This window comes from Eumetopias jubatus, unplaced genomic scaffold, assembly GCF_037043125.1.
Source record: "Eumetopias jubatus isolate StellerSeaLion01/CBP00866 unplaced genomic scaffold, mEumJub1_p1.0 scaffold_11, whole genome shotgun sequence".
In the NCBI taxonomy this organism is placed as follows: Eukaryota; Metazoa; Chordata; class Mammalia; order Carnivora; family Otariidae; genus Eumetopias; species Eumetopias jubatus.
Window position 1 is genome coordinate 244,683 of NW_028274817.1, and position 138,509 is coordinate 383,191.

At 56.7% G+C, this 138,509-nt stretch overlaps 3 protein-coding genes and 2 pseudogenes across 6 annotated transcripts in view; 3 read left to right on the forward strand and 2 right to left on the reverse strand.

Annotated features, from left to right (window-relative positions):
* Positions 1 to 17,552: 17,552 nt before the first annotated feature.
* On the forward strand, positions 17,553 to 18,657 carry LOC114201599 (glyceraldehyde-3-phosphate dehydrogenase pseudogene; annotated as a pseudogene).
* Positions 18,658 to 38,858: 20,201 nt separating this feature from the next.
* On the forward strand, positions 38,859 to 49,791 carry CCNQ (cyclin Q). 3 transcript variants are annotated; one of them, XM_028094351.2, is made up of 5 exons: positions 38,859 to 39,078; positions 41,733 to 41,916; positions 43,430 to 43,562; positions 45,509 to 45,736; positions 49,246 to 49,791. In XM_028094351.2, exons 1-5 carry the CDS (start codon positions 38,961 to 38,963, stop codon positions 49,333 to 49,335), a joined length of 753 nt encoding a protein of 250 aa, XP_027950152.1. In that variant the 5' UTR covers positions 38,859 to 38,960; the 3' UTR covers positions 49,336 to 49,791. The 3 variants fall into 3 exon arrangements, with proteins under 3 accessions (XP_027950152.1, XP_027950153.1, XP_027950154.1); XM_028094352.2 differs by having other exon boundaries at positions 38,861 to 39,078; positions 49,306 to 49,791; XM_028094353.2 differs by lacking the exon at positions 38,859 to 39,078 and adding an exon at positions 39,127 to 39,430.
* Positions 49,792 to 54,138: 4,347 nt separating this feature from the next.
* Positions 54,139 to 117,905, reverse strand: ATP2B3 (ATPase plasma membrane Ca2+ transporting 3). 2 transcript variants are annotated; one of them, XM_028094347.2, is made up of 22 exons: positions 117,765 to 117,905; positions 99,218 to 99,570; positions 94,369 to 94,566; positions 94,005 to 94,262; positions 93,572 to 93,697; positions 92,836 to 92,961; positions 89,842 to 89,883; positions 88,115 to 88,279; positions 87,555 to 87,769; positions 86,673 to 86,915; positions 86,036 to 86,277; positions 83,531 to 83,765; positions 81,393 to 81,572; positions 81,181 to 81,268; positions 80,536 to 80,642; positions 79,337 to 79,528; positions 77,718 to 77,931; positions 76,537 to 76,748; positions 74,954 to 75,061; positions 73,398 to 73,580; positions 68,097 to 68,183; positions 54,139 to 57,154 (listed from the first exon to the last, which is right to left on the reverse strand). In XM_028094347.2, exons 2-22 carry the CDS (start codon positions 99,423 to 99,425, stop codon positions 56,834 to 56,836), a joined length of 3,750 nt encoding a protein of 1,249 aa, XP_027950148.2. In that variant the 5' UTR covers positions 99,426 to 99,570; positions 117,765 to 117,905; the 3' UTR covers positions 54,139 to 56,833. The 2 variants fall into 2 exon arrangements, with proteins under 2 accessions (XP_027950148.2, XP_027950150.2); XM_028094349.2 differs by having other exon boundaries at positions 57,037 to 57,154; positions 68,030 to 68,183.
* LOC114201592 (small nuclear ribonucleoprotein G pseudogene) lies at positions 75,177 to 75,508 on the forward strand (annotated as a pseudogene).
* Positions 117,906 to 125,738: 7,833 nt separating the features above from the next.
* The window catches only part of BGN (biglycan), a 14,396-nt gene continuing 1,625 nt past the window's right edge, over positions 125,739 to 138,509 (reverse strand). The window contains exons 2-8 of the mRNA XM_028094360.2: positions 130,580 to 130,831; positions 130,160 to 130,272; positions 129,394 to 129,607; positions 128,731 to 128,841; positions 128,419 to 128,512; positions 128,196 to 128,334; positions 125,739 to 126,970 (exon numbers count right to left, since the gene is read on the reverse strand). Of these exons, the coding sequence (XP_027950161.1) occupies positions 126,773 to 126,970; positions 128,196 to 128,334; positions 128,419 to 128,512; positions 128,731 to 128,841; positions 129,394 to 129,607; positions 130,160 to 130,272; positions 130,580 to 130,820 (1,110 nt within the window). The 5' untranslated portion in view covers positions 130,821 to 130,831 and the 3' untranslated portion in view covers positions 125,739 to 126,772. The remainder of the gene's footprint in view (positions 126,971 to 128,195; positions 128,335 to 128,418; positions 128,513 to 128,730; positions 128,842 to 129,393; positions 129,608 to 130,159; positions 130,273 to 130,579; positions 130,832 to 138,509) is intronic.

Consider the following 138,509-nt stretch of genomic DNA (forward strand, 5'->3'; position numbering starts at 1 on the left):
AAGGCAGGACACCAGGCTGGCTGGGGTATGTGCTGCTCTGGGGTCAAGGGGCACTGAGCACTGCTCTGCTCCTCTCCATAGGGAGGCAAGGTCTAGGCCCCCAGCCAGGCTGCAGCCTCCATAGAAGGGACTGCCTCTGCCCTGGGGGCTGGAGTCTGGTCCCAGTCATTGTTGGCTTGGGGTGGCGGTGGGGGTGGGCAGGAGCGTGGCCGGCTAGCCAGCCAGAGCAAGGAAGGAGGCAGCCCTTCGGTGCACAGGGGCCCCGGAGAGCTGTCCACGGCAAAGAACCGTCTGCGGAGAGGGCCTGGGAGGACGGTGGATCCAGGCCGCCCTCGCCAGGGTAGAGCCCCAGGCCGTGGCTCCAGGGTGAGGAAGCCCGGCCCCTGGAGCAGGCTCACCCCAGCTCCTGGCCCTGCCCCCATCCTCCACGTAGCCCCCAGCTCTTGCTTCCCCCTCCCCACTTTCCCGCTTGAGAGGTTTGCCACAAGGAAGGCTCAGGATATTTCTGCCAGCTCTATGGGGATTTTTCCGGTCTAAATTTAGAGAGCTGCTATTACCCCGCAGTACCTGCTTCCCACGTTGGTGGCTGATCTGCATCCTGAGAGCACCCAGTGCAGGGAGAGTGGCGCAGATGTGGTCCCGTGTGACCACCGACCCTCCGACCCTCCGGGGCAGCCCCTGGGCAGAGAGAGGGGGAAGAAGAGGGAGAGGGAAGGCCAGGGCCTGCCGGCGAGGAAGCTCGAGGGATTGTTCGCGTCCGCTCAGAGGTGAGGGTCAGTGAGGCCTGTCCGGGAGATGCTTCGGGTGGGCAGGGGACAGCCAAGGTCCCTCGCTCAGGGTCGGGCACACAGCCTGGCCTTCACATCGGTCCTCCCAGTGGGGGACTGTGATGAGTCGCTGAGTCCCCTGCAGGGCTCCTCCATCTGCCTGCAGATGATAGGGTACCAGTGCTCAGAGCCATCTCCCTCTGTCACTGTGTGCCTCAGTGGTGTGGTGAGTCGGCTCTCCGGGCTTGCGGTCTCCTGTGGGGAAGCGCAGAAGGACCTCAGCCACGATACCCAGCATGTGGTGAGTGCTCAGGACCTGCCAGCATCACACCATCATCACAGGGAGAAAGGACGGGGCCTGTGGGGACCCTGAGAGTCTGGGTTCGGCCTGGGCCGCTCCGGGGTCCCATTTGACTCTGCTGTCACCAAACCTGGAGCAATGGCCTGAGACTGGTCTAGCTGTGGAAGCCTCTCTTCACTGTACCTGCACTCTGGGGACAGCTGTTGGGGCTGTCATGGAGTGGGACCATGAGGGTAACACAGAGCCCAACTTGTCAACCTGCAAGAGTCAGCTCTCAGGACCTGCTGTTGGAGATCTGGCCAGAGCCACAGGGACTGTGACTGTGACCTTAGCCACCCTGTGGCACCCCTGGCTGGAGCTGCCTGTTCTCTGCAGCCCCAGAGGAGAAAGGGGGTGTGTCGAGGCTGGGGTCCCTTGAGGCTCTAAGCCTAAGATGACTTCCCAATTGTCAGAGCAAACTTCCTGTGCTCCGCTCTCAGTGATGGCTCCATCCACGGTGGCCGGCCTACACGGGCTCTGCAGATTACAAGGGATAGAATTATCCAGAAAATATCTTCAGGAAGGGGGACATAATGTGCCCAGAATGCTGTCTCCTTCTTAGCCAAGCCTACCCTTCCCCCATGGCTCCCGTCCCTGGCCCCCCTCCCCCACTCCCCAGCACCAGCCTTGCCTCTGCCCAAGCCCCTAACCAGCCCTCAAAATCCTCCTGTGATGCCCATGCCTTCAGAGTGACCCGGCTTTCTTCTGACCTCTGGCCTGGGGGTGCCACACGCTCTGCCACACCCGCCTCCCAGAGCCCAGGGCCAGTTGGCATCACTTTGCTTTGCAAAGTTGTGGCTTCCTGACAAGATTCGGCCACCCTCCCGTCAAACTCCAGGGCCTGTGAGATTTTCCTCCTCACCCCTCAGCCCCTGATGGCAGGTCCACTCCTGGGGCCTTGACTCTTTCCTGCTGTGCCAGCCCTCATCCTTAAAACGGCCCGCCGAGCCCCTGCTTGTCAGTGCCCCTCCACTGGGCCCGGCGCCAGCTACGCTCAGAACCCCACTCTCAGCCTCTACGACCTCTTCCTTGCTCCTGGCCACCTTCCTTCCCACAGTCCCCGGTGGCCGCACCATCAAGAGCCTTCAGACCAGTCAGGTGAGAGCTTCCCATACTTCGGCCCTTACCCGGTCAAAGCCGCCGGCAGCGGGGGTCCCAATCACCCGGCGTCCATGCTCGAGAGAGGCGGAGTCCTCTTCCTGGCCCTCAGTGGCCCGATCTCCTATTCCCCTCAACCTCTGCCCCATATGCTGCCTGCTGAGGTGCCCTCTTAGTCAGACCCTTGGTGCTTTCCTGCTGGAACATTCTCCTCCTCTGTCCCATGCTCCTGGCCATCTGTCCCAAGCCTGTCTCAGGCATCATGGCCCTCAGTCCCCTCTGTGTGTTCCTACCGGATGACCATCATCCTGGGTGATGACTACGACATCACAGTGTCTCTTGGGGGCCACACCCACAGCACCAACTGGCCACTGGCCTTTGCCTCCTGAGTGCCCCATGGCCCTTCAGGTGCAGCGTGTCCCACAGGGAACTCGCTGTCTCCACTCGAGTCAGCCAGATCCCCATGACAGAGGGACTTGAACTCTGTCTCCACCGCCCCCACAGTTTCTGATGAGTTTACCACTTAAAGAGCTTCAAGGGCATCACCTCTTGTCCCTGCCAGTTGCTGCCCCCCCCACTGTTGGAAGCCTCCAGGCTCAGCCCCCGCCCCCCCCATGTGGAGGACGCAGCAATTATTATCCTGCAGCAGAGGTCGTCACACGCTCCTCTCTCAGCACCCCTCACTGGCCCCGAGTGGCCTTGAAGACAAAGTCCACATTCTGCAGGCCACTGGCCTCCACTGGTGGTGACCAGAACGTACCAGAACGTCTTGTGTCCCTTTCCCTTATTCTGAATATGCTCACATTCTGAGGCTCCATGGAGGTGGACCTGTATTTTGTGAGTCCATCCTGCAGCTCACTATGGCATGCCCTCTGTCCCCAGTTCATGTCCGGCCCATGGGCAAAATCCATTGCCACCATCCTGCCATCTGGCCAAGGCTTCACCTGCCATGCCCACTGCTTGTCACTGTCACGGGCCCCCCTCCGCCTGGCAAGGGCGTACTCTCTTCCCTTTGCTCGGACCATCTGGCTCAGGCCATCCGTGGCCTCCCAGCTCCGGACCACTGTGGCCCTTGCCTGGGAAGTCACCTCTGTGAGTTGAGGGAATATTTGGAGGAGAGTGGCCACGTCATGTTGCACCCAGTGTGGCTCCGAGATGGGCTCAAGCATCGTGTGTAGACCCCGGGAGCTAGTGGATCCAAAAGCTTGGCTGGAATTGCTAGATGACTTCAATCCGACTCCCGAAGAAAAGCAAAAAGACCAGAGCCCTGTCGTCTGAGTCCGAGTCCCAGCAGCCGGGGTGAGGGCGGCCCATGGTGACTCCCACATCTCCGTGTCCCTTCCTGGTTTGTCAGCTTTGTGTTTCTGTTTCTTAATCAGGAGGCTCTGGGGCACCTGCAGAAGTCGTCTAGCGATCCTAGCCGAGCCCTTGGATTGCGTGCGTCGGGCCCGGCCATCACCCTCACCGGGCTGCTTCTTGGCGCTGTGCCCTGGTAACCCAGAGTATTCTCTGCCTGTGGAGACCTCGCCGCCTCCTCCTCAGGTGTCATCCTGCTTCCCTCTCACGCAGACAGGGCTTCCCTGTCTGTCCCCTGTGCCTGGCCACCTGGCTGGCCCAGAGATGCTGCCGATGCCTCTGGGCTCCAGCGCACCTGGCCTCCGGGCCTGGGCGCCGCGAGCACTCCACAAGTGTCTCCTGAATGAATGTGGTCAAGTTGGGGTGGCTGTGAAGCCCCACATAGACCTTCACAGCACCCCACTCTGTGTCTGGCTCTAGGCTGGCCCACTGGGGGGCACGGAGAGGATTGAGAACCGGATCTCCCTCTGGGAGACCCCCACCCACATGTGGGGCTCCCGTGCCACTGTCCCAGCACTGGGCCCTGCCCAGGGGCTGCCCCCCTCCTCCTCCCTCGCTCCTGGTGCTCTCCTGTGGCCTTGTCCTGCCTCCAGGTGAGGACTCTGAATTCCTGGGGCGAGGCCCAGCCTGCAAACCTCTCCTCTGTGCTCTGGTGCACCCTATGGTCTACAGGCACCATTGGTGCGCCCCAGCCTTTGCCCCCCGCTCCTCAGCTGCCCACCCATCCTGCTTCTGCTGCCGGCAGCGGGCCCAGACCCCGTGGCTGCCTCTGGCCTCGTCTTTGCTTCTGCTCAGAAGTCTGAGTGTGTGCCGGCTGGGCACAAGCTGGGGAGGAAAGTCGGGCAGGGAAGGGGAAAGATGAACTGCCATGTGGGCCCACTGGGGGTCCCCAGGACGCCTCTGCCGGAAGTTCTGTGACCAGGCGGTCGCAGGCCTTTCTTACCGCAGAAACCGAAGACTCATGGGCGTGCTTGTCGTCTGGGAGGGACAAGAGGAGGGGTGTCCACGTGACTGCCCCAAATCCCGCTGGATGGACCCAAAGATGTGTCCAGAGAGCTGGCTGACTCCCAGGGCTGCGGGGGCGGGGGGGGGGGTGGGGGCGGAAGGGGGCTATGCGCGCGCGGCAAGCTGAGGGAGAAGGCTGGGTGCCGCAGCTCGTTCCTCGTCTTGGTGCTAAAACGTATGTGATCAGTAACGCCGTGGTAGCGCAGACTCGAGACCAGGGCAGTCACGTGGTGTCCACGCGTGGGTGAGCACAAACCTTCACAGGACACAAATACACCTCCCGAGCCATCCAGGCAGACTGGCAGGGAGCCTGCTAAGGTTGAGATACACGCACACTCACACACGCACACGCTTATATATATATATATACATACGTATATATATACAAGACGGTGTTGAGTCGAGTGGTTGGTGACTGCCCATTAGATCCTGTTTGTTGTCGGTGTAGTCGAGTCCTTCTAGAGCCTTCCTGATATTCTCTTTGGTTGTTTTGTTAATTGTTGAAGTCTCTAACTATAATCGTGGATGTGTCTATTTCTCCTTCCAGCCCTACCAGTTTTTGCTGCCCAGTTAGGAGTGCCATGTCTTTTTGGTGGAATGACCCTTTACCATGAGAAGTTTTTGTTGTTCTTGAAATGAATGTTTTGATTTGATTTTTTATGCAAGTGAATTTTTTGGGATCACTTGTAGTTTTCATGTTGTAGGGGAGCAGCAGCAGCAGAAGGTCTTGGAGGGAAAGAAAACTCAATTCAGGGGAGGTCGCTTTGCTGCCTTTGGCTCTACTAGAACCAGAGTAAGGAACAGGAAGGGCAGCCTGCACTAACTTCCCTCTGCCCCTCTCCGTGGAAAAGAGGGGAAGACACTGGTGAACATTCCCATCTGCTTGGAATTTCAACATAAAAGCACGGGTGGGGTTGGGGGTTTTGATAAGGAAGCTTGAAGTTCCAGCAAGAGGTGTTTGCAAACACATCTTATAAGCAACTAGTGGGTCCGAGTTGACGTTAAAACAAGGTCCTTAGTCTATTCTTCATTTATGGCATTTCTTTAAACCTTGCTCTAAATGATAGCTTTTCCTAAATATGCATCCCAATGTAGTAATTGATAGTTATGCTAACTAAGACTTTATCTGTAGGGAGGAGGCGCCTAACGTGTGCCTGAACTGACCTGATTCCTTCCAGCAATATTCTAGGTCTGGGGAGAGTTTCTGAGATGGTCGCGGAGGACCCAGGAGGAAGTAGACGGCTTTCAACAAGTGATCCACAAAATCCGGATCGGGCAGGATGGGGTGGGGGGGAAGTGCTGCAGATGGCAGGCCCCACAGTGGGGTCTTGAAGCAGGAGTTCACCAGGGGGAGCAGAGGGACCGGCAAGGCCAAGGGCATGGAGGCATGGAGGCATGGAAATGCTTAACCTGTTGGGGGACCTGAACACTCTTGCCCTGGGGCATGAATGCACGTGTGTTATTGAGAGTAAAATGAGGTTGGAGGTGTAGCAGAGCCAGACAGACAAGGCCCTGGGGCTGCTGTGTCAGAGGAAGGGGCTGGGGGAAGGGAGCCGCCAGAAGCTGCCGCCTTTGTTCAAGACACATCAAGGAGGTGCCCCTTCGCATTGCCTGTCACTCCTGACGAGGGCCCCTCTTAGCTGGCTGAATTCGCCCCCTCTTCTGCCAGCCTCTGGCTCTCTGTACCTTCAAAGCGGCGGGTGAGGGGAAGGTGGGCAAGGTAGGGCAGGGCCCAACAGCCCTGGTCCCCGAGCGGTGGGGTGGGCTAGGCCCGCTGGGGGAGGGAGGCCCTAAGTGCCCAGTGTCGGCCAGCTTAGTCCTCCCCTGAGAAGCTCACTTCTGGGACCAGCCACCTTCCTGGGCCAGCAGGCTGGGGATCATTCGGCAGGTCCCATGGAGTGGTTCTCTTCCAAGATCTGATGGTGCAGAGAGTCTCAGGGCTGCAGGGCCCAGCCTCCTTGCCTGCCAGCCACGGGGATCAAATGATTTTCACCCAGATGTGCAAGGCAAAAGCAGGTGTGTGCATGTGTTTGTATATGTGTGTCTTCCCACCTTCACTCAGCCCTTCAGGGTATTGCTAGAGGGAAAGGGCCAGAGCTTTCCAGAAACCCCCAAGCAGATTACATTTGTGCTCAAGGGAGCAGGGCTCTGGGGTGCTGGGGCCATTGTCCAGCCTCCAGGCAGGAGGCCTGTGTGCGCGCCTGAGGGAGGGTGAGGAGGGAAGTGGAGGAAGCAATTGCAGCCGGAGCTGAATTAGACATGGAGCGGGCGGAGGAGTGCTGTAGGCATCATGGGATGGCTCAGACGCTTGGCGAGAGTGCCTGGGTGGTGGGTGTGTGCGAGGGACCCCTCCCTTGCAGGCTGGAGGACATCAGGGCTTCCCAGAGCATTCCTGTGAGATGGTAGGTGGGCCGTGGGGCCCGCGGGTCTGGGGCTTGCTGTGAGCCTGGGCTAGGCACAGGGAATTGCAGGCGGTGGGGGAGAAGTCCCCAGGGTCAGAACACCCAGCTTCCTTCCTGCCCGCCCCTTGAGGCTCCTGGCCCCTGCCCTTTCTGCTACAGCTCCAGTCATACCTGACCTTTGCACCAAGTTGACGCACATTCCCTCTCTTCTGGTTGCAACCTTGCTTCCCCTTGACTCTGCCTCCCTGCGTGGGCAAATGCCCAAGGCTGTTGCTGTCTGAGCCTGCCCCCACTCCAGGACCCTGCCTTCCACCTGTGGCCCTTGCAGACACCTCCCACCCACACTGGCTTCCGACCTGGTCCCGCAGGGGACCAGGGGCTGATCTGTGAACTCAGAGCTCCTGGGCATCCCCGTGCAGCAGCGCGAGGCCAGCTTAGGGCACTGCTGTGGGCCCCCTGCTTGAGTGGGCCAGCTGCCTGAGCTAGCTGGCAGAGACGTGGGCCGAGGTTCTCAATCAGGGCACCATCCCTGCCTGCAGTGGGTAAGGCCGCCTCTTTCAGAGAAGGTTCCAGGCCCCCTGGCTCCAATAAGCGGGGGACAGATGGGAGGAGAGATGGAGAAAGATAGCCCTGTGCCAATGGTTCTTGGTGCCGATTGATGTGTCCATGGACTTTCAGGAGAAAGCCTGCTCTCCTTCTGCCCACATGATACCCACTGTGGCTCTGGGGGAGGTGCCCACTGCCTGAAGGCACTGCCTGGGCCCCTGCTCCCGGCAAAGTCAGCACACTGCTGGCGTGGACCCCTCCTTCCCGAGGGGCTCACTCGCCATTGGCCGCTTGGCTTCCCCCTGAACTTCTTCTCTGGGCCCCTTCCCTGCTGCAGAGTGGGTGCGTTGCTGCTGACCTGCCCTCCCTCTGCGCCTCAGCCACCTTGCCCACCCATCTGGGGCCAAGCTCAGACAAGGAGAGAAGGGAGGTAGGGATGGCCAGGCCAGCCAGATGGGGAGAGGGACAGCTGGGGGTGCCAGGGGCTGGGGAGGAAAGCAAACCCTCACCCCTGTCAGCTCCCCACTCATCCTTCCCAGCTCCTCCTCACGTGTCCCCCAAACACCCTCGCTCCTCTGCCTCCCTTAGGGACAGGATGCCTTCCGGGCCGGGCCCCTTTGCCTGTGGCCTCCAGGCCTGGTAGGCAGTAGCTCAGAGGCCGGTGCCCTGAGAGGGGGTCCCAGAGACCTGACCATGGGGCAGAGAATCAGATCCACGGGCAGCAAGGAGCTGGAGCTGGACTTCAGTAATGTGTCTCCAGGGCCCTCCCAGGCTCTAGGCAGTGGGGCTTTGAGCAGGACACCCCTTGTCCCCGGGACACTGTCAGCCATGTCCCTGATCCCCAGGCCACCCCCCCCCCAAAGAGGGAGAGGGCACAGCAACCATGCTTGGATGGCAGTGGCCCTTTGCGGGGGGCTACCCAGACCATCCCCTGCCCCCTGCTCTTGCAGGGAGCATTGGGCCTCTTCATCCATTCAGCCATTCATGCGCCCAAATAGTGAAGCATCCACAGCGGGCTGATAGCAAAGTGATCCAAACCAAGTGACATTCGAGCAGGGGAGCCGGACGCTTGCTCAGATGTAGGGCAAGTTGCCCAAAGCCCAGGGTGCACCTGGGCCAAGGCACTGTCCCAGAGCCCCTTGGGGCCAGCATGGCTGTGGCAGGGCCCTGCCTCTCTGATCCCCTGCTCTTTGGAAGCCCTAGGTGGCAGTGCCCGTGGAGCCGTGAGGCCATTCTGGGGCCAGAAGCTCTGGGCACCTGGCTTTGTGGTGAGCCTGGCTTCTTCTTCTAGGCTTGCCTGCCCCTGAGGGGAGGGGGTGGGGCTCAGGTGAGCCAGCACCCCTCTGCAGCGCGAGGCTCCTGCATGGGAAGCCTTGTGGCCCTCTCCTCCTTGTGCGCCGGAATGAATGAACATTCTTTTTTTTTTTTTTAAAACTTTATTTATTTATTTGAGAGAGAGAGAGCAGGCTTCAGTGGGGGGCAGAGGAGGGCAGAGGTAGAGGGAGGAGCAGACTCCCCGCTGAGCAGGGAGCCCGATGCGGGACTCGATCCCAGGACCCTGAGATCTTGACCTGAGCCGAAGGCAGACGCTTAACCCACTGAGCCACCCAGGCGTCCCCATGAACGAACATTCTGTGGGCTCTTCCTGCCCACAGTGCCATCCCCCCGTGTCTACATGTGAACCCAAGGACTTCTCAGAGAATAAAGCTGTCATGCTGTCCTGGGTCCCCTCTGCTATCCCCACCCCCAGTGCAGGCCAGAGATCAGAGCTGAGGCCTCAGACAGATGGACCCATATGTGGGCTGTCAGGCCTGCAGGGAGGAGGGTCAGGGACAAGGTCAGGCACCTCGAGGACTGAAGCCATGAGGACCACTTGGTTTGGCAACATGGAGGGCACTGGCTGCCTTGGCCAGAGCTGTGTCAGAGGAGGGGTGGGTGGCAGTCAAGTGGGAGGAGGTGTGTGAGCAGGAAGGTGGTGGCTGGAGGGGAGCCCCCTGGGCCCCTGTGCCTCCTTCCCCACGGCCCGGCCCTCACGGTGAGTGAGGGGGGACTGGGGGGCTGCACCTGGGCCACTTACTGAGCGGAGGCTGACGGCCCTTGTCTCCCAGGGTCAGGAACAGATCTTTTTCTCACATCCCTCTTTCTGTCACTGTAGGAATGTCCTGGGGCTGCCCTAATAGATCACCACGACTGGGGCGGGGGGCTTAAAACAGCAGAAATGTCTTCTTTCACAGTTCTGGGGGCCAGAAGACTGAAATCAGAGTATTGGAGGGCCTCTGGAGGCTCGAAGGGAAGCTCCTTCCCACCTCTTCCAGTTTCTGGGGGTTCCGGGTGTCCTTGGGTTTGTAGACGCCACCCCAATCCCTGCCTCTGTCTTCACACGACTTTCTTTCTAGTTCTCTTCTGTCTCTTCTAAGGCCACTGGTCATTGGATTTAAGGCCCTCCCTGGTAATCCTGGAGGAGCTCATTTCCAGATCCTTAATTTCATCACATTTGCAAAGGCCGTTTGTCTTCATAAGGTCACATTCACAGGGTCTTGGCTGTGGACATAGCTCCTGGGGACCCCCACTCACCCCACCACCCCCAGGCACCCCACCGGCCACCAAAGCCACAGGCTCTGTAGCCGTTTCCCGCTCTGGCCCCAGGGAGCTGAGTGTCCTCCTCCGTGTCACTGACCCGTTGTCCAGCACGCGGCCAGATGGGAGTGCTCTCCTTGGGGTAGCCTCGGGGTGTCCGTGGCTTGGCAAGTGCACAGGCTGGTGTCTGCAAGAAGGGTGGGCATTGGGGTGGGCTCGTGGAAAGGGGCTGGTGCCCCCGAGGAGGGGCTGGCCACAGATGGGAGCAAGGACAGGCCATCGGGAGAGACAGGACGAAGCGAGGGGCAAGCAGCACAGATGGGGCAGGGAGTTCTGTTTCCTCAGCATGAGAGGAGGCACAGGGGATGTGGCAGGAGTCAGGGGAGCAGTGTGCAGAGCAAAGGGATGATCCTCGGGGCCCGGGAGCATTTTGGAACAGGGACCAGCCACATCCTGAGAACCATCTTGTGGGCTTCCTTCCATCCCGCTACCAGACCTCTGCGCCTGAGGTTGCCCAACCCGGACGCCCTTACGGTACAGTGGGCTCCAGTGCTTCCTCTGGGAGACCCGGGCTCTGCTCTCCCCGCCCCCTCTCGCTCCCCATCCTTGAAAATTATGCAGCTACATAAATGCCATTCACAGCGAAGCCATGCAAGCCATGGTTACTTTTCTTCTCTGCACAGCATTTTGTTTTCCCAGGAGTTAATAATTGTCCTTTGGCTAGCTGTTTGCTTAGCTTCCCGTGCACTTATCACTAATTCAACCCTAGACTCGTCCTGGTGTGTAAATGTTCTCTCAAGACATTCAAACACACCAGACATTCTAGTAATTTCTTCTTAGAGAAAATCTCTTGTGGCAGAGCCCTCGGACTGGCGGCAGGCCGTCCAGCTGCCTGTGCCCCCGTCCCTGGCATCTCCCTTTGCCATGTCCCGAAGAAAGCTCCCCCATGCGGGAGCCCTCAGGCCCTGCCCCCGCCATGTTGGAACTCTGTTTCCCCTCACCCCATGTTGGAGCCCTTACTTTATGGTCAATTTTCCTTCCCTTTCCTTTTTTTTTTTTTTTTTAACAATGAGCCTGTGTTTCTGTACTGCTTGTGTAAAGTTTAAAAAAATATATTTCAAAAAGAGCTAGACAGACTGGAGATCAGGAGCCCTGGCTTTGCGGCCTGGCGTGGCCTCTGCTGTTCGGTGCGGCCTTGAGCGAGCCTCTCCCTCCCTAAGTCTTGCTTCCATTATCTGTAGAACCCCAGGTTTAGACTGGGGTTATTCATTAATCCTTCATTTATTCATTCAACAGACATTTGTTTAGCAGGGACTCTTAAGAAAACTGTTTATCATGGAAACTGTCAACCTTAAACAAAGGTAGAGAGAATCGTTACTTTAGCCCTGGAGCCCCTGGAGACTGATGAGCCCGTGTCAACAGTTATCACCAATTTGCTGGTATTTCTCATCTATCGCCTCCTTTGTTTCCTGGAGTATTTTTTGGAATTTACTCTTTTGAAATAATCTGATTCACAGGCAGTTGCCCCGAGCATCAGCATCTTGCACATCCAGCAGACGACAGTGGGGTCATCTGCACGCGTGTGTGCACTCGTGTGCATTTCTGAAATGCGGTCAAAATGTAGCTGTTCCTTTGTCACACAGATCCTCCTGCTACGTCTTCATAGGCGTTCATTGTTTTCGAAAAGAAACGGCCAAACTGTCTCCCAGAGTGGCTGCCCCATGAGCATTTGCTACTGTTGCTATTTTTTATTGGAGCCCTGCTGGTAGAAGCCTAGTGGTATTGCCTTGTGCTTTTTTTTTTTTTTAAATATTTTATTTATTTATTTATTCATTTGAGAGAGCGAGAATGAGAGAGAGAGAGAGAGAGAGAGAGAGCACATGAGAGGGGGGAGGGTCAGAGGGAGAAGCAGACTCCCTGCTGAGCAGGGAGCCTGATGCGGAACTCGATCCCAGGACCCTGGGATCATGACCCGAGCCGAAGGCAGTCGCTTAACCAACTGAGCCACCCAGGCGCCCCGCCTCGTGCTTTTGATGTGCCTTTCCCTGAGGGCGGATGAAGTCAAGCAACTTTTCATGCCCCTATTTGCCACTTGTGTGGCCTCTTGGGTGAAATTTTTTTTGTCTATTTTTCTAAGTAGATTGTTTGCTTTTTTACTGTTGGATTTTGCCCATCTGGTTCATTTGTACTCCCTCCTTTTCTGTAGAATATTTCTTTGCAAAATGAGCTTTTGACTGTGGAATAATTTTACCTTCACAGAGATGTTACAGAGATGCTACCGAGAATTCCTGGGTACTCCTCACCCTCACCTGACTCAAAGCCAGACTTCATTCACATGTCACCACTTTTTCTACTAATGTCCCTTTTGTGTTCCGGGACCCTGTCCAGGACCCCGCGTTGCTTTTAGTTTGGAGCATTTTAAAATAAATGCTAAACATCATGTCATTTCACCCATAAACACTTACCTATGGATTGCCAGTAGATAAGGGCTTCTAAAACCGATCCCGCAATGTCATGGTCACACCTAGCAATTGAAATCACAAATAAGTCCTTAACGTCGCCTAGTACACACTTTTCTTGATTGTTTCAAAGATGCATTTTCATGATGGTTTGTTCAGACGTGAACGCCAGCAAAGACCATACTTATAGCATGGGGTTGATATGCCTCATATGTCTTTTCTGTGTCATCTATTTGTTGGAAAAACCAAGTCTTTCATCACAGGGTTACAAAAGGGCAATTTTCTGATTTGATCATTCTTTCTGCATTTCCGACTTGGAATTTGGTAATGGAAGAAATTTCCCTCATCAACTATTCTATTCGGTTATCATGAAACACAGGTAATCCGGGACAAGCTTCTTTCTATTTATTCCCCTTCAGAGTAATGACTTGGTCCCCAACAACTTCCAGAATGACCAGTCACTAAGAATGTCTGGACTTTTACATATTGAATATGTGTCTGCTATTGCCATCGTTCTGCCTTTTGAGGCTCAGATGGCTCCCTCTGTGGCCTGTGGGAGCTCCTGCAAGGGGGCTCCCAGGTCCCCCTGATGTGGCGTTCGTGGTCTGAGGCCTTCCTCACTTCCTGCCATAGCAGAACGTGCCAGGCTCGCTGTGCACACTTCCTGCTCCAGTCCTGGCTCCCGGTGGAGGGAGATGACATTCAGAAAGACCACACCTAGACACTGCTGAATACAGTTCAGATTTTCTTCTAGTTCTTTTTTTCCTTAAGATGTATCCCAAATAGGGGCGCCTGGGTGGCTCAGATGGTTAAGCGTCTTCCTTCGGCTCCGGTCATGATCCCAGGGTCCTGGGGTCGAGCCCCGCATCGGGTTCCCTGCTCGGTGGGAAGCCTGCTTCTCCCTCTCCCTCTCCCCCTCTCCCTGCTTGTGTTCCCTCTCTTGCTGTGTCTCTCTCTGTCAAATAAATAAAATCTTAAAAAAAAAAAGATGTATCCCAAATAGGTATGTATAATGAAAATTCCCTGTTTTCGAGACACTTGAAATAGTTTTTTGCACAGTTAAGCCAGAACTGTTATATGGTTATGTTCATTTGTTTCTGTTTGTTTTTGACTCTTAGGGATTGCTTTGGTCTCCTTTTTGATTTTTTTAAGTATAGAAAACTTTTTTTTTAAGATTTTATTTATTTATTTGAGATAGAGAGAGAGAGCACAAGCAGGGGGAACGGCAGGCAGAGGGAGAGGCAGGCTCCCCAAGGAGCAGGGAGCCCGACGCGGGGCTCGATCCCAGGACCCTGGATCATGACCTGAGCCAAAGACAGTCGCCCAACCAACTGAGCCACCCAGGCGCCCTAGAAAACGTTTTTCAAGAAACAATACTTGTATATTTATTTCCTCCTGTTTCTTATACAAATATTATTATATATTGTGGATGTATCCTTACATCCTGGCGACACTCCCTTTATCCACCTGCAGAGTGCTCCGAGAGGCGGGCCTAGCAGAGCTGACTCAACCAAGCCTGAGTGGTGGGTGGTGGCTGGTTTCCAGTCGTTTGTTATTACTGAGAAGTTCCTACTCTTGACAGGTCTGGGAGACTCCCTCCTTCCCTCTCTCCTTCATTACTTCAACACATGCAGAGTGCTAGCCGTGTACCAAACACTGGGCCAGGCTCCCTGGATGTCATGATTACGATGGAGACTGCTGGTTGCTTCCCCTCCATCTGGTCGCCCATTCTTCTCTGGTGACAGATTCTTAGCTAGGCCCATGCCTGCCTGAATTAAAGCTGTACTCCTGAGCCTCCTTCACAGCTAGTTGCAGCCAAATGACCAGTTCTGGCCAGTGAGATTTGACTGGAAGCACCTTGCATAGCACCGTCTGGGAAACTCCTTTCAGAGATGCTGGTATTCTCCTTGTTCCTCTTGTTCACTCTTTCCTCTATTCCCCGCCTCATCTTTGTTCTGATGTGATGGCTGGAGCTCTAGCTGCCATCTTGGATCAAGGCAGTAAAGGCCACACCCTAGAGATTAGTGAGTTGGAATGATCTGGAAGGACCTTTGAACCCTAATGATTTTGTGGAATATCCATACTAGCCCTGAACGTTTTACCTCTGGACTTCGTTAATGCACAAGACAAATAAATGTCTTCTTTGGTTAAGCCACCATTATTATTGGTTTTTTCTCATGTGTATCCCTAAACCTAATTCTAATGGACAGAGGAAAAAACAAAACAGATACGGTCTCTGATATTACCTAGTCGGGGGACAGCCATTTAATGACACATCTAATAGGTAAGTGTGTAATTATTGTTGCAAAAATATCTATGAAAGAAAACTACCAGACCACCCTTTAACAACAACAACAACAACAACAACAACCCCAGACTGAGAGAAAGATTCATCTTAGATGAACATATCCAGAATGTTGCAATCAGAAAACCAAGAAGGAAAGTGTTTTTATGTTAGTGTGCATGTAAGTTTTGTGACATTTCAAAAGATACAAGTTGATTTGTTTCCTTCGGTATTATAAACTAGATGCTCTGAGTGGCCATTCTGATAAAAATAACCAAAATTCCTGAAGAAAAGATGTTAAAATCATCTTTTTAAATGTACCAATGAGATGGTGAAAAAGTTAGGAATCCCAGAGTCCAAAAATTAAGTCAAGACAGGAACCCAGGGAGGTAAATAGAACACTGAGGCCAACTTTCACCCTGAGGGCATTTGTGGACCCTGGTGACCTTCAGCTTCAGTTTTCATGGCCTCATGGACTGTGGGGACAGGCCACAAAGCCCAAGTCTTGCAAAATAGGAAACCTTCATCCACCTCCCCCCACTGCATGAAGGTGGGACATAAAAGGTTAAGTCATCGTTGGAGAGGTGAACTAGAGACATTGACCACCACCTCTTTGTCCACTAGACTACAAGGAGAGTGGCTTATTTCCAAACCTGGCGTGAGAGGGAGGGGAGAACATCTGCTCTGCACATTTGTGCTCACAAGCGAGCACCACGTGGATTTGCAGCTAGAATTTGAATACCTGGGTAGTCTGTAAAGTCCTCAAACCGAGAATTTAGTTTAAAATGGTTCTGGGTTGGAGTGCCTCTAGAAAATCACCAGAAGTCCATGCAAATGCTCTCTGAAGGAATCCCCCTTCAATCTAGGTTTCAAGGCGTTCCCACTATGAAGTTCCAAGTCAGAAAATCTAAACACACAAGGGAAGAATGGGGGACACCTGGGTGGCTCAATCGGTGAAGCATCTGCCTTCAGCTCAGGTCACGATCCTGGAGTCCCGGGATTGAGTCCCACGTCGGGCTCCCTGCTCAGTGGTGTGTCTGCTTCTCCCTCTCCCTCACTCGTGCTCTCTCTATCTCTCTCTCTTGCCTGCTCACTCTCTCTCTAAAATAAATAAACTCTTAAAAAAAAAAAAGTGAAAAAGGGAACAGAGCCCCATGAGGGACTGACAACTGAATAATTCACCAGAGACTTCAAATGGTGGGCTTATCAGACACAGAGGATAAAATAAGCATGTTTAATATGTTCAGAGAAATAAAAGGAGATTGAAAATATAATAAAGGGCAGAATTCTATAAAAACAACCAAATATATATGAAAAAACAAATAATATTTATAAAAGTGAAAAATAAAATAGAGTTTAAAAATTCAGTGAAGGACTTCCATTTCTGGTAATGACAAATTAGTTAATTCATGCCTACTTCCTGATGAGTGCACTTAGAAAAGCTGGAAAAATAGAAAAGTCGCTTACCTGAAGGCATCCAGAGAAAAAAGAGGATGCAGAATTTCCAGGCCAGGATGCAGAGAAGAACAGGAACTGAGGAAGGTGAAACCGGTGTTTGGAGCTGATTGTCCTCTGAGTGTCTCTGCAGAGTCTAGAATGGGTGGGTTGGAGATGGCAGAGGGCTATTGACAGCTACATGGGGCTAGAAGGATAGGCATTGGAACCTAAGACCTGCCAGGGAACCACCCTGGTGAATCTTCCTCGTTTTAGTTGAGACCCTGAAGAGCTGCTCCCTAGGAGTAAGGTGATCCAGAAATAGAGTCTTCTAGCATTTTAGCTAGTTTTTAATTAATTAATTAATTAATTTAAAGATTTTATTTATTAATTTGACAGAGAGAGACACAGTGAGAGAGAGGGAACACAAGCAGGGGGACTGGGAGAGGAAGAAGCAGGCTTCCCGCCGTGCAGGGAGCCTGATGCAGGGCTCGATCCCAGGACCCCGGGACCACGACCTGAGCCGAAGGCAGACGCTTAACGACTGAGCCACCCAGGCGCCCCTTTAGCTAGTTTTTTTATCCTCTCAATCCCTGAAACTGGATTAGGATGACCCTGGATTGCTCAGAGAAGCCACATTTTGTTCAGAAGCTCACAAAGCCAAGTGGAATAGTCTCTGGAGGAAGATAACATCATCCTCACCCTCAAGTTATTGCTACAAACATTTTTTTTCAATTACAATGTTCAGCAAACAATAAAAACAGGTAGGCATGTGAGGAGAGAAGGCAATAGGAATGAAAACCAACGGAAATAATAGACAATAGAAAAAGACCCACAGTGGCTCCTGATATTGCAATTATCAAGTGTAAACTTTAAAATTACTAAGTACACATGTTCAAAGATATAAATGGCAATATTGATAATTATGGCAGAAGACTAAAACTATAAAAAAGAGCCATTTGAAAATTCTAGAACTAAAAATGACTGTAACCAAAATTAAGAAATGAATGGATGGGCATAATAGCAGCATATGTGCAGCTGAAGAGAGTGTTGGACTGGAAGGTAAATCAGAAGAAACTATTCAGAATGAAGTAGGGAGAGACAAAGGGATGGAAAATTTTTTTAAAAAGAGAAGGAGACAGAGAGGATACAGTAAAATGTAATGTATGTGTAAATCAAGTCCCAGAAGACAAGGAAAGAAAAAAATGGGGCCTAAGCAATATTAAAAGACATGATGGGCTCTCTGCTCCTCCCTGTTCGACAGACAGCCGCGAATTCTGGTGCAGTGCCAGCCGCGTCCCTGAGACACGATGGTGAAGGTCGGAGTGAACGGATTTGGCCGTATTGGGCGCCTGGTCACCAGGGCTGCTTTTAACTCTGGCAAAGTGGATATTGTGGCCATCAGTGATCCCTTCATTGACCTCAACTACATGGTCTACATGTTCCAGTATGATTCCACCCATGGCAAATTCCACGGTACAGTCAAGGCTGAGAACGGGAAGCTTGTCATCAATGGAAAGTCCATCTCCATCTTCCAGGAGCGAGAGCCCGCCAACATCAAATGGGGTGATGCTGGTGCTGAGTATGTTGTGGAGTCCACTGGGGTCTTCACCACCATGGAGAAGGCTGCGGCCCACTTGAAGGGCGGGGCCAAGAGGGTCATCATCTCTGCTCCCTCTGCCGACGCCCCCATGTTCGTGATGGGTGTGAACCATGAGAAGTATGACAACTCCCTCAAGATTGTCAGCAATGCCTCCTGCACCACCAACGGCTTGGCTCCTCTGGCCAAGGTCATCCATGACAACTTCGGCATCGTGGAGGGACTCATGACCACCGTCCATGCCATCACTGCCACCCAGAAGCCCGTGGACGGTCCCTCTGGGAAGCTGTGGCGCGACGGCCGAGGGGCTGCCCAGAACATCATCCCTGCTTCCACTGGTGCTGCCAAGGCTGTGGACAAGGTCATCCCTGAGCTGAGCGGGAAGCTCACTGGCATGGCCTTCCGTGTCCCCACCCCCAACGTGTCCGTCGTGGATCTGACCTGCCGTCTGGAGAAAGCTGCCAAATATGACGACATCAAGAAGGTGGTGAAGCAGGCGTCAGAGGGCCCCCTCAAGGGCATCCTGGGGTACACTGAGGACCAGGTCGTCTCCTGCAACTTCAACAGTGACACCCACTCCTCCACCTTCGATGCCGGGGCTGGCATTGCTCTCAACGACCACTTTGTCAAGCTCATTTCCTGGTATGACAATGAATTCGGCTATAGCAACCGGGTGGTGGACCTTATGGTCCACATGGCCTCCAAGGAGTAAGAGCCCCCTGGACCACCAGCCCCAGCGAGAGCAAGAGGGAGAGAGAGGCCCTCAGCTGCTGGGGAGTCCCTGCCCCAACTTATCCCGCAAAACACTGAGAATCTCCCGACCTCCACCATTTCCATCCCAGACCCCCTGAAGAAGGGGAGGGGTTTGGGGAGCCCTACCTTGTCATGTACCATCAATAAAGTATACTGTACCCAGCCAAAAAAAAAAAAAAAAAGACATGATGGTGGGGCGCCTGGGTGGCTCAGTCAGTTAAGCATCTGCCTTTGGCTCAGGTCATGATCTCAGGGTCCTGGAATTGAGCCCTGTGTCAGGTTCCCCACTTAGTGGGAAATCTGCTTCTCCCCCCCCCGCCGCTCCCCCTTCCCCCCATACTCTCTCTCTCTCTCAAATAAATAAATAAAATCTTAAAAAAAAAGATATGAAGGCTGATAATTTTCCAAAAATGAAGAGAACCTCAAATCACAGATTAAAAAGGGTTCACAAACTGCAGAATAAGTGAAGAGAAATGCATAACTAGGGACATCAGGGTAAAATAACTAAAAACCAAATTACTTAATTGTGAAATATTGGAAGCTTTATATTTGAGATCAGGTACAAGATAAGGTTACTGGTTAACACCAGTTCTATTTAGCATTGTACTTGAGTACCTTGCCAGTGCAGTAAGGCAAGGCAAATAAAAAGAAAATGTTGAGAAATAATTTGCAGACGATGTAATAGTTTATGTAAAAAAATCCCCCAAAATCTAAAGATAAATTATTCAAATTAATAAGAAAATCTAAAGATAAATTATTCAAATTAATAAGAAAATTTAGCACACTCTTTTGGATATAAAATCAATATATAAAATTACCTTAGACATAATTTATAAATGAAAAAGATAACATTTATAATAGCATAAAATATATGACTATTCAGGAATAAAGCTAATAAAGACATGCAAAAGCATTATGTAGAAATTTATAATAGTTTGAAAGACAGTGAAAGAAAAATATAAAAACAATAAAAATCTATGCTATGTTCATGGATTGGAACACATAATTTTTAAAAAAGATTTTATTTATTTATTTGTCAGAGAGAGAGAGCAAGAGAGCGAGCACAAGCAAGGAGAATGGCAGGCAAAGGGAGAAGCAGGCTCCCCGCTGAGTAAGAAGCCTGGTGCGGGACTCGATCCCCCACCCTGAGATCATGACCCAAGCCAAAGGCAGATGCTCAACTGACTGAGCCACCCAGGCGCCCCTGGAACACATTCTTTCTTTCCTTTAACCTTATTTTTAAAATTAAAAAAAAAATTTTAAGTAGGCTCCATGCTGGAGCCCAATGTGGGGCTTGAACTCATGATCAAGAGTAGGACGCTTCACTGACTGAACCATCCAGGCCTCCCTCCTTTTAACTTTCTTAAATATAATTTTAAATTTATAAAAAGGCTACAAGACTAGTAGAAATAAATAGAAGGGAACATCTCCAACCTGATAAAGGGCATGAATGAAAAACCCATCGATAACATTATATTTAATAGTGAAAGACTGAAAATTTGCCCCCTAAGAACAGGAACAAGAGAAAGATGTCTACTCTTGTCACTTCCAGTTAACAATGTACTGGACATTGTATGTAGCCAGGGAAATTATGCAAGAAAAAGAAATAAAAGCTATCCAGATTGGAAAGGAAGAAGCAAAACTATGTTAAACAGATGACATGATCTCATATAGAAAATCCTAAGGAATTCACTAAAAAATGATTAGAACTAATAAATGAGTTCAACAAGTTTGTGGAAATAAGGCCAATGTACAGAATGGCAAGGTATATTGTACAAGGTATATTGTACAATGGTATACTGTTGAAGGACATTAAGGAAGATCTAAATAAGTAGAAAGACATCCCATGTTCATGAATCAGATTATTAATATTAGGATGGCAACACTCTCCAAACTGATCTACAGACTCAGTGCAGTGCCAATCAAAATTCCAGCTGGTATTTTTGCAGGAACCCATAAGCCAATCCTAAAATTCACATGGAAATGCAAGGGATCCGGAATAGCCAAAACAATCTTGAGAAAGGAGAACAAAGTTGGAAGACTCACACTTCCCTATTTCAAAACTTAGTACAAAGCAACAGGAACCAAGACTGTGTGGTATTGGCATAAGGATAGCCTTATAAATTAGTGTAATAGCACTGAGAGTCCAGAAACAAACCTTGACATTTATGGTTAATTAATTTTTCAACGGGGGTGCCAAAACCATTCAGGGGGAGAAAGAACAGTCTTTTCAACAAAGGGTGCTGGGACAACTGGATATCTACATGCAAAGGAATGAAGTTGGACCCCTATCTTACACCACAGACAAAAAGTAACTCAAAATAGATCAGAGGCCTGAATGTAAGAACTAAGACTATGCAACTCTTAGAAGAAAAATAGATGTAAATCGTCATGACCTTGGATCAGGCAATGGTTTCTTAGATATGATGCCAGAAGCACAAGAGACAAAAGATAAACTAGATAAATCACTGCAAATGATACTACCAAAAAAGTGAAAAGACAATCCACAGAATGAGGGAAAGCATTTGGAAATCATATATCAGATATGGGACTTGTATCTAGAATATATAAAGAAGCCTTACAACTTCACAATAAAAAGATATATGACTCAATTCTAAAAACGGGCAAAGAGTTTGAATAGGTGTTTCTCCATAGAAGATCTAATGAGCTAATGAGCACATGAAAAGATGCTCAACATCATTAGTTATTAGGGAAATGCAAACCAAAATCATCATGAGATACTACTCCACACCCACTAGAATGGCTGGAATCAAAAAGATGTACAAAACATATTGGTGAAGATAGAGAGAAATTGAGGTCCTCATACGTTGCTGATGGACATGCAAAGTGGTACAGCTGCTTTGGAAAAGCTTGTCAGTTTCTCAAAATGTTAAACATAGAGTGTCCATATGACCCAGCAATTTCACTCCTAGGGATAGTCCCAATAGATAAATTGTATGACATGTGAATTATATCTCAATTTAGCTGCTAAAAAAAGCATAGTAGACGGATTTCTTCTATATCCTTCATACAGATTCCCCCAAATGTTGACATTTTACGATGTTTGTTCTATTCTCGTTTCTATATATGTACACCCTCACACAGCCCCACATGCCCCCCCACACCCACACACTTATTTTCTGAATCTTTCAAATCAGTTGAGACATTATGCTCCTTGATCTCTAAAAACTTCAGTGTGTATTTCCTAAAAACAAGGAACATTCTCTTATTGAACCACAGTACAGTCACCGAAATCAGGAAATTAACATTGATACAATACTATAGTCTACAGACCTTATCCAGAGTTTGCCAATTGTACCAATAATGTTCTTCCCAGAAAAGGAGCATCTCTGATCATGCATTACATTCAGTTGTCATATCTCTTTGGTTTCCTGTAATCTGGAGCAGCTCTTTGGTCTTTGTGTTTTATGACATCGACGTTTTTCAAGGGCACAGGGCAGTTATTTTGTGGAGTGTCCATCTGTTTGGTTTTGCCTGATGTTTTCTTACCATTAGATTCAGGTTTTGCACAGAGAAGTGATGTGTGTGTGGTTTTTCCATTACTGGTGATAGTACCTTTGGTCACTTGGTTAAAGTGGTGTCTGCCAGGTTTCTCCATTATCAGGTTGCTACTATTTTCCTTTTGTGGGGAGACATTTTGAGACTATTTAAATATCCTGTTCCTCATCGAACTTTCACCCACCACTTTTTTCATCCATTGATCATTTTTGCTTGAATCAATCATTACTATCATGGTTGCCAAATGGTGATTTTTCCAGTTCCATCATTCCTTCTACATTTATCATTTGGCTTTCTACTGTGAGGAAGAGCTTCTTTTCTCCCCATTAACTTACTTATTTATATCAGCGGAGACTCATAGATTCCTTACCTTCTGGAAGAACAAGATGTTCTAAGCTCCTCCAGACTTTCCCTGTCCCCCATTCTTAGAACCAGCCATTTATCCGAGGATCCCTAGTTCAATTTGAATGAGTAATTGCACTTAGAAACCTTTTGGAAAATCACCACACACACACCCCATACATATATGTACACATATACACATTTATTAATAAATGTAGCAGTAAAATACATATATGTATGCACATTTCCATACATTTCTGTTTACCTATCTATCTATTTATCTATCTATCTATATCATCCATCTCTGTGGGTTCATACTGACACCTCTAATTCCAGGTTCATTCTAGCCTTCTTCCCACTTGCTGATTTGTAACTTCTTTCTTTGTCGCTGAGAAAGCTGGCCCCCATCATCCACACTATATTATGTGTTTGTTCAACCCTAGAATACTCAGAAAGCAGTTTCAGAATTGTCATCCTGCATCTTTGCAAAAAAGGAAACTGTTCTCTCGAGTTCAATATTCGTTTCTTTTTCTTTTTTATCTTGAGGGCATATCATCCAAGGACACCATTCAAAAGTTACTTGGGTTAGTTCTTTTCTTCCCTTCAGGGTGGTTGTGGTATTGTTTGATGGATGGCTTCGTCCATTTGTTTCCATTTGTATTTCATTTTTGGATAATTGCCCGCAAACTTGTGATTTTATTTATTATAGGTAATTTGAAGCTCAGATGCTCTCTGTCTTCTAGTGATGCTGAGGCCATGGGTTTTGTGTGGTTTTATTTGTTCTTGCTTTTTTTTTTTTAAAGATTTTATTTATTTATTTGACAGAGGAAGATGCAGCGAGAGAGGGAACACAAGCAGGGGGAGTGGGAGAGGGAGAAGCAGGCTTCCCGCCGAACAGGGAGCCCGATGCGGGGCTCGATCCCAGGACCCTGGGATCACGACCTGAGCCGAAGGCAGATGCTTAACGACTGAGCCACCCAGGCGCCCCTGTTTTTTTTTTTTTTTAATTGATTTTTGTTTGGAAGCTATGTTGAGGATTTTGCCATTATCTTGGTTACCCAGAATTCTAAGAAAAAAAAAAATCAATGTTTTGAACATTCCAATTCTCTTCCATTTGATTTATAGATTGAATGCAATTGTAATTTAAATGCCATTTTTAAATGGAGCTTGACAAGGTGGTTCTCAAATTTATATGGAAGAGCAAACGGCCAAGAGGAGTTAAAACGCTCCTAGAGAGGGAGGTGGAGGGAGTTGCCTTAGCAGGTTCTAAGAATTATTCTAAAGGTACTGTGTTTAAGATGGCTCAGTATTGGCAAAACGATGGGCAGACAGACCAGTGGGACAGAATGGAGAATGTGGAAGCAGACAGACCATGTGTAGAAACTCCATTTATGACGAAGCTGGTGCTGCAGCTCAGTGGAGGAAGGAGATATTTTTTTAGTATATAATGCTGGGACAACTGGTCATCCATATGGCAATTAAAGTCTGACAACATCAGGTGTTGGCAAGCCTGGGGAACCGCAAGAAAACTTAGATCCTGCAGGTGGGCCCGGGCCCTGGTGCAATCACTTGTCATTCCTCAGCAAAGTGGGGCGGGGGTTTCCCCCTGGATGTGATGACTGGAGAAACTTGTGCTGGGCATCAGGACGCCTGATTGTAACATCACAAAAGGCGGACGCAACCCAGCTGTCCATCAGGCTCACAACTGCTAGCTCATCAAGCCCACAACGGGACTAAACTGAGGGAGGGTAGGAGGTTAGTCCTACAAGGGAACAGAATGCTCGGAGGACCAATGGATTCCAGCCTCATGGAGCAGCATGGACGAGTCTTGGGAATCTCGTGTTCAATGGAAAAGCAGGTTGCAGAACAATACAATTAACACGATTCCATTTGTGTCAAGTTCGAATCAGGCAAAATGAAACCATGTGTTGTTTGGGGATGCACACAGAGGTGGTGAAACTATAAGGAAAAACACGGCACTGGTAAAGGCACAATTCAGGGAAGAGGTCACCTCTGAAATGAGAGTGTGGGGGAAGTGAGTGGGGGGGGATGAGGAGGGACACTCAAGGTCCTTCACAGGCCATGTCACCTTTCTTTTTTTCCAAGCTGGGTGGTGAGTACACAGAGGCTCATGGTATTGTTCTTCACACTCACACATATTCTGTAAGTATTCTTCTGCGTTTTCTCAATATGCTAACAGAAACAATTTTCAACCCGGAGAGTTCCGCTGCATTACCTACGGAGAGGCACCGTGACCCTGTTGTGGCTGGGACCTCAGAAAAAGCCCTCGGGCTCCGGTGCCTCACTGGGGAGCGGGGCCTGGTGCTCTGACCCGCAGTCTGGGTCAAAGCAGCTGACAGCACGGGTAGGGTGTACCGGTGCTTAAAGTACTCAAGTACTTCCGGACCTCAAATGCTCCGCACCTGCTGATCGCCCCAGCCCCCCCTCCGGGGGTGGGGGGACCTCCTGCCCCCATCCTGATTCTGTAAACTAGCGCTTGCTCTCTGGATCCTGTTCCAGCCCCAGAGCGGCCTCTCTGCCTGGGCCTCCGGGGTCAAGTGCAAGGAATATTCAGGTTGCCCCCCTACCCCCGCTCGGCAGCAAGGCCCAGCACCCCCACTGTTGGAGGAGAGAAGACTCAAGGTTACCTCCGCACACTGGATCCGTTTACCATCCAGTCCACCCACAGCCAGTTTGCCTAATGACTAGTTGGTCTAATTACCAGGTCACCTCCAAGCCGGGATTTGGAATTCAAATGAAGGAGTTTATTTTCACCTTTTATTCTAACAGTGACTCCAGCTTAATCAGTTCTTTAATGATCAATTTGCCCAATTTAAAAAAATTAAACATTTGAAACCGATTCACCGAAGGCCCTTGTTTCTCCGTGGTGTGTTTCCAAGGTTTGCTTCCCAGCTGGGTTAGGGGTTCCTCGCTGTCCTGGGCGCTCTTTCTCTTCTTGCCGAAGTAGGCATGTCCAGCCGCAAACGTGTCTCCCCATCACAGGGTTTCCTAGAGCTGCCCATTAGTCCCTGGACTTAGCATTGCCTCCCTCTGGCTGTGCCCTGGAGCACCGACCACATACGGGGGTGGGGGGTGGGGGTGGGATTCACCTCAGCCCTGCCACCTACTCTGCCACACCACGCCACCAGACCACGCCACCACACCACCAGTTTTGTCCACTGAAGGGGCAAGTGGGACAGCTCGTTACTGCCCTTGGCTGCACGCTATGTTGCACTATGTCAAATTCACAAAGAAAATGGGATTGTGAAACACAAAATGTACAAAACATGTTAATAAAATCTACTTATGCCTAGAACAAAACAACCTTAGGAAAAGATCTTTATACCAAAAGGCAAAAAAGTCCTTGAGGTGGACAAATGTGCTGGGTGTCCTCCTGGCTTCTCATGGCCTCTGGACCCAATAACTCTGCTGTCACTGGCCCTTGACCCCGACAGGTCATACCAGCCTCCTCCTCCGTAAATGGGGCAAGAACAGTGTGTCCTTCAGAGGAGGAGGAGTAGGTAAGTTAATCCATTTACTGTTTGCTGTGGAGGCCTGGAGATCCACTTTTAACTACTATAGAAACACAGATTAAAGCTAGCTGACCTGAGAGGAATGCTTTGTTTTTTTTTTTTTTAAATCCTTAAAATGCCAAAAAGTTGGGAAAAAATGAGGCCCCGGATATGGATGCAGAGCCGCTTTGACGCACCCGAAGGTGGGGGAGGCTGGGAGGGGGCTTCTCTCCAGCCTCTGGATTTGTTCTTGCCCTTCCCTCAGCGTGGAGAACTCCACCCAAGTCTCTAGATCCTTCTCTTCCTTTACTACTCTCCCCTGGAAGCCTTTCTTGAGCCCTCACTCCCCATGAGCCTCCACCATTTTGGGGGGGGCAAGGCTTCCTTTGCTGTCCTTCACACAGAAGCTCTTAATGGCTTAATGGGGGGAGGGGTGACCCCCAGCCAAATGAGGAGGTGGCTCAAAGAGTGCCACTTGGGGAGAAGGACCCCTTGCTGTGTCTCGGAAGACCCACTTCTGGGCTGCCTTCCAAGCAGGAAGCGAGGTATGGGGAGCAAACATTCCGGGGAGAGCTGGGCTTGTGGCCCTGGGAATGGGGGTGCACACTGGACTCAGCAGCGGCTACCTGCATCTGCCCACTGGGGTTTCTGGAGGCAGGAGGCTTGCTGGAGCAGCTGCCCATCTGGGCCAGGAGGGCCTGAGGGTGTGTGCTGGGAAGGAAAGGATGGGGCACCCGTACCCCAGCTCCACTCCTCCCTGTGGGCGGGAAACCTGGGGCCAGAGGGCTGAGACTGGGAGGGCTGCCGGGGCAGCTGTCCTTGTAGGGGGCACTCACCCGGGGTGGGGGCTGTGGCCATGGCTGGGGCCCAAAGAGGACAGGGCTTGCTAGCCTTAAAGAATCCTCAGCAAAGAGGGGGCCGAGCCCACCCTGGGAAAAAGGCGACCCCCCCCCCTTGGCAGAAGCCACAGGCAAAGATGGAGCACCCTCCCCCCTTCGACCTTGGGCTGCAGACAAGGCCTGCCTGCCTCAGCCCAGGAGGGGGGCTGGGAGGGGAGGGGAAGTCAGAGCACCCTGTCTCTGTTCCAGTCCATTCCAGTCCTGGGGATGGGGAGGGGGAGTTTCGAATAGGATGTGAATCTGAGCTGAATTTTAATCACCCAAAAAAAACCCAGAAAAGTTACTGGTCAGGGGTGAGGGAGTAGGGGTCGGGGGTGGGGGCAGAGCACACCTGACTAGCATAAACAAGCCCTATCCTGAGCTCCACTGGCAGGAAAGGTCTGGAGTGGTTGGTGGAGCCCCAGGAAGTGCCAGAGGGGCTGCAGGCCCAGGTGCAACCCCTGTTCCGGTGTGCCCTGTCCCCCCAAGATGGGGCCAGCGGTGGGCCACTGCGGGGGCTGCCCGGGGGCAGAGCAGGAGGGAGCATTGCAGCATACAAGGGCAGGGGGCCTCTTCCAGAAGGCGGCCAGGGTGGGAGTCTGGGGGCAGTAGGGTAGCACCCCAAAGGACTCTCTACTTTCCAAAAGCCAAGCCAGGTGGACTTGCAGCCCCAGGAGACATTTCCCATAACTGAGGCTAAGGGGGCAGGGTGGGGAGACACTCAGTGTAGACAGAAAATCACGGGGCTGTGGTTTCAGGACAAACTGGGGCAGAGGTGAGAGGGTCCCTGAGTCAGCATAGGGGCGGCCTGTAGGTTTGGGGACCAGAGGGGCTCAGATCTTTGCCCACTTTCCTGGGAGCCCGGGCAGGCTGCCCGGGGTGGGCAGGCCTACAGAGGGCATCCCTGGGCCCTTGGAAAACAGACCTGGTGCTGCAGCCCGTGGGGGCCCTGGCTCAGACCTACTAGCAATTTCCTAAGGCTCCAAATGTCAGGGCATAACAGAGCTGGACCCCAGAATCTGTTGTGCTGAGCAGGCTGGGGACCCCCAAGATGCTCCTCTGTGGGTAGCATGGCCTAGGGACTCTCCCCTCTTGCTATGTTTCTTTTGCCAGAAGAGCAGATGGGCTCCCCTGTCCCAAAATCTGATGCCCTGCGTCGAAACCAGCTGAACGTTACGCCCAAGCATGTGTTAACTTTAACATTTTTTGACTTTTTTCTGCATAGTCTCTCTTCAAGGCCTCTTGATCTGTGTGCTCAAGGAGTATGTAATGCCCTGACATTTACTCTCTGACTGGGGCATCTCTGGGACCAGGTTTTTTTCACCGGGCTCTCTTTTGGCCACCATCAGCCTCACACCCAGGCGGCACCAGCATCCCATTGCAGGAAATGGCTTCCGCAGAGCCGGCTGCCTGGTAGCAGAGTGGAAACCATGGCAACGGGAAGCTGGGAGGATCTTCCCGTCACCCCGCAGAAAGGGCAGCCTATTTCTGGGACCTGAGCCCAGTTATTCACTAGTTCTGCATTTTGCTGTGAATTTCAATTCTGCAGAGCTGGCACTGAGTCGACTGGGCCTGAGTTTGAGGGGGCTGGATAAGTGACATGCTCCCCTTCTTTCTCTGAAGGAGACTCAACTCCTGGCCCCAACCTTCTAGGCCGTTGGTGCTGCCACAAGACTCAATTTCTACCCGCAATGAGGTCCCTTCTTCAGGCAGAACACGGGGTGGGACGGACCCCGCTGGGCTCCCCGTCACTGACCTCTCTCTATTCTAAGAGCCTGCTTTCCGGTTTTCAGCAGAGGGAACACTTTGAGCCACCTGGCTGCGGGGAGGAAGCTCTGACATGGTGGGGGAGTGAGCTGAGTCCCTTCAACCCAGCGAGGAGCGCGCCCCCAACGTGCCGTGCACAAGTGCGCGCGGGCACACACCCGCACACAGCCACACACACGAACACGCGCGCACACACGCCAGTTGTGTGGCTTTTGGTGTAGACTACTCTGCCCCCTAGTGGTAGGCTTCAGCCAGCGCCCTGGGCTCAGAGGGGCAGGCTGCCGCCTGGACTCAGCGGGATTCCTTCCAGCCTCGGCTTAGGGGAGAGGTCTTCGGAGATGAAGGAGACAGATGGGAGACTGGTTCTCCGAAGCTGCGTCCAAGGAGTAAATCTCAGGCTAAGCTTGGGGCTTGGAGAGGGTGAGGAAAGCATCCCAGGAGGGGATCACAGCTGGACCCTACCCAGCCATTCTCCTCTTGCCCCACCCTCTTCTCAGGTGACTTCCTGTCATGTCTGCCCAGGTCTTTCCCCTTGGGTTGCCCCAAACTGGGAACAACTCCTTGATGCCCCCCTTCCTCCTTCCCAACATCCAACTCCTCACCCATTCTGGGGGGCTTGCATCCCAAATTGCATTCATTCACTTATTTTTCAAATCTTTATTTATTTATTTTTCATTTCAATGCAGCTGGCACACAATGTGACGTTAGTTTCATGTGTACAATATAGTGATTCAACATCTCTGTGTGTTATACTACGTTCAACACGGATAGCTACCATCTGTCACCATACAACTAAATGGCTTTTAAATAATCCATTCGTGGCCCTTGTGACTTTTGCCCTCTGATGTGATGCCCGTGAATATGTTACATTGCATGGCCAAGGGGACTCTGTAGCTGTAATTAAGGCTACTAACATTAGCCTAGATAATAGGCTGGGTCCAATGTCGTCACAGGAGCCTTGACACGCTGAACTTTCCCAGCTGAGACTAGACGGGAGACAGAAAGATTCAAAGATACTGAGAAGAATGCCACCCACCATTGCTGGCTGGAAGACGAAGAAGCCATGTGTCTAGGAAACGGTAACCTCAGTCCTACAGCCTCAAGGAACTGGATTCTGCCAACAACCTGAATGTAGAATCTTCGGGAGCCTCCAGATGAGAGCCCAGCCCGTGTGACATCTTTGCTGTGTTTTGTTTTTGTTTCAAAATTATTATAAAGTCCAAATTTATAGTTCCAAAGACAGTGCAGGGGACTGTGTGTACCCTTCTCCCAACTTCCCCCGATGGTGACATCTTACACAACTATGGTGCAGCATCAAACCTGGCCCTGAAGTTGTCGCCTGACATCCTCATGCAGGGTCTCAGAGACACATAGCATGGCCTTCACTCAGGACAGCCTCCTTCCCCCCCCCCCCCCCCCCCCCCCCCCCCGCTAGCTAGAGTTGCCCCCGGGCAGTAACAATTTAAGTCTTTCCTTCTGGCTTTCGTTTTTAAAAATACAGCTTTATCGAGGTATAATTTACATACCAATTCACCCACTTAAAGTGTACGATTCGATGGTTTTTAGAATATTCATCACTATCACCATATTGTTGTACAACCATCACCACTGTCTTATTCCAAGACATTTTCATCACCCCCAAAAGAAAGCCCATACCCACTAATTAGTTACTCCCCTCCCTAGCACCTGGCAATCATGAATCTCCTTTCTGCCTCTATGGATTTGCGTAGTCTGACCTTTCATACGAATGGAATCATACAGTATGTGACCTTTTTGTGTTTGGCTTCTTTGACTTAGTATAGTGTTTTCAAAGTTCATCTGTGTTGTAGCATCCATTAATACTTCACTCCTTTTTATGACCAAATAATACTCCATTGTATGGAGAGGCCACACTTTGTGTAACCATTCATCTGTTGATGGACATTTGGGTTGTTTTTACTTTTTAGCTATCATGAATAAATCTGCTATAAGCATTCATGGATAAGATTTTGTGTGGCCATATGCTTCATTTCTCTTGGGTATATACTTAGGAGTGAAACTGCTGTACCATATGATAACTCTATATTTAACTTTTTGAGGAACTGCCAAACTTATCCATAGTGGCTGCACCATTTACATCCCCACCAGCAATGTATGAGGGTTCCAATTTCTCCACATCCTTGACAACATTTGTTATTATGTCTTTTTAGTTACAGCTACCTTAGTGGGTAGGCAGCAGAATCTCGTGGTTTTGATTTGCATTTCCCTAATGTCTAGTGATGCTGAGCATTTTTTCATAAACTCACAGTACATTGTATACAATTTTCAGAGAAATGCCTATTCAGATCTGTTGCCCCTTTTAGTCAGGTTATTTGTGTTTTTATTATTGAGTTGTAATAGTTCTTTATATATTCAGGTCACTTATCAGCTCTATGATTTGTGGATAAGTTCTTCCATTTTATGGATTGTCTCTTCACTTTATCGGTGGTGCCCTTTGCATCACAGAGCTGTCTAATTTTGATGAAGCCCAATTTATCTATTTTTTATTATGTTGCTTGTATTATTGGTATCATAGCTAAGAAACCACTGCCTCATTCAAGGTCATAAAGACTTGTGCCTAGGTTTTTTTTTTCTTTTAAGAGTTTTACAGTTTCAACTCTTACATTTAGGTTTATGATCCATTTTGAGTTAATTTTTGTATATGGTGTGAGGTGTGTGTGTGGGTCCAACTTCATTCTTTTGCATGTAGCTATCTAGTTGTCGCAGCACCATTTGTTGAAGAGACTATTCTTTCTCCATTGGATATCTTGTCACTCTTGTTGAAAATCAGTTGACCATAGCAGCATGGGTTTATTTCTGGGCTCTCAGTTCTATTCCATTGATCTAAATGTCTATCTTTGTGCCAGTATTACACAGTCTTGATTCCTGTAGTTTTATGGTAAGTTTTAAAATCAGGAAGTGTGAGTCCTCCCACTTTGTTCTTTTTGAAGGTTGTTTTAGCTATTCTGGGTCCCTTGCATTCCCATACGAATTTTAGGATTGGCTTGTCAATTTCTGCAAAAAAAAAAAAAAAAAAAAAGCCAGCTGGAATTTTGATAGGGATGGTGTTGAATTTGTAGATCAATTTGGTAAGTATTGTCATTGTAACAATAGGTCTTTTGATCCATAAACATGAGATGTGTTTTTATTTATACAGATCTTTAACGTCGTTCAGTAGTATATTGTTGTACAAGTCTTACCCTTCTTTTGTTACACTTATTGCTAGGTATTTTATTCTTTTTGACGCCATTATAAATAGAACTGTTAATTTCATTCTGGATTGTTCATTCATAGTGTACAGAAATACAGTTTTTGTATATTGGTCTAGAATTCTGCAATTTTGTTGGTTTATTAGTTCTGATAGGTTTATTTATTTATTTTTTTGTGGATTCCTTTGGATTTTCTCTCCATACAAGATTACATCATCTGTGAAGAGAGAATTTTATCTCTCCCTTTCCAGTCCGGATGAACTTTGTTATCATTTCATTTGGTTGCCTTCACCCTAACATTGTAACTCTTCTAATAGTTGCCTCCATATCAGTAGACAACTGATTTCCACAGCTATTTCTTCATGTAGCAATTTAGACCTTCTCTATCGACTGCCTGCCAAGAGAGTTGAGGGTTTGACTTCCTTGCCCAGTAAACAAGTAGCAGAGACAAGATCTCTGACTGACTCCACTTGTCCTTTGCTGAGTCCCTTTCTAGGTGTCAGGGAGTGGTGCACAAAGCAATGGACTCAGGTGCTCTTGGAGAGGCCCTGCCAAATGGATGTACCTGGGCTCCTGGACTGACTCCCTTCACATAGTCTCTTCCACAGGAAACGGTACATACATTGGACTGCCCCCGGTGGACCAAAGGTGGTTTCCTGTTTCGGAGCGAGTATTCATTAACTAGGTTCATCCAAACAGATTCTCCCTCTGGACTTTGAACCTGGAGACAGAGTTGGTCAAATGATGGAGGACACGTGGTTGAAAGTCTGGGTTGTGCTGGTCCCATGGCCAAAGATATGCGAGTGGGGAAAGGGGGAGAGTGAGGAAGGCAATGGTTCTGGCCCCAAGCCTCAGTGATCCCAGCCACAGGAAAGGCTTTGTGGGCAGAAACCCCGAGAGGGTCTGGCGGAAACACTGAGAGGAATGGGGTATGATGACACAGAGCACAGGAGAGGGGGCTGGTGAGGATGACAAAACTGGTGAGGACTTCCCTTTTCAACCTCAGTGGGGGACATTTGGGATAACAAGGAAAGCACTGTGCCAGGAGCTAAAAGCCCCACATTTGGACTGGCATCCTTGTGCTGGGTGACCTTGAGAAGCCACTTGACCTTCTTGCATCTGATTTCTTCATCTGCCTCTTTTCATCTGTTTTATTTCTCAGTGCCCTGGGATGAATTATGCTTCCTCAGGCCTTCTTCCCTCCAACAGGGTTATGAGTGGCCTATGCATGGGCAGCAACATCCATCCTCTCTATTCTCTACAGTCTTGAGTTTATCAGTGGGTATCAAAGGGAAGTCTCAACCACCCCCTTCCTTACCCCCTTGTATGAGGTTCCTGCAGCTACTGTAACAAATGACCACAAACTGCGTCGCTTAAACAACAGATAGTTCTTCTCTCATACTTCTGGACGCCAGACATCTGAAATAAAGGTGTCTGCAGGGCTGCGCTCCCTGTGGAGGCTCTAGGAGAGGATCCTTCCTTGTCTCCCAGCCTCTGGTGGCTGCAGGCATCCCTTGGCTTGTGGCCACATCACTCTAGTCCCTGCCTCTGTCTTCAAGTGGCCTATGGGTTAAGGAGGTCACCCATGAGATGGACTTGGGTCAAGATGTTCCCACCAACTTCCAGTGTGGTGGGTGCAGAATTACTGAGGGGAGTTTTCCACCAGCACCCCTAGACTGGGTGTTCCCCCATCTCCAACAATCCACTCAAGCTTTCCCTACCAAGGAGCCCCACATCTCAGAGTCTTGTGTTTCAGAACTGACACCGTTTGCCCCATTTCAGGACTTCGAGGGCATGCGCTACACCTCTGGGTCCTCCCTGCACTTCCTCGAACTCCCTGTCTTCTTGCTTCCCAGGGTCCCTGGGCCTTTCTCTAGCACAGCATCACCACCCTCACTGCAGCTGTTGTACTGCTGATGTCCCCCTGGCATCTCAGCTTCCTCTCCATGGGTCTGTGAGTTCACTTGTCCACGCAGAGCCTTTAGCTCTTTGAAGAACTCCCTGGCTACATAAATAGCTTGTGGTCCCTTCACCAGCATGGCTTTGCCCTCTGACTCTCTTTGCTGGCCAGTCTTCTGGCTCTTTTTTATGAAATCCCTTCTCCGCATGGGAGGGTTTTGTCCTCGATGGCACAATTGTCCATGATCATTTTTTAAATAACAGCTTTATTGAGATATAATTCACATACCATAAAATCCACCCATTGAAACTGTACAGTGCAATGATTTTTAATATATTCACAGAGTTGTTCAACCGTCACCACAATCCAATTCCAGAACATTTTTATCACTTCCCTGAAGAAGCCTTATCCCTCTTAGCAGCCACTTCCATCACTCCCCCAGCTCCCCAGCCCCTGGCACCCCCTAATCTACATTCTGTCTCTGGATTTGTAGCAGCTATCTGTGCATATCTAGTGCCGGCGCAGGTTTTTGAACCCTTGTGTCGACTTTCAACACTTCTGAGGTCAAACTTGGTCACACACAAGATCCCGTGGGTGTTCAGAGCTTGCTCAATGTTTCTCTTTACTGAGTTGTTTTTACTCAAAACTTTGAAAAAGGAAATAATCTCAGGTAGTAGATTAACCAAAAGCTATAATTCCCACAGTGTCTCCACTCGTAAGGAAACTTCCACCTTCTTTAATAAAACTGAACCCTGACCCGCCAGGTAAATAGAGCTGTGTCTAGGTAGCTAGTATGGCTCTTGCAGGCTCAGAGAAGGAAGGGCCCCAATCAGACTTTGGTTTTACAAAGGAGGCTTTGTCTGGAGCATGTGGGGTGGGGGAGGAGAGCAAGGCTACTGAAGGGAGACCCTGTCTGCTTCATCCCAGCACCAGGCCTGAGCCTGGCTCATGCAGGCACTCGGTCAATGAGGGGAGGAGGCAGGGAGCCAGGAGAGTGGGGGTGACAAATCCTCAAGAGGAAGGTGTTTGGGGCAGGAAGGAGTGTCTCATAGTCACTCTTCAGGAACAGGATTGATCTCCCACCCAAAATTTGGTTTGGACTTGGAGACTGATGGCACCACACCCACCAAGAGGTTATGAAAAGATGCCTTACTCATATACTGAGGCTTTCTGGGGGGGTTGCAGGGCCAAGTCCCCCAGTTGGTCAGAAAATGACTTGAGAGGGTATGGAGAGGAGACTGGCAGGGTTCTTTGTCATGGTTGGAGCTAGGGCAGGGGTGAGGGCTCCTGCGGGTGGTTTGAACTTCCCTCTGGTGCCAAGGAAGGGAGCACTCAGGCTTTCTCATCAGCTTGCCCAGATGTGGGGCACAAGCGGACAGGGAGGATGAGGCTTCAAAGCTGTCAGCAGTCAGACTTTAAAGCAAGGAGCAACTGGTGCTGCTGGGAGGAGGCAGCTCAGAAGTGGCACATGACCTTGGTAGGTGCTATGGTCTGAATGTGTCCTTCCTCCCGAACTCACATGGTGACATCTGAATGCCCAAGGTGATAGTATTAGGGGGTGGGGCCACCTGATTAGGTCTTGAGGGCAGAGCCTCAGGAATGGAATCAGTGCCCTTATAAAAGAGACCCCGGAGAGCTAGTGTGCTGCTTCCACCGCGAGGGCACAGTGAGAACTTGGCTATTTGCAAACCAGAAGAGGGCTCTTACGAGAGCCCAACCATGCTGGCACCCTGATCTTGGATTTCCAGCCTCCTGAAATTTGAGAAAGAGATGTCTGTTGTTTATCAGCCACCTAGTCTGTGGTATTTTGCTCCAGTAGCCTGAGTGGACTAAGATGAGGATGGTGTGGGAGGGGGACTGTCTCACCCAGCAGGGGCCAGATGCGGGGGGGCCAAGGGCAGAGCAGGCAGGAGGCTGTGGAGTCCAGGGACACACATGGCTTCAGAGTTGCGTAGTTGAGAAGGGTGGGAGAGCAGAGGGCAGTGGAGACGGGGAGGCGGACCCGGAGGAAGGTGGTTGGATTTGCCCGTGGTGAGAGATTGGAAGTCAGAAGGTGTTTGTGGAGAGGGGGAGATGTGGGGAAGAGGGGGTGACAGTGGAGTGAGGTTCTCAGGTTGCAAGAAGATTCCAAGGACAAGTGACAGGACTGGACTTGGATGAGGCTGCTCTTCAACTGACCACCCCTAGGGCCAAGGCCACTGGGAAGGAGGTGGGCAGGCTGAGCACTTTGGAAATCATCCCCTGTCTTTGAAGAGCAGCCAGGCTTTCCAGTGGCCCTGCCTGGGCACAGCCTTCCCTCTGTACCCCGAATGCCCCTCCCCCTTCTCTGCCTCATCCTTTGAGCTCCAGCCTGAGGCCCTGGCTCACTCACTCACTCATTAGGTGATAGCGCCATTGTGAGGAGGAGGCTGTGGTTTACTCAAGGTAGAGGCGCGCAGTGAAGGTTAGATAAGGGAGTGTTGGCAAATATCATAGAATCTTCTTCTGATACGATTGTCCGCCCCTCCTTTGTTGACCATCTTCTCTGTACAGGGTCTGAAGATAATCCCCGGGCAAGGTCAGGGGATGGTGGGGGTGGTGAGAGGGGGGACGCCACCTTTGGGAGGGGTGACAGATGACAGGGAAGGGAGGGCTCTGCAGTGGGTGTGGCTTGATGGTGGGAGAGGAAGCCCTGCCTAGAGGTTTGCTGGTTCCAACCGGTGGCTAGTGAATTATTCATTTGTCAACCACTGTGTCCAGGCTGCTTGCCAGGAGGGTGCCCTGTGACCCAGGGTTTTAAAAATTAATGTGTTCATTGAGTCATTCCCTTGACTCACATTCACGGGCACCTATTACTTGCTGAGCCCAGACTCTTCACGCCACAAAAGGCCCAGGGGGGAAGGAGGAATTCAAGCTGTGCTGTTTAACCGGCAAACACGGGATGGGGAGGCGACAGGCAGGCCACTGGGCCAGGGGCCAGAGGGAAAAGCGATACGATTTGGGTGTGTGCATGTGTGTGTGTGTGTGGGGGGGGGAGGGGATGCCTGATGTACGTGTACATTTGCATGTGAGTGTGGAGAGGGGGGGGTGTGTGGTGTGCCCCTTTAGGCTGGTGCTCTGGGTGGTCTGGGTTACAGCCTCGGGTGGGGGACAGACAGCAGAGTGCTCAAGGCATGACAGGTGTTAGCAGCACAGGGGCCTTGGGGCCCTGAGTCCCTCCACACACATGCACACGGGCACACGTGCACAAGCACACATGTGCATGCGTACACACACACACACACACACACACACACACACACACAGCTACTCAGCCCAGAGGGCCTGTGCCTTGCCTCAGACAGAGGTAGCTGGGGAGAGGGGTATGCGGCAGGAATCCCTTCACTGGGCAGAACTTGTATGAAGACCCTTAGGTGGGAGACTGTAACTTCCAGGGAGTTGCTCAAGGGTGTTGCTATGAGTGGCCAAGTGGTGAGACCCAAGGCTGGTCAGTTTGACAGGGTGACTCCATGCAAACTGGCATGTCAGGCTAAGGCCTCAGCTTTCTCCTGAGTTGAAGGGGACCTGGAAGATGGTAGGCAGGGCAGAGCCCGTTCAGGCTTACATTTTAGGAAGCTCACTCTGGCTGGTGGCTGGTGTTGTGGGCCAGATGGTAGCCCCCTATGTTGTAATCCCTGGAAGCTGGGATTGGCAAGAGGGTCTTTGCAGATGTGATGAAGTGAAGGATCTCAAGTTGAGATCATCCTGGATTTCCTCAGTGGGCCCTAAACGCTGAGACAAGTAACAGGAGAGACACAGAGACACACAGAGGAGAAGGCCACGTGACAACGGAGGCAGAGACTGCAGTGACGTGGCCATGAGCCGAGGAACACCTGGGGCCACCAGCAGCTGGAAGAGGCAAGGAAGGATTGTATCCTAGAGGCTGCAGGGGGATAATGGCCCTGTCGACACCCTGAGCTCACACTTCCGGTCTCCAGAGCTGTGGGAGGATGAGTTCCTGTTGTTTCAAGTCCCTCACTTTGTGGTCATTTGTTACAGCAGGCACAGGAAACGACCACGGCTGGTGTGGAGAAAAGACTTGGCTGGGAACTGGGTTGGGAGAGGGATGGGGGAGCTGAGGAAGGAGACAAGGCTGTCCCGGGTGGGTCAGGAGGTGGAGCCATCAGGATCGTCACCGGGGTCCAGTCACCCTGGAGGAAGAGCTTGGGAGCAGTGGCCTTTTCCTCTCAAAGTTCCCAAGTCTCTCAAATCATAGCAACTATCCGATGATACCAGAGTGACCCAGATGACAGGGTGCTTAGTTTGGGAGTCCCTCTGGTGCTCTATAGCCCTAAGCCTGACACACGATACCCTGCTTATGGAAGGCACACGCACAAAGCGTGAATTGGCATTGCGAGCTGGATATTCAACAACATTCCTTCGTTAAGCTCCTAATGTGTGTCAGCCTGGGAAGGTGAGCAGAAGCCAGATCACCAGGGGATGCAGAGGAAAATCCCAGAGCCAAAACCCCGTAATGCACTCATTCTTCGCACATTTCCTTCGGGGCTCATCTACCTGTCCGGAGACTTTGGCAAAGCTGGATTCAGCTTTTACGGACACTGACACTGAGTCACATGATTTCTCTTGGTGGGAGTCGCCGACGTCTCAGAGAGCGCACAGGTGAGCGCCCCTCGCCCGGGGGCTGGCAGTCACCACCAGCTCTCCCAGTCCTAAACCACGCCGGGCCACCAGCCTGGAGCAACACCTTAGTGGACGGCAGGGACTTGCAGCTAAGATGCCTGGGGGTGCCCGTGACCTCGCGGCGCCCTCGCGAAGTAGCCCAGCTAGTTCCAGCCGCGGGGTACTAGGCTGGCGGCTCTCGGGGGCGGGGCATAAGCCTCCCAGGGACCTGGCGTCAGTCCTCTTGCGCGAGGCAAACGGCGTTCAGGTGCAGGGCGGGCTCAGGCCCGCCGCCACCTGGCCGCGTCGGCCTCTGCGCCTGCGCCTGCGCCTGCACCGGCGCCTGCGTGCAGCCGCGCGGTCATCCTCCCTTCCCCGCCTCCCGGGGCGGGGAGCTGGGAGGCGGGGCGGCGCGGACAGGGGCAGGGAGGGGAGCCGGCGGGGCGGGGCGGGGCGCGTGGCCGCGCCCGCCGCCAGGACCCCCGGAGCTGGTCGCCGCGCGCTGGGGCCCCTTCTCCTTCCCGCGGGGGGTCTGGGGCCGCGGGGCGGGGGCCTCATGGAGGCTGTTGGCCCGGACAGTTGTGGAGGAGGGGACGCGGCGCGGGGTGCCGAGGGGTGGCCAGCACCCGAGGCGAGGGTGCACTTCCGAGTGACGAGGTTCATCATGGAGGCAGGTAACCGCGGCTGGGGAAGAGGGCCGGCCTTACGGGAACCCACTTCCCGGAGCAGGGGACGCGCAGGACGGGGAGCTGGCGCGGCTGGCCAGGGGGAAGAGGCCCGGCTCGGGGGTACAGGCCTCTGCTTTCCGCCGCGCCCTGCGCGCTAGGCTTTGAGCTGCAAGGACACGGTCACTGCCACCTCGCGGACGGGCGCGCAGGCCCAAAGAGAGGACGTGGGAAGGGACTGGCCCGAGCGAGAAGGTGGTCGAATCCGAGCGCCCGCGGCTTGGTGGCCCACCGCGCCTTCAGGCATACCTGTCTCCCAGCGCACTTGGTCTCGCGGAGCCTTTTCCGGAGCCCGCAGTTGGTGAGGCCCGTGACGAGCCCTGCTGGCGAGGTCCCATCACACCGGGGACCCAGGCAGGGTGCAGCTCGCGTTTTGAAAACCCTGCCAGGGTGTCCACAGAGGTGTTGGGTGCCCCTGCTCCCAAGGCGAGACAATGAAGCAAATCGGATTCCTGTAGAAACATTGTTTCTCTCTCTGGCAATAGTGTCTCACTCGGGCAGACGGTTACTTTCGATCTTTGTTACTTTGTACGCACTCGGTGGGAGCGGGGTCTGGGTGAGTCCGCTTTCAAGTCAAAGCCAGCGGTCTGGGGAAATGATGCAGGACCATTAAGCCCAGTGATTTGTACATTTAATTTCCAGGAAGAGTTGCACAAGGTATGAAGAAGGATGGCAGTGGCCTCCCATATGCTGCCATGCATTCGCTTGGAGGGTCCATGTAAACCAGGGCAGTGTGCTGCCCTTTGAGGATTTGCTGCATAAAACAGGGCTTGGAGGGTCATGTGCAGCTATACCACCGTATTTGACATCTCTGGGAATGAGGAGTCCCATGTGGGAACTGCCTATGTAACTTAGGTTTAGACCTTGAAATGCTAAAAGCTCTTCCAGGTACCACCCTCCAAGGACTTCTTTATAAAATGTATTGCATATGCCTTGCTCCCCCCTGTGAGGCTAAGCACTGGTCCTCCGAAGATGTCCCCACCCTAATCCCCTGAACCTGCGACCCTGTGACTGTTACCTCACGTAGCAAAGGAGATTTTGCAGATGGGACTAAGCATTTTTTTTTTTTTTAAAGATTTTATTTATTTATTTGACAGAGAGAGACACAGCGAGACCGGGAACACAAGCAGGGGGAGGGGGAGAGGGAGAAGCAGGCTTCCCGCCGAGCAGGGAGCCCGATGCGGGGCTCGATCCCCGGACCCTGGGACCATGGCCTGAGCCGAAGGCAGATGCTTAGTGACTGAGCCACCCAGGTGCCCCAGGATTAAGCATCTTGGTATCGGGGAACTACCCTAGATTATTCACTGGGCCCAGGATAATCAACACCTATCACATCCTTAAAGAGAGAGGCGGGAGTGACTGGCAGACTGGAAGGCCATGGAATGAGGGGAGCAGAGTTAGAAGAGGCTTCCCCTGACTTTGACGAGGGAGGAAGGGGCCACAAGCCGAAGACTGCAGGCACCTCTAGAAGCTGGAAAGGGCAAGGAAACATTCTCCCCTGGAGGCTCCAGAAGGAACCCACCCTGCCCACACCTTGAATTTAGCCCCCTAAGACTCATTTGGGACTTCTGACCACAAGGATTGTAAAGGATTGTAAGAGAAACAGTATGTGTTGTTTGAAGCCACTAAGTTTGTGGTAATTCGTTACGGTAGCCCCAGGGAACTAAAACGCCTTAGGGAGAGGACACTGAATGTAATCTTAATGATTGACGGTTGTTCCCCACCTTCTTTCAGTCTGTTGGATGTCATTTAACCTTCTCTTGTTGACCCTGGTCATTGTGAATTTATATTGGTTCTGTTACCCAATGCAGTGATGTCCTTAGGAGCGTCCAGAGGTGGGGTGGGGCGCGGGCTCTACCCCCTAAATCAAACCACCACGTGCTCTGCTTTTTGAGTTCTCTTCCCTTTTCTGTGTGTCAGGCTTCCTCCCTGGTGCCTGTCGGTGGCCATAGGTGTTGCTTTTTTTTTTTTTTTTTTTCTTTCTGCTTGCTTTTCTTGCCTTTTTCAACCTTCAGACAAGGAAACCAGGGCCGAGTATAATCTTTAGTTGTAACATTGGGACTCTGTGGTGTCTTTTTGATGCTCAGAGGCCTTTTTCCCCTGCTGTCATCTTGGCAGGATTTTTGTTAGGTGACCTGGGGGGGTGGGGGCAACCTTTAGTTAAATGCTTGTAAGGTAGAAACAGACACACAACAGTGTGTGGTCCTTTCTGGGATGTTGTGCAGAGGCTGACATGCCAGGTGGTCACTGAGGACTAGTCTGAAGCCTTGCTTCTCCTAGTGTGGTCTGCAGATCTGTAGCTTGGGTGTGACCAGGGGGGCTTGGTGGAAGTATATCTGCAGTGCTACTGAAGGGGATACTGCATTTGAGCACAACCCCCCGGGGCTTGTTAGCCCCATAGAATCTGAGAAGCCTGGCTCGAAACCTCTCAGGTAGGGGACCCAGTGAAAGACCCAGCAGCCACAGCCAGCTAGGCTCTAGGCTCTTGGTCTTGTCTGAGCAGGGGTGTATACCCTTAGGGCCCAACCCAGCAGCTCCACCCACGCCTTAGCAGAGGGTGAGCACTGGACTGAGCTACTCTTCTGCCTGCTTTCTCTTGGCAGGTGTCAAGCTAGGGATGCAGTCCATTCCCATTGCCACAGCTTGTACCATTTACCATAAGTTCTTCTATGAGATCAACCTGGACGCCTATGACCCCTACCTGGTCGCCATGTCTTCCCTTTATTTGGCCGGCAAAGTGGAGGAACAGCACCTGCGCACTCGTGACATCATCAACGTGTCCAACAGGTAATGGCATCCCGGCCCAGGCCTTTGGGAGGACTCACTGGTGTCCACCCAAATGGGAGGGCAGAGAAGGGTCCCACTGAGCCCTGACCGCCAGGTGACAGTGGTCAAGCTCAGAAGGAAGCACTGGGGTGGTCTTGAGCCAGGGCAAGAAGCACTAGCAGCAAAGGCAGGAATGAGCCTGGTGTCGGAAACCCATGGGGTGAGTGGAAGGGAAGCTGGGGCCAGATTAAGGGAAGCCTCAAAGGCCCGAAGGAGTGTAGAAGAGCTGGGGTCATGGGGTGCTCTAGAAGATTAGTCTGGAGTTTTGGGCAGGCTGGATCGAACCAGTTGTGTTCTGTGGGACCTGTAGGACCTTCCCATGCAAGGGAGGGTGTGGACCCAGTTGGGCAATTATTTTATCAAGATGGTGTGGGAAACTGAGTCAGAATTGCTAACAAGCACCTCTTGTCCTGGTGTGGGCATGGTGCTCTGTGGGCGGCCCCCTTGGGCCCAAGCAGCTGTGTTCCTACTGGGAAGGATATGGGGGTCCAGCCAGCCAGGCTGCACTGAGACACCGAGGGGGCCCAGGAGAAAGCAGTCTGTGGAAAGTTACTGGCTAGCAGTATGGCGTAACCTTTCTAGAAACTAATCATTAAGAAAACTGTTTTGTGCTGCTTCTCTTTTTTAATAAACAGGTAACAGGAAAAGCGCTCCCTACCCCCTAAGCATGACAGGGTCGCAGTGTACCGTGAAAGGCTAGGAGAAAAACTGGAGGGGGAACCAAGGGAGGGCCGCTAGAGTCCACCTGTAATTGCCAGGTCCCCAGCAGGGAGGCCTGGTAGAGGGGAAATTGTGCGGACCACTAATTAGACAGGAGCACCCGGGTGGGGTTCTGTGGGGAAGTTGCAAAAGGCGTGAGGAACTAGGAAGGCTGAGTCATTGGCAGAGAATTTTGATCACTTGAGTGTGAATCCTGTTCTCTTACATCTTGGTGATCATGCGTAGGTGGGAGTGTTGTGGATATATATGGCGTAAATAAGGACAGAAGGATCTGGAACAAAGGAAAGACAATCTGGGAACATAAAGCTGAAATACGTTTATTCTTCTGCATATAGCATCCCCATGACATGTTTCAATTCCTTCCTTGGACCCAGAGTAAGAGCCCTGGGCATTGCTGTCCCAGGTGGTAAAGCCTGTCCCTGATCCCAGGCTGACTGGTCAGTTCAGTGTGTGCTAGAGCTTCCAGTCCTTCTGGAGCAATTGCAAGGAGCTCATCTTTACCCTTGACATCTTGCTGAGTGATATGGGACAGCCCATCAGGGCTGAAACTAGAAGCCGGCTTCTTTCCTCTGTTAGTTACTGTTTTTATCCTATATCGTAGGCATGTAGATGAAGATGACTTAGAAACACATCAGTAGAACTGGCCCTATCTAGTGGAAGAACACTGGAGTTTGTGTCTGGACACCAGGGGACTCGAGGGGCTCCCCAGAGACGCTTCCCTGGCTGCCATAAGCATTGCTGTCTCTCCGCGCAGGTACTTTCACCCGGGCAGTGAACCGTTGGAGCTGGACTCCCGCTTCTGGGCGCTCCGGGACAGTATAGTGCAGTGTGAGCTCCTCATGCTGAGAGTCCTGCGTTTCCAAGTCTCCTTCCAGCACCCACACAAGGTACCTGCTGGGGAATTGGCAACTGTTTCTAGAGGCATGAACCTTTTCGTTTTTTATCCTGAAAGTGCACCCACCGAACCCTCACAAACACGGAGTGTGTGTGAGGAAGAGCAGAGCCACAGCTGGGCACTGGGGCTCCCGACTGCACACCCGGGCTGGCTTGTGTGGCCCCTCTTGTCCCAACTCCCTGGGTTTTCTCAGGCAGTTCTGATTTCAGCTTCTGCCTTTTGGCCTGCCTGGCCAAGGCTGCAAGCTGGGATCCGTGTGACTCTGTGAAACCCTTGCCGATCCCGTGACCCACCTAGATTGTGTGCTCAGTGAGCCACAGGGAAGTAGGGCTGGTTTCATGATGCCCCAGAGTTCCTGTCCCCGAGAGTCACGCTCTGCCTCAGAGCTCACATGCAGCTCAGCTGTGCTTTGAAACCCACAAGAAAATCTGAGTCACAAAGTTAAGTAGCACACTTTTAACTGCTAGGAACACGTAAGTCCCAATAGAACTGTTTCTGACGGCAGCAAAAGGGATGTGTGAAGCCCTTCGAGCACTTGGATGTGATACTTTGGTGGCCCCAGTCCCCGGTGTGGGCAGCTTGGAAGGGTGGCCTGCAGGGAAAGACGTGGGGCAGTGGGGGGTTGGGACATGGGTTGTGAACAGGATTTCGTTTTTTTTTTTTTTTTTCTAATTGAAATTCGTATGAGGTAATTGTAGATGTACAAGCAGTTGGAGGGAATAACGCAGAGATCCTGTTTGAGATGGAGACTTTGCCCAGTCTCCCCGAATGGAAACATTTTGCAGAACACCAATCAGTGTAACAGCTGGGGTGACGCCACTGGCACAGCCCCGCCCCTGCCAGGGATTCTGGGGGTCGCTGGGATGTTACTTGCACAATTTTAGCCCATATGCACCTGCATATATCCACCACCGCAGTTGAAATACAAAACAACTCCCATCCCCACAGGGGTCCTTATAATCTCACCCCACCTTTCCAAACTGCCTTTCTAATCCCGGAAACCTCTGGTAGCGATTTTAAAATAGTTGTGTTTCCGGATGGTCGGTTGGTCGGTTGTTCAGTTGGTCGCACGATGCAGGGGAAGGCAGGAGCCGCCCTGGCTGTGTGTCTGAGGAAGAACAGCACCTGCCAAGGGGGCCGTCGGGTGGGGGAGTGGGGGTCAGCGTTGCCTTGAGCCTAGCGGCCTTCCCCTTATGTCAGGTTGGGATGGGGTCTAGGGCGGCCAATGAGTCCCCTGTTCCGTGGCATGCTGGAGTCGCAAGCATGTGTGTTCAGGCCTGTGGAGTGGGCTTATCAGTGTGTTTGTAGATCAGGCGGTTCGAGCAAAGCCGCTGTCTTCCCAGCGTGGGAGCCGACAGACAGTTGAGCTGAAAAGCCATTAAGAGTTTATAGCCAAGGGCGGCACTCCTGGAAAACACGGTCACCATTCATGGTCCCTCTGAAAGCAGGCGTCCTGTCCCCGGGCAGCCCCTTGGCCTCAGGCTGGGCACACGGGCGCAGTGTTCTGTTTGGAATAGAAGGATGCTGTTTCTGGAGCTTACGTTGAGCTGGGCAAGGGGATACGCAGAATGATTTCTGATGATGGCTAGAGCAGGGCCAGGTGATGAAGAGGGACTGTGGTAGGGGCGGGGAGGAGGGGGAGACGATTTCAGGCAGGGCGAGCAGTGAAGGCCAAGGCCGGGAGGGAAGCGTGCTCTGCATGTTCCAACCTGGTGGGAGGGCGGGGCAGGGCTTGGAGGCCAGTGGAAGGGAGATGTTGGAGGGCTTGAACAGAGAGATGACTCGATCCAGTTTGTGCTTTATTCCTGTCGAGACAGCTTAGGGGAGGAGTGGCTGGTGGGCGGTGGGGCCGGGGCACGGGGCCTCACAGTGAGGAGTCAGGTGTCTTGGGGGCCTGCAGCCCCAAAGGCCAATCGGCTGACTGGTGTGTCTTTGCAGTACCTGCTCCACTACCTGATTTCCCTCAAGAACTGGCTGAACCGTTACTGCTGGCAGCGGACCCCCATTTCCGTCACTGCCTGGGCCCTGCTGCGGGACAGCTACCATGGGGGGCTATGCCTCCGGTTCCGGGCTCAGCACATAGCCGTGGCAGTGCTCCACCTGGCCCTGCAGGCCTATGGGGTTGAGGTGCCCGCCGAGGCCGAGGCCGAGAAGCCATGGTGGCAGGTGAGGTGACTGCTCCGTATGCTGGTGTGTCCCCCTTTCCTTTGCCTGAGGACTCATCCATGTTTCTTTGTAGTAATTATCCATGAAGGAAGATATGGGCTACTTAGGAATATTGAAGCTTGAGCATACCCTGTCATGATTATCTAAGGCAGGGGCTCTCCCCCCTTGGCACTGTGGACATTTGGGGCTCGACCATTCTCTGTGGCAACGCCATCCTGTGCTACCCTGTAGATGCCCCAGTCGTGACAACCAAGAAATGTCTCCAGATACTCCCAAGTGTCCCAGGGTGGGGGTCACCCCCAGTTGAGAGTCACTTTGTTCAGCCAAGCACTTTCATTGAATTGAGCGGGAGCTTGCTGTAGATTGGAAGTTAATAAACTTGGATTCACATCAGAAGAAGTATAGGGAGTCCTCTAAAAAGATGGATTGATAATGGACAGGCAGATAGATGATAGATAGATCAATAGATGACAGATGGGTAGAGGGGCGGACAGACAGATGGATGACACGAGATGGACGGGTGGGTGGAGGGCTAGGTGGCAGACAATGAGGCTGAGGGTTGAAAGATTCGCTGGCCTCCCCCCGACCTGCTGAATCCACAGCACGGTTTGTAGAGGGCGAGTCGGGGGGAAGGGCTGCCCTCGAGGATTTCCACAGTCCTATCGATTTTCCCTGAGTAGTCCCCACTGTTTCTCACAATGGAATTTTGAAATCATTTCTGGTTTTCCCTTTCCCATACTAGACCTGAGTCTAGTTTGCCGTTCCTTTCGTATATTGTCTGGCCTTGCCCCGGAGGAGGGTGCCTGAAGGTTTCTCCTTCTTGCGTACCCTCCCTCCCCAGCAAACTGCCAGTGGCCAGAAGTCTTCTAAAATGTGTCCTCTGTTACGTGAACAGAGGGTGCCCCCTGGGTGCCCCCCTGGGTGCCCTCCTGGGTCTGCTCCTGGCTCCGTGTCCCTCCCTGCAGCTCTTGGCTCCCACGGCGCCCCTCCGCCCCTGCTGTCCCTCTGTGGAGACCCGGCTCCTCCTGCTTGCCTTTTGTTCTCTTGCCCTTTATGGTCGCACCCCTCCAGCTAACCAGATAGCGAGTGCCGGGAGGTCGGGGGTCTCGTCTGCTCTATCCCCTGCCCGAGGTCCAGCGCCTAGATCTGGCCCACAGTAGGTGCTCATGCATCTTCGAGCAGACGTATCTGTGGCCCTGGTCTCCGGTGAGATGCACCTCCTCTGGCAGCAGGGGGCTGAAAGGGATCTGCACAGACAGAAAGTACTGCTCCGTGCTGGGTCTTCTCAGGGATTTCCAGGTCATGTGACCATAGCGTCCCTGCTCTGTTGGGACCGGGTGGTAGCAGAAGGGGCTGCCACTTACCGGCCCTGCTCTCTGAGGGCATGTGGGCATGGCAGCCCCTGTCTCTTGGCTGCTTGGGTCTGTGATGTCATCACTTGTTTCCCATTGTCTGGCTCTCCTCTCTGTGTGTCTTCCTTTCTGCTCTCCTTTCTTTTCACCTGCTCCTGAACTTCCCCGGGCACCACCTTACTGCCTCGGCCTCCCGGTGCCAGCCCTCAGCCAGCCCTGTGCTTACCCAGTGGGGTGGCAGACTCCTGTTCACTCAGCTCTGCACCTTTTCTGGGTGGCTCCGGGCCACAGGCACCAGGAGCATCCAGAATCTGGGGGCCTCTTGGCCTTGTGACGTGCAAGGACCAGTTGCCTTATGATAAATGGCTCTAGACAACGACCCCCCCCCCCCGCCCCCGCCTCGCCTGCCCGCCTGGCCCGGATGCTGATGTCTGAGTTGGGAAATACTTTTCCTCCTTGCCCTCCACTGCCACTCCTCGCGGCAACCGCCTCTCTCTTGTCCCTTGCCTGCTGGGGGCTGGGGCTTTGCCGTGCTGGTCAGGAGCCTTGGGGGAGCATGAGGTGCTTCTGCACTTGAGTGTGAGGGTGGTGAGGCAGGCCTTTGTGCCAAGCTGTGTTGGGCCTCCGGGTGGATGAGGCACTGACTCTAAAGCGGTAGTGTGTTGCAGCAGGTGTCAGGGTGTCTGTCCTTATGAAGGCTGAACACTGTTCCATGGGATGGATGGACTGCATTGTGTTTACGCATTCCTCCAGGGGTGGACTCTTGGATTGCTTCCACCTTTTGGCCCGGGACTACTTTTTAACAGTCTTTTCTTGGCTTGGGGTCCCCAGGAACACACAAGGAGTGGACCTTGGTGAGCAAGCCCAAGCCCATATTTCGGAAGCATTGATTTTCTACCTGGAGACTGGGGCGAGATGGCCAGTCTTCATGAACCAGGGCTTGGGGTTTTCAGGCCACTGATTCCTACCTGTGGCAGCAGCTTACGGAGGCCCCTAGCTTTCTTTGGGGGCCATGGAGGGGTTGGACTCAGGTCTAGTTTTTGCCCTGGCTTGGCCCAAGGTCTTGACCCTACTGGTATTGGTTTCCCAGGCAGCAACCCCCGGGCCCAGGGGGCCACAGCATCTAACCAAGATCTCCTTGTTTTGCTTTTTATTTCCCATGTCATCAGGGCTCCTCGAGAGCACCCTCAGGCTCGATGCTTCACTAGGAGGGCTCGCAGAACTCAGAAGAGCCGTACAACGGCTCCCGGTTACGGTTGTTATGGTCAATTACAGTGGAAGCGCCCAGGTCAGAATCAGCAAGGACGCGAGGAGCGTAGGGCCAGGTCCAGGGGAGACCAGGCGTGAGCTTTCAGGTCCCTGGCCGGCGGAGGCGTGCGGCAGTGCCATTTCTCCCGCAGCCTTGTGTGACAACCCGCACCGGGCACGGCCACCAGGGAAGCCTCCCTGAAGTCCGGGGACTTCAGAGCGGGGTCGGTCCCATTGGCCTGGAGCTCCCGCGGGGCTGAGCTCAGAAACTCAGTCTCTGCACCTGCACCGTCCCCGTCCGCCCCCCCCCCCCCCCCCCCCGGGACATGAAGCTGAGAGGTGTGGTCCAGCTCAGCCCCAGGGAGACTGAGACCCATTCATCAGGCAGGACATGCGGGGGGCCTGAGGTCCTTTCCCAGGGGCTGGGCAAGGGCCAGAACTTCCTTGGAAACATGCGGGGTTAGACCTGAGCTACACACCCCTCTTGGTTTGGGCCCCTGGGGATTCACTTGACAATTTTATAAGCTCTCCAGCACGGTCAGGAGGATGTCTGGCCCAGGTTATAGAACAGGTCCAGGTGTTCTCCAGGGGCCAGGCCAGGGTGGAGTGGGGTTCAGTGGTTTAGCCTGTTTACTTCCGGGAATGAACTCCTGGCCCAACTCTGTCACCAGCTCCCTGTCCTGTCTGGGTCAGATGATCACTGAGGCCTCTTCCATCTGGAATGTTCTCTGCTTTGTGGTTAGCCTCGGCAGGCTGGAATTGAATTGGCTTTGCAGAGAGCCACCATCATCTCTGATAGCCAAGTCCCTGTGCCATCCCCCTGTGCAATGTGATTCCGTGCTTAGTGGTGGGTGCCTTGTTTAACACAGAGGGAGTCTAATCAGAACCTGTTTTCCTTCTCCTTTCTAGGTGTTTAGTGACGACCTTACCAAGCCAATCATTGATAACATTGTGTCTGATCTCATTCAGATTTATACCATGGACACAGAGATCCCCTAAGGCCCTGGTCCAGGCCTGCCCAAAGAGAAGCCCGGGATGCTCGGCTGCCTGGGGACGGCATCACCACATCGCTGTGACGGCTGGTCCCCAGAAGACCAGCTGGGAGGACTGGTTTTGTGCTGCTGGAGACGGGCTGGTGAAGGCGATGACCTGCTGCCACTTTGATTCTCATGCTTTGACTGTCCCTGGCAGCTGTGGTCCAGACGGTGATGGGAGCTGTGCCTCCTGCGGGCAGGCCGGGGTGCACCAGGGGAAGGGCCCCCAAGGCATCCGTGTCTGCTTTTGTCCTTTGAGAGGGCACCGACTGCAGTTGAGGTGTGACATCAGTGGAAGCAAAATCAAAGAACAGATGAGACTGCACCCTTGGGGATGTTTTTAAAGCCAGATTTATAGAAAGTATGAATGTGTAACATAGATGGAATTTTATTTTGTATAATAAAAGATGATACAAATCAACAGAGATGCCCTGTCTTTGCTCTCTGGCCTGGGCTGCTCTGGGTGCCATTCAACCTCGGTTTCCCCTGGAACGCTCTCTTTAGGTGGAATTGCCCCTTGTGCCTCCATTGCCTTCTGAGGGCACGGTGGCCCAGCACGTGCACACATCATGGTGGCGTCCCCCGAAGGAGTCGCCATGTCCTTACTCCCCCACTGGGACATTCACAGAGCTTGGCGCCTGTCCCATTCAGTGAGTGAGCATCAGTTTTGGAGAGAGGGATTGGGGAGCATTACTTGGGTTCCCCAAACCCAGATCTGACCGCAATGTTACTAGAAAGTAAGTGATGGTTTTTTCTTAAGTGTCAAGACAGCGAGTCTAGATGGAGCGCCTAGAGAATGTCAGGGCCATGACACCCTCCTGACCCACTCGGAGGGCACTTCTTCCAGAAGACTTGCTTTTTGGGTGCATTAGAGAAAGAGAGCAGCCGAGGTTGTTCTCCCTGGGAATCCGCACTGGGCTCGACACACCCTGGTTGGACTGCCCTTCAGTACATGATGGTGTGGGGAGCGGGGGACCATCCCAGGTGCCCCCCTGCATTTGGGAAGTTGTTGCCAGGGGAGCATGGGCTCTGGATACTGGGTGCCATGCCCTCCGGCACCCACAGGTGTGGGAGCGGGCTGGAATGCCTGGGGTCCAGCAGGCTGCGTCCGAATGCTTGTCTCTGGTGGATCACACACTGGCTTGCTTGTGTTTACTTAGCAACTGTGTTCTGTGTCTTCGGGAGGAGAGATCTGAGTAAATGTCCGCTTTCCCACCGTGTGTCCTTTCCATATCTGTTCACCCAGCTCAGCTGGGAGCTCTTTGAGGCCAAGGTTGGTGCCCAGAGTCCCGGCTGTAAGCACGCAGTGGGTGGCGAGGGGCCAGCCCGCAGGCCTCTCTCTGTGAGTAGCTCTGGCTCTTCCGCCGGTCCTTTCTGTCTTCTGCTATTTGTCCCGCATCAACCCGGTGCTGGCCTTGGCCGGCGCTTATTGCTGGTTTGAATGGAACTGGGCAACAGATGTTTCACTTTTGGATTCTCTGTCTTCTCTCTCCTGACCAGATCACAAGCTCTTACAGAAGCTTCAGTGTCTTTGGATCTCTTAAGGTTTAGCCTCCAGTGAGGCAGCTGGCCCCCACGCACTTGATGGGAGGTCATTTGCTCAGCTCTCAGAAAACAGAACCCCCTGATCTGGATGGGAGGGCTAGGTGGAGGGTACAGGAGAACCCTCTGGAGAGCTCTCTCCATCTGCACCTGTTCCAGTCTGTTTGCTCCCCACCCCCTGCCCCAGGACTTACCAGAAAGAAGGGAAGATGGTTGGATAAAGCTCTCTAGGGATTTGGTGAACATCCCTACCCCCGGCTGAGAGCCCCTGTGCCGAACTGGGAAAGCGTGGCTCCGGAGACTCTGGTCTGCTGGGGCTAGCGGCAGCCTCCGTGGAGATTTTGTAGCTCTAGGTTTCCTTTTATGACGACTGCATAGCAGGCCGGTTCCTTTCTTTCTATGGGACTCGGTTTCCCACTTTGTAAATTGAGCAGGTCGGACCAAGTGACCTCAGACTGCGATCGCTGATGGCTAGTTTTCCTTTTCTTTTTCTTTCTGATTGCTATTTTAAAATCCCTTAGCCCGCCCCGTGCCTGTCGTGCTGCCCTGTGGGACTTGCAGCCCTCGCGCACTGGCCTCTGGGCCTGTCCTGTCAGCGCTTACCACTCAGGGCTCGTCTCTGCTTTCCTGATGCAGCTGGGGCCGGAAGCTCCCCCTTCAGTGTGCCGTCGTCGGAACAGAGATGAAGGAAAGGCGCTGGGCAGCAATGAGGGATGGAGACAAGATTTTCTACAGCCCGAAGCTTCCAGCACATCTTAATTACTGTAAAGTGATAAACGGCCGAGCCTTGCCTGGCCTGTCAAGTGGGTGGAAGGAGGGGGGCAATCCAAGTTCTATGAGGAACACGGCGGTCTCTTCTTTTCCAGCTGTGGATGAGTGAATGCTGTCCCCCGAAAAAATGTGTTTATGTCCTAACTCTTGGAACGTGGGGATGGGTCCTTATTTGAAAACAGGCTCTTTGTAGCTAGTGTCAGTGTGAGGTGAGATCCTACAGGAGTAGGCTGGGTCCGAATCCAAGATGACTGGTATCCTTCTAAGACGCAGTGATGGAAAGTGCAGGGGAGAAGGCCACGGGACGACAGAGACGGGGGTGGTGCAGCTACCAGCCAAGGAAGGCCAAGGACGCCGGCCGCACCAGCAGCTGGAAGGGACAAGGAAGGGCCCTCGAGCCTTCGGAGGGAGCGCCGCCCTGCCGACACCAGGATTCCTGCCTTCCGGCCTCCGGAGCAAGGCGGCGGCGGGGGGGGGGGGGGGCTAACTGTCTTGTTATTTTAGCACCCCCCCGCCAGTGTGGGTACTCTGTCAGCTCCTACCGGGCTTCCTCAGACTCCCGGGGTGCACCTCTGCTTTGTGAAGGGGGTGGGTGTTGTTACGCTTCCTGGCCTCAACTCATTTGGCTAAGTACCAATTTTTTTTCCAAGGGAACCTGTGTCATATCTGATAGCAGGAGTGGAAAAGAGTCTCGACAGGCAGAAATTAGCAATCTGGGGGGGAGGGCAACATCTCTCCATAAGGTGCCAGCTATCTGGACATGGCGTTTGGCTCCACGTAGACTTGCTCAGCCTTAGGGTTCAAGGTGGACTCACACATCAATGAAGCAAGGGCTCTTGGCTATTTGTCTGCTGTTTTCTGTTATTTGTCTTTTTGCCTTTTTTAGAAGTATGGACTCTGGTGGTTGGGAGGGAACTTAGAAGCCATTTTCCTCCTTTCCTGGCAGCTTCCCTGGAAAAGGCATCCGCTGGCATTGCCAAGTTTGAAAGGGTGATGTGTGGAGTGGAGAAATAGAAACACAGGGGACGGAGATGTGGGTAGTCTCAGCTCTGTCCCTGTGGTGGTCATTTGCAAGTTTTGGCCCAGGGCTGCCTCTGGGCCGCGGAGCACAGATGCCCCCCACGCAGGTGCTCAAAGACGCCCAGTGTGCGAAGGAACGGATAGGGGGATGACCTGGCGAGCAAGTGAATGACCGAAATAATGGGTTTTCTTTCCCTCGCTTTGGCGTAAAGAGGAAGTCTGTGATTACAACCCTTGTGCACTGCTGGGGGCAAATTTAAAATGGTGCAGCCGCTTTGGAAAACAGTTTGGCAGCTCCTCAAAAAATTAAACCTAGCATTACCAAATGACCCAGCAATCCCACTTCTGGACGTAGACCCAAGAGGACTGAAAGCAGGGACTCCAACAGAACACCCGTGTTCACAGCAGCATGATTCACAGTAGCCAAAAGGTAGAAGCAACCCACGTGTCCCCTGACGGATGAGTGGATAAAGAAAATATGGTCTAGCCGTACAACAGAATGTTACTCAGCTTTAAAAAAGGCAGGAACTGGGTGCGTGGGTGGCTCAGTTGGTTAAGCGACTGCCTTCGGCTCAGGTCATGATCCTGGAGTCCCGGGATCGAGTCCCGCATCGGGCTCCCTGCTCAGCAGGGAGTCTGCTTCTCCCTCTGACCCTCTTCCCTCTCGTACTCTCTCTCTCTCATTCTCTCTCTCTCTCAAATAAATAAATAAAATCTTTAAAAAAAAATAAAAAAGGCAGGAACTTCTGACACAGGCCACACCATGCATGAAGCTCAAGGACATGAAGCTGAGTGCCATCAGCCGGTTACAGACAGTTACTGTATGACTGCACTTCTGCGGGTTTCTTAGAGCAGTCAGACTCAGAGAGACAGAAAGGACGGCAGGCACCAGGGGCTGGGGGGCATGGGATGAAGAATTAGTGTTTAACGCAAACAGATTTCAGTTTGGGGAGATAAAAATGTTCTGGAGACAGATGGTGGGGATGACTGCACAGCACTGTGAAAGTACTTAATGTCATCGGACTGTTTGCTTAAAATTGGAGAGTGACTTTTATGTTGTATATATTTTGCCACAGTAAAAAAAAAAAAGAGGGAGTCTGCATGCGTGCATGTGGGTTGGTGGCCCCTGCCTTCGCCTTCCTTTGAGGATGCCAGCCTGGGCCTTCAGGCGAGGCCCCTCCAGGTCCAGACAGTTCGGGGACCAGCCTGCAAACCTCTGCTAGCAGAGCCCTTTCTTCCATAAGGATTGGACAGGTGGCTGCACACCAGGGGGGAGCTTGGCCATTCCTGGGGCTCTCAGCTTGGTTAAGTGGATGAAGACACCTCCTTTTCATTCCAGTTCATTCAGAATTCACCAACTAATAAATCACACATGTTACCCAGACTGGCACTGTAGGAGCCTTTCAATTTTTTTTTTTTTTTAATACACAGAAATTTTGGTCTATTCTTTAAATTAGGAAATTCAACTACAGACTTTAAATTATTATGCATCTGGTCTTTCTCATTAAGATAATTTTTGTTCATCTTTATAACAGGCAGATAAAGATGTAAAACATGTTTAATAACTGAACACAGTTGACCAAGCCATTCCGTATAATATGCTTTATAGAGGGGGCTTCCTCACAAGACAGGTCCCTCGGCCTGAAGACTGTACAGAAACCAGAGCGACAATCTGAGGTCACGGCACCCCTTTTCTGAACCCCACACCCCGAGGGTTTTTGTTTAATCTATATTGACCATTTGTTCTACCAGGGTGTCTCTAACAGAGAATGAAAAGAAGCCCATGAGCAGAGCATATGCAGCTTACCTTCTTCAATTTGAAAGATTTCCAATTTTATTTCTAGTTTAAGAACACACAGACCCTCAACAAATTGAGTTGCCCTTTTTGTTGTTTAAACGAGGACATTAGGGAACAATTTACAAGTGGGTAACATTCTCAATGTGCCCTTTGGAATAAAGGGATGGCTTTAAGTTATCTGTAGCTGGCATTTTAAGTGGGATTTTCTTGTCTAACTGGAATTGCTTTGCCCGAGATTTGACTACTGCTGCTCCGGGGGTGACATGGCCTTCCTGTTGGCGGTAGGAACTGAGCATGTTTTGGATGTCCACCCAGATGCTCACGGAGGCAGGTGGGGTTGGACGAGTCCCCTGCCAGTGGGGGCAGCACAGGGGACATGATGGGTGAGCCGGCCTTGCTGCTCATCCACACCTGCATTTGCATTCTGACCCACACCCCTCAGCTCCCAGCTGTCCCTCAGTGGCTCAGCCTCAGGCCCAAGTGATAAGCACCTGTACGCGCTGCGGTCGGACTTCAACTGCCTCTCTGCAAAGCACGACAGATGAATTCAGAAGGTAAAGGAAACTCTGCTTTTTCTGCATTTCCCTCCCTGGTCAGCGTGCATTCAGGGGAAACTGAGGCTTGGCACAACGGGTGCCCATACGGCAAGGAGAGGTCCCCGAGGGAACCGTCTGGGGAGCCCAGGCCCAGCTCTCCCTCCTGCAGACAGGGTGCTCAGCCGGCACGGCGAAGCTGACCTCCTCAGCCTTCCGGGCTCGTGAGACAGAGCCACAGCTGTGACCGGAGTGACGGCGGCGAGGTGCCATTGCTCCCAGGGGCTTTGCTCCTGCGTCTGCTTCCCCCATGTCACCGTAGGTGGCTGCAGACACAAATCCATGCCTTTGTGGGTCACAGTTGTCCTCGAACGAGAAGCCCCGGGTCGGAAGAGTGCTTTGGCGGGTGCTGACTGAGAACTGGCCCCAGTCACTCGACAGACCCCTTGGCCCAACTTCACGAGAAGCCCCGGGTCGGAAGAGTGCTTTGGGCGGGTGCTGACTGAGAACTGGCCCCAGTCACTCGACAGACCCCTTGGCCCAACTTCGCGGTTGCGGTCACGTCAGCTCTTCTTGGGTGTGGAGGGTACCTCTTCCTCTGCCGCTTTCTGCCTGGCTCTTGGTGCTCTCCCCACCCCCACCCCACCTCCGGACCTGGCTCTCCTGGGGCTGCTCCCAGATTCTGGGTTTTCCCACGGGGTCGGTGTGGCAGGGGGCGGCAGCGCTTCATGCCGTTGAAGTTGGGGCGTGGACAAAGAAAGCCCACCAGCCAGAATTCAGGACTTGGAGTTGAAACCGAAGGAAACTGAAAGCAAAACTCCCCTTTCCACCTACTGGAGGGGATCATTCTTATCAATACTTTGGTATTTTCTTTTTAAATAAAAAAATTCCATTGAAAGGTTTTTGTTTTTTTTTTCCCCCCTCTATAGGCAGGGGTCTCAAAGTGCAAGAGTTCTAATTCCAACCGCTCCGGCCTCGTGTCTCTCTCCCCGACCTTCTTAGGAATCTCCACAGCAACATTCCCAGGAACTGTGCGGGAGGGAGGACTGGGATGGAGAGCGGAGGCTGGGCAGAAGGTGGGGGGCAGCGGGGGGGGGGGCAAGCAACCAAACAGATATTCTTGCAGTCTCGTTCCCTGAAAAAAAAAAAAAAAACCTGCCACAATAAATAATGAAATTTCAAAATGAAAATACCTGATAAGAGGAATGGAAATATCATGCTGATAAATAGCTCCTTATTCTTTAAATACGCATCTGGCCATATATGTACGTATATGTCTATACGCACATGCATATCTATGCACACACGCACACACATGCAGACCGCACATGTGTCCTGGGGGAGGGGCGCTTGGTGGTGCAGGTACATTTGTAGGCGGCTCCCAGCGGTGGGCTGTCCGGGTGGGGCATCCTTCCTGGCCCTGCAGAGCAATGGTCATCTTTTTTCTTTCTGTATGAACCTATTGGTCCAATTGCTCTCCGGCAGGTGCAGTGAAACGCCCAATCACCTGAAACCAGGCCCCCGCCCCACTGCAGAACCCAAGCAGCGAACATCTGGTGGAATTGTAGTGTTCATTAAAAAAATGCTTCGATAGAAAAAAGGGAAACACAGCTCTTCTCACGCTCTAGTTTCTCCCTCCTCCTCCTCAGTTCCCAGAGAAGAAGCCTTGGATGGAGTGGCTTCCTCCTAGTGCCGTGCGAGCACCATCTTCAGCCGCCTTGGCCATGCTCTCCTTGCAGGCCTGTGCCGTCCGGCCGAGTGCGCGTGTGTGCGGGGTGCGCATGCTGAAAGCCGTTCCCTTAGAGGGACGTCTCCACGCTGTGGAGTGGGCTCCCAGGTCTGGAAGAAAACACTGACGAGGTAGCTGACTTGGTGCCGTGCGTGGTCAGGTAGACACCACTGTCTATGGCGTTGTTGTTCTGGTTGGGGGACGGGGGTGGGGGGGCCCGCAGGCGCTCCTCGTTCTCATCCACGTCCGTGTCATCGATGAGTGGGATGTTGTGGGTGTAGTCATTGATCAGAAACTCGGGCGTTGCCATGAAGTTATGAATGGAGGTCTTGGATTCCGGTTTCTCCAGGCCTTCATAGAGCGAGCTACGGAATGCTTTCACCACCCGGATCTGGAGTGAGAGATGGAAGGACAGGGGCCCAAGGTGGGAGGAGGGAGGGAGGGAGGGAGAAAGGAAGGAAGGGAGGAAGAAGGGAAGGAAGGAAGCCAGGAAGGAAGGAAAGAAGGAAGGAAGGAGATAGTCAATGGCTGGCTGGCGCTGGCAAGTTCCACCCACATCAACAGCACCAGGTTACTGCGTGACAAACGTTCATCCACTGGAATGGAGCAACTCGGGCAGCTCTGCCTGGTTGCGCTAAGGGTTTTCAGGATTGGGTCTGTGTCTCATCAACTGAGCCCTCTGCCAAATCTGAATTCCAATTTGATAGAACAGAAAGATGATTCCAAAAAGGGAGAATGCTAGAGAGGGGACTCTCCGCTTCCTCTTACCACAAAGTCTGCATAACTTTCTGATCAGAGGAAGTCCCCAGCCTTTGGGCACATTGCCGGCCTTTCTCAAGTGGGTCTCCCTCCCTGGCTTCTCTATAGACCTTGTCTCTGTCCTGCCAGCTCTCGTGCCTGGAACCAGCACCTGCCATGTCCAGACGCACATGGCCATCAGTCTTCCTGCTGCGAAGTCCAGTGGCGACTTTTGTGTCTCCGTCTTATTTGATTTCTCAGGGGCACCCAACACAGCTGAATGTCCCTCTTTCTGGAAACTCCTCCCGGCTTCCCTGACATCGCCACTGCCTGGCCCTCCTCCTACCTGGCCCTGTCTCCTGCACTTCTCCTTCCTCTGGCCCATGGTGTCCCAGAGCCCTGGCCTGGCACTGGTCTTCCTCCTCTCTGTTCGTATGCCCGGGCCCACCTCCTAGCCCTGACCGCCACCTTGGGGCTCATCTGGCTATAATCGGGGGCCTGAGAGCTGGCCACTCTCCCATCTGGAGGCATCCAACACTGAAAATGGCCCCACTTTTGATTTGCACCCAGTAAGCCTGTCCTGCTTGGATGCCCTGCTCCAACGCGATGGTTCCTCTCGCCTCCTGCAGGCCCCCTGGCCCACAGCTCGGTGCCTCTGATGGGTTGGCGTTTCCCTTCACAGACCTTTTTGCCCTCGTGTTTCCGGCCATCACAGGCATTTTGCAATCTGGTGCTCCTTGCCCCTCCAGCCTTTCTCACCCTGCACTCTCCTCCTCCTCTTCAGTTTCCAAGCCAGATGACTTCTTTTGGTCCGTGGAATCTGCCATATCCTTCCTCTACTCAGGCTTTTCTAGATCTTGTTCCCCGGCTGCTCCACTGGCATTGGCAGACCTCAGGGAAGAGCTTCCCACAGTGCCCTGATCCCCGGCTATGGTGGCCCTTGGCCCCAGCCGAGCTCAGGCACCCTCTGACCCCCATACCTCCTGCAGGATCTTGCTCCCAGAACTAGCCCCTTGGTCTCTTTGAACCCACCTTCACTTACACGAGTGCTCAAATGTCATCAGGTTTGTGAGCCACAGAGCTCCTGCCTCACTTTGTTCCCTCCCTGGTTCCCTACCACCTGGGCTCCCTCTTGGTTCTAGAAGCTCGAGTCCATGGGAAGGCCTCTGCTGGGCCCCACATGAGCCAGCTGGCCTTGTGCTGAGGTGGGGAAGTCAGCTCTTCCCTATGTGAGTGGGTGGACATAGCATCAGTTCTAAAGTCATTTCCAGGTCAAAGCTTCTAGGACTTGGTTTTCTTGGTTTAGACTGGGTGTTGGCAAACTGTGGCCCAAGGGCTAACACTGGCCCTCAGCTTGGTTTTATAAATAAAGTTTTATTGCCACACAGCCACGCCCATTCACTTGTGCTTCGTCTATGCCTGTCTTCAAGGTGCCAGCGCAGAGTTGGGTAGTTGTGACAGAGACCTGGCCTGCAAAGCTAAAAATAATTACTCTAAGGTCCTTTATAGGAGAAGTTTGCTGTCCCCTAGTTTAGACCATGAATCACACTGCTGACAATGAGTCCTTTCCGACCCTCCAGGGTCTGGAACCCCGGGACTGTCAGTGTGTGGCCAGGCACAGTGCTCCTAAATCAGTTTAAGCCAGGTGAACCTCACAGCCAGTCGAGTGCAAAAACAGTCAGCCAAAGAGCTCTGTAAAATTGGAATTTCCTAACTCCAAATCTTAAATCTGGCTAGGATTTTCTCTGAATTTGGTGAAGTCACGTCTTCTGGATTACAGATGGCCAACTATTTGCCCTCAGTTCCTTAACTCCCCCAGACTGGCTTCTGAGAAAGGGGTAACCCAGAAATTGAGGGGAGAATCATTTGATATTTTTCATGAAAAGAAATAGAAATCACTTTTTGTAGTCATTGAAGATGTGGCCTCATTCTTTGGGCCTTTTCTGGTGCCAGAATTGTGGGGGAGCTACTGGGAGAGTTGCTGCGGCTGTGTGGCGGTGGTGAGGTGTCTGCTCCAGCAGTCGGCTACACCCCTCAAGTCACAGAAAGGAAAGTAAGCTGGACCCTGCTGCCCTTGACCCTAGGCGCCTTTGTGGTAAGCTTGGCAGCAATGATCTGATGACCCTGGCTACACCCTTTCCTCTAGCTGAGCTGGTCCCCTCATTTGGACCTGGGTCACATGATCAGGTCAGACCCCCTGCTGAAACCCATCTTCAGGTCTCCCTGTGCCTGGCTGAACTCCAAAGTCTTTGCCCAAAAAGGGCAGCCAGCCCGTCTTCTCCAGCTTCTGCAGCTCCGGAACGTTCCTTCAGGGTGCTTGCTCCTCCCAAGTATAATCAGACTTACTTTAATGACTGTCTTGTCACTGGTCTTGTTTGCTGCCTATCGACAGAGTGTGGCACAGAGTAGTTGCTCAATCACCAGCGGGGGTCGGGGGGGCAGGGCTTCTCATGCAGACGTGCGATTTTGGGCTCTAAGCTTGGCTTGTGTCATCCCAAGTCTCTTCCAGGTCCCAATTCCCCACATTCAAACCTGGGGCTGTTAACAAATTGCTTGGTGTTGGTGTTATGATGGGGTGTTTTCAGGCCACCAGACACTGAAGAGAACAGCGACTTCCTGGGACACGAGTTTGGTGAGAACTGGCAAAGGTTTCGAGAAGAGAGGCCTGCCCCAGAGAGCCGAGCTCAAGCACGGGGCCTTCAGAACATCCCCACGGCAGAGTTCAGTGTGTCCCAGCAGAAGAGTGACCAAGGCTGAGCGGAAACAGTGCCCTTCTCCAACGCTCTGCCCTACTGCCTCCTCAAGCTCCTCCCCCAACCTGGGACCATCCCTCAGGTCACCTCTCCATCTCTGCCACTCCCCAAGGGACCTTGCCACCCTCAAGGCTGTCAGTGTCACCGAAAGCCCACAGACTCCAGGGACACCATTTAAAGGAGATATACACACACACACACACACACACACACACACACACACACCCCCACCTACGTCTGCAGCCAGCATGCACTCCTTCCCAGCATGCACTGCTGCTTCCTCACCTCCCCTTGGATGGCTGAAGGGTCTATCAAACTGAAGGAGGCTGAGGGTCAGCCCTGGTCTTCCGGTCCTCCTAGTGCAGGGCTCTGGCCAAACCACAGAGGCGCCTCGATCCCCGACCCCAGTGCCCTGCATCAGCATGTGCCCCAGCCCCTAATTCCCCAACCTCTTCTCAGCGGAGCCCTCTCTACCTCCACGGCTGCTGCCATATCTGCCAAGGGCCCTGGAGGCCCCTGGGACTCAGACCCTGACTGCCTGGTCTCTTGATCCTCCCCGGCTCCCACCTCTGTGGCTGACATCTCTGGGGTCCCTCGCAGCCTCCCTCCTCTCTGACTATTGAATCAGGCCTGGCCCTCGCCAACCTAGCTGGTGGGGATGCCAAACATTCTAGCAGGTGAAGGAGCTGCCCTCGGTCCACTCTGTGCAGTGTGGAAACTCACCAAACTGAACCCCTGCCCCCCAAAAGTCCATTTTACTGCGGGATAACTTAAAAGTAAAAGAAAGACATGAAAAGCACTTTCCTAAGGTTGTAGCCAAGGTGTCTGGGAAGGCCGAGGAGGATCAGGTCAGGCTGGGGCCGGAGGGCTCTCCCATAGCTTCCTGTCTCGCCCCAAGTGAGGCCAGCTGTGCCCCCCATTTCCTGATGTCTGAGAGGCAGCCCTGCTTGTTCCCGCACTGCCTGGGTGCCCCACCCTGGCCTCTGCACCCACTCAAGGATGTTGCCCCCCCTCCCTTGCCTAGCCTACTCATTTGTCTTGTCTTACAAAAGACTCTCTCTTGGGGCCACAGTCCCCTCTAGCTGCTGTCAATGGCTGGTTCTTTCCTGACCCCCTGCTCCCCAGGGACCTCCCCATTTGGGCACTCACTGCTCCCCACGCCACACCCCTGCTTCCTGGCTGTAGACAGGTCTCCAGGTTCTCTGTCCTCTCACCATCCGCTCATATCCGGGGGCCCCAGGGCTCGTTTTTCGACCTTTTCTCTTCTTCATCTACACCCACACATTTCCTAGCTGCTCTTATCTGCCGTGGTCCTAAATACCATCTGTCTGCTGACGAGTCTAACACCTCTATCTCTAGACTCGGGGCTCTGCCTGCCACTTTAACTTCACCCCCACCTTACACCTCCTCCCCGGTCTCACAGCTGCTGCCCTTTACCTCTGCTGTCCAGTCTCTGCAGGGCAGCCCAAGCAGTCCTTTCAAACAAAAGCCAGAGCATGTCATGGCCTCCACTGGTCTAAACCCTTCAACAGCTGCCTCTCCTGCGAAGTCAGGGCCTGCCTCAGACCATTTTCTTTCTCAAACTTCTTTACTGTCTCCAGCCTCAACTTTCTGGCTTTTCCTGAATACTGGCACACTCCTGCCTCAGGGCCTTTGCACAAGCTGTTCCCTCTGCTGGGAAGGCTCCTCCCCAGTGAGCCTCATGCCCCCCCCAACCTTTTCTGTTTACAGTCTCAGCCCCCTCCCCCCTGCCACTATCTCCCTCAGCAACCCTGTGCCTCTTCTTCATTTTCTTCCCAGCATGGCTCACCTTCAATTCACCCCACCCCCGCCATTATGCTCTCCTCTGTCTCCTTTCCATAGGCCCCTGAAGACGGCTCTGTCTGATTTGCTGACCTCCCTACCTCCCAGCACCCAGCACAGTGCCTGCACCCAGCAAGATCTCAGTGGGCGGCTGTCGAAAGTACCTCTAACCAGCTAGCTTGAGCCTCCCTCAGCAACATTACATGGGCCCTCTCCCCCGCCTAGACTGTTCTTCTGCCAGATTGTCCCATGCTAGCTTTTTCTCTTTGTTCAGAACTCGGCTCACATATCCATCCTTCGAGAGGCCATCCCAGACAACCTTTATCCAAGATAGCACCCCCAACATTTCTCTTGCTCTCCTTTCTTCTCCTCTGTGGCTTGTGACCATCTACACTTAACATGAGCTTCCTTCTCTGTTCTTTGCTGTCCGCCGTCTGCTCCCACAGGTAAGTGCTGGCCTGCCTTCACCGGAGCCCTGAGCTCCGTCAGGGCGGACAGGGTGGGTGAGGCTTCGAACCCACAGCGCCACTCCAGCCACACAGAGCCAAAGCCAAAGGGATGCTTATGTCACACTCTGCCAACAGGACTATGCTACTGATGGATGCTTGGGGCACGGGCAGAGGGGCTGAAGGTCACGGCTGAAGGTGGATGTGCTCCACTTTTGTTCTGACCTCCAGTCGCTCAAGTTTGCAATGCAGGTATGATGGGGGTGGGGAGGGGATGTAAACACCGGGAGGCAAGGGAAGGACAGAGGGAACACCCACCCAAGTAAAGAAACGCAAAAAGGGAATGAAAAGAGAAGAGAAGAGAAAAAGCAAAGCAAAGGCTCCCGAACACCGATGACAACAGTAACCACAGAAACTGGCCTTTTCTCCTCTGTACCGTGGGACGAGCAGGCTGTGGATGGGGAGGGGTCGTCACGCTTTCCGCCCTCTGCTTCTGTCTCACTGCTGCTCCCTCAAAGCCCCCTCATGCTTGATGGGCATGCCTGTCTCTGTGCCAGCCACTAATCCAGAATCTTCTGCAGGAGGGAGGGGACTTTCTGCTCTCCTGGCATTCGGGCTTTGGGTTTACAGCAAATTCTGAACATAGCAGCTGGGCAGAGCCAGGGGAACTGCTTTCCAGGAACTTTGGGGTTCCCAGGTCCCAAATCGTCCCTGTAGGCATGAGGGGGGATCAGGGCTTGAAGGCAACACAAAGAGCTGTGGGGTGACTTACCCACAATCAAAGAGGAAGGTTCCCTTTCCTCACCATGGAATTAGGAAATGTGAAAATGCAACTCCAGAGCTGGCCCTTTCACTGAGGGAGGGATCGAACCCCAAACCAACTAAAGACAGGGCTCCGTGCATGTTGGCAAGTCAAAAATGCTAACGGTTGGCAAGTTCTGTGAAGATTACCTCCCATCCTGTGTGCATGCATCTGTGCCCAGGACTGGGAGAGTCCAGACTCATGCTGCTGATGTCAACAAGCTGTTGGCACTGAGCTGACCCAGGCATGGGGTGAGTCCTGGGCCTTTCAGGTGGTCGGCCTTGCTTTTCATCCTGGTCATGTCCAGCTGCAGGGCCTCGAATAAGTCTTGAGCTTCCTGGGCTCTGGCTCCCAGCCCTGGGAGTCAGCCTGGAAGTGCCTACTGGGGAGGGCTCGGAGCAGGGGTTCTGGGGTCGGCCTTAGGCTGCGAGCTAGCATGTGCTTTAGGAATTGGCTGGACGGTTCCTCCCTGTGGTAGGGCTCATTGGTTGCAGGAAGGCTCGGGCCGGGCAGGGCTGACACTATTCCTAATGTGGAAACAAAGCTGTCACATAGCTGAGAAGAAATGCCAGCACACTGTTCGCGGAAACCCAAGTGGAGAGACTTGGCTTGAAATCAACGAACTTCCTGAGAAAGGCGCTTTCACTTTGCAAGGCTCCTTCCTCCGCGGGCTTGGCTTAATCATGGGAGCTGCTGCCCTGCAAGTGTGTGATGAGCTTGCTTCCCCAGGCTCCGGGAGGGTGTGTCCAAGGAAGTCGTTGGGGCTTACCTGGCCTCGGCTTTGCCAAGTTGGATGGAAGGCTTTCGTGTTGGCAATTAAAATAGAGCAACTGCTACGATCTGTTTCTGGCACGGTCAGTCAGAACTAAACAGCCCCTCTGGCCGCATCTGACCAGATTTGCTGCCCGTCCCTGCCCGTCGCCTGGCTGGGTTAGGAGCCCTCTCTGTTTGAGTACGGAGGCCCAGTGCTGCTGCCTGATGAGATGGGGGAGCCATCGGGGCACCCTGGTGGGGAGCAGGCTTTGGAAGTGTGGGTGGGAGGGGGCGCTGGGGCGTGTCTGTGTGTCTCCGCTCACCCCCGGGGGCAGCCATCTATCTGGCACCCAGCTTGCTGCTTGGGAGTAAACCTGCGTGCACACAATACCCCATCTCTGGCCACACCTTTGGATCCTCGCGCCCAGCCTGGGGAGTGGGGCCAACCAAGTGTGGGTGAGAGTGCGACTGGGGCAGGGGCAGGGCTGGCTGGCATAGCAGCGGGGGCGGGGCGATGGGATTGGGCTCCGTTAGTTTCCATAAGGCGGAGAGTGCTGATTAATCAAGCCACTCACAGGGGCTGGCCTCCGGGCGATGGCTGAGGTCCCATGCCAGGAGGTGGCAGCCGTGAAGGGCAGGTGTGACACCCCAGCTGAGGATGCAAAGGCTCAGTGAACCATGCTGGGGCTGCAAGGTCATTGTGTGTGGCCAGAGGAGTAGGTGCTGTGTGGGGCTCCCAAATCCAGAAGCAGCAGACATGTGGGCGTGGGAAGCCTGGGGGGGGCAGGTTGGCTGGAAAGGGTAGGTGGGTGTGCTGAGCCCCAAAGACCTCTCATCTCTGACCCTCCCTGGTCACCCCTCTAGGGAGCTCTCCTTTCCCTCTTGCCCCGAGGATATCCTCCAGCCACCTCTTGGCATTGGTACTACGTGCTGGAACCTACATTGGTGAGCGACGTCACCTATCCCTCTGGCCCCGAGGCTCCTCGTACGCAGCCTGCGCAGGGCCTTCCACCTGGAGAGCCTGACATTCTCAGCGGAAGGGATGTCAGATCAGAGGCCCTGGCGTGCTGGAGAGACTTGTGCCGGCATGGGGGTTAGGGCCAGGCCGGCTGGCCTGTGGGGAAAGAGGACGGGAACCTTCTCATAAGAGCTGGGGTTTTCCTTAGGAAAACTCGTGGCCTGTAACCACTGCACCCTCTACGACTCGGCCTCTCGGCTAGGCTTAGAGCTCTGTCGTGATCTGCACCTTGCCTTCCTTCTGGTAAGTTCCAAGAGAGGGTGAGGGCCAGTGGCTAGCCCTCCTGGCCCCTGTGCTAGGGCTTCTTCTGCTTTGTACAATGAGGGTGCTGGGCTTAATGATTTCTCTAGGTCCTCACAGCTTGGACTGGGGGGGCCAGTCCAGAGTCCCAAACCAATCTGTCCCGCAGTGGTTTTGGTTGGTGGCTTCCAGAAGCAGGCATGTCCCCTGGTGTTGCCCAGGCCTCCAGCCAGCACCTTCCGCCACAGTGTGGGAGCTTCCTTTCTGAGGTGGGCCCTTGCTACCACACCAGCACCCTCCTCAGACAGAAGGTGCTCAGCTCTCACTGGGGTCCTGCCACCTGTTCCTCACCCGGCACCATGGGGTGTGGATGGGACAGTGGATCCCCCCCCCACTTTTTTTGGTCAGGCACTAGTTCTATCCCCCTGGAGTAGCTCTTGACCAGCGGAAGGGGTGGCATCTCTCGAACTGTTCTTACCAGGCACTGCTGGGCTCCCCAAAGTGGGAAGTGGGGTGACAGACGGTTGCAGAAGGAACGAAGGTGCCAGAAAGAGAGGAGAGAAAGAGGCTACTGCCAGGGAGAAAGCCCAAGGAATCCGAAAGGAACCAAGAGACAGCAGGCCTCAGCAGGTTCTCAGAGGGGAGGCCCGGGCTGGCCCTGGAGGGGAGAAGGCCTGAGGGGCATGAGGAGTGGGGGCTCTGTCAGCTGCCTCTCCCCGTTCAAGTCAACAGACAGGTGGACAGACAGACAGGAAGTGCGGAGAGAGATGGCAAAGAAACACGTGGAAAAAGTCGAGGGAGAGGGCAGGTCGGTATGTGCCCCTTGGGCGGACCCGCGCCCTCTCTCGTCCCTTCACTTCCGGGAAGGAAGGCGCTGCTGCCTCAGCCAGGCCCTAGCTGAGGCGCTCCTGGGAGGCCGCGTACCATTTCTGTCCTCAATTGACTGTAGCCGAGCCTCCCGCAGACCTCTCCGGGTGGAGTGGTGGCAAGACCCTTCTGAGACGAGGCCGGAGCTTTCCAGCCGATCTGTGATGGCTGACGGGCAGTATTTGTGGCCCAGCTGGGGAGGCCCAGTGAGTGTGCAAGGGAGCTGGAGGTGTGTGTGGCCTGTGGTTTGGGGATGGGGGAATGTGTGTGTGTGTGTGTGTGTGTGTGTGTGTGTGCGCGCACATGTACGTGTTGTTTCCGAAGGGGACAAGGTGGTCCAGCGGGGACTGGTGCGGCCCACATCCCTTCCTTAAAGGGCAGAGTGGCCTGAAACAACAGTGTAAGCAAGAGGAGGGATGCCCCCCACTGGGGACCTCTCACCAGTTCCTAAAAAAAGAAAAAGAAAAAAAAAAGAGGAAGAAAAATTAAAAAAGGGGCGGGGGGGGGAAGAAGACAAGACAAAAGAAAAAAGGGAAAGAGAAGAAATCAAGAAAAAAGAAAATCCGAGTCTGGTGAGGGAAAAAGGCATAGTTAATGGCTCCCGTCTGTGGGGAAGTGATGTGTTCACGGAGGTGAGAGTTGCCGGGTTTCACTGGAAGGAAAGGAAAGAGGTAGCATCGAACCATCCCAGCAAGAGCTCTGGGCTCATGCTTGGAGGTTTACTGTTTGGTCTTTGAAACCTCGAGTTTGTCACAAGAAGCGGGAGGCGCTGGGAGGGAGCAGGGCCCACACCGTTCCCTGCATTCTCGCTCGTTAGGGAAACCAGGGGGTGGCGGGTTCAGGGCTCTTGTAGCTTTCCTTTTGTTTTTGTAAAAAGATGTGAGCAATCATGGAAGTTTCTACCTCTTTTAGGACAGCCCCTGGGTTCTCTTTAAAATGTGACCAACATGGTGGGAAGTTTTCATTGGAACATATAGAAGGGAATCTGCCTCTCCCAGCTTCTCAGAGGAAGGAAGAGAGAGAATGTGGACCGGATCAGGCTAAGACCTTCCAATCCTGAGGCCTGTTCAGAAAAGAGCAAAGGTGCTTTGGGAACAAGTGGAAACGTGGCAGAGTGCTGGCTCCGGGTGTGAGGAGGACTCCAGTTCAAGGCACACCTCGGATACCTCTAATGCCCTGGGCTCAGGGCAAAGGCCTATGGGGCAGGTAGCCCCCGAGCAGAAGCAACTGGCCACCACCGAGCCCACCTGGGGACGTGTGACCGTGGCTTCCCGAAGCCTACATCCGGTCTCCTGCCTCTGGAGACCACCTCCAGGGGAGTTCTGGAAGCTGCCACTTAGTCCCAAGTAGGCGGGCTGGATTATTCTGCCGTGAATGATGCTGGAAAGGCACTTGTCCCCCCTCCCCCCCGCCCCGCCCTGGAAGGCAGCCCTGAGTCTGCCCGCCTGCCCTTGGCTGCCCCACAGAACACCGACCAAAGCCCCTCCCTGACACCAGACACCACCAGAAGCGGGCCCAAGTTCATGAAGAACCATCGGCAGATGCAGACAAGTTCAAGAAAAGAAAACCAATGACAGAAGGAGTGCTAAATGAAAACCAAAAAACCCAACAAAGAAAAGAACAGAAGGTCCAGCAGTGCCATGGATTCAGTACATTTCGTAAGAGAATATGGCTCTGGAGAGACACACCGTCTGGGCGGGAAGGACTGGACAGGGCAGTGAAGGAAGAACGGAAAAGCCACGGTGAGCAGAGGGTGCAAGACTGGAAAAAAGAGAAGGAAGAGGCGGGGAGGCTTTTTCTCCCCCAGAGATGCCATTTATGAGAGAAAAGGGGACTCAAGACTCACTCCCAGCGGCACTGGTGGGATTGGCAGCAGAGAGAATTACGTGAGTAGGGGTAGAAAGATTGGTTACGTCATGGAGCTGGCTGAGGACCGAAGACCGCCGGCGCACAGCACCCTGAAATGAACCGCTTCTCTTGAAGGTACTCACTACCTCCATCTGTGGGAGAGAAAATGAGATAAAGTTTGGCTTGCACTGTTGTCCCGGCTACCACACAGGGTTGGGGTTGGGTGAGGACAGGGGCCACGCCGGGGACATATTGTGACAGCAAAGCCTCATCTAGGTCACCCCGCTCCCTGGGAGCTGACAGTGCTTCTGACGGGGGCCGTGGTCGTGGCTGAGGCCAGCCTCTGTGTCACCACCAAGAGAGGGAGGGTTTGCTGAGTGAATGATTAGCCCTCAGAAGACCGGGAGGGCGGGGAGCGAACCATCTGCTCCTGGCGGGCCACTTGTCATCTAATACCTGAGGCTGGTCAGTAGCTCTCCACCCTGTTTCCTGCCCCAGCAGACCGGAGGGATACGACACGCTCCCATGAGGACGAGTCTCCCTGCGGCTGTGCTCGCCGAGGGTGTGCGTACGGGGGCCCTTCCCCAGCCTGTCCTTGGTTTACATCGCTCTAAGCAACAGACGTCCACTGCTTCTCACTACGCCGGCCTGCCCTGCCTTGTGGGGAGGTGTAGACATCGCTCTCCTTCTGTGGCTCATCCGAGTGATGGAGGGGGCACCCCTGTGGGCAGCCTCAGTGAAAGAATGGACTTAAAAAGAGAGAGGGGAGATTTTGCAAAAGCACCTGCTTTGGCTTATCAGGCTCCTTTCTACAGAGCCACAGGCACGGCAGGGCGGAGAGCAGAGAGATCGGAGGGTCCTGGGGGCAAAGATGGCTTTTGCTTTGTCCCCCACCCTTGAAGCTTCCCAGGTGTCAAAAGGGAAGTGGGTCTATGGGAAGTGAGACCCATGTGGTGAACTCGCTAGGAGTCCCATTGTCTTCTGACTTCCTGACCCCATCTTTCAGTGGCCTGGATGGCTGGGGGGTGAATCAGACCTGTGGCTGAGTGGCCGCACTGAATGTTTTCCCCCTCGGAGACTGTGTGCCTAGGTTCTAGGAGGCCAGCCTAGCGTGGCACCCTTTCAGCTGCCTCTTTGGGAATGCCTTCCAGGGGTGGGGTGGGGCGGAATCTTTTGGCCTTAGAAGGTGGATCTGATTTCTGGAAAGTGCCATATGGTTCACTGGATGACATGAGCAGCAAAGCAGATATGCAATTCTGGAGCCTGATGCACACTGGCTACCTACTCTCGGCCCAGAGCGAGGGGCCCCGTGCCACCCCCAAGCCCTGCAGTGTCTGGCACGGGGCCAGGCTTCTTGGAAGCAGGCAGCTTGAGGACCCGGACCCCCTTCACCCCAACCAAAATGAAGTTGTGCATCATTTCAACTCCTAGACGCGCGGTGGAAAAGACTTTTGCCATGTACTCTGCCGTCGAGCTCCCTTCCACCAACACAAGCTGCTCTTCAGCAAGGGACTGAGACCCACGCGTAAGGCACACTGAGCGGCCACAGGGGACTGCCCCAACGCACTGAAGGAAGATGACCCATGCCGCATGCCACTCTCTCTCCGGGGGCCCTCTCCTCCCTAGATTGCCAAGAGGTTTCTAAGGTCTGTCTCGAGAGGGCACTCTTCAGGCAGCAAAGGCGACAAGGGAAGGAAAAGATGCTTTTTCTGCCTCTGATTTGACCTCTCCTCATGGTGTCCCAATGGGATGACGGTATCAGTCAAAATACCTCCAAATTGCCCCCCCCACCCCTCAAAAGCCCAGTTGCTGCTGAAGCTTCTCATTGGTTCATAATGGAATGGGAAGTAGGCCGCATCATGACTGCTTCGCAAAGCTCCGCGTTCACAGTTTTAAGGACTCTTTTTTTTTTTTTTTTATTCTGGAATGACCCCCCCACCCCCCCGCAAGTCTTTGGTGTATTGATATGTTAGTGTGGAATGGTGGTGAGAGCAGGCAGCAGGTTACAAAATGCCTTCACTTAGCAACGTGAAAAGCTGTGCTGGGGAGCAGTCTGGGGAGCAAGTTTGTTCGCAGAATCCAGAAATCCAGGGCCAGCTGCCTAGGGCAGGTTTCCCTTGGCTTGGGGTATTACATACAAGCTGGGGGACTCGAGTTCTGCTTTTCAAGCAGGTATTTTGAATCAAAAAGAACAGATGCTCTTAAATTAGCTAAAGTAGCCAATTGGCTCAGCATTCTTGAGGGGCGTGAATCTGATGTGACAATGTGACGGTCCTGTGGGGGGAAGCGTGGCTCTATGGAGAGAGGGCAAGGCATATGCTAGCGGATCAGGGGACGGAGACTCTCAGTGGGTGACCTGGGGCAAGGCCCCTTTTCTCTGGGCCCCATTTCATCATGTACAAAGTAGGGACCTGACTGGCCCGGGTCTATGTGGGCGTGATAATCAGAACGGCCTGGAACTCCAAGACTCTGACTGAGGAGACCCGTTCTACTAGCCAGGCCACGGGGCAGGCCCCAGAGCCCCCAGGCACACAGAAGACACGGACGCACAGCCCCCAGATGCCTCACACTGGGCAGGGCTGCCGTCTCAGCTGCTAGAAAAGCGACCACCAGCTAGGGTTGGCTCTGGGCTCTGCAGCTGAACTGGGGCATGACAGACAAGAGCCCGTGGGGCCAGGATGGGGTGCGCAGGGGCTCACAGTTGGGTGTGAGGCAGTGAGGGGAGACCGGGACATCTGGCTACAGAGTTGTTCCTGCTCCTCCCCTGGGCGCTCAGCATTCCATTCAGACCTAAGACACTCTTCCCTGGCCATGCCGGCCTAGGTGCTCGGGACGCGAAGAGGAATGAGCCAGAGACCTGGCCTCCTGCTTCTCCATCGGAGAAGCCCCTTGCATCCCTGGGGAGCTCCTTAAACGTGGACTTATTGGGGATCACCTCGCCCAGCCCTACAATATCGCAAGCGCTGGGAGCAGCCCAGGACTCTGCCGCTTTGGAAAGTTCCCTGGGGTACTCTGCTCTTCCCTGATTCCAGTGCCCTGGGCTGAGAGCCCGGACAGCTGCCTGGGGCCTACAGGGGCAGGAGGGAGTGGACCCTGAGAAGGCTTCACGAGGTGGTGCTCTGTGAGCAGGCCGCTGCAGGAGGAGGAGGTGCCCCCAGGGAACACAGTGGGACCTGGGGTGTCCCGGGGCCCGGGAAGTGGCCAGCATGGAGGCAGAGCGAATGCATGTCTGGAAAAGCGGCAGGGGTTATAAGGGCCACAGTGGGATGACGCTAAGAGGCACGGGCTTGAAGGCCATGGTCAGGACCCTGGACTTGACCCTAGGACAGGAAGAGAAGCTGGACGGGGTCGTTAGAGGGCCTAGCTCAACAAAGGCTGGAGGAGCAGGCGGGAGGCTGAGAGCTTGTGGTTGAAGCTGAGGCTGGGGCCTGGGGAGGAAAGAAGTGGGGGGCCCTGAGCCCGAGCCCCATGAGACTTCCGGGGACTGTATGGCAATAGGTGCGTGTGCGGGAGCGTCAGACCCCAGGCAGGGTAGGCACCGGCTGCTGAGGGTGCTTTGGGCGAGTTGTGTAAAAGATTCTTCGGGATGAGCCTGTAGTGCTGTGTGACAGGCTGGAAGCAGATACTGGGGAGAGCTGTGCTCCCCGGTCATGGCCCCGGGCCCAGGGGCCCTCAGCAGGAATCTGGAGAAGGGCGGGGCTAAGTGCATGGTAGTGTTCTTCCCACCGGTGCGACCCCCAGGAGGAAAAGCAACTGGAGCTAGGTCAGGGGCATGGGGGCTGGGGGTCCTGGACAGAACATGGAGGAAGACCAGAGGCGGGGCTTTGGGAAGCACAGGAGTGGCAGAGAGTGACAGGTGTCACTGGGGGCTAGGGAGGCAGCAGGGATACTTGATCCAGGCGGAGGCACTGGTGGCTACGCCAGGAGGATGGGGGCAGGGGTGGCTGGACTGGGGACTTGCATTCAAGGGGGCAGAGCTGAGCCGATGGGCCATGCTGGTGTACCAGCTGTGTGGGGAGACAGGGAGAGAGTCTGGGGCTCTGGCTTGCTCAGTGGAGGCGACAGAGCCATCGGTCAGGTGCTGCGGGGCTGGAAGGAGGTGGGCTCAGGGACTGTGGTCTGGCCCAAGCCCACTGTGGGCATCTCGGTTCAGGTGTGGCACTCTGGGGATTTCCGGTTGGGCACAGGAGGAGATGGGGAGTGAGGGCCACTGGGTCGCCATCTGAAGGCTGCAAGGGAAGGAGCAGGCAGTGGGGAATTGGCCAAGGAGTGTCCACGGGGCTGAAGGAGAGGCTACAGGAGATGCTGAAGGAAGGGGGGGGGGTTGTAGTTGAGAGGGGCCGAGGGCTGGGGCTCAGCTCTCACCTGCTCTTCCTTCCTTCCCTACACAGTCCAGTGCCCCCAGGTCTGTGGGATTTTCAGCATGTGGGGGCCACAGCAGGGTGGACCAAGGTGTCAGCGGGAAGTGGGGGAGCCAGGCAAGCAAGGCTGAGGAGCAGACAGTGGGATGGAGGGGAAAGCAGGCCACCAGAGAGAGCAGGGCCGACTGCCCTTACGGAAGGGCGCTGGGAAGAAGGGACAGCCCGAGTCCGGGAGCCAGGGGTCTTACAGGCCTTGGTGACAACTGCCTCTGGGACGTTGAAGGCAGAGGCCAGGCTGTGGTGGGATCACACGTGAGTGTGAGGAAAGGATGTGGAGAGGCAGTGAATACAGAACATTCTGGCAAGAAGGCTAACTGGGAGGCGTTGGGGGCAAAGAACAGGGTTTGCTCTGGCAGGCAAGTCTCGTGAAGCCTTGGAAAGTGCCCGTGGCCGAGTGGTCATTGTGACCATCTGACTTTATGGAGGTCTTGGTCCCCACCAGTTCTGATATGTGGCCATTGAGATGAACAGAAAGGCCCAACTCTGTGGCCCGAGTCGGCTTCCATAGAATACACACTATAACCCGTGAACGGTGAGCTCACCAAAGGCTATTTGTAACGGGCATCTGTCTCATCCCGAGAACGTCACCTCCCTGTGACTGGGCTGTTTCCAGCGAATAAGGCAAGGCCCAGCAGCAACGCAGACAGTGGGTGGTCTGTGCCCCCCAAGAGACAACTACTGGTCACAACACACACCTTTAGCTGACACCTGCACCCAGCACGGCGGGGGGGCCCTCTGGGCTCTGAGGGAGGTGGCAGAGATAGGCCACCGTGGCAGCACACCCGCCGACAGGCGCACCTGGGGATGGCCCGTGTCACTGTGGCAGCGAGACCCAAGGGTTTCCCTGTTGGTAGGGGGCTCACCTCGCCCACTCTCTGCCTCTTGCTTGCTTGCCACCCTCTCAAGGCGGGAAAGCCAGAGTAGCCAAGTGGCCCGGCGGCTTACCTGTGTCTGAATCCGATTGAGGCCCCGGAACCAGAGGATCTGGCCTCTGCGGAGCTCCCGCTCGGCGTGGTCAATCTCTTCCTCCCCCTCGGCCAGCTCCTCGTCAGTCATCTCATCCTTCCCGGGCCCGTGCCCTGCTTCCTTCAGGCACTTGAGCTGGCTGGTGGGGATGGTGGCGATGACCTGGGGGGCCAGAGGTGAGGGACAGCAGAGACAGGTGGCTGTCAGAGCAGGGCTGGTCCTCTCAGGGCGGGAGCTCTGCTGGGGCCGGCAAGGGACCCAGACCTCCCCCCTCCCTCTGACACGGGCAGACCCGGGGATGGGACGTCCTTTTCTGCTCCCCGAGGCTGCATGCCTGGGCCACCTTTGCCTGGTGCCAAGTCCTGCTCTCCAGAGAGAGAGATGCCAGCCTCTTTCCTCTGACTGGGAGCAGGGTGTGGAGGCCGTTGTGAGCAAGGAGTGTTTTCTAGCCAGGGGAGGCCTGGCCTTGGCCCCCGGCTCCTGAGAGGGGACCTCTAGGCCCCTGGCCCATCCTGCCTGATGAGAGGGTCTCAGTCTCCCTGGGACCGAGCTGGGCCACACCTCTCAGCTTCACGTCCCGGGGTGGGGGGTGGGGGCGGCGGTGCAGGTGCGGAGACTGAGCTTCCGAGCTCAGCCCCGCGGGAGCTCCGGGCCGACGGGACCGACCCCGCACTGAAGTCCCCGGACAGCGCCGCTCAGGGAGGCTTCCCTGGTGGCCGTGCCCGGTGCGGGTTGTCACACAAGGCTGCGGGAGAAACGCCACTGCCGCACGCCTCCGCCGGCCAGGGACCTGGAAGCTCACGCCTGGTCTCCCCAGGACCTGGTCCTGCGTTGGCTCAGTCTTGGACTTCCAGCTTCCAGAGGTGTGAGAGAATAACACCTGCTGTTTAAGCCCCCCAGTCTGTGGTACTTTGTTGCGTCTGAGGTGACTGAGATACAGGGCAAAGTGGATGGTGGACTTGGCCTCCTACAGCAATGCTCCAGAACTGCCGAGCAATGCTTTCAGAAGCCTCTTGTGTGCCTATGGCTTGGGCTGTTTTTTCCCTAACATAATCTTCGGGTGCCACAAGCCTCCCTCTGCACATGGATTTAACTGCCAAGGCCCTGAAGTGTCCGACTTTCGCTTTCTATCATCTCAAAGTATGTCTTCATTTTCCTTGACACTTTCTCTTTGCCCCTTGGAGGATTTAGCAGGGTGTTGTTCAGTTTAGCTCGGTGGGGATTTTCTAAGCCACCCCGTTTTAGGGGATGATTTTTGGCTCCTATCACGAAAAGGGGAGTGGTGGGTGATTTTGCTGGGGCTTTGTGACATCCCCTCCGTGGCCCTTGGTCTTTTCTCTGCTGACGCTGTCACCTGTGGCCTTGCACCTGAGTGGTGACATGGCCCAGGCCTGAGCCCTTGAACACACTGAATACTTTCCTAAGTGTGGGCCCTGAGGCGCCCCGATTCCCCCACATCACGCCCATCTGTGGTGCTGTTGTAGAGGAGACAGCTAAGGGGTGGGGCCGGGGAAGGTGACGAGGCAGACACTCACCTGTCCCCAGACCAGCTCCCCAACGCCAACGAACAGGCACCAGAGCCACTGCTCCGTGGACAGGGGGGAGCAGCTGAAGGGCTTTCCGCCGAACTGGACGATGACGATCTGCAGGGGTGGGGTGGGAAGGAGGCAGGCACAGCTCCTGAGGCCCCTCCTCCAGCCCTCAGGGACCACATTTCCAGCTTCTGTCAACGTAATGCTTTAACATCTGCCTGGCGTAGCGTGTGGGACGCCACGAATTCCGTTTGGAGGCATCTTTGAGCTCGCGCAGTAGACACCATGAGCAAAGCTCACCCTCCCGAGTTGAAAAAATTTATGGACAAGAAATTGTCATTGAAATTAAATGGTAGCAGACATGTCCAAGGAATATTGCGGGGGTTCGATCCGTTTATGAATCTTGTGATAGATGAATGTGTGGAGATGGCAGCTAGTGGGCAACAGAACAATGTTGGAATGGTGGTAATACGAGGACAGAGTATCATCATGTTAGAAGCCTTGGAGCGAGTATAAACAATGGGTGTGTTCATCAGAAGAAATCAACTGCTTCCACATGTCCCCTCCATAGTACCTGTTTTACTACAATGTAAAAATCAGGTCGTGTGCATTTTCATATGGAACTTTTTTGTTAAATAAACTTTTATAGTAGTCAACAAAACAAAACAAAACAAGACGAAACCATCTGCCTGGCGTGCCTGCGCTGGACACACCTTGCCCTGGATACCCCAGTGACACGCCCGACTCGCCTTGCCTGGGCCTCCTGCTGGCTTATTGCCCCTTCCTAGGGAAGAACCTCCCTCCCTGGGGTGAGCTTTGTCCATGCAGACCAACCACCCCTGTTACTGTGCTCTCCTTTCCAGGCCACTGCCCCTGCCTTAATCACCCAGGGCCAGGACCCAGACAACCAGAGACAGTCCTATGTCCCCCAGAACCCTGAAATTACTCATACTAGTGAATCCTCAGCCAGCTCACCCCCCTCAGTTTCTCCCCCAGAAACCACAGTAAAGGCTCCCTGCTCCCCCTCTGTCTCCTGACTGACCCAGACGCTTCCCTGGTTGGCCCCCCCAAGGCGTGGCAGGTCCCTCCTTTGAGAACTGTAAGGAGAGACTATCCTGGCCTGTTGCCATCACCAAACCTCACATTTTCTATTGCCACACCCTACTTTTGAATGCTCAGCCTCTCCTGAAGAGTTGACTGACCAGCCTGTCCACAGCACGGTGGCGGGCAGAGGCCGGTTTGTCAGCGCTGGGGATAGAAAGCTTGTCCAAAGGAACCTTCTGGAGTTCTGGTGGCTTCCCACCAGGGAATCAAGTGCTGGAAATGGGACTCAGAGGGAACTATGAGGAGGTTCGTTCTCAGTAAGGCACACTAGGGCTCTCTGGAACCCAGCAGGCGAAGCCAAGGCAATGCCATGATGTTTTGAAGGTGGGGACAGAGGACGCGGGGTCACAGGGGATGCCAGCCGGGGCTGGGGAAGCAGGAGGGGCAGAGCCACCTCTGAGCGGGACAGGCAGGCCACCGGGGGGGCGGGGCATGGTCCCCCGCTTCCCCAGCTGTTGTAAGAGTGGGGTCAGCGCTCCTACCTGAATTGCAAAGGTGCCCAGGACAATGGTGCAGAAGATGGGGTTGCTGAAGATGCCATGGAAGACGTTTCGCTCACCGTGGATCTTTCGGGCATTGATCTCGTTGAAGAGCTGCATCATGACGAACGTGTTGAAGATGATGGTGTAGTGCTCTGAGGGTGGAGAATGCAGGGGCGCGTTCCTCCCGCTGTCGATGTCGAAGAAGAGCTCCCCTGCAGGCCAAGGGGCACACGAGGGAGTGGAACCCTGAGCGGACATGGCTCCCGGCCAATGTCGCCTGAGGGGTGCTGGTGGGGGGGTGTCTGTGGTGAGACGGCCGAGGGAACGGAGCTCATGGCCAAGGCCTGGCCCACAGCTCTGGTGCCGAAACCCCAGGGCAGGCAGGAAGGAAGCCAAGACAAACTCTGGGTGCCAGGGTGAGCTGGGGGTGGGCTGGGGAGGGATCGGAGGCTGCAGGCCGCCCTCCTCGGCCCTGTCCCTAAGCCAGGGCAGCCAGGCAGAGGCCCTCAGGCCGGGCACGAGAAGCTTCTGCTCCCAAGATATCAGAGAAGGGGCCCGCTGAGGAACCCTCTCCCCACCCGCGATCCTGACATTTGTGGGGTCCCCCCCACACCGTGACTCCTGTCTGTCAGCAAACGCTGTCCTGGAGGACGGCACCGGCGGCCTGCCGAGAGTGCCCTGACCTAAGGGAGAGGGGCCACAAACACCAACAAGGCCAGCCAACTGCCTTCTCTTCCTGCCCTCGCCTCCTTCTTGCTTCCTGACCCTCAGTACCTCCCTTCCCTCCTCCCCCTTCTCCCTTCTTTCCTCCGGCCTCTCCTTCCTGTCCTCTGCTTTACCTTCTACTGCCTTGCTTTCTCCTCCCCCTCGTCCTCCCCCCTCCCCCCACCTCTCTCCTGATCATGGTTGTTGTCCCCTGGAGAAATGGTCATGGGGTGCACGGACAGATGGCTGTGATCTGGGTCTGGGAGCAGTGGACAGTTTCTCAGCTGCTTGGCGGGGGGGGGGGGGGGCCTGTGACCCCTCGCCGGGGCACACCCAGAGAGGGACAGCAGGGAGGGGAGGGCGGGGTGGTCCTCACGGGGAACTGGGTTCCTAGTGCTCATCCGTCCCTTCCACGGCCAGACAGGGTCTGAGCCTGCGAGCCGGCCGCCGTGCAGCGTGCCCCAGGGCGGACCTACCGACGAACAGCAGTGTGAAGATGATGGTGAGCTGGTACACCGCGTGGCCCAGGATGTTCTTCATCATGGTGCGCGAGATCAGGGGCTTGTCCCGGCCGTACGGTTTCCGCAGCAGCAGCGCCTCGGTGGGTGGCTCCGTCGCCAGGGCCAGAGAGGCAAATGTGTCCATGATCAAGTTCACCCACAACATCTGCACGGCTTTGAGAGGAGAGTCCTGTGGAGAGGAGGCAGTCATCCTCACGTGGGGCCAGGAAGCGCCCTGGCGCACCGCTCCCCGGCAGAAACTCAGCTGGGGGGCGGCGTCACTGGCACAGACTCGCAGCGAATCCGCCCTTCCCAGAAAACCGTGACATCCCCCATCCCTGTTGTTAAGGTTCGCAGCGAGTTTTCGCCGCACTTTCAGATTCCTGCTCTTAAAATGTTGCCAGTCTCCCTTCTCGCACCTGGTGGCAGTGATCTAGAAGGTGTGGCCCCAATTGTCAGCAGGAGGTTCACGAGCCCGTGTGTTGCCCCAGACTGCGATGGGTGCTCGCCTGACCTCCCACACCCAGGGGGTCTGCCCTGCACCTTCCTTCTCCTCATCGCCTCTGAGTCGGTTAGAAATCAGCCTCACAAAAGGCAGACACAAAGGGCCACATGCTGTATGATTCCATTCCTATGAAACTTCCAGAACTGACAGAGAGCAGGTGGAGTGGGTGTCAGGAGCTGGGGCAAGGCAAGGGGCGGGGGGGGTGCCAGCTTTAGTGGGCACAACATTGTGAATGTACTGAGTGTCACTGAGCTATGCGCTTTCAAATGGCTATCGTGATGTGAATTTTATCTCCATTAAAAAAACCTTTCAAAGGGAGACAAATCCTGGACCCTCACTAACGGGGAGCATTGGACTATTGAAAACGGGGATGAGGCTCCTCGAAAGGAGCAGCACTTCCCCCCACAAAGACTTGTACACGCATGCTCACAGCAGTGTTATTCACAGTCACCAAAAGGTGGAAATGACCCAAATGCCCACCGATGGAGGAAGGGACAAATGTCTCTCCATACGATGGATCCATGCTGTAACACGGATGGACCTTGAAAACACGATGCTGAGTGAAATGTGCCAGACACAAAAGACCACATGTTATTTGATTCCATCTGCATGGAATGTTCCAGAATGGGTAAGTCTGTAAAGACAGAAAGCAGATCCGCGGGTGCCAGGGACTGGGGGGAGGGGGATGGGGAGCGGCTGCTACTGGGGATGGAGTCTTCTTAGGGGCGATGAAAACGTTCAGAAACGAGACAGAGCCAGTGGTCTGCACACACTGTGAATGTATGAAATGCCACTGAAGTGTGTCTACTCTCAAATGGCGAAGGTTTTGGTATGTGATTTTTATTTCAATTAAAAACAAAAAAAAACATGCAACAAAGTAAAGACCTGGCTCTCACGGCCGAGCCCCTGGGCGGGCGCTCGTGGCCCACACACTCATGGGAGTGGGGTCTCCTGGGCTGGCTCTCCACACCAGGCTCCGGGCGCGTGAGGCAGGAGGGGCCCCGGAAACCGGCTGCCTCCCGCAGGCCCCAAGGCTTGCGGAAAGGAGAGCCCGGGGTCTTCCTCGGGCACGGCGGTCCCCAGTGCCCACCTGAGTAATGCAGGCACCCGTGAAGGCCACGATCACGGCCACCACGTTGACGGTCAGCTGGAACTGCAGGAACTTGGAGATGCTGTCGTAGACGTTACGGCCCCACATGACTGCCTTGACGATGCTGGTGAAGTTGTCATCGGTCAGGATGATGTCAGAGGCCTCCTTGGCCACGTCAGTCCCTGCGATGCCCTGGGGGGGGGCACACACGCAGTGTCCACGGGCCCTTTCCCCAGCCCCCTTGAAGACTAAACCCACCGGGGCTTACCGCCCAGCTGGCCTTCCAAACGAGGCTCCCCAGCAGCTAGAAACAGACCTTGTTTCATCCGACGTGACCTCCCACTCCAGGTGGCAGGTTGTCTCAGGGCAAGCTAAGGGTCTTTGCTCATAGACAAAGAGGAGGCCACACCACCGTGGCCACCAATGTGGCCTCAGGTACAAGGCCCGGCTGCCACCACGTGGCCACCACCAGGCTTCCGTCCACTGCCAGCATGCTAGAGCGGCTTGCTAGATGGGAGCTCCATGAGTCCGGGGGCGGGGGGTGCCTTCGGCAGAGCAAGCACAGGTCTTCCCGGGCCACACACGGGTGCCTGGAGGAGGCCCTCCTCCATCCTCGGTGCTCAAAGCCCCTGCCGCAGGGACAGCCACAGCCGCGCAAAGCTGCACACCCCGTCTGCCGCCCTGAGGCTGGGTCCCGTGCAGCTCAGCCCGGTGCTCCTGGGCAGGACTGGCCTGGGCCCCTGGCGCCTGCCCGTGGTGGGCTACCGTCACTGTGGCAGAGCGCAGGTGCTCCTTAGTGGTAGGTGGGGAAAGGGGCTCACTGGGTTTCTGCAGAGCTCACTCTAGAAGGCTGTGGTGCCAGGGCCGGGCTCCTGGGCAGCAGGGCGAGGGTTTACAGAAATAACTTAGCTCCATATAAGCAACAGGAGAGAAACACAGAGGACAAGCTCATTGGGGCGGGGGGGGGGGAGGGGCTCCAGTCATCACACTTGGGGCTGCGGTTCGCTGAGACTGGACCGGGACTGGCTGAGGCAGGTGCACAACAGGCCCCACTGTCACCAAATGCCTGTGGAGGCCCGAGAGGCCAGGAGGTGAGAGAGGCCTTAGCACTAGCTCCCACCTTTCTGCATGGAGCTGATGTCCTTGAGACACAAGACCCTACGTGGTGTGCTGAGCCAGGTCGGCACTGGGTGGCTTACCATGGCAAAGCCCACATCTGCCTTCTTGAGGGCTGGCCCGTCGTTGGTGCCGTCCCCGGTCACGGCCACCACCTGCCGCTGCTCGCCAGTGCTGCTGTCGATGATCCCTGGAATGCAGAGTGGGGCGCCTGTGCCCTGGGCTCCTGCCTGGGGGCTGTGGGCGACTGCTTGACTCAGGAAACCCTTCGGGATTGCGCCTGCGCCCACTGCCCCCAATCCCCTTGTGCTTTGGTCGCCTTTGCGGTGAAGTCCCCGCTCCCCTCCTCCTGCCCTGGCCCATCACCCGGCGAGATGACACGTGGTGGTGATTGGGTGGAAGGCAGGGGCTCAGCACTGTGTGACTCGAAGGCCTCAGTTTCCCTATCTGTTACAACGAGAGGCGTCTCCCACTCGTGTCATTAGCCCAGAGATGCGGAGGGGTGGGCCCTGGCATGTCGGCCATCACCACCGCCATTTTCCTGAAGTTCATGTTCAGGGCCATGTCCACCCGCAGCACATCTCCAGCCCGGGACCCCACTTCCTAGGCAGGCCCTGGAGCTTGGCATCGGGAGTCTGGGGGCAGACCACACCCAGCCAGTGGCATGGCACCCCGGGCAGGGGCGGGGGCAGGGGCGGGGGCGAGCAGCAGTGGGCAAGCTCCATTACCTTTGACCAGAGTATGTTTGTCGGTGGGAGACGATCGGGCGAGGACCCTCAGCTTGGGCCACACCTTGTCCAGACGCTCCTGTTCTATCTGGGAGGGGGAAGCACACAGATGCTGCAGAGCCTGGATGGGGGCTGCTGAGCAGAGGTGGGGCGGGGGGAGAAACCGCCAGAACCCTGGACTGAGGTGGGAGGGCAGCGGAGCCCAGGCCTACCTCGCCTTTCTCATTGCGGATGCGCCGGTTGAACTCCTTCCCCTCCAGGCACAGGAAGTCCTCCCCAGGCTGGATGATGCCACACTTGGCCGCAATGGCCCGGGCTGTGTTGATGTTGTCCCCGGTCACCATGCGCACCGTGATGCCAGCACGCTGGCATTTGCGGATAGCTTCAGGGACCTGGAAGAGATGAGAGAGATGGGTGCAGCCACTGAGGCAAGGCGCATTTCCTCCATCCAGGTCTGCAGCACCCTCCCCCCCCACTGTGGTCCCTGTGAACGGTATCTGTGGGGGAAAGTGGCTTGTCCTTCATCCCCTCAGCACCCTCCCCACCCCTGGGGGCCTCCTGCATTGTGCTGGGCCCCAGGGCCAGCGACGACTCGGACCCGGGCCCCGACGCCACGAGTAAGGCTGGGAGAAGGCACTGGCCACTTGTACGCTGTCGAGGGGCGCCACTGGAGTCGTGTCTGGAAAGGTGACCATAGAAATCACCCAGCTCCATCAACCTCATTTTCCGCTGCGAGACGGAGCTCCAGAGCTGCTGAGCCAGGGGTGGCCCTGCTTACCAGGCTGGCTGGCAAGGTGGCTGTGTCAGTGAGCTCTGGAAAAACGAGAAAGGAACCTCTGTCCCCAGCTACCCTGCCAGATGGCAAAGCTGACGGCAGGCCTGTCCCTTTGGGGCAGGCTCCTGGCCGTCAACGGGCTTGTGGCCAAGCTCCGGGCACCTCTCGCTTGCCCCCCCCACCCCACCCCCGCACCCTGCTCCTGTCTACAACAATCTAAAACCCGGGACACCTAGAGCCGTAGGTTTCACGCGAGAAGGCACTCTCCCTACTCATTAGGGGAAATGGAGCAAGTGGACAAGTAGCTGAGGTGGAAGCGGGGGCAGGCTCAGGGTCCTGGGAGTACAGGCACGCTGCCCTCCTGGGTCTGTGAGACATTCTGACACCCACCACCCTCGGAGCAGCATCAAACGCCAGCCAGCTTTATGGCTCGGCTTCACTGGGTGGACACAGGCCTCCTCCTCTGTGCCTCAGTTTCTTCCTGGTCTGATGAAGGGAAAGGTCCACTGGCGTGGCCCCGTCACCCACAGCAGCATCCTCTCTCCTGGGCTGCTTCTCCCACTGTCCACTTTAGCTAGACCTGTCCCCCTGGCTGGGAGTCTCTCCCTTCCCCTCTGCTGCCATCTGCGTCCTCCCAGGCAGGCTTCCAGTCTCCTCAGAACACAGGGGTGCGCTGTCACGGACGGTCTGGATGTAGCAAGCACTGACTTTTGAACCGACGGTCTTTGGTACCCGATCCAGTGTGTGAATGAAGACCCGTCCCCCGAAGGAGGGCCCAGGAGTGTCTCCTTCCTCATGTCAGCAACCCTAAGGGCAGCTCATACACATACATGCGTCCAGGCTAATCAGCAGGATCAGGGTGGCCCTGCTTCTGACATGAGGTGGGTGCCACTGGACCCTTCCTTCAAGTCTCTTTGAAGGCTCCTCCCACATCTGTCCTAGCTGGACACTCACCCTGTGACATCACTCACATAAGGATGCTTCTGGAATCTCTCCTGCCAGGACCTTCCGCTTTGAGCGCTCCACTCCTACAGCTACCTACCCACTTGACATCTCTATGGGGAGGTCCCAAACCTCACCCAGCCCCAACCAAACCCTTGACCGAGGACTGCACCCTGCCCCCCAAACCTGGGTCCCCTGGGACTCCCAGGCCAGTGATGGCACTGCCATCCACCCGCGTCTCTGAACCAGAGCCCTGGGGGCGGCGCCTGACTCTTCCCTCTCCCTTGCCCCTCTCTCCAGTCCATCAGTCCTGCGGGGGTCACAGCCGTCGAGGTTCTACTGACGCCGTCTCTCACCTGGTGGAGGCAGAGCATGAGCCAGGCCTGGAGGCCCTGGGCGGGTGCAAGGGCGGGAGGGCAAGGGGGATCGAGTGTGCTCGGGAGGTCTGATCTGAAGGACCCCGAGGCCCTGCCCTTGCCCACGTTTCCTGACCTTTCTGGACTCCGGCAGGAAGTAGTGTGGTAGCAGGGAAGGCAGGAGAAAGGGGCCATGCTGTGGAGGCCAGGTGGGAAGCAGGGCTGCCCCTTCACCCATCCAACAACCTGGGCTGCTCACGGACAAGTGGGTGGCTACCTCGGGCCGCACAGGGTCCTCGATGCCCACGACGGCTATGCAGGTGAGGTCGCCCACGACCTCGTTCTCATTGTCCCAGTCGGGCTCCTGAGCGGCAGAGAAATCCCGGTAGGCAATACATATGGTGCGGAGGCCGTCGCACGCCATGGGCTCGATGATCTTCTTCACCATGTCGTCCCGGTCCCGAGGGCGAAAGCCACGCAGCTCACCATTGTTGTTTATGATGTTGGTGCACCTGGGGTGGGGACAGAGCAACTCGAGTTGGTGCCAATGAGGCAAGGGGAGCTGGACGTGCTGAGAGAATCAGCAGGCATCGGTGTGAGCCCTCCATCCTGTGTGGCGGGGAGGCTTCTTGGGGAAGGAGGCGTTCTGCTTCTGCGGGGCCCAAACAGTGTCTGCGCCGCCCCCCACTCCCCCCCACCCCCCTGCCGCTTCGCGATCTTCCCAGAACCTCAGATTGTGACTTGATTTGGAAATAGGGTTGTTGCAAAGTTAAGATGGGGCCATACTGGTGTACGGTGGGCCCTTAATCCAATGACTGGTGTCCTTATAAAAAGAGAAGAGCACACATCGAGACACAGACACACATGAGGACAGGGCAATGTGAGGATGCCGGCAGAGATGGGGGTGACACATCTACAAGCCAAGGGACCCAAATGACTGCTGGCAATCACCAGAAGCTGCAAGAGACAAGGAAGGAGCCTCCTCCAGCAGCTCCGAAGGCAGCACGGGCCTGCCCACACCTTCAGCTGTGGACTTCTGGACTCCAGAACTGTGAGAAAACAGGTTTCTCAGTTTTTAAGCCATCAGGTTTATGGCCCTTTGTCCTGGCAGCCCCAGGAGCCGGAAACTCAGAGACTTGTGTAGGCGAGGAGAGCGCCTTTTTGTGGATTCACTCATGTAAGTCTCACAACTTTCCTAGGAGGTAAGTGTTTGTGTTGTCTCCGTGTAGGAGGAAACTGAGGCTCCGGCAGGGGAGTAACTTGACGTTCACATGCCAGCAAAGAGCAGAACCACAGCCCTACTACAGAAATCGGGCTTTTAGCCAGAGGAGAAGGGAAGCACGGAAAGAGGGCTGAGGCCTCCCAATCCAGCCAGGATACGGCAGGACAGCTTCAGGGGGGAGGTGGCCTTTGCACCCGGGGAGTCTGTGTCTGGGCAGAGTTTTGGGGGAGAACATCCGTGTCTTAGAAGGTGGCTCTGCGGGAAGTGAGGAGCCAGGTGGGCAAGGCAGGAGGATGGGGACTTGGGGGGATGGGGTGCTCCCCCCATTCAGTTTTTTTTTTATAACAGCTTTATTGGGATATAATTCACACACCACACAATTTGTCCAATTAAAATGTACAGAGATGTGCAACTGTCACCACAGTCAATTTTAAAACATTTTCATCACCTCTAACAGAAACCCTACACAAGCGACACAAGAAATAAAGGGATAAACTTCCAATGATGACTTGTGCATCCAGGGATGAATCAAGGGGGTGAAAAGAAAAAAAACAAAAAAAAAGAAAGCAATCAAGAGAGTGAAAAGACAGCCCACAGGGAGGGAGAAGATATTTACAAATCGGATGCGTTAAGCTTCTAGTATCTGGCATACAGTGAGAGCTCTTAGAGCTCGGCAACAAAAAACCCCCCAAAACAACAAAACAACAACTCAAATCAAAGATGAGCAAAGGATTTGAATAGGCTTTTCTCCAAAGAAGACACACAAATGGCCAGTGAGGGCGTGGAAAGGTGCCGACATCACTAGTCGTCAGGGAAGTGCAAACACAGCCACCGTGAGAGCCCAGTTCACGTCCCCTAGGGTTGGCTATAACCATCATCATCATCGTCATCGTAATAATAAACAGATTAACACACGCTGGTGAGAATGAGGAGAAGCAGGAGCCCTCGTGCCTTGAAAAAGTGAAACTATGCTCTCATAGGACCCAGCACTTTCCACGCCTAGGATATATGCCCAAGAGCACTGAAAACATGTATTCAAACAAAAACGTGCACACCCCTGTTCATGGCAGCATGATTCACAGGAGCCAAAAGGTGGGAATAAGCCAAGGGACTGTCAGAGGATGAAGAGATACAGAAAGCGTGGTCTGTCCACACAATGGAATATTATTCTGCCACAAGAAGGAACAAAGCACCAATCTGCACTACGACGTGGATGAGCCTGGACAACGCTATGCTCAATAAAAGCCATACGTTGTATGATTCCATGACAGGCACGTCCGGAGAATGTCAGGGGCTGGGGAGGGGAGGGGGGAGTGGCTGTTTAATGGGGACGGGGTTTCCTTTGGGGGGTGATGAGAACGTTCTGCAAGCGCAGCGACAGTGCACAACTCTGGGGACATACTCAGTGCCGCCACGCAGTACGTTTTCAAGGGATTAACGTGGCCAATTTGACGTTACGTCTACTTTACCGCGATAGTGACCCTGGAAGCCCACATTGTGTGGCTGGCCGCCAGCCTCCGGGGCACCTGGCCCTTAGGCTGGCCCTCGGGGCCCGCTCACTTTTTCAGCAGGATCTCCGAGGCGCCCTTGCTGAAGAGGCGGAAGCCGCCGTCAGGCATGCGGATGACCGTGCTCATGGACTTGCGGACCGAGTTGAAGGTGTAGACTTTGTAAAGCTTATCTTCTGGAATCTGCTCCCGCACAGGCTGGAAGTCCCGCTTCAGGTCCAGGACAAAGCCCAGCAGAGCACACTCGGTCTTGTTGCCCACTTGGCGTGGGAGACCGCCTTCCTTCTCTGGAGGCTGTGAGGCAAGGAGAAGCAGCATGGCACAGGGGGCCCGAGTCTACCCTCCTTGCTGGGCCCGGGGCCCCCTGCCTGGCTGCGGCCACCTTGTCTCTAGGGTGTGGTGGCTGGGAGCCGAGGACGGCCTCCACGGGGACAAGATGGGCAGGCTTGCCACCATGCACTGGGCTTGGAAGGGTTTCCAGAAGCTGCAGGTCTTGCCCAGCAGCCAGGACAGGAGTCCAGAGATGAGGTGGAGGCCGACCAGCATCCCAGAGACCCCCGTATCTCTGGCCAAAGGTCCTCAAGGGAGCCGAGAGAGGCCCTGGTGACAGCTCCGCGGCAATCTCTGGCCTGGCCCCCTTCCTCCATGCGCCCCAGCTTGGCCCAGCCTGCAGCCCGCTCTCTGCTCACTAGTATTTTGGTGGTGTAGGCACTGTTGATGGAGATGGCGTGGACCAGGAGGTCGAGGATCTTGGGGGTCACGATGCTGGGGGCTGGAACCTCTTTGTAGTGGGTGTCCCCGAGGTAGGACTGGACCACGGTCATACGGTTGGTGGTGAGTGTGCCCGTCTTGTCTGAGCAGATGGCGGTGGCGTTGCCCATGGTCTCACAGGCATCCAGGTGACGGACCAGGTTGTTGTCCCTCATCATTTTCTGTAAAGGGCAGGGATGGGGGCTTGGGTCACCAGCTGTCCTCAGAAAGCTTGGCCCACGGGGTAGGGGAGCAAGAGGTCGTCAGCATGTCGTGTGTGCCTCTGCTCGGCCCTGCCAGGGGGCCTCAGTCAGCTGGCACACGTCCTCACCCCTGGGCTGACGGGCTGACAGCAGTGCCCAGAGGCACCGCTTGGAGGGGCTGCGGGATGGGAGGACTCTCATCAGACAGGCCAAGCGGTCAACTCTGGGCAGCCGCTCTCCCCGGAGCTCACCTGGGGCCTCCCGTGGCCCCCTCTCAGATCAGCCCCAGTGTCAGCCACCTGCCACCCACTGTCTCCCGGTGTCCTCAGCCCTGTCCTGATCACCCATTTGCCCCCTGCAACACACTTCTGCAAGTGACGCCAGCACCCTCAACTTCCCGCCCTCATCCTGCAGATGCCAGGTCTAACCCACCGCCTGCCTGCTTTCCAGCTCATCTCACTGCTCCCTTGCTCAGCCCCCCTGCCACTTCCCCTGACTGATCCCAAATTTTCGCCAGTCCTTGTCACGCCAAGTTGCTTAATGGCTTCGAAGTCCAGTTTCCGGGTCTGGATCCTGGTATCAAGGGATTCTCCTTCCTATCGCGTGTATTATCATTACCTTGACAGAGTAAGCTAAGGAGATGGTGACAGCCAGAGGCAGGCCCTCCGGGACGGCCACAACCAGCACAGTGACGCCGATGATGAAAAACTTCACAAAGTACTGCACATAGACGGGCGTGCACTCCGCCAGCCACACCCGGCCGTCGACGACGAAGGTCTCAATCACAAAGTAGAGGACCAGGATGATGACAGTGATGGCAGACATGACCAGTCCTGCCGGGGCCACAGGAGCCACAGACGGCGGGGGGGGGGGGGGGGGCGGGGGGGCAGGATGGGGAGTGAGCGGGGTGCGGGAGGGAGAGAGCAAGAGCGAGGCAGACGTAAGGGAGGCTGAGGCGGGGGCGCCACTCCCCTGGCCCAGCCTTGCGGGACGTTGGGAACCTGCGCTCCCTGACTGGGGACTGCACCAGACTCTGATGGCCACCGCCGGCCCCGGGTGGGTCCCCTGGCTGCCTGGCCCACACGGCCTGTACCGTCCCTTTCCCGCTCCCACTTGCTTTCCAGAGCCCGGCCCGGTGCCCGGGAGCCCAGCGTCTCCGCGCCCAGTGGTGGCCCCACCTGCTTTCCCAATCTGCACGGCCAGCTTGGTGAGCTTGCCCTGCAGGACCGACTTCTCCTTCTTGGGCACGCTGGCTTTCTTCCTGTCCCGTTCCTCCATCTCCCCGCCCTCAGCGCTCTTCAGGGGCTGCATTTCCATGGCCACTGCCCCGTCCTGCTTCTTAGCTGCACACAGAGGAACCCCACAGCCAAGGTTAGGGCCCAGGTGGCAGCTACAAGGGGCTTTCACGCTCTGTGAGAGGAAACAGGGCTCCGGGGAGTTCTCTGACTTCTGAGGGGCTCTCCCCCCCCCCTCCTCTCCCCTCAGCAGAGGCCCAGGCCCTCCTGATATGGGTGGGAGGCTGCAGGGCTGTCCCGGCCAGGGCAGACGCGGTTCTCTTGGGGCCTCTCAGGGCAAAGTAACTTGGGCACACAGACATAAGGCCCCAAATCTTGATACCTGACAGAGGCCTGGGGCCCAGGGAACGTTCCAGAATCTTGAGCTGACCCACTGGCGCACTGGTGTCCTAGACACCTCCCTGCTCTCCTCAGGAGGCCTAAGAAGCCCCTGCACTCTTCTCCCCTGCTCCCTGCTTAGGCTGTCTGCTCTCCCAGCAGCCTCTCGAGTGGGTGCCCTGACTTCCAGCAAGGCCCCAGCTCACCATGCGTGCACCCCCGGGCAAGCCTTGCACCTCTCTCTCCTCATGGGGCCTTCGCTACTCTCCTCTGGCTGCCTCTTTGCTCTCGGTCTGGAGCCGGTGGCCCCCTCACGGCTCCCCCAGGGGGTCCTGCACCCTTCATGCTGCCCCGACGTGGTGGTGGCATACCCCCCACCCCTCTTCTGTCACTTGGCACCTCACACACTCCGAAGACTGGGGAGTCTCCAGCTGCACCCTGTGTAATCCTGTCCATCCCCCACGCGGAGGGGGCACCCGACCCCACCACTCATCCTTCTCCGTCACCACCCTTGGCCCCACACAGTGGGGCTCTTGGCGCTCCTGACAGCACCCCTGTATGCCTCCCGCCACGCCACTGTGTCAGCTGCTCCTTATCGCTTCCGGTCTTCCCACCCGAGCCTCCTCCCCTCGGCTGCCTGAGACCACTCACCGATGGCTTCTTTGCCCCAGGGGCCTCAAGCCAGAACCCACGGCCTCAGTGGTACTCCATCCCCCACCCAGCTGGGCCACTGCAGCCGTGTGCCCCAGCGATTGCCCGGGACCACGGCCATCGGGCCGGCCCCCTGACCCCACCTTCGCTATCCTCTGAACTCCAGTTGCCTTGTCTGAGCCTGTCTTAGTCTCTGGGCCCCCGGGCCCCACAATGCACTTGAGTCTTGCCCCTGGGTCTGTGTGTCTGCACCGTGACCTTCCTGACAGCCGGGACCACACTTTATCTACCTTTGCATCCCCAGCACCTGCACCTGACCACTGATGAACCCTCATCCCCTCACGGAGTAGCAGCACCTACCAGGCATGCGGGCTGAGAGGAGAGCAGGTGTCAGATGGCCACCCAGTCACCCTGCCTCAAAGGTCCAGCTGAACTGGGACACCCACAGGCCTGAGCCTCAGTCTCCTCACCAGGAAGCCCGCTCACAGGTGATCTCTGCGGACTTCTGGCAGGGTCTGCAGATGGGCACCCCCGGCCCCACTCACCTGCTCTCTGGGTGCTGCTCCTGCAACTGAGGCGGGCGGCCCCCCCACCCTTGCCACACCCTCCCCCCCCCACCCTGAGCACAGGGCGCGCATTACCTTTGGTCTGGCTACTCTCCATCGCCCCATCCTGCTGCTTGCCTACAACGGAAGAGGAATGACAGACGCGAAGACTTGAGAACATCCACACGGTCCTGGCACATGCACACAGGACAAGGGGGACACAGACAGCGAGCCCAGAGAGCACGGTGGAAAGCGGGGAGCGGGGGAGGGCTCCAGACCCCCCAGGCATCCTCTGATGCCCTGTGACCACCTCTTGGCAAATGGGCGCCACACTCTGGGCTTCCAGACCGAGTCCCCAGCCCTCCAGCGAACCCTCAAAGCCAGCCCCGGACAAACCGTGGGTCATGCACGGCCAGCAGTGGGAGGTTTCCAAAAAGGCTGCCACCATGGGGAGTTAGAGCGGCCGGGTGTCTGGTCCCAGCTCTGCTACCTTGAGCCGGGCCCCCAAGCTGCGATGTGCATTGTCCCCAGAAGCAGCACGAGCCGTTTACCTCGGTGGTCCCTAGCCCCCACTGGCCTAGAGGTCAGCTCTCTGCCGCACAGCCAGCAGTTAGCTCTATGAGGGCTTTGGAGGGACAAAGGAGCGAGACTCTAGAAGCCTGCCAGCTTCCGGTGCCCGCCTGGGTGCTGGGCACCTAGCACTGGAGGGAGGACAGGGGCGTGGAATGCGCTGGGCCCCAGGTGGACCTGTGGGGGGTGGCCATTCATGAACGTGCTCTGCCACCACAAAGCCCGCAGCCGGGTGTTGGGGACTGTGGCAGTGAGTGGCTTCCAAGGCGGTGAGTCTAGCACTGTGCTCAGGGTCAGGCTCTGCACCCAGCTCCTCTGGCCTCATCTTTCCCAGGGCATCATGGGTGGGGCATCAGGTCAAGGAGCTCTTTTCGGAGCCACACCACTGCTGGCCCAGGATCCAGAAATGACTGACCTGGGGGGCAGAAGGGGCTTGTGTGCTGACCTGTCAGCCAGCACCCAAGAGCTCATGTCACTGGGCGTCCAGGAACGCAGACAGGGTGCCAGGTGGCTCCTAGGCAGTAGGGTCTAGTCTGGGGGGTCCCAGGGAGCGGGGAGGGGTCCCCTCCTAGCTGGAGTGGGGTGTAGGTTGGTCCCTCTGTGAGGGCGGGGAGGTTCAGAGGGCAAGGAGATTTCTGGGGGCAGAGGAGACACCCGTAGACTCTAACACGGTGACAATACAGCACAGTGAGGAGTCATTGCTGAAAACTCCAGAGAGGACAGAGGCTGCAGACAGGGCCCAGGGAGGCCTCTGGAGGGAGGGAGGGGGCTGTGGGATGAGCACTACAGGAAGGGGAAGACAGGAGCCGAGGGAGGGGAAAGGGGGGAGGAAGGACACCCCAAGTAGAAAGGTGACTAGGAGTCAAGGCCAAAAGGCAAGAAACAGGTCGGAGGGCAGCAGGTGGACTGGGGGCACCGGGCTGACGGACGGGGTTGAGAGGCAGCGAGGGTGAGGACAAGGGCCGGGGGGGGGGGCGGGGGGGAGGCGCTGGGCGTGGCCATTGCAGTAGCTGGGCCTTGGGCTGAGACCTTGGTGGGGAATAATGTGGGTGCTGCTGCCCCTCCCCAGAGCCTGGCCGGCTCCGCTCCCCTCTGGGGCCCCCCCCTCAGGGTTCCCCTCCTCCAGGAAGCCCGCTGGTGAAGGTGCCCCCTCTGACTCCTAAGTCACAGTGTCGATGGAGGAACACCAGGCACTCAGCTAGGCTTCCCCGGAGAGAGGGATGGGGACTCCGGCCCAGCCCCGACGGAGGCCCAGGGCTGACCTACCCACCCGCACGCCTGCCTAGGGACCCTACTGTGCTCACTGTGGAGAGCAATTAGGCTGAGCCCTGCAGGGAGAGGAGGCTTGCTGTGGCAAAGGTGGACAGGGCCAATGGAAGCTTCTAGGCAATAGCTGGTCATCTGAGTCCTCTCTCTCACCGCCTCCAGGAGCAGGGTAGCCTAGGGCTGGGGACACTAGCACATTCTTCCTTATGCTGACCCGCCCCCTTGTTGCCTGTTTTCTGGGTCTAGGGGCCCTGACTGACTGGGGTGGGGCTGGTGGCCGCAGGCTTTCGGCACACGCTTTCCCCACACACGTGCAGGTTCTCTGTACTTCTAGTGGACCCGAGTGAATTCTCTCAGAGGCACACATCTAGAAAATTCTGCTCCCACCTGACTGGACTGCAGGAGCAGCCTGAGGGGAGACCCAGGTTAGTGCAAGGTGAGTCGTGAGCTGGTGCAGGCCTGAATCAAAGAAGGTAATGGGGTCCTGACTCTGGGAGTGGGACTCTGGTGTGGGGGTGGCACCGAGGACTGCTCCGTAGTTTTGTAAGACCTGCCCTGAGGACTGGAAGGAGACACTGGCCGTGCCTGGGGCTCAGAGCCGCGGCAAGAGGAGGCAGCAGGATGGCCATGTGCCAGGGAGGCCAGAGTGGCTACAGAGCTGGGCTCTCAGAACACATCTGTCCCTTGACACTGTTTTCCCCCTGGGGTGAGGGCCCCCATCCCATCCCAGCTTCCTCTGGCCCTGGACATCCTCTGGGGCGTCCAGTCCATTCTGCCTGGGAACCCTCTGTCTCTGGCTGTATGCCCCACATTTCCCTGGCTGCCACGTTGGCGGGGCCCTCAGTACCTTACCAAGGGGAATGAGCACACCCAAGGGTGGGCACAAGGTCCCCGAAGCACTCTCCCAAGCCAAGGCGGCTGGCCCCTGTCCCTCCAACCCCATTCCTACCCAGGCAGGGCACTTCCCCTACCCTGGCACACACTTCCCAAAGCCTTCGGGGAATAGCTGCCCGAGGGAGGCTGGCCTTACACAGAAATGAGGGGCCCCCGACCTGCTGGCCCCAGAAGAGGGGGCCCCCGGCAGGAATCAGAAGAGAGGGTATAGCCTCCCACCCCCGAGGGCTGACTCTCCCTGGAGCTGGAGCTGGAGTAGGGGATTAGGCCAGCAGGGGATGAAAGAAGGAAGAGCGGGCTGCACAGGGCGAGGGTCAGCCCCTCGTCGGCACTGGGAACTGGAGGTCACTGTTTCCTTACCTTTCTTATCCTTCTTCTCCTCTTCCTCTCCACCGGCTCCGAGCAAGGTAAAGATGATGCCTGTCTGGGAGTTCACACCAACGGCAGTCACCACCATTCTTCCCGAACCTTCCATGACATGAGTACCTGGCAACACAGAGGAACCAAGACGGACATTTGCACCTCTGGTGGGAGGCATGCTGAACACCTACAGGTTCTCTTGCAGGAATCCCAGAAGCAGGGACTCGGTGTCTGGAGGCCCCCGGAAGCTATGTTGACCCTAAGCCTAGGCTGAGGCCTCGCAGGGCCCACCTGGGGCCTCCAGCCTCTCTGTCCTGTTTCATGCTGCATTTGCCACTGGGATAAACACCGCGCTAAGCCAAAGCCTTCTGGAAAGGGAACACGACCCCCACTGGCTCTTCTTGGGTGTCTGGGCCGGGGAGGAGCACAGGCACTATGTTGACCCCTCTGGGGGGGCTTTTGGCAGGATATCAGGGGCCCTTCGGGGCTCGGAGTACCCATTTCCTTTCCCAGTGGCTGAGCTACCACTGTCATGCCTCCCACGGGCTGCTCTGGCCTCTTGGGGGGCAAAATCTTCAGACTCTCTGACCAGAAGGGCTACTCAGGAGGCCCCTGGTTGAGGGGATGGCCAGTCCAAGCGGCCTCCAAGGCTCTTCAGGGCTGAGCTGGTCCAGGGGGCGGTGTCAGCCTGCGTCCTGGCCCCCCCCACAGCCTGGCTAGCGCCCTGAGGCCTCACCTGAGAGCAGCATGGGGTCTTTGTCGGCTGATTTGCGCACGTGGTCTGACTCGCCTGTCAGGGAGCTCTCATCGATCTTAAGGTCATTGCCTTGGATGAGCACGCCGTCAGCAGGTAGCAGGTCTCCTAAGGCCAGCCAGGCGGCCGGAACCACAGGCTGTGGGTCCAGGCAGCCTTCCTCCCTGCTGCCTCCCCCCTGCCCCAGGAGAGGTCTCGAACCTAGGGTGTGGGGCCCTCTTCTTTCAGTCTCCTCCTTTCTGGGGAGGATTCACCCACCCCAGCCTTGTCATCCTGCCCTCCTGGGGCTCTGTCTCCAGCCTGAGCCCCAACCTTCAGCCCCTGCGCAGCAACCCCCCCCCCCCCCGCCCCGTAGGTGAAGGCCCACATGCTCCTGGGGCGAGGCGGTGGGGAGGCCTGCACTGGGTGCACTCACCGTACTTGACCTGGGCAATGTCTCCCACCACCAGTGCGGCCACGGGGACCTGCAGCAGCTGGCCATCCCGGATGACGGAGAACCTCTGTTCCTGCTCGATGCGGCTCTGCAGGCCCCGGAACTGCCTCTCCTTGCTCCAGTCATTGAAGGCCGTGACCAGCACCACGCAGGTGACCGACAACAGGATGGCGGCTCCCTCGATCCAGCCTGCCTCGGCCTCCCCTTCGTCTTCTGCCCCAGCTGACACATTCCCGCATGCTGGGCCCGAGGACAGCAGGGGAGGATGGGGTGGCAGCAGAGTCACGCCGTTGCCCCTTGGCTCAGGTCCCGTTCCGTCCCTCCTGTCGGGCCCGCCCCTGCTCACCTTCGCTCTCCTCCCCTGGCGGCGCATAGAAGGAAAGGCCCAGGGAGACAATGGCGGCCACCTCCAGGATGATCAGGGTCACGTCCTGCAGGGCCTCCCACACCAGCTGCAGGAAGGTCTTGGGCTGCTTGGGAGGGATAAAGTTCTGCCCATAGATCTGCCTGCGCTTCTCCAAGTCATTGGCATTGTTGGCCAGGCCTGTGTGGTGCAGGGGCGGAGAGCAGGGACACGAAGGGGATGGGAGAGCAGCCGCGCGAGGCCCTGCCCCTCCCTGCCCTGCTCGGCCACAGCGCCCGCCCCGCCCTCCGGCCTGAAAGCCCCCGGAAGGCCAACCTGCCCTGGCCTGGACGACTCTCTGCCACCACACAGCGCACGGCCCTGGGGGGCCCCTGGTGGGCCGAAGGGCCGGGTCCTCCCCCGGATAGGCCCAGGGACGTCCATGGGCTACGCTGAGTCCCTTCAAAGGGCAGGTGGGGAGGAATGCAGTAACACCCAACATGGGGGGGTGGGCAGAGGGGACCCAGCCGGGCCAGGGATGGCCAAGTGTCATCTGGAGACAGGAGAAGAGACTGCCAAGGTTCTCCCACGGGTGCAGGGCTTGGTACGAGACTGGGCTGGAGGGCACAGGGGCTGTGAGTGGGCCGACGTGCTCGTACCATCCCTCCAGGGTCCAGAGGAGGAAACTGAGGCCAGGGAGGGAAAGGGCCTCCTCGTACCCATGAGTTGGAGCTCTTGTGAGCAGCCCAGGACTCCTCTGCTACCCTGTGCACCTGACCCCAGGTCAGGACGAGAGCAGCCTCACAGATGCTAAGCCACCAAGAGGGTGGCGTGGTCAAACTGTGTGTGTGGGACACAGAGCCTTTATCATCTGACAGGACCTGGGGGAGGGTCGGCTCTAGCAGCCCAAAGACCTTGTCCATTTCGCCCACGCTGCTGAGCACGGGCCTGGCACCCACGGCACTTAGGAGCTGCATAGGAACTATCCCCAGCCCTGTGTTCTCAGGGCCCGTGCTCCAGAGACAGCTGGCTCCTTCCTAACGCTTTCCCTACACCCCACAGCGGTGCCAACCTTGAGCTCTGAGCTGGGGGTCACAGTGAAGGGCAGGGATGGGACGTGGGTCCCCATAGGAGCTGCATACATGGCAGTTGGTGAACCATCTATAAGGTCAATGGGATTGTCAGTGATTCATGCTGAGGCCGCGCTGTCCCCTGGCCACCAGGCAGAGGACAAGGACGCTGAAGGATGAGGAAGCCAGTCCCACCGGGGACCCCTTGTGGCCGGAGCAGATGAAGCACGGTGAAGGAGGGCTGAGGGGTTGACAGGGGCCTGACCAAATAGTTTCAGAGCCCTGGGAGGCCCCCTCCACATCCCAGACAAGCTACTGGGTCGAGGCTGGGACAAAGGACTCAGAATCAACACCCACAAAGGGGTGAGCTCTGGCATTTGGAAGCTGGGCCCTTACCTTACTTCTCATTCTTGGGACAACCCCACTTCCTACCCAGGCCTGCACCAAAGCCTGCTGGGCCTCTGCCTCTAGAGCACGAGTCCCCTCAGCCCCATGCCTGAAGCTACCAGAAGCTTCTCTGTGGGACTGACATGCAGGCCACCTCCTTCCAAGGCCAGATACCCACTTGGCCACCTACCCCTGAGGCCGGCAGACGGGACACAGTCCCCTGGGCCCGCCCTCAGCCCTCAGCCCTCAGGATGCGCCTTCCTTCTAGACCTGTCCCTCAAGTGTCCAGCCCCACACTGACACCTAGTGGACAGATGGTGGCCTGCGGTTCCCAGTCACCGCCAACTCCTTTGGCCTCCTGAGGGGGCAGGGAGCAAGCCGGGAGGGCAGATGGGGGGTCGGGGTTCCCAGCCTATGGGGTGCTCCCAGCTGGCTTGGGGAAGGCCCACAGGACCTGGCCCCCAGGCGACTTGAGAGCAAGGAAGTGCTAAGTGGAGCGCGGAAGGACTTGGGAGGAAGGACGGTGGGTGTCCACTAGGCAGGGAAATATGGCTTTGGGGGAGGGGCAGGGCGGGGCCCACCTGAGGTGGAAGGCCTGACAAGAGCCAAAGCCCACCGCCGGCACAGGCCTGGCCCATCTCCCCAGCTGGGCGATGATCACACACCCTGTGCCCCCCACCTAGCCGAGCTGCAGCTGTCCCTGCCCTTCTCCCCCGGGGCCTCATGGTGCCTGGGCCCTGCCGGGGCTCAAGTTTCTGGAGACTGCAACTTTCCAGTTGGGTGTCTGGGAGAAGCTCAGGACCTCAGGTCCTAGGGGCTGGGGTCCTAACTGAGGGCTTGTGCCCCACTCCTGACTGAGGCCTGTTGTCTTTAAGCTATAAGACAGATGACATGTGGGGTCAGTACTAGGGAGGCACTTGAACCCTGGCCCTCCCAGACACTCAGCATTTCCACAATCCCTGCCTGAGAAAGGGCAAGGGTCCCCGTGGCACCGTAAGTCTGCATCCTGCCTGCCTCACCCCCACATGCAAGCTTATCCCCAAGGGAAGCCAGGCCCTTGGGGCCCCTTCCCCAGGAGTGCGCTGGCTCCATTCCTTCCTCCCTCTCTCCCTCCCTCCCACCGTCAGCCTGTTCCTTGGCCTTGAGTTGCCCTTGATGCTCTAGCAGTGCTTCTCTCTCCCTTGGCCTACACCAGCCCGAGGCTGTGGCCTTCCTGTCGGGCTCTGGGGTCTCGACAGCTGCTCAGGTACTCATGTGGGGGCCGGAAGGTAGCTGCAGTCCCTCTCGTTTCAAGCATGTGCCTGAGCAGCAGGCCCCCAACAGTGGCCCAGGTCCAAAGTGCTGGGGCAGGGGCCGGCTGGTTGGCATGGACACAGATGAGCGCCCTACCCAGAGCAGAGGCCAGATGCCATCAGAATTGGATTAGGACCACATCGTGCGGTTCCCGGATAATCCGTGCTCTCCTTTCCATGACTCCTGGTAAAGGTCAGACAGGGGAAGGGCGGGGACCTGGGCCCCGCCAGTGGGCTTACCGCTGCACTGAGCTTGGCCCAAGACCCAGGTTCCCTGGCCTCTGGAATCCCCCAGTACACCATGCACCTCCCCGGACTCCCCACCCTCCCCAGAGCACCAATCTGCCAGCACACCTTGGCAGGGGATTGATGTGGGGCCTGGGGTGCAGCTTTGGGAGGGGCCCAAAGCTGAGGCCACTGTGTCGGGGCAGGAGCGGGGCCATCTGGGTGAGCACTCCAGGGCCAAGTTAGCAGGTGTGCTGGGGGCCAGGGCTCCTGGGCTTAGAAAGGGGAGGGGTAGTCCTCACAGTGCTCATTCTTCAGGAGGCAGATCAGGCCTGGCTGGCTCTCTCTGTTGCGGCCTGGCCACCCACCTGGGCACTTGCCCTTCTCCATGCCCGCCCCTCCACAGGCACCGGGCAAGCTCCAGAGCCGCTGTGGCCGAATCAGGCAAGGTTCCCAGGGGCCTTGACATTTTAAATATTTAACAAGGCCTGACAGGCAGAGGAAAGAACTGCCAGCTGAAGCCCATCTGCTTCCTTTTATCTGGGAGAGGCCAGAGCCCTTGTGGCTAAATGGCCCTCCACCCCAGCCTCCCCCCTAGCCCCAAATCCTGGTGGGGGGGGGGTAAGGAGGAGCGAAGGAGAGAGATCCCTCTGGCCCTGAGCCAAGCCATCTGCCCCGATAACACAACACAGCAGGCTGGGTCCCTTTAGAGCACAGAGCAAGAGAGACCCAGGTCACCCTGGGAAGGCCACTTAGGCTTGGAGTTCCTGACCTGGCTGGGTGGGCACCCTCTCACTCAGCCCTTGGGCCCACCACATCCTGGGTGGGCCATCTCCACCCCCTGCTGCAGCCCATGTGCCCCCCACAGATGGATGGGGCCAGGGAGCTGAGGACAAGGGTGATGGCCAGAGCCCTGGGTAGACAAGGGTGTGACAGCTGAGATGCGAGCTGATGAGATCAATCAGCGCGGGCTCAGAACAGGCCTGTTCCTGCCAGGGAGGTGCCAGCTGGGCCAGAAAACCCTCGAACTCCTGGAATCTGGGGCCAAGCCTGGCTCCTGGTGGTCCCAGCCTCCCAGCAGACCCAGCAGGCAGGACTGGGGAAGGCTGGCACAGGGCAGGGCAGAGTTTTGCCTCCAGAGCCGGGGGAAAGGGCTACAGGTCAGAGGCAGGGACCCAAGATGGCAGTCGGACCTCTACCTCTGGAACCTTCTAGAGGACGCTCCTCAGCCTCCCTAAGGCTCCCTGCAGCAGCTCTCCTCAGATCTATACTGCCTCAGGCTTGCACTTCTCTGGGACGGCCTGTGGCCAGTGGCACCTCCACTCAGCACTCTGCTCCCCTCGCTTTCCGGAGAGCGGCTCCCTGCAACCCAAGCCCTCAGAGGGCCTGTGTCCTGAACATCTGCCTCCTCTTCCTGGACATAGGGCTGAGCACACACGGAACCTGGGACATACAGACAGGGGCCCTGCCTTCCTCCTCCTCTGTGCTGGGAGGCTGTCCCACCCCGTTGCTCAGAAGAGCTTCTGGGGTTTCAGCTGGCGGCCCAGCCCGCAGGTGCATGCCGACACCGTGCGGTCCTCTCCCTTCCCCTTCTCTGTTGCTCCATTTCTGTTTAATCCAAAGAGGCGAGAGCAGGGAGCTGCTGATTATGGAGGGGATCGGGCCACAGCTCCTCGAGGACCCCACGTTACCCAGAGGATGACCTCCTCACCGCACACAGAGTCAAGAGTGCCTCTAGGAAGCGGCTGCAGTAGCACCGCCCAGCCCTTGACCAGGCCTTCCCTGGGGGGTACGGAACATCTTCAGGATGCCCCTTGAAGCCTGGGGGGGTGTCAGATGGCCCATGACCCTACATCCCTGGCGCACATGCGGCCTTACCCTCTGTGGGCGAGGTCTTCAGCCTCCTGCAGAGCCCGCTGACATCCCCGTAGGCTTCCTGGACCTTTTGCAGCGCCTCAGCTCCTCGGAGCTCCATGAGGGAACGCAGCTCAGCCAGTGTGCACCCAAAGCCGCCTGCGTGGGGGGCCTCCCGCGGCTGCTGGGGTTTGGGGTGGAACTCGATGGAACTGTTGGCCATGTCGCCCATCCTGCCTGCCGTGCTGGGAGGACAGGGTGCCCAACCTCTTCACAGGTGCAGCCTCGGCTCGGGGCAGGTGGCCACCGGAGGCCCCTGTGCCTGGGTGAGGTGTAGTGGAGGGAGCTGCAGCGGGGAAGTGGCTGAGTATGGACACCTGGGGAGAGGTGAGAAGAAGCCAGGGGCAAAGTTGAGACAAAACCAAGGCCCACTCTTCCAGAACATTCTCTGCAGATCTGCACTCAGTCTGAGCCATGAGTTGCCGATTGCAAAATTCACCTCCGAGCCTGGGCCAGTGGCCCTCATTCCCTGCCAGGCCCACCTGCCAGGCCATCCCCTAGTCCTGCCCAGCATGAGCACCCAAGGCAGGAGGACTTGCTGAGGTGGGGAAGGGGGAAGCGTTACTGTCTCCTGGAAGGGATCGGCTGCTGCCAGCACCAGCCCAGCCCAGCTGGGATGTGGAGGCTCTAACTGCCTCGCAATCTGTCTAGGAACCCACAGTGAAGCAGAGGCGATGTGTCGGGGCTGAATGGTGGCATGGGTGGGTGGGTCCTCTGTGCCACAATTCTCCCCACGTCCGTGCCCCACCTTGAGTGAAAGCTCGTCCACTCCATCGCACTCCCTGCTCTTGCCTGATTAGGACCGGCCCACCGTGGTGGGCATGCTATAAATCCCCCCCCCCCCGCGCGGTGGTGGCGGCGGCGGTGGTGGCGGCAGCGGTCTTCTGGCTCAGCCTCTGTGGCTCACGGTTTCAGGCTCGGGCTGCACGGGGGTCCGGGGAGCAGGCCAAGCCATGGACAGGGCCAGCTGGGAGCCAGGTCAAGGCTTAGTGTGCAGGGTGTCTCTGCTGCCCTGAGGGCACCTGGGGGGCTGGGGCAAGGAAGGGAGGTGGCCTGGAGGGAGGGAGTAAGGAGGGAGAAGGAGGGCAGAAGCGGGAAGGGAGAGAGGGAATGGGGGGAAGGAGGGGAAAAAGGGAGGAGAAGGGGAGAGGTGGCGGGGTGGGGGGGCACATAGGAGAAAGCAGAAAGCAGCCACAGGTCACTGGCGACTCCCCATCACCCTGCCCCACGGCACGGTGCCATCTGCTCTCCCTCGTACCCTTCTGCCCTCCAGATGATGGATTCAGGAGCTGCCCAGCACATACACAGATACTGAGAGCATGAGTGGAAGCACCCCCAAAGGTCAAACTCCCATGATTGAACTAGTCTCGGTGCACATGGCCTTGGCCTTCATGGCAGCAAGAGGCCTCCTGACGGCATGGCTCAGTTGGGACCAGTCCTTTGCCTTTGGGGGGGCTTTGGGCTCAGAAGGATCTTCTTGGAAGCAGAACTTGGCCGCTGATCCAGGTTTCTGATTAGAACTATCCATGGGAACACAATAGCCCCGAGCCCTGTGGCCTTTGCTCTCGGGAGAGCGCCCGCCTCTTCCTCGGAGCCCAGCAGACTCAGCAGCAGGGCTGCGCCACAGCCCGCAGGGGACAAGACCAGGGCCTCTGGGAGAAAAGGGCCATTCCCCTATGCCTACAGCCCCGAGGGGCCTCAGAACACATAGGGGCCTTAGTTCCTCTGGATGCTGGCCCTGTGTTGTCAAGAAAAAGCACACGTACCTAGGGCAGCTCCCGCCCCTGAAGTCTGGGACGCAGAGAGGCACCCCAGAAAATGCCCATCTAAAGCGGTCCACATTTTATAAGTTTGGGCACCTAAGTGTTACTCCTCTAGACTCTTTCCACATGGAGCAGGCTTCACTGCCAGAAGATGTGGGAACAAAATGGTAGACAAGAGAATGCACTGTCCTCTCCACTCCCACGCAACTTCCCACTGCCCGTCCTTTTAGTTTGCCATCTGACAAATCCTTACTGAGCATCTACTATGTGCCCGCACTGGCCGTCCGTGCTGGCGACAGAGAGGTGACAGGATTGAATGGATTCTTGTGCTCTCTGGCTGGGAGATGCGTACCCAGCAGGTGAGAGAGTTGATGGAGAATATGGTTTCACTGGGGGCGGGGGTCAGGGAAGGCCTCTTGGAAGGGGCACATTTGAGAAAAGTGAGCCATTCTTCCGGAAGGAAGAGTGCTCTGAGACTAGGGAGAAGGCAGGTAACGGGACAGGGTGGTGGGAGCGAGGGGCCCCAAGTGACATGGGCCATCACCAAGCAGAAGGCTGCTGGGTGAGGACAGACTGGAGGGGCAGAAGCCAGCACGTGAGGGAGGGGCTGCAATCAGTCGGTGGGCCATCCTGTCCGCGGCGGTGAGGGCAGAGGCGACGCAGGTCAGCCCTGAGCTCAGGGATGTGTGGAGCCTCAGCGCGCCCGGAACTTGAAGGAAGTGAAGCTTTCATTTTCATGGCGTGTAAGGCAGAGTAGGCTCTCTCCGGGGTGCTCTGTGAAAGCACCCCACTCACCTGGGTGGGTGCAGTAGGAGTCACAGTCCAGTTCGCTGGCCCAGGAAACAGAGGCCATTTCCGGAGGCACACTGGAGGCCGCAATGGCAACTTCTGACCTCCCTAGATGGCCTTGCCTGTTGCCCCCGCCAGGTTCCTTCCCCCACTCCAGACTCTTGCTCGGGACGGTGCCCCGGCTGGGTGTCCCTTCTCCCCGCCTTTCTCTCACCCAGCTGTCATGCCTCTCCCTTCCCAGTACGAGGCAACCTGGGGGAAACTCGCAGTGTTGGGCTCCGTGTCCCCCTTGGCCGCTGGACAGGAGGGACAGGGTCTGGTTTCAGCCCCCCAGCAGGCACAGATCCCTCTGTGAGTAGGCCCCAGGCAGACAGGGCTGCTGAGAGAAGACCAACCAATGGGCTGTGTGAGGTGTGAGTGCAGGTGGGGGTGGGGGGGTGGGGGGCATTTAGCAAAGCTGTGAGGCAATTGTCCCCGAGCAGAGTCCCCATGCCATGTCAGCCCCAGCCGGTGGGCTCCTCCTCCCAGGCTGAGGGGAATGGCCCGGCACCCACACTGGCCTGCATTCCGGACCTTCCACTTCGGCCCCAGGGGCCAGCTATGTGCCTGCATGGCTCCCACAGAGCTGCCTAGGGCCTCCCCGGGGTTCCTTCTAAAAGGGAAGCCAGATGAATGATTTTGTTCCTTTGGAACCTTTTATCTTTTTGGCCTCTACACCCACTTGGAGAAGGCTCGGTTGGAAGGTGCCCAACTCCACCCAGGTGGCATTCGAGGGCTCCAGGGGGTGACAGAGTGAATGGTCCAGAGTTGGGTGGGCTCAGGGGCAGATGCTGGGAGACAGCAGTGCATCCTGGTGGAGGTGACACCTTCATACACCTGCTGACACCCGCGGCACAGCCCTCTCCCCCCCCACCCCCACAAAACAGGGCCCACTGAAGGTGAGCTCTGTCCTCCCCTCCTGTTCCCTACTCCTGCCCCCAGTGTGGCCCTGCCCTCGATTAAGCAACAGCAGTGGCCCAGACAGCCGCACAAGGTCCTTGAGCTGCTCCTAATTGGTGTGCTGTCATCACTGCGGCCTACTGGGCCTGTGGTGACTCATGGTAAGGGAACTGGGCAGGGAGGCAAGGCCTGACCTTCCGTGGGACACACGGCACTCCTGCCCCCACCACTGCCTCTCAGCTGGCCCTGCCGCTCCTCTGCACTTCCGTATCCCCTGGCGCCCCGCCTGCAGCTGGGGCCTGTTCCCTCTACCTCAGCCACCACCAAACAGGCCCCATGTCTCCATCTACCACCTCACCGGTTTCCGTCACCACCCTGCTCTGGGTCACCACTTCCCCTGGTTCAGGTGCTGCCACTCTCCCTGCCTCCAAACTGCACTGGCTTCTGGAAAGCCACACGTCCTGTTCCCACCGGTACCGCACACTGGTGTGCCCGTGGCACCACGCGCATTGCCCCAGCGCACGGCCTTGCCGGCCCCAAGCGCTCCAGACGTACCCTGCCCCACACACCCTTCTGTCCTCTCTCCACCCGATGACCTCTGACAAATTTGAGTGGCAATTCAAGTGGAACTTTCTCCACCAAGTCTCTGCCAAAATTGATCGCTGCTGAGTCTGTAATCTGGCGACCGTCCCTATTCCAATCTGCTCAGCGTTGCAGTGACCTGTGAGCATGTCTTGCCACTCTCGGGGTCGCAAGCCTTTTGAGATAAATGGTTATTGAACTGGCAAGAAGTCCACCGCACGGTCAGCCCTGGGTGGGGATGGGGGTCTGGAGGAGTGAGTGACCAGGGGCCTGGCTGGCCAAGGAAGAGCTGGGAGCCTTTTTTTTTTTTTTTTTTTAAATGGGGGATCGCCATCCTCGAGAGCACGAGGGAGGGCACGGGTATGAAGGGCAGGTCACTCTCAGTGTGCCCCGGGGCTTCACCCAGGTCTGGAGGGCCCCCCTCTAGTCAAAGACTGCTCATGCTAACCTTCTTCATCTTCATTCACTCTATAGGCAACCGGGCAGACAGGAGCCGTCAGTTAAATCAAAGTCTATCTTGCGTGACTGTCGGCTGCTGTAGAGACCAGATGGCATATACTATTGTTTTTCTGGGTTCTCTGTAAGCCTCGGCAATTGCCTCCCTCATTCTGAATAAGGACCGTAGCCATCACTGGAATGGCCAAGAACAGAAATGACCGGGCCTATCAGTTCTGCAGGCCTGACAGAGACTTTATGGCCTGGGCTGGCTGCCTAGAACGGTCTGTAGGCACTAAAAGTGCAGGGAACGTACCATCTTGGTACTCTTTCATCTTTCAGACCTTAATTGGCTTAATTGAATTACAAACCTCCACAGAGAGGGACTCACGCCTTCTGATATTTGCTCCATCCTGGCACAAGGTGGCCAGCACCACAGAGATCTGTGTCAGGTCCCCTGGCCTGCCTCACCCCTGCCCTGTGAATTTCAGCAGGGTGCTGCCAGAGTGCTGCAGGTCACCCAAGTTCAGGCCCGTCACACAACTGCCACCCTGACACCTCCTGTCCCCAGGCCCAGTGACTTGTCCCCTCTGTTCCTGCCCCGCCGCCCGGCCACTTCTAATCAGGCTCTGGGGGATCTCCCCGCACCTCTAACCTAATCTGCCTGGATCTCCCCCTTTGCCTCCTTGACCTCCTCTACCAAGGCCCTGGGCAGCCCACTGCCCACTAGGAAACCAGGAGCTTCCTGAATGAGGTGGGGGCACCTGTGCTCCCAGGCTCCCTTCTCTGGGGACCTCACTCCAGATGCTTCCCTCACTGTGCCTCATAGTCAAGGGGCAAGAACACAGCTGTCCATTTCACAGATGAAGAAACTGAGGCTCAGGGAGGCTCAGTGATCCCAGACCTCCTGGCCCTGCTTTTCGTGCTCCTGAGGAGGGTCATGACACCTGGAGCAGCTTAGCCCCTTGGCTGCCAGGAGAGAGAAGCCTTGTGCTCCCTCAGGGGGCCTGGTCCCATGCTCTACCCAGCTGCCTACTCCGTGTGGGCTGCCCACCCTCACTTTGACAAAGGGGACAAGGAATGGAGAATAAAATCCCGCAAGTCAGAGGTGGCAATGCATCAGAATTCAGCCCGTTCTCAACGGTGGCAACACCGTTCCCCTGCAGCCACCGACCACTACCACCAGTGTGCAATTGTTGGGTCGGAGTGGGCATGTGTCCCCAGGTTGGATGGAGCCTGGCTGGCAGCACCGAAGCCAGGAAGTCCCAGCTCTCTGCGTCACTTCCAAGTCACAGTGCCCTCAGCCCTGGGGTCAGTAAACTGGTGACAAGAACATTCTCCCTGTGCTTGCCCAAGGCAAGAAAGGCGCAGGATCCAGCATAGCCAAGTCACGTCTGAGGCAGGGTCGGAGGCAAGGGATGTGGGCCTGAGGGCCCACCTGGGCATATGCCCTCCATCACTGCCCTCCTTGAGGCACACTGCCCATCGGCAACTCCCGACAGACCCACCGAGAAGGGATGCCTTCCAGAAGGATCCATGGCTCAGCAATGTGACTCACTGTGGGGATTCCTTGAAAAAACTGTCCCCTCCTCTGTCCACCTCCCGGCACCTGGAGCCCAGGCCAGGCCCTACAGAACTGAGAGAGGAAGAGCAAGACCTCCCCCCACCGCCCCCAAGGCTGGCCCAGGCCTCCCTCACACCTGCAGATGCGGGGTGTGGCCAGCTGGGAGCAGGGGGGCAGGGGGTGCAGGGGCCCTCCGGAAACGCCCCTGGCAGAGCCCTGCCCTCTCCGGGGCCTGGTTTTAATCTCAGGCAGGTGCGGATGTGGCCGGGCACCCCTTTAATCCCTGACTTCTCACGCCACCCCCTCCCTTGCCAGGCCCTCTCCCTACCGCCCAGCCCCTGCCCCTCCCCTCTGCTTGACACACCTTGGCTCTCCCAGGATGAGCCCTGCATTCAGCTGAGGAGGGAGGGAGCAAGCGTGGGGGGCGGGGGGAGCCGAGGCAGAGAACAGCCTCATTAATATTTCAGAGGCACCGTCACTGCAGCTCCTGGGCCCTCACAGCTCCACCACTTGTGCTAGCTGAGGGAGGAGGATGGGAAGAAAGAAGGAAATAAAACAGAGAAAACAGATTTAAAGGGACAGTCCCCCCTCCGTTCCTTCCTCCCCCTTGTTCCTGGTACAATCTGTGCACACACCAAGCAGGTCTCACGGGGAACAGCTTTGGGCAAAAACAATAAGAGCAGAAAAGGGCCGCCCCCCCCGCCCCCCCGCCGCCGCCAGCCCTGCGGCACCCTCTCCCCAAACTCACGCACACACGCCCGGTCCACCGCCGGTCCATCGGTCCACGGCCCTCTGCCCTTGCAGGGCTGCCCCTAGGGAGGGCCTGTCATGGGGCAACCAGGCCACTAGGGCCACCTCGGGGACTCCCTGGGGGCTGCCAGCAAGGGCAAAGGATGCTTCCCATCCCGTGCCTGGTCCAGACTCGAAGGACCATCTGAGGCCAGCAGAAAGATAGATGCACAGACTCCAGGCATTGGAAGTCCTTGCTAATTAGAGCCCAGCCAAGGAGGATTCTGGAACCCGGAGAAACACAAGTCTAGATTCCCGGAGGTGGCAGGGACGTGGGGTTTACCTGATTCAGGCCCTGCCTACAGGTGGGTGGACTTCTATAGTACCCCTGGCTACCTCATAGCCCAGTACTTGAATCTAGATCAGTGGATGCCAGACGTGTAGGGGCCCCCTTTCCACCAGGGGACTTTAAAAAAAAATGCCTAGTCCCAGTCGGAGCTTCATAGTCAGAAGAGGGTGGCTGTGTGAGTCTGCAAAGCCATCTGCCCGGGGATCCCAGGGCCCAGCCAGCTTTGATGCCCCACATTTGCCTGCCTTCAGTGGCTCCAGGGAGGGCCCGGAATTCTCCAGTTAAAGCAAGCCCCAAGGGACAATGTAAAATGGTGCAGCTGTGATGGAAAACAGTATGGCAACTCCCCAAAGAATGAAACACAGAACTTCATATCTGGGTCTGGACCTAAAAGAAGTGAAAGCAGGGGGTTGAAGAGAGATTTGCACACCCATGTTCGTAGCAGCATGGTTCCCAATAGCTAAAAGGGAGAAGCAGCCCCAAGGGCCCATCGAGGGATGAATGGAAAAGCTAAATGTGGTCTATCCACGCAGCGGAATGTTCTTCAGTCTTCAAAAGGAGGGACATTTAGGCACCTGCTACAACACGGGTGAAGCTGGAAGACATTCCGCTGAGTGAGGGAAGCCAGACACGAAAGGACAGACGCTGTAGGAGTCCCACCTCTACGAGGTGCCCAGAGCAGTCAGATGCAGGAAGTGGGAGCCGGGGCGGGGGTGCTGGGGGGGAGACGGAGGGGGCGTCCGTGTCTAATGGGGGCAGAGTTTCAGTTTGGGACGATGGGCAGGTTCTGGGGAAGGATGGAGGGGTTGGCTGCACAAAATAGGAATGTTCTTAATGCCACAGAGCTGTACGCTTACAAATTGTTAAGATGGTAAATTTGATGTTCTCTGTATTCAACCACAATCGAGAAACCAAACAGGTCTCACCGCCCCTTTTGCTCTGTGTCCAGTGATTGCAGGTACCCCGCTGCTTTGACTGACGGTGAGCCCGTGGTTCTGCCCATGGAAATTGTAACTTTCAGGAGCATCCCCTATCTGAAATGGAAACCTAAGTAGACCACTCTCCACTTGCCCTACCCCCCGCCCCCCCCGCCCCCCCCGCCCCCCCCCGCCCCCGCCCATGCGCTCGGTGACCTCTGGCACCACCCACATCCTGCCTCAGCTATTAGGCGGCAGAGATGCAGAGACGCTGGGAAGCTGGGCTCGCTGGTGACTCCTGCCAACGGCTCTTGCCCTTCTACCCGGAAGAAGCGTGGTCGCACTTCCCACGTGCATTTCCTCAGAGGCGCCGGCCCCACCCTGTCCTCAGAAGAGACCAGAAGGGAGCCAGAACACTTGGGGAAGGCCTGGCCTCCACATCTGCATTCTGCTTATATAAGGTGGCTTTAGGAAGTGCTAACGAACCCCCAGGAGGCTGTGGCAGAGACTTGCTAGATATTCCCTGATTTCTGTGCCTCTTTCCCAACGTTGTATTTTAATTTTTAATCAGGCATCTTGTCATCCAGCAAAATGACTACATTCTCCTAACTCTGGTGCAGCTACATGTGACACTATGTCCTGGCCAATGGGATTCAAGCAAAGGGACAGGGACACAGCTTACTCTTGGACTACACTTGGGACAGCACATGGGGCAGAGGGGGATAGGGCCAACTTCAGGGTTGTGTCCTTAAAGGGAAGGAATGCCACCAGTTGCTTGCCTCGCCCGCCATGCCCCCCCGAAATCTCCACGACCTAACAAAGGCCGACACTTCCATGGGCTCCCTGGGACGCGTGATGAGCCGGAGCTGGGCTCCCTCTCCTCTGTGTATTGGACACTGTGCTGGAAGTTCTAGCCAAAGCAGCGGACAGAACTGTGAAAGGACTGAGAGAGACAGAGTAACAATCTGGTCACAGGCGATGCCAAGGCCCTGGGGTACGCGAAACATGGCTCTCCATGCTGGACCGAGTTACGCTGCAACTGATTTGCTCTGTGCTACCGGCCCCACTTTAGGGCTGAGGCTGCTGAGGCACAGAGAGGTTGAAGAGCTCACTCAAGGTCACACAGCCGGCAAGGGGCAGAGGCAAACATGAACTCCAGAGAATTCTACATTGCTCCTCTGCCAAGTGACTGCCCAGGAAACCCCAGAAAAGCAATAAACACATGATTAAAACCAATTAAAAGAGTTCAACAAAGTGGCTAGACAGGAACTCTGTCCCCATAAACCTCAGGTCTTGGGAGTGCAGCCACTGGAGTCAGGCCTGGCCGTCCCAGTCGGCTCAAGGCACTCAACCTCTCTGGGTCTCCACTCTTGCATCTGGGAGAAGGATTATTGTTCCTGCTGGCTGGGTTGGTGTGAGCTCTGAGGACAGGGTGCCACCATGCCTGCATAACTAGCAAGGTCCCCAGGGTGCCTGCTTCCCCAGAGGGAAGATGAGGAAGGGAATGCCCCTTGTTGAGTCCTCCATCTGCCACGCCCACCTGCCCTCCACCTGCCCCGAAGCCCTGAGCTCTCTCTCTGAGCCCATCTGGACCCCAGAATTCGTAGGTCAGAGCCAGACTCCACTAGTGAGGCCAGGACATTCTGCTTGGTCAGCGGCTGACCCTATGCAATGTTCGGAGGCTTCCCCTTTTCTGGGGCCATCCTCAAGCTGGCCAGGGCCACGAATCCCTCCTGGAGAATGCTAGACACTGTGGGGACAGCTGGCTCCCCAGGATGCTTCTGGAGAGAAGTCCACACTCCCACAAGGGTGCCTCTCAGAGCACCAGGTGCCCCTGGGTCCCAGAGGGAAACCGGAAGCCCCTTTTTGGCTGGGGCCTTGAAGTGTCATTATGGGGGTCACAACACTACCCTGGGGAAGGCGGCCATTTGTTTCCTGCCAGAGAAGGCGAGAGCTGGAAAGGAGAGTGCGAGAGAGCAGGAGAGGAGAGCTGATGGGCAGGAAGCATAATGACACTAATTATCCAATTACGGCGGCGGGCTGTTCAGGAGAGAACTGCATTGCAGCAGGGAGCCCGAGCCAGCCGCCCCTTCCCCCCATGCTCGTGGTCTGGCACACTGTGGCCCGGGCCCCTCCTGCTTTATCCCACGAGCAGTTGGTGGGTAGTGAGGTCCCGCGCCTGGCCCGCAGGGCGCAGAGCAGGGCCTGACCTGTGGTCTCAGGAGTGGCAGGCGGGAGGGGACCCTGCAACACCATGGCTGCTGGCCCCTGGGGCATGCCTCCAGCCCCCAGAGGGGCAGAGAAAATACATGTGGGGTCTTGGGAAGTAGCAGAACCCCGTCCTCTAGGCTTTCATAGAGGACGCAGGGACAGAATGAGGGGTGTTCAATCCCAATCCTCCCCCAAGTCTCCCCAGCTCTGTCTGCGGTACCACACTGGCTGCCCCCCACCAGCTTCCCATCCCCAAAGCCAGCTGCAAGCCCCTAGAAGCACCCAAGGCCTAGACAGGTAATTAGGGAAATTATAGGCAGCTGACGGCCACGTGCCACCGCAGTCCCAGGGGGGACTAGACAAGGGGATAGGCTCCATAGGGGCCCCATCGTGGGTCCTGGTGGGGAGAGGATCTGGTTTCTGGAAACAGGCTGAAGCCCTTGGGAAGACAGGCCTGGGAAGACTCACTGGGTCAACGTCAGGGGCCAGGAGGCCCATCAGGGAAGGAGACCCTCTTCCCTGTGGCCAGTAAGAGTCTGGAAGACCAGGCGCTGGTGGGGGATGGGAGATGTGTGGGCAAACTTAGGCTCCACCCTTGTAGGACCCAACTTGGCTGGAGGTTAGAGCCAGGTCCATAGAGCCAACACGACATGGAGAAAGAGCTGACCAGGACCCTCACCATATGGGGAACTTAGGTGCAGGTCACTCCAAGCACTTAGGAAAGACCTTAGCCTTGGCCATTCCTTTGGGAGGGGAGTGGCAAGGGTACGGGGTGAAGCAGAGAAGACGTCTTCAGACTAAAGATGGGAATTGAGTCTAGCTGGCCTTCTGCGACCCAGACACGAAAGCTGCTCGCACCACCTTTCCCGGCTAACTTTGGAGGAGTACCTGTGGACAAATGCGCTGATAGAGGAGAGAGTGACGGAAAGGGAGGGCTATCTGCGAGGCTTCCAGGCTTGGCTCTAGCCCCCTTACGAACCCCGCCCAGTGACTCTGGCAGGACCTGAAGGTCACCAAGGGCCTGGCTGCCATCTCCTGAAAGGTCAAGCCCAGCCAGGTCCTGCAAGCCTATTTCTGGCAGAGGACCCCAGCACACAAAGCCAGAAGGCATTTCCTGCAGAGCCCTGAGAGGACACCCCAAGGATCTTGCAGGCCCAGGAGGTGCTGAGAGGGACGGAAGGGTGGTACCGAGACAGGAGGGCCCCTCTTGTGTTGGGACGCCTCGACTGTGACAACAATGTGGTGGGGTCTGAGTGTCCCCCCTCAGCATACCCCACACCACAGCCCATCGGCCGAGGAACTGGGGGCCACGGGAAGGAGGAACCAGGTGGGGTGGGGGGCACCCTGCACTGGCCTGTGCCTGTGCCCATGCCCCACACTCCTGTCCTGCTGCAGGTGTTGGGCCAATCAGGTATGAGTCTTCCTCTGACCGTGGGGGCCGCCCCACTCACGGGGCAGTGCTCAGGGACCCCAGCAGCCCGAGGAGCCCAGACTGCCTGTCCCTGGACCGAGTGCCTCCCTCCTAGGCCTGTGGCTCCAAGCCAAGATGGGTAATTCGGCCCCTGAGTTCTCCCAGGAGGACCAGAGCTGAAGCCCATTGAGGGGAGGGGTGTCAGGGAAGGTCCCCTGGCGTGGCAGGTGGTGGCACCAACGTGGCCCGGGACACATTCGCCCACGCTGTGCACCCAGGGCGCCGAGCACTTTCTGCCAGGCTGGTCGACTGTGGAGAAGGGTCCTCCCTGCCCGGTCACATCCCATGCCACCATCAAGGCCCGTGCCAGCGATCGTGCAGACGGTGGGTCAGCAGAGAGCCAGCGGCTCCACGCGCCTCGACCCCGGTTCAGGGTTTGCGCCAAAACGGCAGCGTGCAGGGGCCCCCAGGGTCGGGATGGTTCAGGGACTGGCAGTGTTCCCAGGCCGCTTAGGGGGAGAACGGACTGCGGTGGCTCTTTTGAATACTCCTGCATCTGGGGCAAGCCAGAGACATGACTCCCGAAGAAAAGCAAAAAGACCCAGAGCCCTGTCGTCTGAGTCCCGAGTCCCAGCAGCCCGGGCGAGGGCGGCCCGCAGTGATTCCCACATCTCTGTCCCTTCCTGGCTTGTCAGCTTTGTGTTTCTGTTTCTTAATCAGGAGGCTCTGGTGCTCCTGGGCTGTCTGGCCACACCCGCCTCCCCCCTCCCCGTGTGTCTCTGTGAGGAAGACCCACAGTGTCTGTGGAGAGCAAAAGAGGTCTGTTTTGCTTTAAGACTACTAAGGTGTGACCTGTAGGTCAGGTATTAAAAGATACAAGGTGTGAGCCCACAGACAGGTCCACAGAATGGGACAGACAGCTCAGAAACAGGCCCCACTCCACATCAGAATCCATCTCGACTAAGGAAGCATCACACAGTAGCTGGGGGACAAATCATCTGGTAAAAGAAATGGGGATGATGGGTTGGCCCTCAGGAAAACAACGTACCTTAGATCCTCACCTCATATTATTTCCCAAGATAGATTTCCTTTGGCTGAAACAGGGTTTAGTAAACTATGGCCCAAGGGCCAAATCTGGCAGCCAAATGTTTTTGTGAATAAAGTTTTATTGGCCCACAGCCATGCCCATTCATTTCTGTCCTGTCTGCATTTGGGACAGAGACTGTGTGGCCTGCAAAGGGGAAGATATTTACTATCTGACCCTTTGTAGAAAAAGCTCGCCCACCCCTGAATTAAATGGTTAAACATCTTAAAAATGTAACTACACACACGAGCGCGCGCACACACACACACACACACACACACACACACACTCCATGCACTCACACGCAGGGCAAACCCAGAAATGGACAGCTCTCAGATTTTGTAAGGGATTTTGTAAGCCCAGAAGCAATGGAAGAAATCACAAAAACATGTGACATAGAAAGTGTTTATCTTGCACATGAAAAAATTCAAAGGCAAAGAACAAAGAAGTTTCAAAATCACTTGCAACAAGTATGCTAAACTGTCAATATCATTCACGTGTAAAGTTCATCCAACCCCACAAGAAAAACACTAGGGTGTCAATAAATAAAGGCAAGGAAAAGACAGATCACTGAAAGAGAGAGAGAGAGAGAGAGAGAGAATTAAAAGAAACACGTGGGGAAATGCTCACTCTCATGAGCAATTAAAGAAATAGATACTGAAGTAGATATTTTGGACCTAGATATTTATGCCAGGTTGTTTGACTATAATATCTAATGCTGGCAAGCCTTCAGTGAGCCAGTCTTTCGGATGTACTGAGGAGCCCTTCTGGAGAACAATTTGGCAGAATGAGCTTCTGTCTGGGCACTCTCTCCTCGGGACAGGATGAGCATTACCCACCAAGATGCTCAGCAGAGCCTCATGTATGACAGCAAAACGGATCCGACTGCCTGGATCTCCACAAATAGCCAAATAATTAAGCGAATTATAATCTCTTGAGAGAATATTATTCAGCCATTAAAAATTGTAATTACAGCCCTGAGGACTGCCTTAATACATCCTGGGTGCTGGATAAATTCGTAGTTCCTTCTTCGCACAGTTCAAGTTCTTTCTTGATTTTTGCAATAGGCACTTACTGCTTTCAAAATCTTAAAAAAGTTAAACTGTATCTATTTTGAAAAATTCATTTAGGAAGGGATTATATTAATAAAGAAAATGCTTATGTGAAGTAAAAAATAGATTACACAATTGTGCCCATGGTATAATTACAGTAATGTGAAAATAAACGGCCTATGCTAAGAAAGCGGAGTGGGAACCAGTCCAATAGGATGGAAACACTGGTTTGCATTCTGGTGATAGGATGGTGGGGGTTCCTACGTCTTCTACTTCTCTGTGTTTTATGAGTCTTCTATAAAGAGCATGCATGTTAAGAGCATTATTTTTAAATGGAAAGAAATAAATGTTATTATTTTTTTAAACCCAAGAACCTTGCCCATCTGTGCAGAGCTGCTTGGCCCCGCCGGCCATGTTCCAGGTGAGCGAGCTGGAGGCACATGGCAGGAGCCTAATCAGAATGGAGCAGGGCCAGATCCACACTTGCCCCAAGCTAGTGTGTGCCAGGGCCTCGTGGAGGTCTGCTCCCAGAATGAGGCGCTCTCTCGCCATGTTTGTGGGGGCACCTGGGCCAGCCCTTCGCAATGGTGGCAAAGGCTCCCAGACTCTCAGGCTGGGGACAGGCAGGCTGCCCGGAGGCGTCCACACCCACTGGACCCACTCCCCTCCAAGGAGTCATGGGGGGATGGATAGGCAGGGCAGTGAGCTCAGGGTCCGGGTGTCTGCACTGGCTCTGAAGTGGTGCTATGTGACAGAAACTTCTGGAGTGACGGAAATGTTCTGTCTCTGCCCTGTCTGATACAGTAGCCACCAGCCACGGGTGTCTATGGAGCACTTGAAATGTGGCTAGTGAGACCGAGAAACCGAATTTTAAATTTTGCTTAATTTTATTTAAATCACCACTTGGGGCTAGTGGTTACTTCATTAGACTGCGAGGCTCCAGACGGGGTCTCAAGATTGCTGCTGCAGGAAAGAAGTTCTCATTGGAATAAAGGGGCTCCCTTTTACTGAGGGACCTATGTACAGAACCCGAAGCAGGCTCAGGACCACTTCAACTAGGGCGCTCCCTGATAACACTGACCTAGCCCCCCATCCGCCCAACTCTGATTTCAACCCAAGTCTCTGGAAACTTCTTGTGCTCCAAGTCCCCTGACAGTCCCCAGAGGTGGGAATCAGGAGAAATCTCCGGCCCTTTCCTCCCACCTGGACCTTTCCCCTTCATCCTGTAGCTCTGGTTCGTTGGGTTCTGCCACCTACTCAGCTGTGTGACCTCGATTTCTTCCCCTTCCCAACACTGGCAACCCAGGACACTCAGCCTTTACTCCTGCATCTGAGATCCTCTTTCCCTCCATCCTGGTGACGTGTGAGCTCAGATCCCGCTCTCCAGGCGGTACCCCAGGCCACCTTCCAGCACCTCCCACCCAACAGAAGGTGCATAGGCAGGGGAGGGCTTTCCAGCCAGGTGCCACTTGGCCTGGCTTCTGCCAGCTTAGGCAGGGCAGGGAAGAGAGGAGCAGTGAGGAGCCAGAGCCCCAGCTAAAGAAGTGGCCTTCTGGGAAATGATGGGGTTGGAGAGGAGACATCTGCACATTCCAGGTCTCTGCCTGCCCTTCCCAGCAAAGATACAGCCAGAACCTGGATGCTGGGCCCATCTCAGAGATGGCACTGGTGAGGTTCCTGGGCAGCACACCATCAGATTTGAGCATCTGCTTTTGGTGCCACAGCCCCGGTCCCCATCTACCAGCTGCCATTTACACACACCGAGACTGCTCCTTTGTAGAGGTGACCCGAAGGGGCCACGCAGACTTACTGAGGAGTAGATCATTCCCCAACTTGCCTTGGATCAGTATCAATCCATGGTTTGTCCATTTCTCTCAGTGGGTAGATGGGGGCACAGTCGGCTCAGCTTCTGAGCTGCAGGGTCTTCCCAGGGCTAGAAGTGCCCTCGATAATTAGCTCATGTGTACAACTAATGGCCTGCCTTCCAATCTTGGTTTTGCCACCTGCTGGCTGCGTGACCTTGGGCAAGTTGCCTAACCTCTCTGGGCCTCAATCTCCTCACCTGCAAAATGGGGATAGTAATGGCCTTGGCTTGATTTGGTTGTTGTTTCAACGAAGTGAGGGAATATCGTGAAGCACTGAGAAGAACCGTGCCTGGCACATGAGGAGTGCCATTATTGTTACTGTCATTACCGACATTATTTAATGTGCTCATAACCTCTGATGGAGACAGCAGCCCTCAGTTTAAAATTGGAAGGAGGGAGTGCAATGAGCATAGCCCACATACGTGCCTACAACTGATCCGTAAGTGGGAGGAGGAAGCTGGGCCTGGCTTTGCTGGCTTCAAGAGAACCAGCTGAAGCTCAGCTCTCAAGGCCCCCAGGGATCCAGGGCACTCTTGTCCTGTCCACCGGGAAGGCAAGGGGCCCCTCTCTATAAGCCACGCTGGGGGAGGCGGAGGGACCGAAGCTGACCCCAGCACCCTTGGCTGCCTTCCTGGGCTGGGAGAAGATGTTCTGGGATGGAGTCAGGCTCACTGACTCAGGGCCTGGCCTCTCCCCACTCGCTCACAAATGATTCAACCTCCAAAGCTCCGGCTCAGAATCCTGAAATGTCAGCAGAGTCTCGGAGACCCACCCCTACCCTCCCCAGGCCTGGAGCAGGGAAGGGACTTGGCCAAGGTCACAAAGACCATCAGGCCCGGAGCTGGCACCAAAATAGAGCTCCTGGCTAGGCCGAGACACCCCCTACCAGCCTTCTTTGCCCCTCAGGGTCCTGCTGCAGCATCTCAGCTGCTCGTGGCTCTCTCCCCAGTGCACTCTTACCCTCGGGGGCTTCCTTCCCCAAGGGATGGCTTTCCTTCTGGCTCTGCGCAAAGCCCCCTCCCACGCCACCCCAGTTCCATCTGCCTGCGTTACCCTCCCCCCCAACACACATACACTTCTGTGCCAGAGCTGCCTGCCCCTTCGCTCAAACCACCTGGCAGCGCTGGGCAGGGCCCAGGTTGATTTGATCAAGACTAGCTGTGTCCTTGGCCGTCTCTCTCCCCCAGGCCAACAGCAGGGACAATCAATGCCCTGGGACCGAAACTGCCCAGCCCCTTCCAGTTGGCTCGCTCTCCAGGGCCCAGCTCCACCCGCGGACACTCTGCCAGCCTCTTGTCTGTGGGCCGGTTCTGGTAGGGGCTCCCAGCGCCCTGCTCACGAGCCACATGGCCTTGGTTTCCTGGGGGCAGTGCAGAGAGTGGCTTGCATGTGGTGTTGACCGAGAGATTCAGCCTGGGGGGCCCAGGGACCTGCTCAGAGTGGTGCTCCTGGAAGTGTCCCCAGCCCTCCACCCATCCAGGCAACGTAGGGCCAAGTCCCTTCCCCTCTCGAGGCCTCAATTATTCCAACTGAAAAATGGGAATGAAGAGCCCAGCCTTGCCTCCCTCATCGGGTGATTCTGCAGATTCAGTGAGGTCAAGGTCGTGAATGTGCCACACAGAAACCTGTGCCCACTCGGAGTCAGGCCTGTGCCGGGCACTCAAGTGCTCCCTGCCTTAAAATGCTCACAGACTAGTGAAGGGTGATGGCGGTGAAGGGGGCACAGAGCTACCGGGTGAATGAGGGGGATGCCTTCCAGGCTGGGAGCCCGGGGAGATTGGGATGGCCAGGGTCAAGGCTGGACTCGACCCTGTGGCCAGCAGGGACCCACTTTAGGTCCAAGGCTCAATGACCTCATCTCGGAGATACTGAGTGCACCCACTTACCTGCCTGGCCCCGGGGAGTGTCAAGCTCCTAGCTGAGGGATGCTGGCCCTGCCCTGCCCCTTGAGGGAGTGTTTCCACACATTCTTCCCACCCCTCACCAGTCCTCACCCCAAGACTCCCTACATATCAGCCTGGGCCATGCCTCTACTCTGCCTGCCACCCCTCCTGTGCTGGCCAGCTGCTAAGCCTGTGGGGGCCAGCAGAAGGAAAGGGACCAGGTCCTAGAGAGAGAATCTGACTGTCCAAGGCGGAGACCCAGGGCTCCCTCCTTTGGGAGATGCCACACCAGCCTCCAAATTCCAGAATCCTAAACCCAGAGAACACTGAGGCCCCACAGGAGAAGCCATCTGGCCAAGGTCACACAGGTGAGGAGGGGGAGGACAGCTGTGCGAGGAGGGATGGAAAAGCAGTTACCCAAGTGTGGCCTGGGAGGCTTGTTGTTGGCGCTGCCCGGGCCAGTGGCGGGGTCTGCCGGGCAGCTGTGCGGGTGTGCGGGGGACAGTGTGGGAACGCGTGAGGGTTTCTCAGTGTGTTGGGGGAAGATGACACAGTGTGGGGGCGCGGGGGGGGGGAGGTGGTGTCAAGAGACTCCGGGAAGGTGCGTGCAGCGCAACCTGGCTCTAGCCCAGGCCCCCCGCGCCCAGGCTGTGCCCGCCCAGGACCCCGCCCGCAGCCCCCCGCGGCCTTCCCCCCTCCACCGCGCAGATGCGCGTGCGCGCGGGATGCGGGGCGCGGGGCGCGGGGCGCGGGGTGCGGGGCGCTGCCCGCCGGCCCAGGGCCCCCGGGGTGACGCGCGGCGCCGCAAGGACACGCAGGCCGGACGCGGGGCGCAGGTGCCGTGGGCGGGGACCCGCGTCCCCCCACCTGCCGGCCGCGCCACCTGCTGGGCCGCCCGCCCCGCCCGCCCCTGCCTGCGCGCCCCAGGCACCACTTACCCGGTCCTGGGCACGGCCGACGCTGCGGCCTCGGCTCCAGCGGCTGCTGTCGCTGCAGGCGGGCGCCCGGCGGGCAACGATCCGCTCCAAGGACGGAAAGGCCCGGGCACAGGGCGGCCTGGCCGGAGGCGCCGGGCGCGACCCTCCGCGGCAGGCGAGAGCTGCGGCCGAGTGCTCCCCACGCTCCGCACCGGCGGCGGCGGGCGACGCGGCGCGCTCGGCTCCAGCCGCAGCTCTGAGCGCGGAGGGAGGGAGGGAGGAGGGAGGGAGGGAGGGGAGGGAGGCAGAGCGCGGGGGGGGGGGGGGGAGGGGGGGAGGAGGAGAAGGGAGGAGGGAGCGGGCGCGGGGGGCGGCGCGCGGCGCGGGGGCCGCGGGGCTCCAGAGCCACTCTCCTGGCGCGCGCCCTTCTGTCCCCCAGGATGCGCGGGGGGTGCCTGTCCTTCCTGGTCTGCCAGGGCCCCCGGAGGGCGCTAGCGGATGAGAGGTGGGCTTGGCTGGAAACCTGGGGGACCTGGCACCTGGAGCACGGAGAAAGAGCGATGAGCATGTGACTGGGCCACCCGACCGCTGCTGGGTCCTCGCAAATGGAGTGTGGGGCTGGGTTGCTGATTGGTAGCCTGGGGTTCCTGGGCCCCTGTGGTTTCCCAGGGGGTCGTGATACTCTTGGAACTGCCTGCTGTTGGGAGTATGACACCTAAAAGCGTCTTTGGGAAGGAGACTGGAGCTTATGACAGATTTTCAAAGTTGGTGACCCCAAAAGGTTATCACAAAAACACCATAACACAGGACACAGAGCTACTGCACACAGGTGGACACCCAGAGACAGACGCACAGGGACCCATACATTCCAGACACAAGTGGAGACAGACCCACAGACAAACCCCAAAGCAGAGAAGACCCACACTCACCAACACACGTAGGTGCATCCATGGACAGAGACCGAGTCTGTGCCCATGGACACCCTGCAGCCAGGTGGGAGCTGGCTGGCCTGTGCCACTTGTCTTTAGAGTCCCAAGCTTCCCGGTTCCAGGGACAATGGGTGCCTCCAAACTCAGAGGAGGCCTTTGTCACCATCTGTGAGCATCAAGCAGAAGTGCAAGAGGGCTGACTCTGTAGGAGAGAGAAGTGACAGGCCCACAGTAAGCCTCACCACCTCAGAGCAGGCAGGGCTCAGAGCCCAAGAATGGGGCAGGTCGAAGACACTTGGACATAGCCACAAATTCTTTCTTGCCTTGGACAAACAGGGCCCCAGGGTGTCCCATGTGCAAGGCCCATGCTGGGCACTGGGGACACAGCAGGGGCCACAAAACAGGGAGAGGGCGGGCAGAGTGAATGTGTGGTCAGGAAGTTGGGGTAAGGGCCCCCGGGGTATATTGATGGGGGAGATTCTTTATTTATCCCCCAGGGAATAAAGATGGTGCTGGGGGCTCAAGGAAGGCTTCTAGGAGGAGGTGCTTTTGTGACAGAGACCTAGAGGATGCAAAGGGCCTGCCCTGGGCCCGGGGACTGTCACACCTCCCCAGAGTTTGTCCTACCTGCGGGAAGCAGCTGGTTCCATGAACAGCCCTTGAGACCTGGAACCCCTCAGTGCAGGCAGAGGTCACACGCACCCTCACACATGCACACACATGCTGACGTGCGTGCACACACATGCTCATTCACACACGTGGACATGCTCATCTATGCTCTGTCACACACACATGCTCACTTCCCCACACTCACTCTCACACTCATACATAATTGCACTCGCACACATTCACTCACAAGGTCATATTCACGTAGCCCACACTTGCTCACTCACACATTGCACACTCACAGGTCACTCACACATGCTCATGCCAACACATGCCCGTGAGTCCTCACTGGCCAACATGCACACGCTCACACCCAATGAGTCACACACTGTCACACTCACACACTTGTACACACTCAGTTACTCATGTACCTAGCCAACCACGCTCACACTTACTCACGCACAATTATTTACAGACACTCACACTCGCGCCCACTCTCACCTAGTGAGCTACGCACACTCTCATATACACTCACGCACTCAGAGCCCGCTCCCATGCTCGCTCCCACGGACTCTTACACACCACTTGTGCACTTGGAGAGCTAGCAGGCCGCCCCGCAGGCAGGGGGTCGCCCCAGTGGGCGCAGCCGGCAGCAAGGCTGGCTCCCTTGGCCCCACAGCAGCCCCAGAGCCCAGTCTGCCTGATGCACTGGGCCCCGAATGGGGAACATAAAGGCTGAAGCGAGTCCTCTGATTTCCGGAGCTCGGTGTTGCCCATTTGGCCTCCTGGCATGTGAGAGGCAGCCATCTTGGAGTTGTTCTTCTTGCCGCCCCCCAACTCAGAGGGGCACCGGACCCCACCTGAAGCCGACTGTGAAGCTGGGTGGGCCTTCACCCTGGCCAGGAGCTGAGGTGCCAGCTCACCTCCCGGGGCATCCACACTAAGGAAGAGGAACCCCGAGTGGTGGGAACACCTCCTGAGAGCCTGTGGCCTCCTCCACCCCACAGATTCAAGCTGGGTCCGCTTCTTGCCCCGCCCCCCCCCACCCCCCCGTGTGGCAGGCTTCCTGGAGTCTGGCCCAGTGGCATGTCCTTCGGTCCCAGGCCTGGGGTCCCTGGCTCTAGACCCACAGGAGGCTCTGGTGGCCCTTACAGGAGCCTCCCTTGGGCAGGAGGTGCACTCTCTGGCTGATAGCAAACGTTCAGTTATTGGTCAGCCTCTTAGCAGACATGTGTTGGCAGCTCGGGGCGGGGGGGGGGGTAGGAGTGGGGAAGAAATGGGTGCTGAGTGGGAGGGGAGAGTCTTGCACGTGCAGGCCTGGGAGTGGCTGAAGAGAAGAGCTAAGACTCCCTTGGGACTTTGTCACTGCCTTCCTTCAGGGACCAGGGGACCTACTGATTGCCCCTGGGGGCATGCTCATGTTGCCGATGGCTGCCGTCCACACGGGGGGCATTGGCACCCTCGCGTGAAGTCCGCCCAGCTCCCAGAGCTTGGTGCTGGCTGCCTTGGTTGGACAGTTACATGAGTCCCCTTCTCTTGCTGGAGTTGCCTTGGAACACCCAGGGGGAAGAAACAAGTTGAGGGGAGAAAATCAAAGGCAGGGAACAGTCACCACCACCCCTTCGCCTCTTTCCTAGGGATACTGCCAAGGGCTAGCCCAGGCCAGAGTTGGCTGGGCCACACAGATTTGTGATGAGGCCCGCTGAGGCCAAAGTCAGCTGACCCAGGAACGAGGTGTGTGGCCTTCAGGAGATCTGAAGGGACCGAGCCACGAGCCACGGCTCCACAGGGTGTCATGAAAACCCCCAGTCTCTGGCAAATGGCAATCCCCAAACAGCTAATGAGCCAGGAGGGGGATGACCCCCTTTCTGTAGTTCAAAACAGTTGGTCCCTAGCCTGTGGCCTGAGGCCAAGAGGGAGGTCTCAGACCTGGGGAGTGAGGGAGCCTGGGTGCCAGGGAAGCTCTCCCACTGTCATCGATGGCCCCTGCTCATTGGCCAGCCCCTCCTGGTTTCTCTATCTGTACGGAGGTGGGTGGGGAGAGCTTCTCTAGAAAGTTCTTCCTTACATCAAGCCCTGTCTCCTGTACTGAGAATGCTTAGGGGGCAGCTCCAGGAGGCCCACGGCTGGGGCTGGGGGTGCGGCAGGGCAAGGTGTTTGGCTGAGTGGCCCCACTGTTCTCTTGCCCTTTCCTGCCCCCTCGGGAGCCTTGGGCCTTGGTCCGTGCCCCTGACTCTTACATGTCAATGGCTCCCTGTCAGCTGTCTCCTCCTGGGAACTTCTCAAAGGCACTCTCGGCCCAAGAAACAAAGCCAAGAACCAGAGGCCCTCCCTCAGGCCCGTCTCCCTGCAGCCTTCACACTCACTGTGTAAGAGGAACCCACACGCCCTCTTCCTACTGACCACCCCCTCCTTGTCACCTGCCTCCCGCGCTCCCCCTCCCCCACTGCCGCATGCTTTCTTTCCCAGGTCTTCAGCCAACCGGCGCCACACCACCACACCCCTCTTCCTGGGCCCGGTAGCAGCTGCCCCTCCCCCGCTGCCTGGTTTCTCCCTGGGGACAGCAATTCCTCAGCCCAGACTTGAAGTGGGGGAACTTCTGGCTGGGCCCCAGGGCCCTCTCTTTTCAGAGTGTTCGCTTTCTCCCTGGCTGAGAGCATAGCCCCTTCCTTCTCCCCTCCTCCTAGGCCTTGGGGGCCGCCATCATGCTGGGGCCTCCCAGATCAGTACTCACCTGCAGCCCCACAGCAGGCTGAAATGTCCCCACAGAGCTGTGCGTGTCCTAAGCCCTGGAACCGACTGGGACCTTATTCGGAAACAGGGACTTTGCAGATGTGATTAAGTTAAGGATCTTGACATGGAGAGATCATCCTGGATTATCTGGGTAGGCCCTAAATGCAGTGACAAGTGTCCTTATAAGAGGGAGGCAGAAAGAGATTTCACACACACACACGCACACGCACACACACGCACACACGCACACACGCACACACGCACAGAGGAGGAAGCCATGTGAAGACAGAGGCAGAGCCTGGAGTGGTAGCCACAAGCCAAGGAATGACCGGAGCCCCCGGAAGCTGGGAGAGGCAGGAAGGATCCTCCCCTAGAGATTTTGGAGGGAGCACGGCCCTGCTGACACCTTGATTTTGGACTTGTGGCCTCCAGAACTGGGAGAGACTCAATCTCTGAAGTCACCTGCTTGTGGTCCTTTGTTACAGCCTCCCCAGGAAACTCCTACCAGTCCCTGACCTGTCCCCCAAGAAGTCCTGGGCCCCCTCAACCCTGCCTGCGGCATACCTCCCCTTGGACCTCCCAGGCGCTCAGCCTCAATAGAGTCTACCCCAGAGGTTCTGGAGAGCCAGGGTTCCTCTCTCATTCTCAGGAACAGCTCAGGGCTGGCTGTGGGGCAGGGCCCCTGCAGCCCTAGAGAGCCCGGGGCAGCCCTGACGCTGAAGGGCCCCTGGGCCTGCTGCACGCCCCAGAGGCTGGAGTGGGGTTGGCTTTGCCTCTTCCTGCAGCCCCTGCCCTCCCAAGACCAGAGCCCAGAGCCTGCGGGGACGGGGCCTGGAGCCCATGGGGGGACCAGAGGTGAATGAACACTGCCGCCCAAGTTCTCAAAGCACCCCCTCCACCCAACCCTTCAGGACCCTCAAGGAGGGGTTGTCCTTCTGAGGTGCCCTGCCCCCATCCCCGGCCGTGGTCTATGGATGCCTGGCTGGCTGCCCCTCCGACAAGCCCTAACTTGTCTAAACCCAAGCAGTGGATTCGGCTTAGGCTCCAGCTGGGCCCCGCTACGTCCAGAAGGCACCTGACCTGCAGTAAGTACTTGGAAATGTCCCCCCACCCCAGCCTCGTGTGGCTGAGAATGCTCGCTCCTTGGCAGCCACTTCCTGCACAGGACAGCCCTCCCTGAGTGAGCTGCTCCCGTGACTTTCATGGTGCGCGTGCGTGTGCGTGCGTGTGCGTGTGTGCGTGTGTGCGCGCGTGCACCTGTGCCTGCCTCAGCTCACTCTCTGGCTTAGGCCCCTCCTCTGAGCTGCATCCACACACCCAGAGCACCTGGGGTGCTCCCAGCCCTCGGGTGGTATTCCTTGCAGCCCCTGCCTCTTCCTCCAGAGGCCTCAGACCTGGGGGTGCCCAACCCCCATCCTGCCCACTTCCTTCCTGTCACCCCACGTCCTATATCTGTCCCCAAGTCTAGCGGCTGGAACCTGGTCCCTCCTCCCATCGTTCCTGCTGCTTTGGGGCATAGTTGAGGCTTTCTAACTGGGCCCCCCTGAACCCATCCATCTACCCACAGCTCAGAGTGGGCCAGCCCAGCCCGCTGTAGCTTTGCTGCCCTGGGGCTTCCCGGGACCTCAGCCAGGCCCCGAGCTCCATGAGGAGGGCACCCTGTGTGGCGTGAAGTATACATGAAACTGTATAGTGGCCTGGTGCCTGGCAGGGATCACCTTCATTTGCCCTGGGTTTTATTTTTAAGCCCAACCAGCCCCAACTTTTGTATGGTCGTCATCATCATCATCTAATAGTTGGCAACACACTTGACAGCGAGTGAGACTAAGTAATCCATCTTCGACCAACTGCTCTGGGTGTAGAACCCTGTTTTCCAACCATGACTCACAAGCTCTTGTGGGGCATGGCCCTGGTCACCCCCCTGGGCTCCCGCCACCGGGCCCAAATGGTGCCCTGGGTGCCTCAGGGCCTCTGGTCTGGACAGAGTGTGGGTCCTGCCCGCAGGGCACTGTCCCCTACTGTGTAGGGTGACCCACAAGACCCACAGGACACCTTCCCTAGGGCCCAGCCACAAGGGTCTTATATGCATTATTACACTTGTCTTACTAGGGTTTTTTTTTTTTTTTTGAGAGAGAGAGAGAGAGAGAGAGAGAGAAGGAGAGAGGGCACATGTGTGTGAGCAGGGGGAAGGACAGAGGGACAGGGAGAGAGGAATCCCAAGCAGACTCCAAGCTCATTGCAGAGCCCGACATGGGGCTCTACCTCACAACCCTGAGACACGTCCCAAGCTCAGGTCAAGAGTCGGATGGTTAACCGACTGAGCCACCAGGTGCCCCACTTGTCTCACTAGTTTGTCCTGGCACCTCTGTCCCTGAGTGAGAGGGAGGCCGAGAGGAGAGGAAGGGCAGGAAGGCTGGGAGGGAAGACAGAGACCTCTGGGGGCTACGTTGGACCTTCCCGACACAGTTTGGTGCGCCAGACCGGCCCACAGAGAGGTGGCCTGAGGGCTCCACGTCTCTATCTCCTCCAGGCCCCAGTTCTGCCTGTCCCTCTTCCCGGCCAGTGAGGGGACTTGACTGAGGCCCTGTCTCCTGGCCCCTGGCCAGTGCCCTTGCCCTGAGCCTGCCCAGCTCAGCAGACATGGCCCAGAATAGTGCTATGATGCCGACGGGTGACATTCTATCACAGGGCCACCATGCTGAGTGGCGCCTCCCATCCCCAAAAGGGGAAACTCAGGGACGTCGGGCACCCTGGTGCCAGGCCAGGCAGAAGGGCATGCAGCCCTGCGCTTGGAGCCAGCCCGGGGCGCCTCTGAGCTCCTTCTCTCCTGGACTGGCTCTCCTCATGGGCCCTGCCTGCTCTACTTTCATTGGCGGTCTGTGGCTGCCCGGGAAAGCCCAGGCCCCCCACCACCTGAGGCAGAGGTCCCTCGTGGGGAACGAAGGAGGAGCAGCCAGGCTCTAGCCCACCATCTCCTCGGTCTGTTGGGCTTGCCGTCCGAGGGCACATTGCTCTGGGGGACTGTCCCTCCCATGCCCATGCTGCCCTTTCTGGGCCAGACCTGTATCCCCAGCGAGTAGGTTTCTCAGGCCATGTCCTGGATCCTTTCTTGGGAGCTGGCGACAGAGCGTTGCAACCTGGGCTTGGCTCTGCGGGCACACAGTGTGACCTACTGCGTGGAGGCTCTGCTCGGGGCCCAGGCCAGGCCAGGCCCGCCCAGGTGGGCCGCGCACAACTTGCTGCCGCGTCTCTGTGAGGCCTGGCCTGCCCAGGTGTGCGCCCCCTGGTGCTGACTTGGGTGCTGTGCACAGTTTTGATAACAGCCAGGATCTAGTGTTGTTCTGAGCCCCCAAATCCCATCAGGACAGGCAGGCAGGGCCCCTAGGATTTCCAGGCTCCCCTCTCAGAGTGAGGGTCTAACCTGGTGCTCTGAAGATGGCAGGTGCTTGGCAAATGCTCCACTCTGGGAGGGCAGATGCTCCCTCAGCCAGGCCTGCTTTAGGAGCCCAGTATAAGGACAGCTGGGGCAAAAGCAAGTGCCTCGAAGAAAGCGGAAGGGGCCTCCTTGTCCAGTCTCGGACCGGGAGGTACTGAGGACTCTGGCCTGTGGGCAGGGAAAGCAGCAAAGAGGAAGCCCGAGGCTCAGAGTGGCCCACCGTGGCTCCCCTCTCCGCTCAGTCCGCAGCGCCACCCCCCCACCCCCCGTGAGTGGCAGCACACAGAGCCATATTGCACAGTGTTTCTTTAATTGGAAGACAACAACCGACCTCAGAAGCAGCCCCTCCTCAAGCTGGGTGTGATTGCTTGAAACCCCCACCATACCAGGGGCCAGAAGGCGAAGGGAGGGGAGAATTAGCCATCATGGGGGGAAAGAGGGACAAGGAAAGCTGGCTGGTGGCTCCAGTGGGATGCTGGGCCCTTTCCAGGGCCAGTGCTCCCCTTTGGAACAGTGGATGCGTGCAGGGTGCATCACCTCCACCTGTCGGCCTCCTCCAGGACAGTCCAGACTTGGGGGCAAGGACCGGGTGGGGCAGGCTTGGAGACAGCTGCCCACTGCCCCCTGGCTTGCCCGGGTAAGGGCTGGGCAGAAGCCTAGCGAGACAGACACTGGACCCAGCTCAGAGATGTGAGAGAGGAGAGCAAGGATGAGAGAGATAGATGGAGATAGAGAGAGAGGGAGAGAGAGAGAGAGAGAGAGAGAGCCAGAGAGCCAGAGAGGAAGATACTGGTCTAGAGGCCAGTAGAGCACAGAGGCTCGGATAGATGGGCCATGAACTTGCGGAAGGGTGGGGGGCATGAGAAGCCAAGGGTAGCAGGCCAGGCCAAGGATGGTTGGAAGCTGGAAGAATGTGTGCCAGGCAGGTGGGGTGGGCTGTCTCCATCCTTGTTAGCCCCTTCCCACCCCCTTGACCCAGGGCCCATCTTTCTTGGACTGGAGTCTTGGGCAATTTGATTTCAGGGTGAATGGGAAGAGAGCTTTATGAGGGTGCCTCTGAGTGGCTATGATGGGGGGCGGGGGCAGGGGCAGCTCTGAAGCCAAGAGGCATGTGATGGTGGCTGGGTCTTGCGCCCCATCTGCATGCTTGGGAGCCAGGATGAGGGCGTCAGGAGGCAGCGAGTTGGGGTCCAGGATCAAGGGCGGGGCTGGGCTGGGTGCAGCTGGGTGCTGGCTTCGCTCCTTTGCTCGGCCTTCCCCTTCACGATGTCTGCTGTGCTCCCCAGAGGCCCCGCCCAGGCCACCACAGCGGCTGCTTGCTGCTTCTACTTTTTGTAGTTGCCAAACTGGATGGCCAGGCGGTCGGTGACGCAGCGGAAAGTGGCCGGCTGCACCTCCCAGTAGGGCACAGGGTTATTGAAGAGGCTGATGCCGTTGTAGTACGCCCGCTTGACCCCGAAGCCCACGGGACAGAAGTCATTGACGCCCACCTTGGTGATGTTGTTGGTGTGCAGATAGACCACCTGGGGGCAGATGGGTGTGGCTCAGGCCCTGTGCGGGCGGCCGAGTCAACCCCTGACCACCCTCCGAACCTGGTCCAGCCTGGGTGGGCCAGGTGGAGGGCAGACAACAGAGGGCTGGGGCCCTCCCTCCTGTCTGAGTCCCGCCTGGCCATCGCATGGGTGCGATTTCATTGCAGGGTTTGCCCTTTTGAGGCTTGGGTATGGTTGCCAGGTGGGTGTTGGATGGGATTTTAGGGGGCTGGTGTGTGACCAGGGGCCGGGACCAGGGACCCAGATGCGGTGTGTGGTGGGTGGGAAGTGAGGGGCCTGGAAATATGGCACCTTGGGCTCACAGAGGGTCCCTGGCCCTCCCTCTGGGTTTCCCAAACTCCAGGCCTGCCCCTGGGTACAGCCTCTCACTCCAGAGACCCAGAGGTATGAGGAGAAAGAGCCTGCAGATGACCTCCTCTTCCTTCCAGTCCGCAGGGGTGCTTCCTCTCTAGCAGCCCTCAACTTCCTGAAGCCCCTCTCTCGGGGAGGGACAGAGGAAGCAGGAGGGTGAGTAGGTAAGGAGCCCCGCGGTGGTGCGGAGATGCTCAGACTGCAGCTGCGCCCTCTAGAGGCAGAGAGGACACCGGCCGCTAGAGGGCGCGCGTAGCCGGGCATGGACCTCCCTGCCGCAGCTTCTGGCCTGACCCTCTCCCCCCGCCCTCACCGGTCTGGACTTGGCTCTGGCTGGACAGCCTGTGAGAATGGCAGGTCTCCTGGCGAGTATGAATGGGACCGAGGAAGAGACTGGAAACCAAGCCAGGGACACGGGTCCCTGAAAGAACCCCAGGCAAGACCCTGCACCCCCTCATCAGCCTACTTCCTGCCCTGAGCTGAACCTATCTTGCCACAAATCTGTGCACCTCCGATGCCCAGACTGTTCCCTGACCTCCCAGGCTCTGCCATGCGTTTCTGGTGTCCCACCCACCTAGGAAAACTTCAGCTGCAATATCTACCAGGCCAACTCCTGCTCACGCCTCGAGCCCCTTCCCCACCCATAACCTGCCCTCCTTGTCATCCACGGTGGAGTCCCCGCTCGCCTTCCCTACTTCCTCAGCACTGATCCTTGTGATTGCTTCTTTGCAGATCAGGAGGCGGAGGCAGAGAGAGCAGAAGTCGTTGGCCAGATGACACACAGCAAGGTCCTGTTCCACTCTATCTTACAGAAGCCGGCATGGGGGCTGCCCACGGCTCTCACCTGGAGGAGCTTGAGGTCCGGAAGGCCAGAAGGCACCCTGGACAGCTTGTTATTGTCCAAGTGCAGCTCCCGCAGGGTGGGCAGGAAGCTTAGGCTCCCGTTCTCGATCATGCGGATCTGGTTGTGGCCAAGGCCCAACCTGCAAAGGGCAGATGAGATGTACCAAAGGCTAGAGGAGAAAAGAGCAGTGGGGCAGGGCACACCGCTTGGACCCCCAGACCACCTGTACAGCTTAGAGTAACGGAGCAGATCCTCCAGCTCGATGGCCTGGATTTTGTTGTGGTCCAGATGGAGTTCATTCAGGGTCTCGGGGAGGTCTGCCAGGAAAAGAGGGTGTTCTGAGTGGAATGCAGGAGGGGAGGCCACGTGTGCGGGCTGGGTCTGTATGCGGGGTGGTGGATGGGAGCACAGGACTGCCAAAGCCCTCCCTGAGTTGACTGGTGGCTCCAGATGTCTCCAGCCCCCCCGCCCCCCATCTGTGCCTACCTGTGCCATGGAGGCTGGACAGCAGGGGGGAAAGGGGCTGCCTTCCTACCTTTGGGGATGCCGGTGAGCTTGGCCTCAGAGATGCGAAGGTAGTTGAGCTTCAGGCCATCGAAGGCTCCAGGCTCAAAGCCACTGTTTTCCAGGGGGTTCCCACCCATCTCTAGGAGAGAAGCCCTGCTCAGTCCTGGCGCCGGAGCTGGGCGGCCGCCTGCCTGCACAGCCCCAGGTCCTGCGGGCTTCCTGGCTTGGGCTGGCCTGACGGGCCCTGCTCCCCCAGCTCCCCGTGAAAGCAGCTCTGCTAATTTACTGGGCCGATTGCGAACTCCTGGCTATTCAAGACCATTACCTCCCAAGGGTGTTGGCCCAGGCATCGACCTCCGGGGGTAGGGGAAGCAGGAGGAAAGGGAGGGGAGCCAGAGATCAAGGTGGGGCTCCACCCCAGCCTGCTCAGCTCCTCTGGCTAGGCTCATGGTGGTCCCCGGCTGGCTGGCTGGCCCTTTCCCTTCCCTCTCTCTATGGTCCCCAGGTTTCTCTTCATTTTGCCTTGGCAGCCCTGGGGCATGCCCCCTAGACAAGCCTCCAGAATGTCCTATGAGGCCCACCAGGCTTGTCCGTGGCACTGAGCCACTCTGGCTACAAGAGGCTGCTCTCCCTGGGCCCTCCCTGCTGGCCATGGGGTAAGGCCTGCCTGTCGCAGGCCGGCCGCACTCACCGATGCAGTTCATGTTGCGCAGCCCGCTAAACACGCCCTTCGGCACCTTGCGGATGCGGTTGTCATGGATGCGGAGCTCCACCAGGGAGCTGGGCAGGTTAGGTGGGATCTCCACCAGGTGGTTCTTGGAGATATAGAGCTTCTGCAGCTTCCGCAGGGGGCTGAAGGCCTTCTCGTGGATCTTGGAGATCTTGTTGTTCACCAGGACGAGAGCCTGGGGCAGGGAGGGCGTGGGAAGTGAAGGCACCAGCTCCCCACCGCGCCCTGCCCTCACCACTTTCTCCCTCCCTTGTCTGCGCGCCACCCCCCCCCCCCCCCCCGCCCCCGGGGCTGGCGATCAGTGGGGCCTCCAGCGCAGCCTCAAGCAGATCCATCTGTGCCTGTGGGCAGAGTGCAGAGCCAGGAGCCCACACTCAGGCCTGGCTGGGCGATTATTGCCTCACACGGCCCACCACTTCGCTGCGCCTCGATTTCCCTACTTGCACCCTGGCTATGACGAAGTCTTTTCCTTCTCGGGTCGCTGCAATGCGCCAATACAACGAAAAGTTTTCAGCCGAAAAGGGAATTGGGCGGAGCGATTCTGTCCTGTGCTTCTGGCTGCTGACATCCACACATGTGACCTGTGACCTGGGGCACTCCAGACTTCTCGCAGGACTCCATGGGCCCCCGGTCCCTCTGGCACCCACATGGCACTCCACAGGCACCCAACTCCTCAGCTGCAGACCGCCCACCTCCTCGGAGCCCCGCAGGGCCGGGGCAGGCTTACATAAAGGTGCTGGAGGCCTTTGAAGTCATCCCTGCGGAGCTCCGAGATGTCATTGTTCTGCAGGTCCAGCAGCGTCGTGTCGGGTGAGATCTCCTTGGGAACAGCCTTCAGACCTGGGGGCCGGGGCCGCCGTCACCAGCATGAGCGACTCTGAGCACCGGGTGCACGCACGCGTGCACACACACACACACACACACAGAACAGACACGCACGCAGGGACTCTGCCACACGTGAAGGCCCTTCTCACTCCCCACCTGCTTGCAACCAAACAACCGTTCCACACTGAAACCCCAGATCACCCCATCCCTGACCCCACCCTTTCATGCCCATCCCACAGGACGGACACGTGTCTTCTTGGTAGGGCACTCAGGCTGGGCCTGCGCCTTCATGCACCTGTCCCGCCCTGGTCCCAGGACTGACCCAGGTCGGAGCACTGAACAACCCGCAGGTGGCAGTGGCAGCCAAAGGGACACATGGCGCTGAAGGTGGGCGTGAGGGAGTCCAGGTCCGGGACCCCTGAAGTTGTCTCAGCACCCGAAGCCTCCTCATCGTTCAGCATGGGCAGCCCGTCGTCCAAGGTAAAGTCCCAGAAGGCCTTCTGCTCAAAGGGCAGAGCCTGGCTCAGGGCCAGCAGGGATGCGAGGAACCACAGGGGCCGCATGGTAGGTGTGCCTGGGAAGCCAGGGTGAGGAGGGGCTGTCAGGAGGGCCCAGCCGGCACTTGTACCTGCCCTCCAGGCCCTTTCCTGGCAAACCTCCAGACGGCAGGAGCCGAGGTTCTGCGAGTGCTGGCACCCCGTTCGCCACTCCTCCCTGGGGACAGCCAGACCCCAAGGTAGGAGCGGCCTGGAAGGAGGCGGCAGAGGGAGGAGGTGTGGGCAGGCAAGAGACACCTCCTTCTGCTCCCCTCCGATCCCAGGCAGGATGCTGGCTTTAATGGGCAGTGTGTTGTCTGGCCAGTCGGTGAGTCTGCAGCACTAAGCCCCTCCCCCGCTGTCCCCCACACACCACTGAGTCAGCCGGCAGCCTGCCTCGGGGGGGGGGGGGGGGGGGGCGGTCAGTGAGGCGAGCGAAGGGAGTGGGGGAGGCAGATGGAAACGCAACTATTTGCCCCATGCCGGCTTCGAAGGATTTGGAGTTTGAATGTACTATTGTGGCTCAGGGCAATGTGGGTGCAGTCAGCATTGAGCTAGACCACCATGAGTCACTTCCTTTCCTGCCTGAGCTCCCCCTTGCAGCACACCCACATTTTTCGAAGAAAAGTGGAGGGGCCAAGACACCAGGCTGGGCACGCTGGGCTGAGACCTGGGCTAGCCCCGGAGGTGGTGCGGAGAAAAGACGGCAGTGCCGAAATGGCTGAGGGGAGGGGCACCCACCCTCCCCATTGCTCCCCTGGGCCTCAGCAGCCCCTCCTGGCCTCCAGCGCTTTCCCTGGCTTGGCCTGCGGAGCCCCAGGGCTCGCACATCGGCCCCTGCCTTCCTTCTGCCCGTGGCCCAGCCCCCTGGAGAGGCCACCAGAGGGGAGCAGGCTGCTGCCAAAGTGGCAGGCAGGACCAGGCTTGTCTGAAGGCTCCCCCAGGCCGGGCAGCAGGGTGGGCGTGAGGGGGAGCTGCCCTGCCTGAACCTGCCCCGGGTGCCCATATTTACCCACCTCCTTCCTTCTCCCCTCCAGAGAGAGGCCCCTCTGCTGGAAGGTCCTGGGCAGGAAAAGGCCTCTCCCAGCACCCTCACCTACCTGGATTGCCCGGGAAAGTCCCAGCCAGCCTAGTTTCAGCATTTGTTATACAGGCATAATTGGGCCTGCCCTGCTTCGCTCCCAGATTCTGGTGTCTGGGGCTGCCTTGGGGGCTTCTGTGGGCAGTTAAGCCTGGCCGGATTCCAGGGGCTTCCTGCAGACCCACACTGGGCCCCACCCCAGGGAGACCCTCCTCACTTGGGGCCCATTTTGGCTGGGGGAGGGGCTGTGAGGGGCTTCAGTGAGGCTGGGTGACCCCTGAGCCTCAGTGCTGGATGGAAATGTGGAAGGAATCCCTGGGGAGTGGAGGGCCTGCCTACTCTAGGCCGGCACCTTGTGAGCAGCTCGGCCCTGCCTGCTGCTTTCCTGGGCAAGCCCAGTGGGTGCGGGCTTGGGCTAGCTGTAGCCGGCTGCCCCCCAGAATCCTCCCAACGAGCAGGCCAGGCTCCTGGGACCCCCTCCGGGTTCCCATCTGTCCCAGTCCTGCCACCCCCTTCCATACTCAGGCATGACCCCTCAGTGGGTCACGTAGCTTGCGCTGGCTCCCACCATCCCCGAGGACAGAGCGGGAGAGAATGGAGTGGTCTTTCTGGCAACCAGGCCTGCAGTGTGCTTGGCCAGCAGAGGTCACGGACCCAGGACATGGTTCAGTGGACTCAGCTGGAGCGCCAGCCCCAGAACGCCCCCAGCAGGTTCCAACAGCCCTCCTGAGTGCGGCGCCCAGTGACAAGCGCAGAGAAGCTGCGTGCCTGTCCCAGGTCACACAGCAAAGCAAAGGTCCCCCATGTTGGGGGAGCACCCAGTGTGCCTGGCTCCTTCAAGCCCCAACACCCCACGATCACACCCCAGGTCCGGCCAGCCCCCAGAAGGTCACAGCGCCGAGTAGGGTGAAGGCCCTGTGCTTGCCTACCTGGCAAGCGTGTCCCTCCTTCTTCACCTGATTCTGCAACCTCCAGGGCAGAGCAGGGTAGGCCTAGGCCTCGAGTGCCTGCTGCCGCTGCTTGGGGCCCTTGCCTGGGAGCCACTGGACGGAGGCAGGAGAGCAAGATGGAGTGGGAGAGAGGGAGGAGACTGTTCCCTTCTCGCCTGGCACCCCTGCCAAAGCCGCTACCTCACAGGGGGGATGAGTCAGGGCTGGAACGCCCAGTGGGAGCCTTGGAAGGCTTTGGGATCCACAGTTCACCTGGATAGGTGGGGGTGGGAGGGGTGGTCTGGCCAGGCCCAGGGAAGGCCGTGGGGAGCGGTGGGCAAAAGCAGGCCTCTTGTAGCCTGCCGGGGCTGGGAAGGGCTGGGGGTCTCCACCGGGAACCTCCGGCCCCCCTATCTGGCCCTTCCACCAGAGCAGGGGATGGATGGCCCTGCGAAGGCCAACCAGGGTGAGACTGGCCACCCAGGCTCCGCGTGGGCTCCCGGAACCTGTCCCGGGGGGATGGGTGCTCTAGACGAGATGAATCAGCTCAAACCAGCCATGCTTGATGTCGCTGCATCTGGGGGCCGCAGAGAGGCTGAGGCAGCGGCCCTGGGCTCCAGCGCAGGCTCGTTCTTGGGGGAAAGGGACTGAAGCTGAGGGCTTGGAGGCCCTACACCAGGGCCCTGTGACAGAGGCAGAGGACAGGGTGTGGCTGGTTCTCCTGCCACCCGCTTCTGGCCGGGCCCAGGCAGTGGACCGGCTGGAAGGGTGGGGGCTGGGCAGGCTTCCCAGCAGAGCCTCATGTCCACTCTGGGAGCCGGCACAAGACTCAGCGAGTAGAACTGCACGGCGGCGTGGGGAGTGGGGGCTGGCCGGACAATGGACCCGAGGGGCCTTGAGCCCCATCAAAGTGTGCTTGGAGCTCGCTGAGACACCCCCCCGCCCAGCCCCCAGAGCAAGGGAAAGAAGTGGTCACAGCGGTGAGGCCTCCGGCCCGGTGCCCACAGGTGTGAGCAAGGGAAAAGGCCGGGCTTCCTGGAGCCTGCACCGCCAGACCAATAGGGCCTTCCTTGTCTAGCCCTCTGAAAGCCAGCGCAGTCCTCCGAGTGGGATTGCTCCAGGTCAGCGCCAAACAAGACGCATTGGCAGCCTCTGAGAACATGGAGGGGCTGTGCCAGGCATTCAGGCCAGGCCAAGGGCGGCGGGAGCAGGGCTTAAGGTCTGGCATGCCCTGGGAGCTTGCTTGCAGATGTGTGGCTTGCCGCTGCCAAGTCGTAGACGCCGGGCACTGTCCCGAGGCCTCAGCCCAGGGCGTCTGGCCCCACGGAGCAACCCGACCTGAACTCTGGCGTGCGTGCCACCACCTACCTAGCCGTGCCGAATCCCTGCGACTACGTGGATGGGGAGGGTTGGGAAGGGGACAGGCAACACAGGGTACCCTTCCCCCCCCGGCCCCCCTCTGTCCGCCAAACCCCTCAGGGGCCAGCTCCAAACAACAGGCCGGAGGCAGGGGCACTGTCCAGAGCTGTATTCCCAGCTGCTCCCTGCTGCCCTCCCAGGCCCCAGCCCACTGACCCTCCGACGGCGTCTAATCTGCATTTGTGTGGCAAGCAGAGAGAGGGGACACGTGCCACCCACGGGTCTGCTGAAGCCTATGCAGGTGCGTGTGTGTGAGGGGGTGACCGTGTAAGGGGCTCATGGCTGGAGTGGGGAGGGGGCAGGCCCTGAGTGCCACCCCATCTGCGTCTGCACCCCAGCCACTGTCGGCTGCAGGGCGAGCGGACGCCTGAACATGGCCGGCCAGGGCAGCTCTTTCCTGCCGTGGCCCTGGCACTGCTGGTGTGACTGGACAGAGCTGCGCCCCGGGCTCTGTCAGCCTTCAGGGAGAGGTTTGACCTGAATGTGGGAGTCGGAGGCTGCAGGGAGCCGGCAGGGAGCCAGCCCACTGGCTACAGGGGGCTGGTCCCGGGGACCCGGCAGGGTGGCCCGGGCTGGCTCGGCCAGACCTCTCTCCCCACAGCACTCGGGAGAGCCATCCACCCCTCTCCCACTCTGCCGGGAAACCTCTGGAAAGCAGGAGGGTCGAACTGCTGGCCAGGAGCCAGGCAGCAGAGGACGCAGGTCAGCTGGGGGTCCTGAGTTTCCGGCTCCATTCACACCTGAGCCGTGTGTCCTTCCTCCTCCTCCTCCTCCCACTCACTGAAGAAACCCTGAGCTCCTCCTCACCACATTCTAGAATGTTTGAGGAAGAGGGTGGATGCTATCATCTCCCAGGGGCGGGGCAGGGGACTTAAATGGTCTCTTAACACAGCCCTCCCAAAGACCAAAAGAAGCAAGCGCTGTTTTTACCACTTAATGAATAGGTAAACTGAGGCTCAGACTTTGCCCCCACAACTCTTGCCCAAGGCCACACAGTAAGGAAATGGTAGAACTGGACTCCACTCTCTGTCTGTCTCTGTCTACCTGCCCATGTAACTGGCCCCATCCTCTGTCATTGCAGACTGTGCCACAGGTCCCAAAGCCACAGGACCCCTATACTCCCTAGGCTGTGCAGGGGGCTGGATCAGCCCCTGGGTCCCTGGAAAAGACTCCTCGGCAGCTCCCTCACCTGAGCCGGGAGGTGATGCTGGTGGAAAGCAGGGCCCTGCTCTGTGGGCCCTTTGCCCCCTTGCTGGCATCATGAATCCTCTGGCAACACGGGGCCTCCCTCTGACCACCGCGAACAGTAACGCCCTACTGTCTGGAGGGCCAGCCGCCCCTCCGTGGCCCCAGCACATCCACCAGCGCTTGCTTCAGGTCTGCAGAGGCATGGAAAAGCCATCATCCCAGCCAGGCCAGGGAGCTTCACTGGAACATTTTAGGTCCTAGCAGGCACCAGACCCCGAAGGGAGATGTTCTCAGCCTGGTTCCCAGAGCCCGGCGCCCCACCTGTCTTGCTCCCTGGCTGCGCCAGGCCAGGCCAGGCCGAGGCAAGGGGGCTTGGCCCTGCCTTCTGGGCAGGAGACTGGCCAGGCACCCGGGAGTGAGACCCTTCCCTTCCTGGGCCCAGGGTTTCCTGCAGCTCCTTCCCTGCATCGGGTTCCCTGTTCTCTGCCGGGAGATCTGGCTGGGGGTGGGAGCCAGCCCCCTGCAGTCAGCCCAGGGGGCCCCTCCCAGGGCTCCCCCAGTGCATGCCTCCTTGCAGCCAGGTGGCCTCTAAGGCCCTGGTGGACCATAATCAAGGGCGAGCAGGGACTCAGACTGCAAGATCAAAGTCACATTTGCCTCCGGTCTCCTGGGACGGGGCTGCCAGAGCCAGCCTCTCTCTCTGCCCTCTGCCCTTCTCCTTCAAGTCCCGCTTCTGTTCCCCCAATCCCCAATCCTGCAGCCACTTGGGCCTGTGTCTGCTGTGTTCCACTTGGCCATCTGACCCTCAAGGGGCAGATGGTGGGGGAGAAACAGGGGTGGGCTTAGAGTCACAGAGTCCTGCAGCTCAGCCCCAGGCTGGTGTTTGCGGAGTTTGGCTTCCAGATGCCATGGCCTGGGAGAGCTGAGTGCTAGGAGACTGGGTAGAGACCCCAGCCCCTTAAAACTGAGACATGTGTTACCACAGGGAGGGGCTGGTGAGTCATCTGAGTTCCGGGCTCCCGGGAATGACAGTGATGTTGTTCTGTAGGCTGCCATGGGAACTGAGGCTGGTGGGTCCCAGGCAAGAAGGCGTCTTCCATGGCCACCCCATGAACTGTCCTGATCCAGAGCAGGGCAGTTGGGGGGGGGGGACACGAGAAGCCAAACGGGGTGGCTTTGGGGCAGCTCCCAGGAGCCTGGAGTCCCAGAGGGAGTGAAGGAGGCCCCGGGGGAACGCTCGGGCTGTGGGCTCCAGGTGAGCGTGGGGGGGGGGGATGAATCACAGCCACCCACCCCCTAGAGGAGGTGGCCGCGAGGGCCCGGCCCCATGCCCACCCCAGGGGCCACTGGGAGACTGGCCTGACCACGGGGCCGGCCAGTTAGGCTTAATGGGCCTCAGGCCCGGGGGGCAAGACTGAGCAGATACGTTCCCCATTCCCCCAGCGCAGCCCTCCTCTGCCGGCCCCCTACTGGCCCCCTCTAAGGTGGGATTTACAGAAGGCGTCCTGTGGGTGATCAAGGTGTGGGCCCCAGTGTCTGAGCAGAAGAGGACGGGGTGGGGGCACTGACTGGCACTAGGGTCAGCTGATGGGGGGCAGGGCAGGGCTGCCAGGACCCTGCCTTCAGGGAGAGCTCTTGCTCAACCCCCTCAACTCCACGGCTCACAGGGAGGGTGCCTGGGAGAGCCGCCATCACCCCTCCTGCCCCTCAATTTGAGCCAAGCCCTTGGGCTGGTGTGTCCCCTTGCACCAGTGGGGCCAACAGGTGTGGAAGGAGGCAACTCCGGGCAGAGACCAAGCTCTCTCACCCTGGGGTGACCAATGAGGAGGGTGGGGAGGGAGTCATGGTGGGGGTGGGAAGACCTTTTTTACAATCAGGGGTGTTGGAAGGTCCCTAGAGATGTGCAAGACAAATGACCCAGTGGCTCAGCAGATGAGGCTTCAGAGGTCCTGGGGTTGGGGCTGGGACCGTCTGCGGTGGGGGAGGGGGACAGGGCGGACGGCACCTGCACCAGTGCCCACTGCTTGTGTGTCCCAGAGAGATCCTGCGAGGCGGCTGCGTCCCCAGGCTGCTAAGGACAAGTGACCGCTGGGGCAGTCCTGTGCTGCGCTGTCTCCGCCGGGCTTCCCCAGGGAGCGGAAGAGGGATGGCTGTGAGTGGCCCAGGAAGCAGGGCAGCTGGGAGAGATGGGAGGCCCTGTTGGAAGGCTCTGCCCTCTTGAGGGGACTTGGCACTGGCAACGGAAGGGGCACTCTGGGGTCTCTCAAACACTCCCGTTCCTCCTGTCGTTCCTTGTTTATGCTCCTCCAATGGGCCAGGGCCACTGGTAAGATGGGGAAGAAATTTGGTCAGAGGACTGGCATGCCAGCCTTCTGGGCCCCGGAAATGAGCCTGCACAGAACTGGCCCCAGCCCATCAGCGAAAAAGCTGGGCTTCAGACTCCCCATCTACAAAACGGGCACTCGAGTCCCTGCTCCGGGGCAGGGCACAAAAGCCGTGGGATGGTTTGTGCCCACTGTGACCTGGGTTCTTGGGGCTTAAAGGTAGGCCAGTGGGCGGGCGGGTGGGCCAGGCTCCCAGTCTGCTCTCGCCGTCCAGTGTGGTGCCTTTCCTTGGATGCACCCCCACCCTCCTGCCCTCCAAGGCTACCCCGAGCTGTCCCACCAGAGCCAGACACGGGCGGCTTCCCCGCGAAGGTGCCTCTGCCTGAGCAGCCGGTGTCTCAGGGAGCCGAAGGCCCAGGCAGCTGCATGTCTCCAGGAGGCGCTCCCCTGCGTGTTCGCGGCCGCCCGCACGCATTTTCACCCCGCACCAACCCTGTCCCTGCAGGGACCTCCCCCAGGAACCTTCTTTCTTGGCACTGAGGGAGGCCTGAGCATCTCCAGCCTGTCTCAACGCCACTGAGGCCCTATAGGGTGGAGAGCTGGCAGGCCAGGGAGCAGGGGAGGGCACGGACGCAGGAGCATGCTGAGGGTAGGACTGGCCATATCTGCAACCAGAGTGGCCCTTAACGAACACTGTTCAAGAATAGTCTCCCTGGTCTGAACGAGGTCTACCCCGCCTGCCCTAAGCCACCACCCTGCCCTGGAGCACCCTGGG

What these genes read in the sequence shown, in the direction of transcription:
- ATP2B3 (XM_028094347.2), bottom strand. Translation starts at nt 99,425, where the DNA reads ATGGGCGACATGGCCAACAGTTCCATCGAGTTCCACCCCAAACCCCAG. An exon ending in GAAGACCTCGCCCACAGAGG is followed by an intron (nt 94,567 to 99,217) that starts GTAAGGCCGCAT and finishes TGCACCACACAG; the next exon opens with GCCTGGCCAACAATGCCAAT. An exon ending in GGAGAAGAAGGATAAGAAAG is followed by an intron (nt 89,884 to 92,835) that starts GTAAGGAAACAG and finishes CTTCCGTTGTAG; the next exon opens with GCAAGCAGCAGGATGGGGCG.
- CCNQ (XM_028094351.2), top strand. Translation starts at nt 38,961, where the DNA reads ATGGAGGCTGTTGGCCCGGACAGTTGTGGAGGAGGGGACGCGGCGCGG. An exon ending in GAGGTTCATCATGGAGGCAG is followed by an intron (nt 39,079 to 41,732) that starts GTAACCGCGGCT and finishes TTCTCTTGGCAG; the next exon opens with GTGTCAAGCTAGGGATGCAG. An exon ending in ATCATCAACGTGTCCAACAG is followed by an intron (nt 41,917 to 43,429) that starts GTAATGGCATCC and finishes CTCTCCGCGCAG; the next exon opens with GTACTTTCACCCGGGCAGTG.